At 38.0% G+C, this 117,985-nt stretch overlaps 4 protein-coding genes across 8 annotated transcripts; 1 reads left to right on the top strand and 3 right to left on the bottom strand.

Moving 5' to 3' along the window:
* Positions 1 to 10,917: 10,917 nt before the first annotated feature.
* On the bottom strand, positions 10,918 to 54,246 carry LOC119147484 (sodium channel protein type 5 subunit alpha-like). Its single transcript, XM_037386559.1, has 23 exons — positions 54,144 to 54,246; positions 49,754 to 49,842; positions 47,453 to 47,659; positions 46,766 to 46,829; positions 45,999 to 46,143; positions 44,510 to 44,704; positions 42,792 to 42,983; positions 37,255 to 37,357; positions 35,312 to 35,550; positions 35,039 to 35,191; positions 33,542 to 33,895; positions 32,310 to 32,759; positions 29,467 to 29,586; positions 28,014 to 28,125; positions 26,791 to 26,945; positions 23,266 to 23,439; positions 21,721 to 21,858; positions 20,521 to 20,775; positions 19,562 to 19,615; positions 18,503 to 18,640; positions 16,953 to 17,057; positions 15,307 to 15,571; positions 10,918 to 14,013 (listed from the first exon to the last, which is right to left on the bottom strand). The coding sequence occupies exons 2-23, from the start codon at positions 49,830 to 49,832 to the stop codon at positions 12,863 to 12,865; spliced, it is 4,848 nt and encodes a 1,615-aa protein (XP_037242456.1). The 5' UTR covers positions 49,833 to 49,842; positions 54,144 to 54,246; the 3' UTR covers positions 10,918 to 12,862.
* Positions 54,247 to 55,853: 1,607 nt separating this feature from the next.
* LOC119145930 (sodium channel protein type 11 subunit alpha-like) lies at positions 55,854 to 64,849 on the bottom strand. Its single transcript, XM_037382755.1, has 4 exons — positions 64,682 to 64,849; positions 58,360 to 58,667; positions 56,812 to 56,940; positions 55,854 to 55,859 (listed from the first exon to the last, which is right to left on the bottom strand). Exons 2-4 carry the CDS (start codon positions 58,627 to 58,629, stop codon positions 55,854 to 55,856), a joined length of 405 nt encoding a protein of 134 aa, XP_037238652.1. The 5' UTR covers positions 58,630 to 58,667; positions 64,682 to 64,849.
* Positions 64,850 to 72,935: 8,086 nt separating this feature from the next.
* On the top strand, positions 72,936 to 101,631 carry WDR48 (WD repeat domain 48). 2 transcript variants are annotated; one of them, XM_037383124.1, is made up of 19 exons: positions 72,936 to 73,025; positions 80,957 to 81,097; positions 81,427 to 81,505; positions 81,785 to 81,867; positions 81,983 to 82,112; positions 85,459 to 85,547; positions 86,427 to 86,528; positions 86,881 to 87,105; positions 88,514 to 88,588; positions 88,917 to 89,019; positions 89,341 to 89,438; positions 91,278 to 91,385; positions 91,773 to 91,869; positions 92,392 to 92,487; positions 95,414 to 95,519; positions 97,094 to 97,181; positions 97,718 to 97,794; positions 98,829 to 99,021; positions 99,641 to 101,631. In XM_037383124.1, the coding sequence occupies exons 1-19, from the start codon at positions 72,978 to 72,980 to the stop codon at positions 99,734 to 99,736; spliced, it is 2,034 nt and encodes a 677-aa protein (XP_037239021.1). In that variant the 5' UTR covers positions 72,936 to 72,977; the 3' UTR covers positions 99,737 to 101,631. The 2 variants fall into 2 exon arrangements, with proteins under 2 accessions (XP_037239021.1, XP_037239022.1); XM_037383125.1 differs by lacking the exons at positions 72,936 to 73,025; positions 80,957 to 81,097; positions 81,427 to 81,505; positions 81,983 to 82,112.
* Positions 101,632 to 105,560: 3,929 nt separating this feature from the next.
* Positions 105,561 to 116,292, bottom strand: GORASP1 (golgi reassembly stacking protein 1). 4 transcript variants are annotated; one of them, XM_037383126.1, is made up of 9 exons: positions 116,150 to 116,292; positions 113,481 to 113,561; positions 112,191 to 112,394; positions 111,434 to 111,520; positions 110,940 to 111,070; positions 110,237 to 110,378; positions 109,576 to 109,720; positions 109,063 to 109,218; positions 105,561 to 107,392 (listed from the first exon to the last, which is right to left on the bottom strand). In XM_037383126.1, the coding sequence occupies exons 1-9, from the start codon at positions 116,210 to 116,212 to the stop codon at positions 107,109 to 107,111; spliced, it is 1,293 nt and encodes a 430-aa protein (XP_037239023.1). In that variant the 5' UTR covers positions 116,213 to 116,292; the 3' UTR covers positions 105,561 to 107,108. The 4 variants fall into 4 exon arrangements, with proteins under 4 accessions (XP_037239023.1, XP_037239027.1, XP_037239025.1 ...); XM_037383130.1 differs by lacking the exon at positions 116,150 to 116,292 and adding an exon at positions 115,506 to 115,855; XM_037383128.1 differs by lacking the exon at positions 116,150 to 116,292 and adding an exon at positions 115,092 to 115,177.
* Positions 116,293 to 117,985: the final 1,693 nt, after the last annotated feature.

The raw sequence follows: 117,985 nt of genomic DNA, 5'->3' as shown, positions 1-117,985 counted from the left end.
ATACAGTTTTAAACAGATAAATTAAGGACCATTTTACCCTCTTTATGCTTTCTCTTTTGATAAAGAAATGACCATGATGAGATTTATATCAGAAAATTTCCATTTAGGGATGTGTCATTGATTGTTTGGTTTTTTGTAACACTTTTATAATACAACGGAGACTGAGATCTTCTGGTCAAGAGGGGAAACCCTTGTAAATTGCTGTTTATGGGATGAGTATTATTATACGTAGGGTTCATAGCCCAGTCTGAAACCAAGGAAATGATGCTGCAGAGAGCTTTTAGTGATTTATGAAGGCCTTTTACTGCACAGAGATTAGAATAGCTTTTATAATATATTACATTGCTGCTTTATTTTAAAAGAATAGCTGAAGCCATTTTCTGATTCACATAATAGTGAAGTCTAAATGGTATAAAGTAGTTAATTGGCGTTTTTGTCAAAATAAAGACCTAGTATAAAGGAATCTCATTTCCCTTTATCAGAGAATGAAATTATATTTTTTTTAAAAATCATTGTGATGTAAAATTCAGACTCTTTTCAATGGATAATTGGTATTACAGAGTAACAGGAAATTGCTTTCTTTGTAAGTATGTATTAAAATCATTCTGTTACATACAGTACTCTTTAGCTTTCTAAATGGTCTGATGCACATTTCAATCAGGAAAATTTGCTTATCATCTACTCAAATGGAAAAATATGGATTGCTCTTTTCTCTCTCCTCAGTGGTCTATCAAAATAATACTAAGAGAATTAAGGTAGTGAAGTAAATCAAGTTAGAAAATTAATATTCCTAATACTATTTCATCAAGCAGCATTAAGCATATCTAGAGATTTGCCTAGCTGTATCAGACACAGGATATTTACTCTTTAAGAAATTTATTTTATCCATTATATCTCTATTTTTTTATGAAGAAGCAAAGCACAAAAACCTGATTATCTGGTGTAAATCAGAGGCAATTTCAGTTAGTTAAAGATATTACACCCTGGAATGCAGGTCCAGGTTGCTGTGGATACACTTTAGCCTTCAGGAGCAGCCAGTTGTAAGGACCTATATGCAGAGCACAAGTGGATAAGCTATTTAATACATACTAAGACAACTGACTAAAGCATCTGTTTGGCAGAGTATGGTGATGTAGAGACTGTATTATTCATCAGATTGGAATAGCTGAAAAAGAGTGTCAAATAAGCTTGGGAAATGAGGTCCTCTTCTATGTGCGAAACAGTTGTAAGAGAAGATCTAACCCAACAACCCCCAGTCGTTGCACCAGCTTCTGCACTCTGAACTACATTCTCGATTCTTTCCACCTGATCTGGAATAGAGGAGCCCATCACAGCCTGCTATCTTCAACGGGTTTCTGCAGGAATTTTCACTGTTTCCTTTGAAATCTTGATAAAATAATTCTGCACCTACTACATAGCTCTGTGAGGTCTTTCTTCAGCATCTCCACCTCATATTTTTGGATTCCTGGCAATGGCTTTGCTGGCTCTGGCAGTCTGTGGTAAAAGAGAACTGAGCATGCAGTATTTTTTTCCCCAATTTTTGTACATTTTCAGTTGATCTTTAAAATTCATGTGTAACAGAAGGAGTGTGAGAAGAGGCAGTCTTCATGGTCATGGCATCCATTCACTACCACAAGGCTTTCCAACCCAGTAGCCAGCTGAAGTAACTAGTAGCCAGTTGAAGAGCCCTAATCCTGCTGATTTGAATTAAGCGTGTTCATTCCCGGTGGGCTGCCCCAGCCCTCTGACTGAGGGCTCAGATACCTGCTCTTTTGCATGATCTCCCGTTAAATCTGTCCTGGGAACAGCAGCAGCAATGACTTGGGGAAGGAAGAGAAGTTTTGTGTACAAGGAGCCACATTAATCATAGGATAAATATATGGGTATTTGCAAATTGAGAAAATCTTGTGTTCTTTGAGCCAAAAAGTAATGTAATTTGATGATAATAAAAAAATATTTAATTACCTTTTTAAATATATATTTATATATAAAGAGGATGCTTTCTGTCATATTATATATATTTTTATTATTGTTATTATTTTTTTAAGTTATGCCTGTGTGGAAATTAAGACCTTTCAAGCATCAGGTATCAAGAACTTTCTTTAAAGAACAACGGGAAATGACTAATACAAATACACAGTGAAGCCATTTGGTCATTTACACAAAGGAATCTTCCTCCAGCTCTTTAATGGACTAATGCATGTTGAATTGTAATGGGGCTAATTCGCTCAACACCTACTTAAGGAGAAGACTCTGGGGTGCCTGATTTTTCCCCTCTCTTGGGTCTGAAAAAGCAGTATATTGCCTACCTGAAAGCATCTGTGACACTTTGATAGATACAGTGAGCTGCAGCCAATGCATAATTGGACGACGTTAAGAGAAGTGTCTGAAATTGCCTCTCAGAAGACATGCTTTAAAAGTATCAAATTCAACAAACAGAATGGACAAAATCTAGGATTTGTTTCATTACTCAATTTGCCCTCAACTTTTCAAGCTAAAACTAGAGCTTTGGATTTGTGGAAACAGGAACACACACGATGGGAAGGTCAAAGGGATCTTCTGCTATTGCAATGTGTTGTTCTAAGCATCTGCACTTTGTCAGCCACAAGCATTTTTGTGTCAGAATAATATAAAGGCCAGAGGAAGCACTAATCTAAAATAACACCAGTGCCTCGCCTGGATTAGTCATCTTCATATTTCTTGCAACACTTGAGCTTCATTAGCCTCCAAAAGAGAAAATTCAAGCAATTTGTATGCTGTAGTTGGGTCCTGTTGTAACATAACATGAACACACAAGCATATTTACACATATAAAAGCTTAAATATGGTGGGTTTTTCCTGAATAAATGAAATGCCCTGTAGGTGGGGCCACACTTTTATGTTATTTTATAAGCACTTTTATTCTTAATGAATATACTTTCATTTCATATATATAAATGAAATAAGTTAATTTCATTAATTTAAAAGAATAAAAACATTTTCTAGGTACCGGACATGAAACACCTACAGCACAAGATGTTTAGAGGCTGGTTTAATTCTCATAGCTCAACCAGAACGTTTTTATCATGCAGTTTCTTGCAACACATAAAATATAAAGAAATTAACATTGAAAAGGAAAAAAGGTGAGAAAAGTGAGAGGGAAAAGAAAGGAAGTGCTTGTATTTATCTACAAGTTTCATACAGCATTTTAGTTACTGAAACGGGGTTAATTTTCTTTTTCCAGTGAGGGAGGTTGACTTTTGACATAAAGTATCTTTTCCTCTGCAAACTGTACCATCAGTTCATAATACCAGACCTGGTGCACAGGGTAGGGATACTCTTTAAGGTAGCAAAATCCAACATTTTTCACACAAAATTAAAAGGCTTTATAGCAACCATTACTTTGGTATGTTAAAATATTTTATTTGGGGGATGTTGGGCCTGTAAACACTCTTTGGCTTGAAATTCAAACAAAAGCTGAAGGGATGGTATTAATAGCTCGGTTTGATTACACCCAGAATCTTAAAACTGTTGGGATTTATGGGAATACACAAGTATGCTTCCACTCTTCACTTACAATGTTGGGGAACCATAGGACTGTCTTTTTGTATTGATCGAGGCACACATACCCCTTATCATCCCATTGCCAAGAGTCTGGCAAGGGCAGATCTTATCTTACAGCATTTCTGAGGATTTACCTCTCTTCCTGGAGTCTGAGGCCAGCCACAGACTTTTCCCTCTGCTGTGGTAAAGGACTTGGGCGTTCAACTTTGCATTGAGTAGGACTGGCCCTAGCAAGAGGCCAGCAGCATTATAAACCCAGCAAACACCTTTATGCTCTGCAACACCATAAAGAGATGGAATAAGATGAAAGCTTTACAAGAGGGATGGAAGGACATTTGGTTATGTGGAGTAGGAGGTTTATAAAATTGCCTTCAGAAAGCCAGAAAGTGTCTTGTGAGGAAGTGGCTTATTATTCCACAGGCATTTACAGTGATCCTCTTTTTTTAAATCTATGAAACACGGGCACTGTTTAAGCAGTGGCCAGGAAGCCAGGTTTCAGCCATTGCATTTTCCCTGTGAGAAATGGCTTGTTGGACAGCATGTGTGGGGCTATGATGTGGCACTTGGAAATGATAAGCCTCTGCCAAAGAGGCCCACGGTTTTCTCCTTTACTACAGCTGGAGGTAGGATTCAAATCCACTAATTAGCACCATCAAATCAGGAACTCTGGAGATAGATTTCACTTTACTTGTATATTATTCATGGCATGCTATGAAACATTATGAAGTTAATTTAATTGCCCTGCAATTAAAATACCTGTTTCTGTATACATAGATAAACATACAAAATTCATAACCTTAAGGTGGCTGTTGTCACTGTCTCTATAAACATCAAGATGAGCAAACAGGTTCTAAAATTGTAATTTTTTTTTTCTCCAATTGCCCCATCTTTAACAACTAGAAAAGCCCTTCTCTAAATATTTGCTCATTTATATTCCTGACTGGATAATTGCAGAAACAACAGCCATGCCTGGGTGGCAGAGTCCAATACTCTCTGACCAGATTCTTTTAGATCTTCCACTCATGGAAGGTGTGAACTTTAATATAAAAATCTACTGATCTGAAGGTATTTGACATTATATGGGATTTTCAATTTAGCAGATTGATACCTAATATGCTGAAATTGCAATACAAATGTAAGGTTACACTTAGCAAAATTCAGCAATTGCAACAAACAGTTCAATCACAATACCAGTAGGATCTCTGTTACCCTCTCTAGGACATTTGCCACCATGATGCTGGGTGTCCTCAGTCACTGTGAAGAAGTTTGCTGGCAGAAGCACCTCAGTTTCATTTCTCTCTTTGAAATTCTTTTGTACCTGTTCTGGTTTTATACTCTCTGTTGAGCTGAGCCAGATACACACCACCCCCCTGCTCCTCTTACTGGCTCAAGAGGACCTTCCCTTTTAATGTACTCAGGGAGAAACACTTCCATCACCAGCTGATCCACTCAACTGTTGATGGCTGTTTATCTAAAACAAAGGCTACCCTCCAGCCCCTTTTATGTTGAAGCTGGCTTTCTCTGCAACAGCTTATGGTCAGTCTCACCCTACCTCATTCCCTGCACCTCCTGGGCACATCACCCTTGCCCATCTCCTCTGAGCCCTTCTCATCGTAGGGTTTTACTTACTTATACAGGGAGCAAACACCTTTGCCCTGGACTGAAAATGGGGTAAATGTAGAAAACTGAGTTGGGCAATTATCAGTTTTAACAAAAGATTCTTTTTTGGCAGCCAGGTATATCTATGCATGTCACCACATACATAATGAAACAATACAACATAATGAAACAAAGTAACACTGAGATACATTTTGATTGTAAAAAACAACTTCTCTTTTATTTAATATGGTATTCAGCTGAAGCAGAAAACCAGCTTAAGCAGTTTAAACATTTACGAGTTTAAGGCTGACACTGCAGGCTGTAAACTGATCAGAACATACAGCATAAACATTTAGAGATTCTCAAATAGATGCCAACTAGTCACATGAGCAGCAGAATGAACAAACCCCTTTTCCTATGACTTTGTATTCTGTTGGTGGGTTCCCAGGTGTATCAGAAAGTGAGGCTTGCACTGACTTTATCCATGCTCATACATTAATACTCTCTCTTTCCTATCTGGATGTTTTGGGATTTGTCATTTGGATTATTGGCTGTTCTTTAAAGGGATGAGCCCCCTACTCATGGGAAAGCAGGAGACCTTAACTGTAACCCATTATATTTTACGTTCTTGCAGATATCAGACATTCTACCTTTTGCACAGCTGGCAGACAAAACAATTTATAGGAGGAAGCTGAAGGTAAGGAGGGTGGACACAATGGACATAAGCGGAAGGATTCTATTGAATGGGATGTCAGAGAGCCTGAGAAATGAGTGGTGGGCGCTACATACATGTAGGGAGAAAGTGAGTGCCATTGTCTGAAGGTGCTGTGGTGGGATCTTATTGCTGCTATTTAGGCTAAAAGTTACTGTGATTTTATTGAAAAGGAGGAGAGATTTTCTATAGATGCTGTTCAGAAGGAGGGGTGGGAGTGGAGAAGGCAGTATTGATGTATTTTGGTGAATTTTTGTGTCCAGATATTGCAGTATCTGTCTTCTAACACAAACATGCATTTCTGGCTGCAGCAGGTACAAGCTTCACGAGTAGAAGCAGCAAAAAGCATACCAGGTGAAGAACAAAAGGACGACTTGCTCTTTGCCTCATTATATCTGTGTTGTTACTCCAGCCATAGCCACACAAAGGTATAGATAATCGAAGTAGTGGTATGAACTCTTTGCTGATAAATTCTGCAGAGAATGCTAAGACTGGTAGCATAGTACAATCATTATTAAAATACTATCTCCAGTTCTACTCTCTTCAAGAAAAGTATTACTATATAAAAGAAAATTTACATGATACTTGATCTTTCCAGTGACTAATTTGTCTTCAGGGACAAATTCTACTCAATGTTTGGTTAGCAAAGAAGGGTGGCTGTTGCCCTAAGTCTAACCTAGGAACCTCTAACCTTTGAATGTTCCTGCATAAGTCCATCTTCCCTGGAACTTGGAGAGAAGAGGAAACTGCATTGCCCTCAATCTGTCCAGAACTCTAGCAGCTCTGCATTACGCTAATGACTAGTATTAAGATCCGCTTGGCCTGTCTCGCGTTAGCTCCATGGAACCACAAAGCAGATAACTGCAACAGATTTGCCCAAACAGCTATATTTTCCTGAGGGGTTGCCAAAACATCTCTATTGCTCTTTCAAATCTTTCTATAGATCAATAAAACCACTTACTAAGTTGATGCCTTCACATATTTTCTCTGGACTTGGCAGAGAAAAAAGCCTAAACTTGTGCCACCACATTCAGCTCTGAAACCACTCAGTATCTTTATCCCAATATTATTAATGGACGGGGGTACCAAAGAAACTCTCAGAAAGACATCTGACATGAAGTTGGAGAAGTTACAGAGGAGTCATCATTTGATTCCAGAGGTGGATTGGTAAGAAATCTCTTGTTAATTTGCACTCATTTGTCACCTTATCGTACAGACAGTCTAGAACTGCATGCCCAGTATAATACTGATCAGTATAGACTCAGACTCCCAGATAATACATATGGCTGTTGAGGAATGTGATGTGGGTAAGTCCTGTTCAGCCATAATATTTAAGTTTGAAAATTGTGTGGCTGCTGTCATGGCATCATAGAGTAATTTAGATTGGAAGGGATCTCTGAAGTTCAACTAGCCCAACTCAAGGCAGATAGACCTCAAGTCTGGAGGTAGATGAGGCTGGTCAGTGTCTTTCTAGTCAAGTTCTGAATTTCTCCAAGGACAGAGATGCCAAAACATCTCTTCTCAAAATGTTCCAAAGTTTATCCACCCTCACTGTGGATTTTTTCCCTAATATTTAATCAGAATTTCCCCTGTCGGAACTTGTGCCTATTGACTACTATCTGTATCACTGTGTACAGCTGAGTTTGGCTCTCACTTCTCGACAACTACCCATTAGGTAGTTGAAGCCAAAAGTAAGATCCACACTTTCACCTTTTTTTCTTCAGATTGAACAAACCAATCTTTCAGCTTTTGCTCATATATCTTGTGATCCAGCATCGTGCTGCCCCTCCACTGCACTTGCTCCAATAGGTCTCTTGTTCTGAGGAACCCCAAACCAGACAATACTCCAGTTGCATTAATTTGCAACAGACGTGGAATTCGATTCTTCATCATTTATGACTACCACTTGGTAGCAGAGCACTGGAAAGCTGTGGTTGAATTAGTAAAACCTGAGATAAACTGGGACAGAATGTGCCCATTCAAAGCAAAACTCAGACTACTTTGTTGCCAGACTGAGGATGAAGTAGGAATTTTCCTTCTGTTCAAAGTATCAGAAATACTGGACATTTTTTTCTTCCAGTGTAGATTGATCAAACAATTTGCTGGGACATGCTTATGTATTTCTTAGCAATATAGACCTCTAAGATACCAGTGAAATCTTTTTTTTTTTTTCTTTCATTATATAGCTTTCACTTCTGGACCTAAAATCTTCTGTTTGTTAATGTGGGCCAGGAAAGCATAACAGATGTTCTTTTCAGCCTTCCTAGATTGCCAGTGACCCCTGAAGTGTGTATTCAATATACCAGATAGCTCTTTCTCATCCAAAGTTCATCTCTTCTCCCCATAAATTTCCATTCTCTTTTTCTGAACTACTATTTCATGTTCAAGGTTTCTTTTGCACCATCTTTTTCCAAACAGTCAACCTAACCTTTTAGTTGAACCATTTCTTGTTCTTCTAATCTCTCATTTCAGGCTATCCTACTCTTGCTAGAAGTGGATGACACTTAGAGATACCAAAGGGGAAGGATCATTACACCAGTATTTGGTTAGTTGTCACATTCTGTCATTTTTCTTACCTTTATCTTGCACCTGTGATGAGATACTGTGGTAAGTGAATTGGCTAATGGGATTACTGATGCTGCATTCTTATTTTCCTTATGTTTCTGTATCACTCTTGGTGCTGATAAAACACAAGGTGGGAAATGATTTGTTTATAATGTTACTAAAAAATATTAATAACTAAGAATTTGTGAATTCAGCTACTAAAACTGAAGACAGTTATCCAAACGTAGGAATAAATGAAGAAGCCATCTGATTTGCTCAGGTATGAGAAAAAAGAGAAGGGAGAGATGGTCGAATGTCAAATAGTTCTTCCTTCCACACCATTATCTACATGTAAGAGCGAGTTAGTTAACACACACGTAAGTTTTGGCTTGCACAGGCAGCCATTGCATGGGCTTCCACTGCACAGCCCTAGCAGACAGTAAGTTACACTGATGTTAAATGAGAAAAGGGAAGAAGGCTGAGAAACCACAGAGAAGGCTCACTGGCGTGAGACCTGCCCAAAACACAGTGATCCCACCTGCCAAGACAGCAATGTGCTTGCTGGATTAGGTCTCAGTGACTACAATATATCTGTTCAGTTCTCCAAGGTATCTCCAAGGCAGCTCCAAAGCAGAAGGGGATCAGTATCTGGAATGGTGCTACTGGTCAGCAGATACTCTGGGATAGGGTCTGTTCAGATGGAAGGCAGTCCATGATCTGGAGAGCAGAAGAGATGGGCAGCTCTGCACATGCCAGGCCCTTTTTATTGTTCAGCTCTGTGAAGCAACTGGCAGAACCTTTCCTTGGCTGGTGAGACAGAGAAATGCCAGAAAGTAAACTGATAAAGTCTGATGAAGCAAGTCTAAGTCAGACTTGCTATTAGCTGGTGGTAGTTAACAATAGTCTTTAAACACAATTCCTCCATCTTTGTAACTTTTTTCATAAATATTGAAAAAATTGGTCTAGGTTCAGTTTCACTATTTGATAGACCTCCATCACTTCTGGTCATAATCCTGACCCCTGCCGAAGATGCTGCAGTTGGGTGTGCTGTTCTTATGGGAACATTCACTCTAAATATGAGCTAGAAAAAAGTTATTTTGGTGTGTCTTCTTGCATAACATAAGTTGGAGGGATTTCTCAAGCTGAGACAGAATGTTTACCTCCCTGATGGCTTCGGGAAGTGACATTGCAGAGGACAGACTTGCCAAGCACAATAACCTTTGGTAGGTTTCAGGGAAAGATGTCATGATGATATTCTCTCTAGTACAATTCTTTTGGAATAAATTAAATACAGGGCATCTTGGAGTCCTGAAGAACACTATAGATAGCACAAACATTACAAGGTTAGCAGTAACTGAAGAGCTCCAGAAAGTAAAAGGACAGTTGCCACAAAACCTTTATGGAGCGTGTTGTCAGGGATATAGGGCTATCACAAAAGCAGGAGAAAACTCTTAATTATCAGCGGTCAGTTGCTAACTGTTTCTAACCAGGAAAGTGATAAATGGAAATATAATAATGGAGCTCTGCATCCCCACCAAGGAGGCAACCTTGCTATGTATCACACTGCTGGTCTGCAGGAATTCACTAGTAGCTTTACCTGCACAGTGTTTCCTAACTGGAGGGATCCAAAACGCCTTTGTTTTTGCTATTCTCTGATTTAAGTATCAAACTTCATAAACAGAAAGGAACATTCCTCCACTGTGTTCCAAGTATGCCTGACTGCTTTTCATGAAGTTCACACAAGCAGTTTTGCCTGGAGAAATTCACAGTTCCAGATATAAGAATGTCAAAACCTCCCACCTGTTCACTGCAATTAACTCATCACCACATACAGTCTTCTTCAAGAAACTCTGTGTTGCTTCAGCAGCTGAATTGGCTTTGGGGCAATCCTAGCACAAACAAGCTGGGTATAACCATTCTCCTTTCAACCCTGCGACAGCGTGCTAAGTCTCGTTTATTAATGCTGAAGCAATATTAAAAATCCATCCAGGCTTTTAAATTTGTACTGTGGTGAATTCAGGCTTTTGTATGTTTCTGAGGTAAAATAATCACTAAGGATGTGTTCATGCCAGGTATGATTTTGTCCAAAACTGCTGCCCCTACATGGGAATAAAGTAATAGAATCATAGAACCATCTAAGTTGGAAAAAACCCTTAAGATCATAGAGTCCAACCATCAACCTAACACCTTTCTGTTCACCTTTGAAGTAATTCTAATTATGGACCAGGGCGCAGCACCTTCTGTTGCACTCAAACAACATAATTTTAAATCTTAAACATCAGATTAATTAAAAAAAAAAATGGCATTTTGTTAGCTATTATTAGTGTTTAAAATTCATTCTTTCATCATTAAGATTCTCTCATTTCCCAAATATGGCTTTTGCAGTCTTTCCTCATTTTCCAACATGCAAGAACAAAGCACTTTTACCTCTTTCCTTGCAAACATTTCCTGCTACAGTGCTATAGAGAAATGCTTGAAACTACCCCTCTGGAAGATCCAAGCACACAGGAGAACATAGGTGGGTTTTCCACATTTATTAATTCCATCAATCTGTCACATGTAAAAATCAGAACAGCCAGCGAACACACGCCTGCTGAGGACTGCGGCCAGCTGGAGAGGCCAGGACAGAAAAAGAAGCGAGTTATGATGTTATTTTCTACGTTATTTACAATTAATGTAATACCTCCATGCTGAAGTGTACAAGTTTGACGTGTTTCACTTGACTGGCCATATTCTAAAATGCAGTAAATGCTGCCATCTAATGGTGTCTGATTATTGAACAAAAGCCCTCGGCTCATTCCAGCTTACACCGAACAAAAGAAATAGTTTCACCTCAAAAGCATCACTCTGCAGGGCAGGGCACAAGCAAGCCAGGCGGGACAGAAGCAGATCTCAAGCTGATCCACCAAGTACCTCTGCATCCCGCTTCCCAGTGCTGCTGGCACCAGGGGCAGGTTTCTGAGTTATCCTCGTCAACTTTTTTCTGAACAGAAGCTGGTTCTGGAAGCAATGAAGCTAGTTCAAACCATACTGTATCCAAACTCATTAACTCGTGGCTTCCATGTGCCTTGATTTCTGCTAAAAGTAGCTTAGATTTGACTGTATCTGTCATATTTTAATAGTATTTAACACAGGGAATGACAGTAAAAATGAATTACCTTATTGTCCCTACTACTCCTGGCCTGAAAATGATTCCCTGTAAGAAGTAAAATATTTTTGGTTTTCTTGTGCTAATAGGTAGCTATTTTTGGAAAATTACATTACTGTGGTTCTACCCCTGAAGATACCTCTTACAAAACAGACAAAAATGTGTTAAGCAGATGAACTCTACTGAAGAATCTGAGACTGAAGATACCTCTTACAAAACAGACAAAAATGTGTTAAGCAGATGAACGCTTTATTGAAGAATCTGAGACTGAAGATACCTCTTACAAAACAGACAAAAATGTGTTAAGCAGATGAACTCTTTATTGAAAAGTCTAAAATAGTCCTAGTTCATTAGTAGTTCTGAGGCTACAACATCTGACCAATCTAAGCTGCAAAAAAACCCAGCAAAAGCAATATTAATACACATTGTTCATACAAGGGTTTTTTTTCACAACCTATGAAATAAATACTTACTCTAACTTTAATAAAGATAGCCTTGTAAGATATACCATGAACTCCTTTTCATATTACTAAGTAATAATTTCTCTGACATTTAGATGAAGTATAGTGATGAAATTCTATGTACAATAATTCTTAACATTTTCTGGAAAGAATACCTCTTGTGTAACATCCCTTCATATCAGTAACTATTAGTATCACAATTTTCATACACTGAATGATACAAAGAGCAATTTATACACAACTTTCCAGCACAGACACCTGATGATATGTTAAAACCATGTAGGTGCAAGTGTAAAGACATCTCAAAAATCCATAAGCATAAACAAACCCATCCAAAGGCACTAAGAGGAAGGTGGTCCCAAACAACATAGAAATTAGTGGCTGATTATACTCACAAATTTTGAGTGAGCTCTTTTACAGAAAATGCAGTAATTATTTAATTTTGCTACAATAACCAATTTTTCAAACTAGCCTTTATCTCTAAAGAGATATACATTGTTCTACAGCTTTGTGTGCTTGTAAATCATATTACAGTTACAACAACCTTGTACAGATTTCTTCTGTAAACACAGAAATACTAAGTGATACAAAAAATGACAGATGTAAAAATTAACTCCCCTACTCCAGTAGCTGAGGAAAATAAAATCCACGGTTTGATTTTCCTTTAAGATTTATGACATAGTTGTTCAAATCTTAATTGTTCTAAGGAGTATTTGCAAAACTGAACGACCAGAATACTGAAAGGCTCCCATCATTATTCTAATTTAGAGCATTATGCTCTGGGATCAAAATATTTTGTCCATCTGAAAACAACCGATATTGATTTAATCAAAAATGCTGCAGATTGGGGCAACATTATGTATCCGCTTTATTGCTACCTGTTTCAGCAATGCCATCATAAAATAAAGGGAGAGATATGGAAGAGGTAGTTCGTGATTTATCCAGCTTCCTACCATTATTATCATTAAGCATTGATGCAATAAGACTTTCCTTCTCACGTGTTTCTTCTTCAAAGACAGCACTGTTATAATGTTTATGACGGTGTAAGAAAGATTTATTTTTAAAAGAACGCTGCATTAAATACCTCCTGAAAGCCCTTTGAATAACAAGAGCCGATACCTCCTCCTGTTTTCTTTTAAGGGTAGTAGTAATTGGCTTGTAAGAAATGTTAGATGAATTGGCAGCTATAAATTTTTCTTCCATGTGTAATTCAAGACCATCCAAATTTCCAGATTCTCCCAAGACCCTTTTAGTGAAAGCAAGCAAGATATCCAAGCAGTGGATCTTATCTCCAGTAACTATAGGGATGTCCAGAGATATAAGCTGAATTTTATTAGGCTTTGGAATGCGTAAGGGTTCTGCCAGAGCATCTGCAAAGTCTGAAAGAGCAGAATATTCAATAAACTGTGTTGCCTCAGGATCAAATTTTCCCCAGGTCTCATAAAACATATCAAAGTCATCCTCACAAAGAGGATCTGTGCTTTCTTCAGTGGCAACACTGAAGTTCTCTAAAATGACAGCTATGTACATATTTACAACAATGAGAAATGATATAATGACATAGCTTACAAAAAATATAATACCAACCCCCTTATTTGTGCAATTTTCTTTCTGTTCAGCTGTTAAATTTAAGTTGGGAGCACATGAATTAGATCCTTTTAACATAGGGAGCAGGAGACCATCCCAGCCAGCTGACGTTGTAATTTGGAAGAGACAGAGAATGCTACTATCGAAGGTTTGAAAGTTGAAAAGGTTATCAATCCCACCTTCCCAGCCAACACAGGCAAAGTTTGTCATGCCCACGATGGCATAAATGAACATAACCAGAAAAAGCAAAAGACCAATGTTGAACAGTGCAGGAAGAGACATCAGTAATGCAAAAAGAAGAGTTCGAATTCCTCTAGCTTTTCGAATTAATCTCAGGATTCGGCCAATTCGCACCAAACGAAAAATTCTCAAAAGTGTAGGAGAGAACATGGCTTGAAAGCCTTCAGAAAGTCCAATACCTTTGAAATGAAAAAGAAAACAAAATGTTGTCAAGTGAAATTCCCTATTTGTGTCCCTTTTGTTACATTCTATGCTTTAGGTGTTGAAAGTAACATTGATCATATTACATCATTTTCAACAAAAACATTACCATTAATTACTTACAAAAGAGCTTACGCAAAGAAAGATAAATTGTAATAACTTTATAAAGAGGTATCACAAATATGTGTGGTTTGGAAATTGCATTCTCCCAGATTTCTCAAATTCAGGGGGTGAAATTACGCATTGCTAAGTAGTTAAAAAATCCTTTTAAATCCATTCAGCTCCTGTGCTGGAAGCTATGGGGCTTGCCTCCTAGCTGCTGTCTGAACACTGGTTCTCCTGCAGGCCTAAGCCACCTGCTAAGTGTGAGATTTTCATTAATGCTTGGTACTTGAATGAGATCAGAGAAGAGCAAGAAGAAAATAAAGGAAAACTGTCTTTCAGTACTCATCCTCCATTGCACCTCCTTCTATGATCTTACTATCAGAGTAATGTAAATTATTACAAACAGAAGGCTTAAGAAGTCAGCATTTTCCTGGGTTGCATGGGATAGCAAAGGGGATGAAGCAGAGAACTCAGATCAGTTTTTCTTTATTCTATGATATAAACTGAGCCTGAGTAGGAAGCACAGACTTAATAAGCTGTACAAGAAATTCAAGCTATATGTGACCCTTTGCAGAGGAAACGATAAGCAACTAGTCTCATTTGAAAAGCAAAACAAAACCAAGCCAGTTTTAATAAGACTTTTCACTGTCACAAATGGTGACCCAGAATTAGAATGGTGCTGAGCAATCAAATTTTTCCTTAGCTTTCTAAATCAGCCCTCGGGATCTGCCTTCTTAAAAGAAATTCCTGGAAAATGAAATAAATCTTTCTCATTTTTCATATAAATGTTTTTTTAAACTGAATTGACTTTTACTGTGAAAACAACACTTAATGTGATTACATGTAAATTGAAAGCATAAAAACATTAAGAAAAGAGTTTAAGTACAATAACTTAGAAAAGATGTTACTGCATTAAATTCCTATTCTGTTAATTACTCAATAAAAACTCATACTTTAAAAAACAATTGAAAACTATCCATTTTAGTACTCTGCAAAGACATAAGGGAAAACAAAAATACATCTAAGGAATCACTTAGCATATGGTTTGAATAAGTGCAATGGATCTGGAATTTATTTATCAGCTATATGTAAGTGGTTACTTCATACTGCAATTTGGTTTTGTATTGGTAAAACACATTACCTATCTAATAACAACTGATACTTACTAACTAGTGAAAGGACCACAACAGCTAAATCAAATATGTTCCAGGCGCTGGTGAAGAAGTAATGTCTTAAGGCTAGTATTTTTATGACACATTCCCCAGTAAACACCACCACAAAAAAGAAGTTGATTTTTTTAAGAACATCCTTGATGTTATTCTCATTATTTTCTGCCATCATAACGACCATATTTAGACAGATGAGAGTCACAATGGTAATGTCAAATGCTTTGTGCGATATTATATCAAACAGTAATCCTTGGAACATGTTCTGTGGAGAGAAAGAGAAGAACTGCTTAATGTGAAAAGGAATAAGGCCTAAAAACCTTAAGATCCACCTGAGAAGAGTCTCAGGTCTGTAAAAGCCCCGTTCTGCCTTGCAAAATTGCTCAGCTTGGGAGGAAACACAGCGTGTAGTGCTGAATCGCCTGTTCTTGCTCACTGTACGCAGGCCTAAGCCATTGTTGGAAACTGCTGTACCAGGTACTAGAAATCATAAATCAGGTAAAGTTAGACACACCAATAGAAGAAAATGGTAACAAGCCAAGATTTATATAAAAGATCCTGGCAGGGTCACTTATAAAAGAAAGTTGAAAGGTTCAACTCTGAGGAAGGCTACCTGAGCGGGGCCGAAGGCCGGAATGACCCCCTCAAAACTGATGCCAAGAGAGGATTCTGCTTAGACTCCGCCTATCATTAATATGCAATGTGATGTTGTAATTACATGCATAATGTATGAAGAGATGTTGCAATCACATATGTCAAATGTATAAATTAGCCTGTTTCGCACCTGTGCTTCAGAGCGAGTTTCTGTGGTGCAAACCACCTCCTCCCCTGCGCAGATAATAAATAGCTTGCTGCTAAAAGTACTCAAAGTCTCTTAGCAGTTTTCCTCATTCCAAGGTTTTTTGGCATCAAATGCTACTGTGAAGATCCAGGCTACATTCAAATATTAATCAGTAATTTGTGCTTAGAAAGAGAATTTAAGGGAATATAACTTTAACAATAAGCTTCTAGAAGCACTTTTAGGTGTTTTGTTTAGACCTTCAAAGAAAACAGTATTTTGCTAAGTATTTTCAGGTATCATGCAACCACATTTCCTTAGAGAAAATACAGCAGGAAAACGTTCAGAATACATTGTGATTTCTCTTTTAATAGAAATACTTATTCTAATTAAAATGTCATAAGCAAGGAAAATTCTGAATAGTTACTATGTGAAGCCAGGCCTGGAATTAAATTTAAGAAACTATAAGAAATAAAGCATAAGATTATTTAAAAGTAACAGCTATGGGGCATACACTACTCACTATTCCTTCTCACCTGCAAAAATCCAATCTAGTTGCAGGAGCAGTAGCATGCAACTAAAGCAACCAAGGTCATGGTATGAATATCAAATACTTAATATGAACCTTTATAAATAGATTGTACATTTGAATAGGTGATAAATAGGCTGTAAATTTCCTTAATTAATACCTACAAAGAAAGACTGCATCAGATTAAATTAAGAAATGGAGAGGAAAATGTAAATACTATATTGAATGAGGAAGATGATGGGCTCTAAAGTGAAGTTTATTCCAGATGCCTGGCTACTAAGTTTAAATACAGTCACCACCTTTATATCTTCTATCATATTCTACTTCAGATGGTCCTACCAATGGTCTTGGGATGGGTTTCTGAGGTTTCTTGGATCCAAGTTTTTTTAGGGCATTATAATACTTTTTCTGTTCCTCAGTCAAAAACAGATCTCTTCCACCTAAGTAAACGGAAAGAATACTGTTGATCAGCTGAAGTTTATGCACTCAACTATATAAACAGCAGCAAATTTATGCAAAAAAACAGTAACAACTGTCACAAGAGGCATCTCAGAGAGCACAGAGACCAAATGTCTTCACCATTTCTCCTTTTCCCCTTGTTCTTTGACAAGAAGTACTGCAAAAAGTTGATTAGGATTTGATCATGAAAGTCTAGTCTCGACAGTGCTCCCAAGTCACTTTCCTCAGATGGGAGGGCCTTCCTGAAATTTTATAAATTTCTTTCATATTTTTAAAATGGCATAAGACTCATCAACAAGTAAAATACTTCCCATTTATATTTTTGGGAAAGGTAGAAACAGAAGTATATTGCTGGGCTAGCAAGTAAAGAGAGGGTTATGAACAAGCATTTTGGGACCAAATTCTGTGGGGGGTTCCTGATACTGAATTTCTGGTGCTCATCTGATTACCATCTACACCACCTGTACTACTTAGCAATCACTTTGAATCTGAGAATTCAGGAGAGCCACTCATCATAAAAGCATTGAATGATTAGCATTTTGTACAAGAAACATGTAAAACAATACTCAGTACAGCATCTGCACTTTGAATCACTCTGGTAAAAAAAAAACTTTGAAAAATCAGTTTAATTTTACTATATGGAATCTCCGTGAAAATCCCCAAAAAGCAGCAAAGAAATGAAAATGAAAAAAAATGCCCACTGACAGCATGGACTAAGAAAAAAGTGTTACGTCCACATAAACTTCTAGCAAATGTTCAGGCTCATAAGCTACTTAGCCAGTGTTTCTTCTGTCTGTTGGGATTATTATAACTGGGACTTTGTTATAAAAGGAAATTATTATAGTGAAGTTGGACCATTGTTCCTCAGCTCTTACATATCCTTTCTCTGTTCATATGTAGAGGGCAGAAGAATTTCTCGTGGGCCTTATTGCCATCTATCACCACCAAGGGCAGTAATTCTTTGACACTTGGTGTATAAATCAGCTTACAGAAATAATAAATGGCTCCTGTAGAGATTCTGTCTTCCAAATATGAACCCTGAAGTTGTAATCCTCCTGTAGTTTACTCTGAGCAAAAAGGGTTATTCTATTCTCCAGAGAAAATCTTCAAAGGAGAAGCAAAGAATTTCACTCTCCTGTAGAAAAGTCAATGTAACTTTTTTTGGCTTCTCTTTTCTAAAACTACCCACTCTTTCCTCCTTGTCCTCCTACTTAGAAAAAATCAGAATTTGGTACGAAAATAGAATGTACAGATAAATTACTAAAAGCTTTGAGAAGGGGACTCCTGTTTTCAAAACTTGGTATCTATTATTTTAAATTTCTCCAGTCAAATAGTTCCCTGAAAATATTAGACATGCAGACGTCAAACTAACATTCACTTAATCAAATCTGGATTATGAGAGACTCTGAATTAGCTCATGTAATACTTATCTTTTTCCTTTGTTGATTAAAATTGCTGATAACCACTCCAATGAAAAGGTTCAGCATGAAGAAAGATCCAAAAATAATGAAAATAACAAAATACATATACATGGCTAAGAATGCTTCAAACTTTGGCTGTTCGTCTATCTGTTAAAAAAAATCAAAACAGAAAAATCAGATAATCACAGCTTTATCATTTCCAGTTTACAGGAACAAATCCTTTTATTGCCAGGAGGGATAAATTATTCCTACCTATTTAAACCTTTATTTAGATGTACAAGTAGAACAATTGTCTTGTTCTGTTTTGTTATTGTTTGTAAAGATAATTACAACGATATTTAGCTAAATCCAGCTCTAGTAAATTCTTCAGTCATAGATAAACAGATCAATCAGAAGTGATGCTGTGAACGCCTAGATTAGAAAAACAGCTGAGACTAAACATAATGGTGAACTGCCATCCCTTCAAATTCCAGCCAAGAAGCAGTTTTAAAAATCCAGCTCACTACAATCAGCCCTACAAGGAACAATTTTAATTAGCAGTTATTTCACTACATTCAAAAGCACAGCACTTGAATGAATAAGGAAAACACAAATTAAATTAAACATAGAAAAGTTAAAACACACTCTACTACTGAGAGAATACGAAACAGCACATGGAAATGGGGAAGAAATAGTAAGGATGTCAAATTCAGGGAAGAAAACCTCCAGAAATAACTGATAGAGATGCATGCCATTTTAATGCTACTATACACACTTCAGAGGCATAGTCCCTCCAAGACCTTCTGAACTCTGTCGCCAAAACAGACTTGTCCAAAACTTGCAACTCCTTGCCCTCTGCATTCTTGAAATAGGTTTTTGTCTGGTGTCACTCTATTTTGACCAGTTTTCTTTTGTCTAAGTACCAGATATTTGGCACTCCAAGGATTATTGTTTTACTGCGTAGTATGATGCACTCATCCAGTTATATTTCTGACTTGATATTGCAGACAAAGCTGAAAAATGCATTGTGTGGATAGAAAAGGAAAGAAGCAAAGGGAAAAGAACTAAAATCTCACTTTAGCAACACACCTTACGTGAATCCACTGCTGCATACATAATGTCCATCCAACCTTTAAAAGTTGCCTGAAAGAAATGCATTATTAAGGTTATTCTCACTAAAATAAAATTTTTACAAATTAGGTAGAGTAATATAAATGAGATAAGAGTTGTGGAAAAGTGAGCAGTGTGCTATGAAAAAATGTGCATCACTTCTAAATATCTGCTTGGAAGTATGATTCACTGGAGTTTAGTAAAGGGAAAAAAAAGTATTTCCTGAAAAGAAAAACTTGCCATGAATCCTGTGAAATGTCTTTTAATGTTAATTCTTGTTAACTTTAAATTTGTGTAAATTCTCTGCTTTTTGAAAAAGCAGTAAATGTTTCAGCTTAAATAGTATATATATCCTAAAAGGATAAAAACAATTTCTAAGAAAACAGCAGATGATTCCTTCCTGCAACATTTAGCAACTCTGCAGAATCATAGGACACTTTGGTGGATACGGGCAAAGAACTTTATCTACAAAAGATACAAGGATAACAGCCACTTTAAAAAATGCCTTTAGGCATCTCTTTAGGGAGATCAATAAATTAGCATCCCAATATTTTATGACTTAAACAATAGAAGAAAATATAGCAATATAAATAAACTGCATTATACTTTTTCTTTCTCATCCACTCTTCACTTTTACTAAAGAAAATGAGAATAACTTTAAATGTGGTAACATGCTGACTGTTTCAGGCTCCATATGTTAATCAAAATTGAAACAAAATTGAAGAGCCATGAAACACAGTGCCTAATTTTAATACAAGGTTGCATATGGTAGAATGTCCTTTAGGAAGAACTGAGCACCTTATAGATAAGAAAAATATTTATGGAAGCTAAAAAATCCCTAATTTCAGTGAAATACACAGAAGCATAGTAGTATCCCATGATTGGGCTGCTCAACACATTTCTTTGAAGAAAACTGAGTACGTTTTTAAAGAACTTACCACTTGGAGAAGAGCCAAGTATCCCATCCCAACATTATCAAAGTTTATATCACTATTTGTCCATGTTCCATTATAGAAAGTACAATTATCTCTGTTTTCAATTAGACTGATATTTCCTTTCTTGAGTATGCATTTTGAAAATTTTTTTCCAAGAAATTTTACTCCTGCAATGTTAAATAGGAGCCAGAAGACAACACAGACGAGTAAAACGTTCAAGATTGAGGGGATAGCTCCCAAGAGTGCATTCACAACAACCTTAAATAAAATGAAGGAAAAGAAAGAATTATTCACGTTCAATAGGACACCTTCCCAGAAAACCACTTATTTTTTTCTTCTTCTGTAGGTATTGCAGATTCTCATCCATATAAAAACTAGCAGATGACAAATGTAAAGCCAGCCTTCAGCTCAACATCAAACTTGTCTTAACATGTAATTCTGTGGGATCTATCTTGCCTTTTTGAGGAAGGAAGTAAAAGAGATTGTAACCAGAATTATCCTTGGGTAAAAGAAATACATAAGATTATTAGTCTGTAGTAGCTATGAGATCTAAAAATCAGGTATAGGGGAATGGGTTATATCATCTGCATTTACTACAATATCATAAATAACTCTCTTTTTATCTTGGAGGTGTTTTGTAAGAGAACAAGAGTTTGCTCTCCACAACAAAATGAACATCACCCAATAACCACTGGCAACTGACTGCACACAGCACACATAACTATATATATATATCTTCTTTTCTATTGACAAGTAATTAAAAATTGTTCCTTTTTTCCCAAGAAAATTAATTTTTGTTCAGAAGAATTTGCCAAATATTGCTGGATGAAATTTTTCCATGTCTAAGATAAACGAAAGAATGGGTTTCAGAAAAATATAAGTCTAAAAAAATTCTTGCTTAGTTTATTCTGCAAATTGCACTGAAAATGGAAACATGGAGAAATATTCTGGCGTTCACATTAATATATGTAATAATTAATTGTGGTAGCACATTATAATTCCATTTCCTTATTTCACTTGTATTTATAAATTTCTGTGAAAGTGTTAGGTATTCTTTCAAAATAACAACCATAATATGTAAGTTGGCAATCGGAACCATCTTAATGCCATCATGTCCCAAAATAGAGATTCAAGTTGAAATTGTTGCAAGAGCTTCAAACGCAGTTATTACAAAACACACACACACACACCCAAGATCCTTACCTTTATCCCTTCAAATCTTGACAAAGCTCGTAGTGGCCTTAATGCTCTAAGAGTCCTGAGAGATTTCAGGGCACTCCCAGAGGAACAAGGTGATGTGTCTTGGGAAACACTAGTTAGTCCCCAGGAAACAAATGACAGCTGTGTTCATTGAATTGAAACCAAGATCATTACAGGGTATACAAAAATGTATTTTATTTGTGTCAGTAGATAATCATAGGCTGAATGTTACAGCATCATTGACCATTAAGTCAAATGAGGAAAATATGCATTCAAAGTTATTGTAATATAATTTTACTTCATTGCCTTCTAATATTTTAAAAACAATGGAATTATTTCATTCTAATTTGAAACTTTTTTTTATTTTTTCTAAAAAACAGTTCACATATTTTTTTTTAATGCTAGTATAACAACCAAATTGGTAAGTATAGTAATTTTGTGCACTACAGGCCAGAAAGGGTTATTCAAATAAAATATTCCCATTTTCTGCACAGTTATTCTCAGAAGTGTATACAGTAATTCCATTAATTTCATATCATACCTTAAGATGGTGATGTGGAAACAAAATATATTTTTAAAAGATATCCAGTCTTCACTTTAAATTTTCATGAGAGAAAATGAATTGAAAACATCACAAAATTGTTTCAATAATTAGGGTGCTTTCTAACAATTCATGATTTCCATTTTTCTTCCTATTGCCTCTTCCTTCCTATTTGAGTTTGTTGCCTCATTGTCTAGCTGTTGGATATTTTCATGGTTTTCCTCAGTTTTGGATGGCATCACTATTAATATTACACAACTGTAAATGCTGAAGTCATGCTATACATTCATTGTAAATAGTGATGATATTAGATTTTTCTGTTGACATTTCCTAGTACTCCTCCACCTTCAGTGTTAAACTATTCAGAGGCTATCAAATAGCTACTTTGACATTACTGGAAGTCAGCTGTTTAGATGTCCTTATTTCAAAATAATTTCAAAAAAAAAAAGGACAAAATAATTTCAGTATCTTACCAGTGTATTGATTACAATCAAAAATATTCCATTTTTATATGGCAAGATTATATTATTTAACTTAGTCTGAACTGAACACTGCACTTCCTCCATCTCACTATGGATGATTTCATCATTTCTCTTTATAGATATGTAAAGCATTGCTAGGATTTCTTGGTTGTAAGGCCAAACATATTTTCCTACGTCTTTAACTCTATAGTAAACCATTTTTTCAACAATACCTTTCAATTACTTTACCGTCTAAATTTCTTCTCCTTTAAGGAAGCAACTCTACTTTTTTCTGTTTCTAAATGTCAGAGCTGCCAGCAGCTTCACAGTTTTCTACCGGCTTAATTAATTTATTTTATTTTTATTTCTGATCACTAATTGCACTCTCTTTCTGCACTTGAAAAGGTTTTTATAACCAACATTCTCCTCAGTGACAGTGCTACCTTGTTGAAACTTGTGTTTATTCACCATCAGATTTTACATGTAGCTCTCTATACAGAGCATATCAAAATTCAAAATGTAAGACAAGCTGAATACAATACTTACACATACAATGATGAAGTCAAGCCAACACCAGGCATTTGTGAAATAACTGTGCCAACCATAAGCTATCCATTTCAGAAGCATCTCCATAAAAAAAACATAGGTAAATATTTTATCAGCATACTCTAGGAGCTTTTTCACTGTTTTTCTCTCCTGCAGGTGAATATCTTCAAATGCCTGGAATTTCAAAATTTGGTTTTAAAACAGTTCAGTAGTTTTTACAGATTTTTTTTTTAATTGCACAATAGTACACAGTTTGGCTTATTATAGCCATTTCATATTAAATCATGGGCAACCACCACTTAATTTTATACTTGGGCGTAAAAAATTAAACTGTAAAATAAGTACAATCTCATTTTCAGGTTGGTTGAAAAATCACATACTTCCAGTTCTTTATGCTCAACACTTCTTCAAAAAAATATCTGATGAGGGTCAATTCTGGCTATTAAACATCCTGTCTTCCCAAGTTAGTGGATAATTTTGAAGTTGTTCGTCTAAAATCCTTCATAATAAAGCTTGAATTAAACACATTAACCACTGTCTTTCAGACTTAGACCTTCCAAATGATTCATCTTTAGTCAGCCTGCAGGCTTTTGTAATACAGATATGAAAAAAATATGACTAATACCTTATCTGGAACTGTTAATTCCTGGAATTTCACATTTTTTTCACCTAAATCTCGACACTACTTTGATGTCAGTAAGGGTTTAGGAACACGTTTTATTGATTGCTGTATTTCATGCCATTGTTCACTACTGTTTAATATAGCTGCCGCTTCGCTAACCTATTTTAAGTTTTTGATATTGCCTACCTGTTCCCAATTCCTTTTAACATCTTACATCATTTCCTCATCAAGCCTCTGGCAATGTCTTGATTCTTGCTTTCATCCATTCCTCCTCTACCTTATAGCTCCATCTCAACTTCTTTTCTCTTTTGTGCCAACATTTCTAATGATCTATCCATCCATTTTCACTACCACTGTTTCCCCCAACAAATCCGGGCTTATTACTTAAAATCTTTTATTTATGTAGTTATATCAGAACTCATCCTGTACCATAGCTTCGCCCAGACCTTATGATTCCTACATGTAAATTACTCAGTCTCCTCTTGTCTCCTTCTCTTTCACGCTGTCCCAAGAGCTCAGTGTGCCTCTAGCGCACGTCAGGGCATTTAACAACTTCTCTTTCTCTTACCCTCATTCAAATTCATGTCCCCTTCTCTGACATTGCCTCTGCAGCTGCTAACTTTCTGTCTATCTTGCCATGAGTAAAAAAGTTGAAATGAGAAGTTGAAGGGTCTGCCCTCTCAAAAGGAATACACTATCTCACATCCTTGATATGATGGAACACAAATATCTTTGTTTTATAGAGAAAATGAAGGGTAGAGAGATCAATTCATTTTCCCAAAGGAACATGGCTGTAGTCTGTGACAAAGGTCAGGAACCAAACAGAGTCTGTCAAAACTTTAATCCATATCCAGTTCCAATCTCCATCAGCTCTTCACTTAACAGCTCCTTACCTGACTGTGGAATCTCTTATCCTTCTATTTTTGTTTAATAAATTCATTAACAGTCAACACTCCCTAAAGAAATAGCAGGCTGTGTTACAGGGGAGACTGACACAGGTGGTCCACAGACCTCTGGTTCAAGGGAGCATGGTAGCAAAGACTGCTCAATGGTTTTGCAAGGATTAGTTCAAATACAGTGGGCCTTAATAGTTGTAAGTTATCACCAGTCACATTAAATCATTATGTATCTCTTGCAGAAACACCTGGGTGACTCTGCTATGTATCTCCAGTGCTCTGGGAGACACTGGTTATTTCGTCATTACAGCAGACCTGATTTGCTCCCCTGTATTTACGACATGCTGATAATAATAAACCAGCCTAAAAGGCCATAGATAAAGGGGGAGCTGGAGCACAACCAAGTGCTTAGCTCAAATGAGACCTGAAACAATAAACTCCTGTAAAATCATTGCTGTGTTTCTGCTTTATATTCTCACTGAAAAAAACACAAGGCAGAGATGCATCTATGTATAGTTACCAACATCTGGTAAGAGTTACGCATTCCTGCTCTGCAGCATAAGAAAGCAGTAATACTATTCCTGGAGCTAAGTGGTCTTTGAAGCGGCAGTCATTCAGTTGTGCTACAATTAGGAGAAATGTCTACAGTGCAGGGCTGTCACTGTCCACAGGACAAGTAATTTGACTATGGGTAACTGAGAACTCCGGTCATTCATGTACATAAACCTATTTACCATTTCCTACCTTTTTTCTGAGCAAGTTTAATAATTAGCATCGTCTTTTTCACAGTTTAACCTTGGCTTCCTTGATTTCCATCTACTATTCAAATCACCCATTCATTAGCAGTGATGCTCTTCCAAATTTCTAACCATTAATTCTTCCTTTTCTCTGAGCACTGAGCACTTACCACATATTTTTCCGTGTATTATATGATAACCATCTCATTTAATATACTTCAAAGCCATGGACATGCCTGATGGTATTGTAACCCTTCATTCCAGCTGATTCAGAAAATTCTGTATCAGCAAATAACTTTATAAACAAACAGAAAATGGGCAAGCCCCTTTTTGCAAGAGGACAATAGTATCTTTGAAATCTGAAAGTTTTCAATGAAAGTTCTGACCACTGCAATACATCTTCGATGAAAAGAAATCATTATTGTTCTGTTATCTTGCATCTGGATACCAACCAGTTTTGTGTTCAACTCAGCCAGATCCTACAGTACATTAAATAATAACTCAGTTTCCTTCCTTGCTTCAGTTTGGTTCCATCTGAGTACAGAGAAATCCTCGGGATTCCCAGGGAATTCCCTTGGAGATTTTGCCACAGACATTTTTAAGCAGACAGTTCAGACCTATGGTTCAGTGGACAACCTAAATTAATGCACAGAGATTTTATCTGGAAAATTCTGACATCCACCATATAGGTCACTTTCACACTAGTTGGTTATGCTCCTTCTGCGCTAAATAATGTTTTATTTAACAAATTACTTTCAGTAGACATAGTGAATATGGTTTCAAATCAAATAAAACTTCCTTTGTGCTTCAGTAGAAAGGGACATAATCAGAGTAGTGATGAAACATTAAATCACCTACCAGTTTACAGACATCTTCAGTTTTAGATTCTGATCATTTTAATGTTTGGATGATTTTAAATCTAGGTTTTTACTGAGAAGTTAGTCTGCTTTACAAATTTAGGAGAAGCTTTATTTTTTTAAGATTTCCTAAGTAATTTCAGACCGTGGTTTAGCCTCCTAATTAAGTACACAAGTGTGTGAAGAACTATGTTCCATGAAGAATGGGACTACGCAGATGAATATGGTTCCAGATAGTTAAATATCTTATCCAAGTGGACAAAAGCCTTGTAACTCCTAAGGGATACATTTATTATGCTCTTGTCTCTCCCTGGGAAAAGGAATGTGAGAGTAGAAGAAATAAATAATAATATGATTCTTTTCCTTTACTAACAACCATCAATTCAAAATTTGACAAATTGAATTAAATTTACCAGTGCTGCGCTGCTCAATATTATCATAAAAATTATAAAATTTTCAAACCAGCTATGTTTAACAATTCTGTAGCAGGTTTTTCTAAAATTCCACCAAGTTCTGCCTGGAAACTTAGTTATATCCACTATACAACACGGAAAACATTCAATACAACCTGAAAAGAGAAAGAACAGCATATTAAATTCCATTGAACATGTGGAGACATAGAATCTAAAAACTGTAAGACATCTTAAAATGACCTTCTATATACTATATAAAGAAAGTGCTGATTTACTTATGGGGTGATGCCGTGGCTGAAATGATCTAAAGCTAAAGAGAAGATATGATTTGTAGTCCAAAATGACCTCTTTTAATGGAGCAACTTATACATGGAAAAAGCACAAAAAAGCCATTACTTCCATCAAAAAAACCTTGATTATTTTATTTTCTGCATTTATTCTTTTTGTTTTGAAAAGAGATATTATCTTACTAGTGGTTTAGTAAATTATTATTTTCACTGATTATTGCACTTGATTGTACTGCGGAGATGTTACAACTAGATTCTCTGTTCACTGTTTCGCACCAGAAACACATTTCACCAGTAAGATGTAAAGGTGGTAGGACTCAACTATGAGTCAATGGGATCTAAGGAGCTATTCAGGCAATCAAAGGTAGGCGTCCACGTTGGGATGAGCTACACCGTCCCTCTGAATCCCATTAGCTGCACTGACTGAATATTCATCCACTGTACTGCGAGCTCAGACAAATTCGGTTGACGTGCCGTATTAAGACACCATCTACCAATGTACTTATTGTAATTGATCTCCAGCTGCCCCTTCAGGAGTGCTTTGAGTACCTTTGCTCATATACAGATACTTACAGCCTGATGCCTCAATATAAGATCAACTCACACTCCAGAGGTGGCATTTTGCTACCTAAACACAGGAGTTTAGAACCATTTTAGGCCACTTCAGATATTCTGCAGCTTCTGTGACAGTTCTGCCAGCTCCAATGCCGTTGTCTTGCAAACTTTCAGGCATCTCATATGGTACTAAATACCTGTGTTCAGGCTTCTCAACACTACTCCAGATCTGTGCTGGCTTCAGGTATATTTCTTTGAGGATTTATGTTTATTAACAAGTGTCTCAGGCAAAGAGTTTTTGCCAATTTGGAAATGTTCCAAACAGATATCTTTGAATTCTGCTTCATTTGGGGTCACCGCAAAAAAAGAAAAGATTCTTACTTTCTGCAAAGCATTCCTTAGGTAGACGTGACTTTTTAGGCTGGCAAAACATCTCCAGAAGAGTAACTGGATCCACAGTGCTGGCTTCAGAATAGCTACCAGCATCACATTTCTGCACAGGAGAAGGGCAAAGAGGAAAATTTACTTGCTTTTAATTAATACGGTTACCAGATTTAAAAGAAATGAAACTTAACACAAACAGACACACACAAAAAATAATATCTGCAGCATATAAATTACCTTAATATTGTTGAACTACCAAACCAAAATTACAAATAATAGGGCAGAAAAGACTAATCCCTACTGTTTGTTTCCATGGTTTTAATTTCCTAAGTTTATTGGTTTATTTAGCTGTTTACACTGGACTTGCAGGAAGGAAAACATTTAGAAGAGATTATTCTACAACTTTAATTTAGAGAAAACTCTGACTTCTTCATGCCAATCCAATACCCTTTTCATTTTCAGAGATACAAAGCATGTCTCAAAAGGCTTGATAGTGGAAAGGCCTAGCAGGAAAGAAATGTATGTATAGTCTACACATCTCAAAGGATTGTAGTTATTAGTAGGTAACCTACACACCTAGAAAACTAAGGACAATAAGGAAAACAAGTATAAAGAAAAAGGAATAAAACAATCTACCAGCCATAAGGTGTAAGTGCCCTGTATGACATGGAAAGGGAAGACATGAGGATAGGGATAAGAATAAGAAGCCAGAAGGAGGGAATTAGCTCTGTTGACAGCCATGCTGCTTTACATTAACTTCAGGTCCTAGTGAATCTTCAGCATAGACAAAAATGAAATTATTTAAATCCAAGGGCATTTTGATATTTTTATTTTTATGTAAGTATAATTAAATAATGCCTAACAAACAAAACTACTGTCAACTTTATCTAAAATCTGAAAATGTTAAAGTGGTTTGACTTTTGGAGGTAGTAATCCAAAAAGCTGATGAACTTCCATTTAATTTCCTGGGTCACTGGAGGCAAACCATGATTCTTCACCTATTTTGATGTGGACTGTACCACATCAGAATATGCTTCTAGAGCTTATTAGATCTATTATGCATTAGAATAAGTTTCTAGACCAGAAAAAGTATGGTTGTTTTGGGAACTGTTTCTAGAGAACAAATCTTTGCATCCAAGGATAACAGCAGAGTTATCTATAAAAATGAACGGTATCAGATATGTTTAAAGTGAGTGTGTTTCTCCATTAATTTCTCTTATTTTGTACAAAATAATATATTAAATTACACTGTTAGCCATGGCTGCTTATGCGAGACAAACCTCCATGCTTTAAACTATTGTTACCTCTAGAAAGATGTACCGTCTTCACAGGGATTATACTTTCTGCTCTTCAGAAAACCCCACCTTGTCCTGTCATTGCTGAATGAGAGAACCGCTGTGACAATTTTAATCTCTAGCATATGACACAAGATGATAAAAGTTATAATTACCTCTTTTTCCTCTATCTTTTGGTGTGTTTCGGAGAAATAACTTATAGTTTCAGAAGTCCCAGAAATCTGACTGAAACCACTTGAACTCCGGCACTGCTCTCTATGTCTTAATCTGTCTCCCTGCATGAAATAATGCAAGCTGGTTTATTTTCCACATTTTTCTTCCTGACAGTCATTCTTAAAAGTCAAAATTCTTTAACAGAATCTAAAGCATCCACAAAGTTTACCATGTTTATCTTTTTACAGATAACTAAATGATATCCCTAAAAGGCATGTAAAAGATTGGTTTCTTCTTTGCTTTCAAATACCATGGTCCTGTGGTTATACTGTGGAAAGGTATCATTCCTCAAGATCTACATTTAGCCCACTGATGGATTCAGCAGCCGCCTTTGCAGCTGGACCCCAACAGTCTAATGTTTCTAGTTACAGGCAGAAGAGCTAAATGATCCAAACCAGTCCTCAGTCCTTTTGCCACAACAAATTCCAAGCAATACCAGATTCCACTACAGCAGGGAAAGAATTTCTTTCATCAGATGCTTATGGACAACATATTTCAAATTGCCACAGATAATTCTACGTTTATTAGCAATTTCTGCTTCTTTGAGAATTTGTCCAAAGCTATTCCACTGACAATGCCTCCTCTTATAACCAAAAACATAGAAAATGGATCCTACCTAGACACTGACCATATCATAATCCATCCGAAAACAGCACCTGCTTTTGAGATTTCTGCCATAGCGTAATACTAGGTAACTGTACTTTGAGCCCAAATACCTGTTCTGATAGATATAAAATATGGTGATATCACAATCATAACATAACTAACACTCATAAAATACAATCCTTAACAAGCTAGTCTAGGTACAGTATAGTTGGCAAAGCCTGGTGTTCCATCTGAGCTTGCTCCTCACACATTTGGATGTGTTTTTTCAGATGAGCTAAACCCTATATTGCCACATGCTTACACCATCACTTTAACCTATGAAGAGGGAAAGCACAGTTGCAATGTCTGTGGCAGCTGGAGAAATAAGCACAAATTAATAAAAAGACATAAATTAAAATCATAAGCTACTTTCTGTAAGAGGCTTTCTATCTTGCTTTATGTGAAGAAACTGCAAAACAGCTCATTCTGCTGTGTAAGCCAGCTTCTATCGGAACTTCTTTTAGTATGGGTCTGAGAAGAGTTAGTATTTTTTTTGTTCACCTTCCGACAAAAGATTGCAGGGAAGGTATATTGAAGTCTGCTGCTTCTTATTACAACTGTCTGTGAACAAAGCAGGCTTCTAAAAGAAATTAACTTGAGGCCCTTGTGCGCTGAGCTGAGCTCAAACTACTAATGGATGTTTCATACACAGCTGAAGTACTGTCGATAGGCTAAAGGGTATCACCCTTACCTTCTATAGGCAAAAATATTTATACGGAATAAGAATCTCAGAGGATGATCCAATAGTTCTGAACTAAGATGCATTCATGCAGATATATCATCATACTCAAACCAGCATTCATATCCTTTCTAAGTAACCACATCATATCCCATATATTAGAAGTAACTGCTGTCACAAACAGAATTTCGCTAAGACACATCACCCTCCTCAAAGGAAAGTAATCAGGTAAAATTCCATTTTATTAGAAGTATAGCACAACACTAGAGGGAAGAAAGCAAAAAATAAGGAAAACCAAAAAAACCAAAAACAACCAGGAAAGCAAAATGGGAGAAAACATGAAGTGCAAAAGTGGGCACATACAAGCAATATAGACGTGAAGCAAGGGACACGGTTGCATGCTGTGAGGGCACAAAGGGTTTAATTCAGTTGCTTGCCCTAGACTGTTTAGTGTCTTTTAAGATGCCTAGGGGTACCTAAGACACACACCCCACATGTGTATGTCTTAGGTACATACATGTGTATGTTTAAGATACCTAGGGGTACCTAAGACATACACACGGCATGGTTAAAACTGGCACAGGATCTACAGGAACTGACAGATGCATTTTAGGAAGTGCATATAGAAGCTGTACAAGGTAAGCCAGAACCTCAAATGGTACTTGACATCTCTGTGGTAAGTAGTGTGTGTAATCTTGAGATTCAGATATCTAAATGGAGTAATCTAGTAAGCATAGTATCATCTGAGGTGTTTCTACGTATGCCTGGTCTCCAGATGCCAAAGAGCTCCTATAGCTTCTGTGCCTTGTTTGTCAGTCCCTCGTGGATGTGACGGGCACCTGAAGTATCTCAAATACCCCTAAATGCCTATGTGCAGGCATATTAATTGCACCATTATTGACTATCATGGCAAGTGTAAGTGCCTCACTCACATGCAGCAAGACTTGAGTTTAATCTTGCCCAACACAACACAATCAAGAGGGGAGTCCAAAGTATCACAGAGGTGAATAGGGGATTAAAAAATCACTAAGAAATAATATTTTTAAGGTGAAGGTTTTAACTAAATTCCCTCTAGATTCCATGCAACTGAGAAGCAACATACAAGCAACACAAGAGGCCTGACTTCCAAAAATTCCAGGTGCCATCTGTAAGGCAAAGGAAACAAAAAGAATGTCTGTTCTGATCAAACATCATTTAGCAATTGACAGCACTAAATGGAAACAAAACAGACAAAAGCAGAATTATGGCTGCCAATTAGGAGAATGATGAAAAAGTGGATATTCAACATCTCTTATCGAATAATTAAGATTATTTGGTAGCTCTTGCATTTTGAAGCTACTAGAAGAACAAATAAAGTACAATTGCAGAAATGACAGAAGGGATAGCATTTACTGTTCAGTCTTTGAGATTATATTTACAGACGCAAGTTACAATATTTTTTCAAATATTAATATTCCTTACCTGTTTTCTGTATTCTATTTCTGTGCATGCACTGTAATCATCATCACATTCATCGGTGTAAGTCTCTGCTACTGCAATGGGAACACAGGTACTATGACTGGTTAAAAATTCTTCATATTTCCTTGTTATTGAGGAAGTCTCTTCAGTATTGTAATACCCCATGTCAAAGCAATTGTTGCCTATATCCCTTCTGACATCTGTCATGGCATAATTATTTTCCTCTATGTCTTTGGCAGAAATTTTCACTAAAGTCTTCTTTTTGGCTGTTTTAAGGTTTTGTTTCTTTGTTTTGCCACAACGATCCAAAATTCTGTCTTTAACAGACCACAGGCCCTTGTGGATCTTCGCAATAGCAATCTGACATTTAGTCATTTGTCCAGGTTCCTCTTGTTCCACTGAGGAGTCAGTATTGAATGAACTCAGCAGCAAGGCAATAAATAGGTTGAGCACCTTAAAATTAAGTTAAAGTAAATTGGAGACACTACTGCTAACAGAAAAGACATTTCAGAAAACCTTCCCTAGATGAGAAAATCTCAATATTGCTTTCATCAACCACTGTAATGAAATTATTTAGTATTCTACTGAAATACTAATATAGTATGATATGGCTCCTTCTGGAAGGAATGGCAGGAGAAAAAGGAATGAAACAAGGGTTTGGGTATGTCAAATATATTTTCACATGCTCTGATGTCCATAAGGTATGTGGAGGTAGACATTTTGAAAAACAGCAGGCAAAGATAAATTTTACCACCACCACAAACATCAAAAAGGATCTGGTATAGACCAACAAATGAAGCAGATGAAAAAGATTTCATCTTCCAGTATATATACATTAGGTCTAGTATATGTCACGCAAACTGGAAAATCTGTGTACTGCAAACTTTTGAAAATAAAAAGTTGGTAAGCATTAAAAGCACTGAACACTTTGGTTATCTGAACCTAGCACACAAAAGATGAAGAAATCAGGCACCAAATTATCAAAATGGCACTGCTATACTCTGGGTAGAAGGAATAATTTTATTTTGCTTAGCAGCTGCCTCTTGTGTGAGAAAGAGGAAGACGGGGAAAAAAAAAAAAAAACAAACAGAAGGAAAACATATATTAAGTAGTACCCAAATAAGCAAATAGTGTGAATACTCTTTGGATGATTAGGTTTCCTTTGGAAAAAAAAAAAAAGATGCCAATGTAACTGGATGTATTTAGTAGGGACTGAAAAATAGCTTGATACTCACCACCAGGTTTCCTATCACGAGGACTAACAAGAAAATGGGAAGACATAGCTCTTTTCCAGCTACTTCCATACATTCCCACATGGTTTCAATCCATTCTCCACATAGTATTCGGAATATGATCAGGAATGAATGACAGAAATCCTTCATATGCCAGCGTAAATCCTCACTGGTGTTTATTTTGTAGAATTTTTCCTTATAATGAATGCCTAAAACCTGCCTTCCTACTACAGCAAAAATAAATACAGTGATAATCAAAACCAGAGTGAGGTTACCCAGAGCACCAACGGAGTTTACAATTATTTTCATAAGAGTATTTAAGGCTGGCCAGGACTTTGCCAATTTGAAGATCCTGAGCTGTAAGTAAAACACAAGAGAACAATGTGAGTGGTGAACACTGCACGGATAGCACAGCACACACAAAAACCAGACCCTGCAGTTATCATGCTGTCTTTACTTCAGTAACACCATCATAATTTTCCCCCCTAAAGAAAGGTTTTTAATTGTTCTGATCCAAAAGCACTGTGCTTAAGCTCAAATGGTTACTGTTACTGAGAACAGAGAACTGCCAAAGGAAGCTCTCAAATTGTTTCTGCTAAGTTAGATATGAGCATGTGTAAGTCTATTAGTATTAACAGCAATAACAATAATAGTAATAATAATAATAAAGTGCCTCATAGGTATTTGGACGAGGCTAATGAAATGACTGCATTCTGGTCTAAATCAAATGTAATCAGACAAAAATTGAAAAAAGATTTTTTTTCTACCTCTCCCCACACTTAAAACAGGATCTGAAAAGCCGGATGGATCTATTCTACGCACCCTCATGAGTAAGAAGGACACTTTTCGTCAAATTAGCATTCGGGACTGCTAAAATCCCTCAGTCATACACAAGACAAAACAGAATCCAACTATATTTCTAGGTGTGATGACTCAAAAGCTACAAAGAATGTTAGTACTTAGTAAATTTAGCATTCTAAATACACATGAAGGACATAAACAGCAAAGTAACATTTTACATGGACATCTCAGAATTATTCCTCCTTTTCCCTAAGGCTGAAGAAAGTCTTGAGGAGAGCCCCTAAACCTTGAGGAAAGCTATGTTATTTTACAGATCTCAGCTCAAAAGGAAAAGCTGTGAAGGAATACTTGCTATCTTTAAGCTCATGGAAACACTCAGATAACATTTTTTCCTAATGGAAGGTCTGAGATGTAATTGAGCAGCACCACTGTACAGACGTAACAGAGAACCAGTGAACTCCCTGCCAGGTCAGACCTCCCAGAGGGTGCACTGTGTCAGAGTATTTGTCATATCCAATATAAAGCGTATAATGAACATTGAATGAATTCTTTAATATTAATGTTGGATTACTATTTACCCAAAAAGAGAACTGATTTAACAGATTCATCAGTAAAATAATTTGAGGGTATTTCACTGGAATCTTTAACAAATCTATATAAAACATGTGTACTTTTAGAAAAGAATAAAGAAATAATTACCAGTCTGAAAGATGACAGATTTTCTTTAAAGCTTATTAGGCCAATCATAACAACTATACTATCAAAAATATTCCATTTTTGCTGAAAATAGTTGTAAGGATCTAGAGCAATGATTTTCAAGATCATTTCTGCTGTAAAAATCAGGGTGAAGACCTGGGAGGAGGAAAAAGAAATTCAGCAAAAAGTCACTGAAAAAGCATGTCCTTATAGGACTGTCCCAGTATAAATATGGCGTTATAACTCCATATTCACTCTAACACAGATCTAACTTACCTTGTCACTTATGAAAATCATTTCTTGGTAATTATATGGCATGTCAGGGTGCTCCAGAGCCATGAAGAAGGTATTCACAATAATGCAAACCATGATTAAGAGATCAACAAATGGGTCCAAAATTACCAATTTCACGTTTTCTTTGACTACTCTCCAGAATGGACAACAATCCCAAATTAGATACTTGCGAGCAAAACGTTTCCATAATGGAGGGCATTTCAGTTTTGACTCCTGCAGTTCTAAATGACAAAGAGGGAAAGTGAAATTATGTGGAATATCATAGTATGAAGAAAAAGACCGTCACAGAAAAGACTGAAAAGAAAAATCAATCTCATGTGAGCAGAACAACATAATAGAAAAAAAATGTTTCACTCATTCTACACAAACTAATCATAGGCTATTCAAAGGTCACTATCAGTAAATCTCCTAATTACAGAAACTGGTGATATTACCCACCTCTTCATATGTTTATTACACTATTGAAGGATGATAAAGGCTCTGCATTAAGGAGAAGTAACTTAACTGTCTCTGGGAAACTGACAACTTGTTTTCTGTAAGTTGCGTCTGCACAGTCACAGATGCAGCATGAGTTGAAAAAAAACCCAAAAACCAGCAGGATAAAATGAAGAAGTGCATCCCCCGTATCTTGGTGTCCATAGCTGAGGATAGGGTTATAAGAGAAGTCAAGTTGGAAGTGACCTCAGGAGATCCCTAGTGCAACCTTGTTCTCAAATCAGGGTCAGCTATTAGGTCAGAGACTGCATAACCTGTTCCTCTGACTGTCCTCACAGTGAAAGCTTCTCCTTATACACAACCTGAAACTTTCTTCTTTCTGTTGTTGTCTGTTGTCTCATCTTTCCACTGTGCACCACTGTGAAGAGTGCATTCTTGATAACGTCTTCCTACACACTGCAAGGCTGACATTAACTGTCCCTCAAAACCTTCTCTCCAGGCTGAACCAGCCCAGCACTGGGCAAACGCCCAGTCCCCTGACGTGGTGGCCCTCTACTGAACTCAATATATTTCTTGGAGCTGGGGGGCAAACCAAGCATAGTATGTGGTCTAGCAACTGCTTAATAAAGGCTGATAATCACTTTTCTCCTGGCTACGCTCCTTTTAATATAGTTGAGAATACTGTTGGCCATTGCTGCTGCAAGGGCGTGTTGCTGGCCACTGCTCAGCTCACTGCCCACATGGACCCACCGGGCCCTTCCTGCAGAGCTGCTTCCCAGCCAGCCAGCTCCAGCCTGGATCGTTGCAAGAGGTTCTTGCAGATAGGCATAAATTTACATTTGTACTGGCCGAATTTTCACAAGGTTCCTGTTGGCCCATTCCTCCAGCCTAAGTCCCTCTAGATGGCAGCTCCTACCTCCAATGTATCAAGTACCTCCCCCCCCAGTTCCGTCCCATCCTAAAATCAAGAGCAAGCCCTCTGCTACCTCCTCCAGGTCACTTAGGACAAGACGTGTCCCAGGATACACCCCTGTGGTACTCCACTTGTTACCTGCCTCCAGGTGGAATATAACCTCTCCACCAGACACTTGAAACCCAAACACACAACCGTTTTTTTGTCCAGCTGGTTGGCCACCCGTGCAGACCCTAACATCCTAGCACCTTAACCTGGGATGAAAAAATACTGTGGGAGACAGGGTTGAAAGCCTTGCTAAAGTCAGTGTAAGTGAAAACATTGCTCTCCCCTCACCCACAAACCCCAGCCATTTTATTGTACAGGGCAATCCAGTTAGTCAGGCATGATTTACCCTCGGTAATGGTAAGTTACAGTTACGTGAGATATGAGAATATTTATTTTACTGAAATTTACGTTTGATTGTAGCATAATTTCTCCTAGTGACTTTAAAAATAATGCTAACTGTTCATGACATTTTGATCTCTGAGGTCAAGTTACACAACCACCGTAGCAAAACCACTGAAGAATTACTTACGCAAATTATCTGTAATAACAGTGGCTGCACTCATTAACCTCTGTCTTCGAAAAGGATCATTAATAGAGTCCACCGACAATTCATAGGACAGCAGTATCTGCCTCTTTGGTTAGAGAGACAACAGAAGATAATATAACAAGGAATATGAAGAAATGGCAATATAAAAATTACATCCAGCATAACAAAAATATGCCTTTTTAAATACAAATGTTAATGAAGCCTCACCTTGCTGAAGGTATATAAAAGAAAACAATGCAACAATATCATATATTTTCCTTTGAAGGTAAAGGGCATTTCACCAAAACCAGTAATGTGTTTCAAGAGTTGTTTCCTTCTGAAAATATTTAACAATAATAATTCCATTATATAAAAAGTATAAAATCATTAACTGGGGAGCAAAGGAAAAAAAATAATTCCATCTTTCCCGTGACTGATAAAAAGAGCATACAAAAAGAACACTGACAATCACTTTGAATAAATTACTGACTATTAAATATGAATTATTGATGATTAATAAATAATAATTATTTACTAGTGATAGTTCTTTAGTGAATAAAAATTATTGGTTTGCCCAGCCCTATTAAGCCTATCAAGATCTATGCTAATACTGAACTGCCTAAAACTAGGGATGGGACTACTCTGGGTTTCATTAGAGGTTGCAGAACGCTAAACTCAGTGTTGCTGATGTGCACTGAATAACAGACAAACCAACACCTGTATCTTCTGGGACACACTAAATTCTTACCAAAGATTCAGTTCATGACATATTAATACCCTCCCACACATTGTTTAAAGACTAAGTAAAACACCGGCTGCAAAGAATAAGTGAGACATTGAGGCAGAAAAAAAAGACGGAAGGTTCCAGTGTCGGGGGGGACAGAATTAGCACGACCCGTGACAGGGAGCTACTGACTGACCACATCCTGATAGCATCTTGGTATTCCCTTTCAGCACAGCTTGATTTGTTTAATTTCCTTTTTGTGGGGAGGGTATATAAGTAAAGATATGTCAGATCATTACTTCAAACTTTTATGATAATATGAGTTTTATGAACACGTTCTATAAAACTGTTATTCAGGGAATTAAACGGATATCCTTGGCCTTAGGGGTTTAACAATAACTGTTGCTTTTTTGTGTCTCTGGTATTTTAATGACTTGAAAAGCTAAGTAAAATTTAGCTGATAGAACTGTCACAGAATAGACATATAAAATGAATTCATAATACAGTGCTAAAATGTTCGTAGAACCATATAACGGTTTGGGTTGGAAAGGACCTTACAGACCATCTAGTTCCCACCCCCCTGCCACGGGCAGGGACACCTGCCACCAGCCCAGGCTGCTCCCAGCCCCGTCCAGCCTGGCCTTGGGCACTGCCAGGGATGGGGCACCCACAGCTGCTCGGGGCAGCCTGGGCCAGCGCCTCACCACCCTCAGAGTGAAGAATTTCTTTCTTATACCTAAATATCTATTCATTTTCTACCTCTATTTTTTCAGAATCTAAAAGACTCAGTTAGACTATTCTAATCACATCCTAGTTATCGGTGTGACTTGTCCTTTCATTCCTTTCCATGTTTGGTATCTCAGAGGAGAGAAACCTGGAAGAATTTGTGTATGAGCCTGACTAAAGTCCTCAGTCTTGTTGAAATTCATGTCTGTTCAGAAGCATTCAGAGTTAGTATTTTTAGAAAGACTAAGAGCATTCACCAACACTGAAGCAGTTACTGCTGCTCATCTATCTTTAGGTGAAGTAAATAACTGGTGATGAGAATCCGCTGACAAATTGGGATTTAAAATAGGGATATGTGCTAGAGAAATCATGCATTCCAGTTTTTATAAAACTAATTATGTCCTACCGAAATGCTTCTACCCAATATGCCTTTTTCTCTTTGACTTAGCATATTTAGCCTCCTTTTGTGATTAGAGTGTACATTGCTTGAAGAGTCCTCAGTTGCAGCAGAGCTAGTACTACTAGCAGTTACCATAACGTTAAACATACTGCCATTTTTGTTGCAGACTACACTTATTTGACTAATGGCAGAACTCCACACTGGAGCAGCTCACACTGCTTGCACCATGCTCTAGGCCTTCCTTTTTTTCTTTTGGTTTTTTTTTGTGTTTTTTTTTTTTTTTAATATGAAATATCAACATTTGTAGGACAAAGTGAGACCTGTGATGTAGGGGAGCAAGAGGAAGTGAGCGTACAGGTGCACTATGCACCTTGAAGAACCTTTATTTGATAAATAGCTGCTTCTGCTGTCAAATGATCATCTGTAAGCATGTGTAAGACAGAGTAATGTTACAACCAGAATCTCACACAGCCACAGTTACCTGGAGCCAGGTCTTGGAGTTTTTAATGCAGATAGTGTAGAGGCATCTGTTAGCAAGCACAGCAATACAAACTCTGCAGAACACACTCCTGAAAAGCAGGTTCCACTAAACATTTCTCGTACCAGCTTCTAATGCAAACTATTAGCCATTTCCAAAAGTTCCTATACTAGAGATATTCATAACTTTGCCATTCTCTGCACATACAGAGGAGAAGGGACCTTGGGAAGGGTCTGAAAATGTTATTCCTGAAATGTATCAATACAGATTGCATTTGGCACCCCATCTGTGCAGATTTTGCACCCTTGGAGAAGTAAGGCCTACCAAATTTATCTCCTGGCTCAGTCATCTCTTGCAACACAGTCACAGACTTAGAAGAAAAAAATTAAATAATCAGCCATAAGAGGTGATTTTTATACTTACAGATGATATAACACCTGCTATGGAAAGACTTTTTTTCCCCCTCAATAGATGTAATAATACACTACCATGGACTGTGACAGAGTGCTCCCTTTAAGCACAGAAGAACCAAATTAGGTCAAAAAATGGTATAATATTCTTAACACAGCAGGGGAAACATTAATGACACTTTATAAGAAGCAAATACTACACTAAAGATGATGACAGATGGCAGTTGCTGCCAAGTGGATGATTTTGGCTCCTTCAGCTCAGACACATAATTTAATATAGCTAGGATCATGGAATTTAGAAGAAATTCTGACCACACTGACTGCCAGAAGGAAAACCTAATCCATTTTAGCTAGGATGACATGTCTGATAAAAACACCCCTACAAGGACACTTTTCAAAAGGAAGTAAGTTGGACCATTACTCCTTTAGCTCTGTTACTGGAAGGTCTCCATTTCCTCTGAGGTGGGTGGGAACAATTCTGATGTTTTCCCAAAAGCAAGAGAGAATCTGTCATGAGATGGAATAGATTATCATGATGGGGGTCACAGAAAATATGTTGGGAGACAGAGGGGTGAGGGTTAATATCAAAATGAACAGTGTATGTTTTGGTGATGAGTTCCAGCTCTCCACATCTAGAGAGCCTGCTCAGTCACAGTAAATGATCACCAAAGAAATGGAAGGAGAAAACAAATCTGAGAGGGTGAAGGAAGACTGGTTTGAAATTCCAGACTGCATTATCAAAGGTGTGGCTGGGAACCAGGGTTTCAGTCAAAGTGTTATTTGGACACAAACAACTATTTTTGCACCATCTGTTCTTCCAGTGGACCTTGTTTGGTCTAAGTCACAAGCCTTTACTGGAGAATGGCTGTTCTGAACCACGGCATCAAAAGCTTTCTTTTTAGATATTGTCAAAAATAACTCAGTAATATGGGTAATTGCCTGAGAATTATTTTGGAAGATTCAGCTCAAAATGAAAATACCTAAAAATAGGCATTTAAATGTGGATGTCTACACAGAGCCAGAGAAAGACTGAAGTTGGGAAGGTCCTCTGCAAGTCCTCCCACTTCATTGCTCAAAGCAGGACAAACTTCAGCTGTAGGGCCTTTTCCAGCTACATTCTGAATCTCTCCAAAAATGAAGACCCAAAAATTTGTCTGGATGACCTGTTCTAATGTTTACCCTCTGTCACAGTGACTTCCTCCCCTTCCTTAACAAATAATCCAAATTTATCTTTTGCAGCTTGTTCCCTTTGATTTTCCGTTGTGCACCTGTAAGAAGATCTTGGCTCCTTCCTCTTTATACACTCCATCAGATACTAGTAGACAGCAATAATCAATTTCTTCCCTTTCCCTTTTCTCCTTCAGGCTGAACAAAACCAGCCTCTCCACTCCTCCTCACAAATCACGTGCTACAGCCCCGTAATCATCTTGGCAGCCTCCACTGGCTTTACATGATATTTCAAAATAATGTTTTACTGGAAAGCTCAAAACATAACACAATACCCCATGTGCAGTCACACACACACTGGTCAGGTCAAGTGAAGATACACACATGGACTAAGCATTGAAAAGATAAAAAATCTGTACTCTACATGGATGATGTACCATTGGTAACATGATAGTAAGGACTGTCCATGAGATACACAGTATTTTGCCAGTGTCAAAGGTACAATGAAAAAAACCACAAGATTAAGGAAAGTAAGAATTAAAAATCTTAATAGCAGTTTCTTAATGGATTTAGAAAAGTGATGAGCAGAAAAGCCAGAAGTCACTGTTGTAATCAAGGTGTGAAATAGCACATGTGGGATTCAGCCTAATATTCAGACAGCCATATTTAATTTGTCTATGTGCACGTTATATATACAATTGTATAATACCATTAAAATTGATGCATATTTTTTTGATAAGTTTGATTCACTTAAACATAAGTGTCGGAAGCCATTTGAGATGCTCTGTTGAGACATTTGGTATCTGAGACATCCACAGTCTCTGACTAAAAAGACATGACACGTCTGTACCCCTCTGTAGAGAGGTGGGGACCAAGTAAGACACTCCAGAAAAACTCTAATGTTTCTAGGTATGAATTTGTGACCCAAAACATTAAATCTCCATTCTATTCAGGGAATTTAGAACCTAAATCACATGTGGACACCTGCAAACATAAACCTGGAGCACAATTCACGTGCCTAAATCTAGGAAATTAGTAACATTTGAGATACCATAATGTATTTGAGATATCCACACTATGCTGGAAGATGTGCCACAGACGTCAAAGATAACCAGGATATTCAACCTGTTGAAAAACATCTAAAATGGCACTAGATGATATGTTAGACAAGTGAATCACACCCTTAGCATCAGAAGTCTTCATACTGAAATAAATCCAACCCTAAATATTTAGGCCAGAGAATTAACTGTGTGTACAAAAAAAAAAGAGAAAGGTTAGGTCATTAGGGAAATTCTAAAGCTTACAGGATTTTGTATGTTTGTTTATGCAGCACAATAGAGACAGCAGCAGATCTTACCGCAGCTGTAAATGCAGAGGTCTACAATGTGTCATAAGTATGCTACTGACAGCCACTTCGAACCTCCCTTTTAAATCCATACACCGCTGTCTCCCTCTGGTTCCAAAATCTAACTTTCAGATTGCTTTACAAAACAAGTTAATCTAATGCATGCAAGAAGGAGAAAAAAGGGGAAGGAAAAAAAATAATAAAAAATTGCAAATAAAGAAAGCTTTTCTGCTCATCAAATTGTCATATCACATACAAGTCTAATGAATGTATCTATTTTCAATACTTACAAGTTTCTTGTGGCAATGACCAGGCTGTGAATGAAATATATGCTCCTCTTTGTCATGATCACCTAAAATTAAGCTTTGGCTTGAAACTGGTTTTTCTTTCTTCAGCCCTTTTTCTTCTGAATTTTTCAAGTCATCAATTGACATTTCAGATCTGACATGTAAGGCCTTATTACTTTGTCCTGCAGCCAACATCTGTAAAACAAACAGCAAAAGGTCTGTCTGTTAATACAAGGCAAATGCAAGTGCATGGACTAGGATCACATGCATTTTAATTATTATGTTATCTGAATCCTTTGTACTAACAATTCCTATCTTTCAAACATTAAACTACTATATAAAGACAGGAGTACAAAATGCTATTCACAATACTGAAAGATAAAGCAGGGTTACTTATCAGCTACTGCAATTAAAGTCTGTCCTTGCCACTTTAGATACTTTATTTTGTATCTGAATTACAGAATATTATGGTGTATCCTTTTACACTCATTTTCTTGCTTTGGAAAGGACTTTGAGCTCAAAGACAACAGAAGACTAAAGGCTCAAAATAAATCCTACAATGTTAAACCTTTCTTAACTACTAATCCTGTTTAAAGAAAAATAGAAGGAAGAAAAGCCTAGGAAGGCTTGGCAAGCTGAAATTTCAGACAGAGAAACGTTACAGGCCTGTTGACAGCTGTAGAGGAGGAAACTGATAAACTGGTGATGTCTTTCACCTTAATGATAAAACTGGATAGTTGCTGGAGAATATTTTTATGTTCTCTTACAAGTCTGACTTTTCTGATTGTTAGCAGTAAATCAGAGGTATTTTTTATAAAAAGTTAGAAGATAACATGTTTTGCCAATAGTTTTCAATTTATCTTGCTGCTTCAGCTCAGAGCTCCACTTCTCAGAAATAAAATAAACACCAGGTGATCCCTGGTCCCATACGAGCCAAGGAATGAATCTGGGCAGTAATATGCAAAGAGGAAACGCTGTAGAAATCTGATGTGTGTCTATTAGCTCTCCAAACCAACAGCAAAGAAACTAACAGAGTCTCTGGATGCCTTTCCACATTAGTATGGAAGTGATGGAATTAGCCTGGCCAAAGACTATTTCTGCTCTTGGCAACTGGTGGAACTTCTGCAGGCAGTCACTCAAAAAGAGGCATGACAGCCCTTCAACAGCTGAGCACCGTGGCTCTCAGAAAGCTTGCATTTTTAATCAATCCTGAAATCTATCAGCATCACAACTTCCAGTCTCAGGGAACTGTAGTAAGGATAACTTTTCTTATGGATGCAGATCGATCCACTCATACTTCTTTCATCAGATTACACAGTAATAGCAAGAAGGAATATCCAGAAAAAGGAGATTTTGTACACAGCAATGGTGGTATTGCAAGAATGGGACAAACCACAGAGCACAGGCACCCACGTAATACCATAAAAAATGTATACTTGCCAGCAAGCTATTCCTATACAATTTCAGGTCTGCCAATCCTAAAACGTAATGATGTAACTTGGACTCCTGCTGTTTGTATCACTGAAATGTTTGTATGTTTAAATATATATACATACATACACATGTGCATTTATAAAGAGACAAGAGAGAAAGGGAAATTAAGTGTGGGGAAGTATTGTATGAAGCACATGTTTAATTAAAAACCTCATTTCCCTATATTCACAAACAGAAGAAAACAAAAGGAGCCACATATTACATACTATATAGAAAAATTTACAAACCTGTTCTTTCTCTAGAATTTGTTTGGCATCCTGAAGCAATTTTGCCTTTGCCTCTGTTTCAGCAAGAGTAGCTCTGTTTTGCTCTTCATATGCCATAGTTACTACAGCCAAGATCAGGTTGAAGAGATAAAAAGAGCATAAAAAGATGACCCCCAGAAAAAATAACATGTAGTTCTTTCCAGATGTACGGATAGTCTGTGAGGAAAAGGTTGTAATAAATTCTTAACAAACTAACATTTACAATAGAATCTCAAACTAACTTTAAACAATTTAGTTTCCTATACAATACAAAAGGTCAACATACTGCACTGTTTTCATTAAAGAACAGTAGGATCTACCTCTGGTCTAAGTTACACAGAAGGTCTAGAAATACAACTAGGCAGGTGTTCCCCCAGACTTCCAGTAAAGAAATTTCAGCTCTTAAAAACTTCTCTGTGATCATACAATGTTTTATTTTTATGTAACAGACCATTAAATATTCATAATGATATCATGTACTGCAGAGAACAATTAACAAAATCCATTCTTAAAATTATCTTTCAGCAAATCAGGCAAATGCTCATCAGAGTTTAAGTTGGGAGAAGAAACTTCAGCTGTAAAGAAATATACTGGTGACTACAGAAGAAATTAATAAAACTCAAGTAATAAGGATGAAAGCTAGGTTCTCCTAAACCATCACAAAAGATGCTCTAATTAGAGAATCAGAGGCAATACTGAGACTGATTGCCTTTTTTTTTTTTTTTTTTTTTAATGGCAGCAGAGGAGATGGCTCAAAATTAAGCTGTCAGACATTAAAAACTAAAACCCACTTGACCTCCAAATGGCAAAAGATATATCCATTTAAAAAAAAAAAAACCAAAACTCAGTTAATAAAGGCTGCTGGAAAAAAAAATTAAAGTGGACCATATGAAAGTTATAGAACAAGGCAGAGAATAATTCTCTTCTAGCAAAGGCACTGCATAGATGTAAGGGATTCAGAGAATTCTCTACATGCAATTTTTCTATCATTTTTGTCAAAAAGGGGAATTTAGAAATTACATTCAGCTCTCTGAATCAAAACATAAAGGGTCCAAATATTTTAGTACCAGTTGTTCAAAAATTATCTGAAATAAAAGTGTGTATGTTGAGCCAAAAAGTTTGGTGAGGATTCAGGACATAAAAGGAAGAGAAACAGAGTATGTAACAAGTCCTGCAGCAGGGAGCTCACTAGCCCGATCTACTATACACCCCGATCCTTTGGTAGTTATGTATTAACATTTAACTATTAGTCACTGACCCAAGTGTGTTCTCCAACAAGACTATGAGCATTCACAGCAGGATTGCTCCCATCCAATGTCACTTGCTGAAGTTCTTACAACTTAGTCACTTGAAGCCACTTCCTTAATACTTATGTTGCTTTTAAAATAAAATTGGTGTCAGTGATGTTAAAACAGATGCAAGTTTTTCTAGTGGACATAAAGTCATTCTAGCAGGTAATAAAAGCACCTACTTGTCTGTAGAGACGCTCCCAGTAATCCTGTGTCATCAGACGGAATACAGAAAGGAAGGCCCAGCCAAAATGATCAAAACTTGTATAACCAAAGTCAGGATTCTTCCCAACATTCTGGCAGCTATAGTTTTCTGGGCACTCATTTCTAACCACAAAAGAAATGTTAAACAGTATTTACTTGCAGTATTAGATTGTACCTTAAAGCATCTGGTACACAACATCAAATACACAAATTTGTTCAGTTTATCTGAGAGTCCATTTTATTATTCCCCAATATAATTCTGCCAGAAGGGCTGACTTAGAACAGACATTTATCTAGCCAAATAAACTAGACAGAAACTCTAGTCCTGTCCAGTTTCTGAACAGACAGAAACTCTCCACTGATGTATGATAGGTGCAAAAAAATTACAGAGAGAGGGGAAAACCAAAAAATATATTTCCTTTTAAATAATTCATCAAGGTGAGGAGAGTTTATTAATATCTCAGAACTCTTTACTGTTCTTATTTGAAATTTTATTTGTTCCCCTCCTCCTTTATATCATTCTACATTACCATTATATTACCAGCAGTTAGTAACAAAGCACATGTATAATTGCTTGCATCCTAGTACTTTGTTCTTTGTCTAATGTGAAATATCTGGGTTTATATTTAATAACCTCCGTTCCACTCTCCTGAAAAATCATCACCATTCCTTTAGGCCAAAAATAAAGACACAGTACATCTGGAGGTAAAAATAAGGAAGTACCAAAGCTGTTTTGTTCACTTACTTAGGATGTGAACTGAACCCACAGAGCAGTATTTCAGAAGATTTATTCATTCTGTAGCAGATATCTAATAAAAAAAATAATTAAGGAATCATAAAATCAGAAGCTGTCAGTTCCTACAGTACTCTGACAGTAAACCATACATTACTGCACTTTAAAAAACACTCTGAATGGACCAAATCTCTGTGAAAGACTCCTTTCACAACAAAGAGCATATAGGGCTGTTTCTCAGCAGATCTGTCCCTATGGCAATTAAAAAAAAATAAATAATCATTAACTGCACAACTCACAATGTAAGATTGTATTTGATCTCCGGTAAAAATAAGAATCTCTGTGAGAAGCAGGCAAAGTCCCTGAATGATACAGATTTAGTGATGAAAAAAAAAATAATTCTCTGTTTAGTACCCCTAAAATTAGGATCCCCGTGCAATGTACATAGGTAAAGAAGAAAATGCTTATAAAAAACTCCATCTTTTCTATCCCACAGACTGCTAATCTTCCTCCAAATCTAAGATTTACTAATCTCACATTCAGTTGTCCCAGAGATTTCATATTACTACTTGTGTGAATGGAAGGATATACTGTCTTATGAGAAATACATAAAACTATATTTTAACATTTCTGTGAAAAAACAAGACACACATTGGAAGATACACAGATTATATAAAGGGAGAAAAGAATAAAATTTACCTTCATCATTTGGTACATATATCTTGGCATCCTTACATAATGTGTCATTGTATGTAGCATTAGTGAGGACACATTTGAATTGTAAGTTGCCCATAAAGAGCTGGAGGCCTATTAGAGCAAATACACTCAAGCAAAAAACAGTCAAGATCAACACATCAGTAAGTTTCTTAACAGATTCAATAAGTGAATTTACGATGACTTTCAGACCTAGAAAAATAAGATTCAATAATACACAAAATAAGAAGAGGAATACAGTAGCGTTCCCATATAGCAATATACAACAGTTTCAAGTATGTTAAAAACAATCAGTGTAAAGGGGTTTGTAACGTTTTGTAACTTTTTGTAACTTTAAAGTAATAAATGAGGTAAAAAAAAGCATAGGAATGAGTAAAGTATTTTTACTTAAATTTCCTAATCATAACTTATTTGGCTGTTACTTCCTCCTAACACTAATTTTTCTGACTTTTAAATTCTAAATTAAGACGGCATCTAAGCAACTTACAAACTTTAATGAATATGGACTGATTTCTGTGCTTGATTAACATTAAACAAGTACTTCACATTGTGCCAAATACACATTACAGTAAAGGATAGCTTCTACTGACCTCAGGGAATTTGTTCTTAGAAGATAATGCCTTAATATGTCACCAGTTTAAAAGCAAAAGAACGTCTGACACTGGGAAGGGAACAAATACATGTTGGGGACTGCCCAGCTGGAAGGCAGCCCGGCAGAAAAGGACCTAGGGGTCCTGATGGGCACCAAGTTGAACATGAGCCAGCAGTGTGCCCTTGCCACAAAGAATGGTGGCCTGGGGTGCATCAAGCAAAGCATCGAGGGACGTGACCATTCCCCTCTACTCAGTACTGGAGAAATCAGCACTGGAGTACTGGGTCTAGTTCTGGGCTCCCCAGTACAAGACATGCACATACTGGAGAAAGTCCAGCAAAGGGCCATAAGGATGAGGAAGGGACTGGAGCACCTCTCCCATGAGGAAAGGCTGAGAGAACTGGAACTGTTCAGCCTGGAGAAGAGAAGGCCCAGGGGTATCTCATCAGTGATACAAGTCTCTGAAGGGAGGGTGCAAAGCAGATGGAGTCAGGCTGATCTCAGTGATGCCCAATGACAGGACCAGAGGCCATGGACACAAACTGAAACCCCGGTCGTTCCCTCTGAACATCAGGAAACACTTTTCTACTGCGAGGGTAATTAACTGAGCACTGGTGCAGGTTGTCCAGGAGGTTGTGGAATCTCAGTTCTTGAAGATATTCCAAAGGTGTCTGGACATGGTCCTGGGCAACCAGCTCTCAGTGGCCCTGCCTGAGCTCAGGGGCTGGACCAGATGATCTCCAAAGGTCCCTTCTAATCTCAGCCATTCTATGAGTCCATGAAAACGGGTTATAAATAAACTGAAGACCAGTATTTTGGCAGAACAATTGAATTTGAAATATGACACAGGCAGAGAGTGATATCCAGGATTTTTCTAGAAGTCTTACATAAGAAAAATGTAAAATTACATTTAATCTCTGTTCTCCATGATGAATATGAAAACTCTTGATGGGTGGCTTTGACATTTAAAAAATAAACACTTCCTATGTTTAATTCTCATTATAATTCCATAGCAAAATCAAAAATATGTTTGTAATTACACAGAAATTATAAAGTTAATATGTATATTATGACAATGGGATGTATAGTCATTTATACTTTTGAAAATGGGTTTTTGCTGTTAGGCTCTAAAATCCATACTTTGGTATCCTAATTAGTGGCACAACTTACAAAAATATCAGACAGCATATGCAAAACACTATTGAAAGTATTATGCTCTATCTAGATAGTGGCTGTGATCAGTTCAAAACCAAAGGAAATTGAAATATTGTGAAGTTAGCATACTGGGAAATAAACCATGGAAGTTTAAGCTAATGAATTAGAACATGAACCAGAAATGTGGTATAGCCACATTATGTTAAGACAACATATTGAATAGGGCACCGCTCAGGAAATACAAAAGTAAAAAGATAAAGGCACTGAGCTAAGTAAAACTGAACATTAGTGATGTGAGAGAAAAAGCAGAAAATAAAAAAAAAAATGGCCTGTGTCAAAATCATTTTGGGCAAAGATTATAAAAATAATTTCTTAGGATGCTGCTGAGAGTTGCTACAGGCTGCAAAACAGTCACATCTTGGGGTCCAGTTAACAGTCACAAAAAGTGACCAGAAAACTGAAGACAAGCACAGGAGAGGAACTAGAAATAGCACACAGCTGGAGCAGAGAGGAAGTTAGTAAGACATGTTGTTCCTTACCTGGTATTACTGAAATAGCTTTCAAAGTCCTGAGTACTCTGAAAGATCGAAGACTTGAAACTTTACTTGGAGTAAACATAGTAGCATACCTATAAAAAAACCCACAAAACTATACCTATAAAAAAATAAAATGATTGACAAAGATCTAGCTTTTCAGAGCATATGCACATTAAGCACACAGTAATGAATAAGTTACAGAAAATAAATATGTCCCAAGGTAGATGTCTAAAGTTAGGAACCTAAGCCCATTTCTAGGTATTGATATAAAATATCGAGACTTTTGAACAGTGCCTCTGAAAAGAAACATAGCAAATTTTTACTTAGCATGGATTTGGATGCTTAACTTTTGAAGTGTTTATCCATCAAAATGTCAAATAAATATAAACTCTTCAGTGTCATACTCACACCCTCCTATAATGAGGCTAATCTGACTTAAACACCACACGGAAGTATATGTTGCAGCTATCTCAAAACTACGCAATATATACTTTGGAAGGGAGTTGAGCAAAACTAAGTTTGCAATACATTAATTCTGTACCACATGGCTGCCTTTCTAACTTTAACAGTCAGCTAAGAACTTGAGTATTGAAACTAGTTTCAATTTAATCATTTCAATAATCTAAAATTTTCAGAAAATTACTATTTTACAAGTTGCATTTACAAGTTCTACGCAGCACTTTAAAACGTTACTCCATACTTTGTGAGATTTCTTTCAAGTCAGAAAGGACATCAATTGTGACTCATCTTATGACAAGTTCATAACTGGTAACACAATTCCCCGAAATAAAAAATCAGAGCCTGAGAAACATTGGTTTGAAAGGACCTCTGGAGGTGATCTAGGCAACCTCCCACTCAAAGCATTACTTTCATGGACAATAAATCAGAACACTGTGACTTTGCCTAGACTGTAAGATTAAATAATTCTCAAGTACCTTAAATAATAATTGCACTTGAGTTACATATTGAGTTAAATCCCAAATACTTTTATTTGTTGCAAGATAGGACCCAAAAAACTAGGAAATACTCTATTGCAAAGTGCTTCTATCTGCTTGAACACAAATTAATTAGGAGTATGGGTAGGAAAGTCGGGCCATAAAATGAAATTGTTCATAGAGCTGCTGGACTACTTGATAGCTTCTGATGATCAGCAATGCATAAGCTCCTCAGTGGTTTATAGATTACCAATACGAATACTCTGTTCATATGTGTATATACATGTGTGATGACGTGCGAGTACATAGCCTACTATTCACAAATAAGGACAAACCAGCCGGGGGTATGGCAGTTGCTGGCAGCCTTTGCTGCAGAGCTCCTGAGATGGTGGAGTTTAAGACCTTGAGAGAAGTAAGCAAGATGAAGAGTAGAATAAAAATCCTGGACTTTAGGACAGCAGATTTCACTGTGTTCAGGGATCTCAAACTTCCCCAAAGGGAAAAGTGGCCCCCAGAACAGACGGCTGATCTTCAAGGGGATTTTCTCCAAAGCACGGGAACATTGCACCCCGCTCTGTAGAAAGTCAAGCAGATGCGGCAGAAAACCAGTTTGTCTGTACAGGGAGCTCCTGACTAACCTCATATTCAAAAAGGAAGAGTGCAGAAGGTTGAAGCAGGGAGAGCTCTGGGAAGGGACGCTAAGACATTGCCAGGCATGCCGGGATGAAGCAAGGAAAGACAAAGTGCAGCTGAAGCTGAGCCTGGCAAGGGATGTGAAGGGCAACAAGAAGGGCTACTTTAAGTCCATCAGCAGTGAAAAGATGGCTGAGGAACCTGTAGGCCTGTTGTTCAAGGAGGCAGGGAACCTAGTGACAAAGGACATGCAAAACCTGAAATTACTCAACACTGCCTTGATTTGGTCTTTACCAGTGGGGTTTGCTCTCAGGCCTCCCAGGTCCCTGAGTCTTGTGTCTAAACCTGTGGAAGTGAGATACTGTCCATGCGTCTGTGTGCTGCGATCGAAGGGATACAGTCCAGCTGGCACCTGGTTACTAGTGTCATCTCTCATGGGTCAGTCCCGGGGCCAATATTGTTTAACAATTTCGTTAACATCCTGAAGAATGGACTAGAGTTTGCCTTCGGCAAGTTCCCAACTACAGAACTCCAGGGAGGCAGAGGGGGGAGCAGTCAGTGCAGGGTGGGAAAGATGCTCTGCAGGGTGAGCTTGACGGACTGGAGTTAGCGGCTGTATAAACCTCATGAAGGAGGTTTATAAACTGTATAAACAGTTAGCGGCTGTATAAACCTCATACAGCAAAATCAAAGGCAAATTCTTGCCCCTGAATCAGCATTACCACAAGCAGGAGCTGAGGGCAGACTGGAAGGAGGAGCTTTGCAGAAAAGGACCTGGGGTCAGGGCAGACAAATTGAAGATGAAGGAGCTGAGCACCCTTGTGACACAGCACACCTATCACACATTGAGCTAGGTTAGCACGAGTCTAGCTCCTGTGTTGAGGAGTCTAGCTCATACACTGAAGGAAGTGATCTCTGACACTGAATCTGGAGTATTGTGTCCAGCTTTGGGGTCTCTAAGGCAATAAAGACATTTTACATACTGCAGCAGGTCCAAGCCAGGGCTCTAAGGTGTGCAGTAAGACAATTAGATGGTTAAATTGTTAGGCTGGATTGGATTTGTTGAGTCTGAAGAAGAGCAGGCATCTTACTGCTTGCTGTCTTTAGCTGCCCAGTGTGGGGGCTTAGAGAAGGTGGAGCCAGGCTGTTCTTGGAAGCTCACCATGAAAGGATGAGAGGTAGTAGACATAAGCTGCTACACGAGACATTTCAATTAGAAATTTGGGAGGAAAAAACCCCACAACGTGGTTGGAATGGGTTGCTCAGAGAAACTGTTGAATCTCCATGCTTAGAAAAGCTCAGAATTTACCTGGATGAGGTCCTGAGCAACCTCATCTAAATTAGTCCTGCTTTTAGCATGGATGTGGACCACATGATCTCCAGAGGTCTCTTCCAATTTACATCACTCTACACTTCTAATAAATTAAAACATGACAACTGAACACTATTCAGAAATGCTAAATGACAGATTTGTTTTGAAAGAGACTGAGACTTATGGGCATAAGTGAATCTGTTCACTGCTTCAAGCAAGACTATTTTGCTTTCAAGATGAACATTCTGTATTTGAGATGCGCAGTCTAACTTGGTTTCTTCCTCATTTCTTGTCCGCCTAGCTACTTGGCTTTGATATGAATTTAGAATTGACCACAGCAGTGATCCATCTAATACTAATTAGATGGACTAACACAGTCTAATACTGTGTCTTCAAGAACGACCTAGAACAGAGGCTTACAGGAGAGTTTAGAATCAAGGCAGTGATGTTTTGCTGGATTAATTCTTCCAGGAAATTTATAGCTCAGGGACTTCTTGAACAAGAGTATCTTTGTTTTAAAAATAACCCTAAATGTGTTTTCATCCAGGTTTTTGTCCGGAAGCCTTCTGAATGCGACTAAGTTGTTTGCATCCACAGTCTCCTACAGGAATGTGCCTACATATAGTGTGAAAAACTACTCCCTTCTTTTTTATTGCCATCTGAAAACTTCATTTGGTGCCTTCAGCTCTTGTTGTAGGATAAAAAAATAAATTATTTATTATCTTTTTGGCTCTGTGCCACTGAATTCAACCATGTTCCTGCTCTGTATTTTTTTCATGAGAGTTCTCCATTTATTTTCTTATTATGTGGAACACAAGTTATACATCTTTTCTGCACCTTTTTTAATTGTCATCTTTTGAGATGTCAGGAGTAAAACTGTGTGTAGTCCTGAAGAAAAATACAGGCCACACAGTGAAATAACGATGTGTTCTACTTTTTTATTTCTTACCCGTAATGTCCTCATTATCTATTTCCTTCTCTGACCATGATTGCACACTGGAGTGGTGTTTTCACAAGACTGTTTATTTTAACTCCAGCATCATCTTCCCAACAAAAGAAATCTATTTCAGAGCCCATAACTGTGTATGTAAAGTCAGGTCTGTTTTTCCTCAAGCATTACTTTACATTCTTGGGATTTCATCTGTTATTTATCACCATCTCATTCAACACTTTGTGACCCACTTTGGATCCTTCTCAAATGAGTTTCATCTGATCCAGAGTACAACTGAGACAATATAAAAAGGCATATTTAGTTTTGGCTGTACACACAATTGTCTCTTAACAAAATTTAAATTGAGAACAATCACATAGTTCTAAGATGACCTTTGCATTTAGGTCTTGCTTTAAGGTCTATGACTATTTTTCTCTTTGCACATATGCAAAGGTGACTCAACTACGGTAACTCTTAAGCAGGTAGGATGCCAACCACTCTAAAGAACTTCAGCAATATCAAATAGCATTTTATCTGCATGTTTGTCTCCTGAATGTAAAACAACAAATGAGTTTTACTTACGTGACGATAATAGCAACAAGATCCAAGCAGTTCCATGGATCTCGAAGAAAGGTAAACTCATTCCAAACAAATCCTCTTGCTAATATTTTTATCAGTATTTCACCAGTATATATGGCAGTAAAAAGATGTCTGAGAAAGAAAGTGTGTATTAAAGTTATAGATATAAAAATATTAATTAGATTGAGACACGTTCAGGCATGCTTTTACCTTTTCTACGATTTAATCACTGGATGGAGATTAAAGTAGAAAATGTGAAGTAAAATAGGACAGGTTACATTACTTTCAAAACATCATGAGTATAAGTTGCTTTCCTGAATTTTAGTAAGATTTCCATGTAATACTATAATCACAAATGTTCACATAAGCATACCATACTATTTCTGGATGAAGGATAGCTCACATTTTGCTATGAAAAAATTTTAGGACTGCGTTTATGCTTTAAAGCAGGCTGGAAAATTTCAAAACCTCAGTGTTTTGGCAGAACAATAACAACAAAGCCTTATTTTAGCCTGTAAATTTTGCACATCTTACACAATTATTCTGACAAATACCCTATAACTGAAAGAAATCCTACATAAAATTCAGCTATCATTATCACCATCTTAGCCCAAAATAAGAGTAATTAAAATCATAAAACCTTTGAGGCTCCAGGCACATTTTCCAGATTTAATTCTAGAACATGAACTGAAGTTACACTGGATACAGTGCACAATTATGACAGGTAACAAGACTTCATAAATAGATGGCTTCCTAATGCGAACAACTGAAATAGGGCTATCCCCAGAAAACAGTAACAAAGAACGGAAGGAGTATTTATCCCTTTAGACCTTTTGCATGAGCTGGCCATACTAGACATTCAGGTTATTGCCTTAGAATGAGAAATAAATATTTAAATTAGAGTCCTGCTGCACAGTCTCTCCAAAAGGCTTAATCCTTAAAAGGAAAAATGGGGCAGCCTTCTATGTTACACCAGTTGGCAAAATTAGCCAACGTAGAGAAAAGGGCAGATGGTGTTAGCTGCTAAGAAAAAGCACTGAAGCTCCACAGAAGAATGTGTAATATAGTAATTCTGAATCTTCACCAGAGGTCTGGCTAGGAATTTTCAAGCCCCAGAATTAGATCACACATTATTTAGATTTTTCAGCCCAGCGTGTTAGTAGCCTTAGACAAAGAGTGAACAATAGCAACTGAGATACTTACTCAGCCCAGCTGAGTTTTTCTGGAAGCTTATTTACAGCTATGGAAACACAATTAAGTATCACAGTACATGTAATAAAGCAAAAAAACCATGTGAATAATAAGTTAAGGAAAAAGTGCTGCATTATAAAACAAAGAACTTCAGAAATTTGCTGATTTACACACAAAACCCCCTAAAGATATTCAAATAATTACTTTGGGTTTGAATATGCTCAGAACTTCTCATGTGTTTTCCAAAGAAAGTGATGTCAGATCAAACTTCTGCTCAGTTAAGTGAACTTCATGATTTAAAAATAACAATGAATTATCTGCATTTGGAGATCATTTTCAAAGTCAGGACGTTAGTGGGACATAATATATTTGACAGAAGAGATGAGGAACATAAAGGTAACTGAAAAAAATCTGAGTACTCTGCTGTCTACTATTATTTGAAACTTCAGAAACCTCAATTTCTTCCTAGCAAGAGCACAGAATAAAAAGAAATGGGCCACAACCCCATAATACCTAGAGTTTTTAAGCCTAGGAAAACCAGATGAAAAAGTTTAATTATCAATTACCAGCGTTCTTTGACACTGGGAGTCCATATATGTTCACAAGAGATACCTATGCTGTGCCATAACTTCAGAAAGCTTTCTCATTTTATGTGGCAGGTGATGAAAACATACATAAGAAAAAACATCCTTTCATGAAAGTTCACTTATCACCTAAAAAAAGTGGTGGCTTTTTCTTAAAACAAACACTGGCCTTAAATATAGGGTTTATATGAAACTGAGCCACAGCAAATCTAGCAATTTCTAATAGCATGAATATGCATTCAAGTCAGCCGTAAGTTCCCATAAAAGGACCTATTTCTAAAAATTAATAATTCCAGATGAAAACAGATGTTTGCCAGAAGGAGCAGAAGCTACTCAGCATATGGTTTTACACCTGCGATCCTCCACATTCTTACATTCTCCAAACCATGTTTGTATTTTTGAAAAAATATAAAAAATGAGTGCTTCTTAGAAGCTTCTATACTTGACTGTGAAATATATTTCTTAGGATAACACCAGACTCTTTCAGCAAAGCATTGCTGTAAATCACATCCTTCATATTTTAATAACTAGGGATTCACTGTTTTGATTGGGGTTTTTTGTTGGGTTGGTTTTGGTGTTTGTTTTTTTTTTTAATTTAAGCTTGTCATCACAGTAGAGATTTAGAAAAACTTCTGGAAAAGGGCTAAAATAACATACGGTAGCTACAAATGCTATTTCATAACAGTATCTGCAATTCTGACTTTAAATATAAGCTTTTTTTGACATTTTTACTTGTACCAACACCATGTAAATAACTGTTGTAAACCAAGATTCCATATAACTTTTTAAAAATCTGTCACAGCCACGTGAGCTTACATTTACGTTAATATGAACAGAAGAACAGAACAATAGAAAATCGTACAGTGTATTTTAAAACTGAAATAAGGGAAACCAACAAAAGGATATGAATGGGTCATAATTTTAATTGCTGCTTTTCTGAGTGGATTAAAAGGACCAACTATACACAAGGCAGGTGTCGCAGTGAACCGGAAAATAGTCCTCCTTTTATTTATCACCATAAAAGTCTATAAAAGAAAGATTCATGGTATATGAAATATTTCAATAGAACAAAATTTTCCCCCAAAATGTAATGTTTAGGTTTTCAAATCTGCATCTAGAACTATATCTAACTGCAATTATGAGTAAAGCTTTCCTGTATTCATACCTGGAGCTATGACTTGATAATCCTACATTTTCAAAGAAAGACAGCAGCTATACAAAAGTTCATTATTGTCTATGAGGAAGAAGTAGTAATGAGAATTAATTTGAAGAGCAGGTGATCATATTCACTTGGACAAAGTAATTAAAGGATATTATTCTAAGACTGCAACAATGGTGTTAATCATACTCAGAAGAACCTTACTCTTGGATAGTTTTATAGGCTACAAAAGATTATTTACAAAATACGTATTGTGTATGACTTCCAGAATCCAGTCCTGTCAAAACCAAAATTTTAATTTTGAAATATCTCTAAGTTACCAAGTAAAACTATAAATTCCCTCTAAGGCACCTTAAGGTCCATGCAGCTCAGTACTTTTACCACAAGAAGTGAAAATGAAATCTCTTATGCCAAAACCACAGCTCACCAACTTTTATGTAAATTTATTCAACTGATTCAACCTTAAGTTTCTCTTCATAAAGAATATCACTTTGATTACTTTGAGAAAAAAAAATAATTCTGGAAGAACAAAGCTTTCTGCATGTTCCCTGATTAAATTATTATATACCAGTGACTTGCTTGTATACATAAAAGACAGCAACATAGGACTGGGTGGAACCTTCTGCTCCTCAGGTCAAGTCCACCTCAATAGTAGAGCAATCATACAATAGATATTTAATTTACAAGGGATTCCTAGAGCATCTACTTTACACACTCCTATAGGCAACAACACAAAACAGTTTGCAATAGCATTGATATGTGCAATATAAATATGGTACAATAAACAAAGCCGATGACACACAAAATAACAGAAAATTAATTTACTATAATGAAAATATATGTTTTTGCTACACAGAGTACTGGAAATATCTCACATATGTCTCTCCTAAATTGTATAATATTTGTAATTTGGCAAAAGCATCTGTAGTGAGTCAGCAATTCCAGCCTGATGTACAGTTTGACAGGCCCTGTCCATACAACAGTGAGTTCTGCCCCACTGACATCAGAGAAACATAGCATCAGTTATCCCAGAATATATTTCCTATCAAAGTGTATCTATGAGGTGTACCATGTTTTCATAATTAATTCTGATTGGTAACTGGAATTTGAAATACCTTTTCATTACATAATATGGAGCATATCTTAGCACTCCTGCCCCCAAAAATACTAGTAATGTTCAAAGATCTACAGAACAATCAACCAGCATCTCCTGAATAGAGGTTTTACTATCTCTTAAGAGGTCAGCAGACAAAATTAAAATAAAAATGCTTTTGAAAGTTTTAACCTTGTGATCACTGTAGTATGGATCAAAATCTTCCAGGGGTTCCCCAATGAGCTCCACAGGAAGATCCCCATACAGAGATGGCAGTTTTTTGTAGGTTTTCAGATCAAGCTGAGGAGTAAGTTTATCTTCAGCTCCTTGGTCCTTATTCTCCTGGTTATCTTTTGCTTGCTCCTTTTTCTTCTTAGCAATTCTTTCCTCGATTGCTGCCAATGACTCAGGGGTGAAGCGTCGAAAGCTGTTAGTTTCTGATGGCCAAACCATGGGATCCATTTTTCCTTCTGTATGTTTGTTTCCAGTGCTAGAAGTAACTTAAAAGAGAATGCTAATGACAATTAGAAAATAACAGAAATAATACACAACTTAAACCTAATATCCATTAGACAGATTTTCTCCTTCTGTGAAACCCTGTATGAAAATAGAACAGAAGAGAACAGAACAGGACTATTTCAGTTGAAAGGGACCAACAATGATAATCTAGTCCAACTGAGGACTCATGAAGCTTTTTTCTAATTTTGTTGAGTAGCAAACTGAGAATGTGGCCACAACTAAGGCTTTACTATATGTGGTTTGATGAAAGAATATTTGCATTAACATTAAATAACAAACTGTATTATGAACTTTTATAAACCTAAGCCAAAACCAAGATGCAGTGTCTGGGAAGCATCTGAATTTCAAATGTAACTCCAGATTTCCTAAAGTTTTTATAAGACAACTGTTGAAATTAACTTAGACACAACTTATCACAAGGCTACATATATATGACGCATCACACTACAAAGCGTAGCATGTTGCTTGATACTATTTCACAAACTTTGCTGGCAATGAGTCCTGCATGCTTTCACACCTTGTTATTTAAGAACCATTTATTACACAGTTCTCAAAAAATTACAGTAACATCAGTGACGGAACTGGGATAGCTCTGCTATTAATTCTGCTTGCGAGCCACCCTCCTGTTCTATGTGCTTAGAAAAGCATTTCCTCAGAACAAATTTATTAGGAGACGATTTGACCACCCATCAACCCTCACAAAGCTCCATACCCACTGACTGTTATGCAGAATTTAAACAATCTAAAGATGCCATAAAGGACTAATCCAAACCAAATAATCAAGTAAACCTGGGATTGCCCTCCTCACACCTGCATGCCAATAGGAAGATGAGTCTCACCTAGAATTTTGCAGGTGCCTTAACACTTTGTGGCTCTGCACCAGTGTTTGTGATTTCTGGAGACCTTGTTGTTTACTAACTACTCTTTTCCACACATCACAGGAAGTATTTAATTACTATTAACTACTCGGATTTTGATCCAAGTCATTGACTTGTTTATTCATGCTGACAGGTATGGATCAATTCTGCCTCCCATACCATCCTGGAAAAAGGTAAATGTGATGAAGCAAAATCACCTTCTCACATATTCACAAATACTGCAGTTCTGGGTAGTAGCAGATTACCTTCAAGAATTTATTTTCAACTATTCTCCTCGAGCTGAAATCACTGACAAAGAAGAAGGGCGGCAAGAAGCACTGAAGACTTAAGGCAAATCCCCATGAGTATTCAGTTACTGATGACTTCTGGCCCGAATTCACTACATTACTTGTAGTTAACAGTAGTTTATATGACTGCAGTTCTCATCCACAAAAGATGAAGAAAATTTTGACCCATTACAGGATGATTTGTCCTTTGTGACTCATGTCAAAACCAGTTGCTCCCATCTAATAAACACTTCTGGTCACCAACGAATCTTTAAAATACTCTGCATTTTTGATTGCCTGAGGTCCAGCTGTGCTACCTCAGCTTTGTGAGCTCACATGTGGACCATGCTAGAGAATCAATATTCTCATCTAATTACAGCTCTCTTCTTTACATGCATAGATATATTTATTTAAAAATAACATGCAACTGCCTGGAGCCAGAATGAGGGGGCAATGATATTGTTTCAGTTTAGGGGATTTAGGTTTTTTTTTTCTTCTTCTGGGACTTTACAAGCCAGTTCAGATCTGATCAGGGAGCACAGCTCAGAGATCAAAATTTACCATGATAACAAATTGGAAGTATATAATCAAAAAACTGTTACTTTGTAAAAGCACACAGACTCATTTCCAATTGAAAGCTCAAAAGATAAAATGAAAATCAACATGCTCTTTTCCCCCCCCACATTTTAATAATTCTAAGAAGATTCATTTTATCTTCAAAACACTTTTAAGGACAACAAAGAGACTGAGCTTTTAGGTAACTACACTGACTAATAAATGAAGCAAAGAACATGGTTTTAGTAAATACAAACGTTTTAGTGTCAAGGATTTGGAAGCTGAATTTTGAAGGCTGATCTGTCAAAAGTAGTGATGAAGAGCAAAAAAACCCTACAAATTCCCTTCAGCAGCAGTGACTAAAAGTCATAATTGGACAAACATTCATGGACAACATGAGAGGATTTCTTCAGAAGACCGGTACCACAATGTACTTGTGCTCACATGGAACAACAGACTTTTTGGCCTTTCATCAACCGCCATGTATTTACAAATGGTGACTGAAGTTAGAAAAAGGAAGCTAAGAAGATGTGAAAAAATCAGACTGAAATCCTTGTGATACAGATGACTATAAAATTTTGAAAACAGAGTGACTACTCCAAATTCCTGAAACTCAGCTAAACTCAGCCTCCTCATCATATGCTGCTGAAGTAGCTGGATTTTTCAGTCAAGACATTGAGGTAAAGTATTACCCTTAGAAATAATTTCAGTCTTTGGATTGGATAGAAAGGTCTCCCTAGAAAATGATTCTGGGAGGGCAGCTACAGAACAAATCTCAGAGGTAAGCTAAAGTACTACTGAATGGGCTTTTTTCTAGAACCTGGGAGAACAAACTTGGGTGTGTATACAAGTTAGTGTGGGAAAATTGGAACAATATACTACCTAAATCACACTGCTGAAGGTAAATACAAAGGCAGAGTCCAGATCTGTTAATTTCCAGCACAGGATATGTAAGAAATTTCCATTTAAATTAAATTAAGCATTGCAAACCCTATGACAAGTTTTGGTATCTCTGGTCCTATAGTAGAGAACAGTCCATCAGTAACATACAAAAGTACTGGTGGGACCTTCAGTTACTAAAGGACCACTCTCTATAGGATCAGGGATAAAAAATATGTCCTCAAATTCATCTTTTTTTAAAAATGAAAGTTGAAATTTCTTATTTTTCTCATCTTGCGATGAACTGCATTCAGTATATATAGCTAGCCATGGGTTTAGGTTAGTCTAACTGGCTTAAGGCTGACTTGGCGTACTGTGAAAATGACACAGAATTTTTTTCTGTCAAAACCCAAGGAATTCCAGATATACTGATGAAACGCACTGAACAAATGATCTGCAAAGTATTAGAATAGGATGACAAGTCATTACATGAAATGGACACATGGGCACTACTAATAGTACAATTATCTAAAAAAATTTCTTAAGATGGAAGCTGTCCTTTAGGACAATTTTCCTAGAACAGCAAAGTACTGCCAAAAAATGAGTCTATTAACACAATGTTTCACTGACACAAGTTACAAAATGCTCACTGTGGTAACGACTAATCACTAGAGATAATAACTAACAGATTTAGAGTTTTAGAATGAAAACCAAATACAAATTCAAGGCCTATATGCAACTCTTTAATTTGGTTCCATTTATCTGAATTTCAGAACTCCTTTCAGCTCCCTAAAAGCATGTAGAGTTCTTTTTATTTGCAGCAAAGTAACAGCAATCAAACTATTGACCGTAAAATATTCAATGGTGCTTAAGAGAGGAATTTAAATTAATACGCTCAGGAAAAGACTATCAAAGTCAGCAAGAGGCATTTTTTGAAGGAAAAGTTTCCCAACTATAAGATAGGAAAACTAGTAGGAACGTATGTAGAAAAATGTCCTTATCTGTGCATCAATCTAGTTCTAGAATGTATTATAACCAGTTCTGAGTCTCAAATTATTTCTATCTGTTCCCTTGTCAATACCTACCCACTGAATATTTCCTGTGAGCACCTGGATCTGAAAAATTAAAGGATAAACTATCTGTTTAGTTTGGCTTTAGTATGTGTTTAGTAGATTCTTTCACATGGGAATAAAGAATAAAAACAAGTCCCTGTGGTAGGATTTTGTCTGAAAGCTGAAAATCAAATAACTATCTGCTTAACATAGGTCAAGAAGTATCTTAAAATTAATACATAAATAAATAAAAAGAATAAGACACGTAGCAATACATACCATGAGATTCACCACCACAGGACTGGAATTGTTAAAATCTATGCTCTAGTCAGAGTCCTGTTGCTTTTTCAGTACCGATCCACAGTATTTCCAAATAGCTTGTTTTGACCAATCTATGTATTTGCCAAAACTCATTTTAAGTGGGCATTTGCAAAATCAAATTTTAACAAATCTTATACAAAGTTCAGACAATGATAATAACAAAACAGCCAGAACCAGATATTTCCAAGTAGTTCGTAATGGAATACTTAACTACACTTAGCACATTCACTTGTGGTTCATGGAACAAGATGGCCTTTTCAGCTTTATCAACAAAATCAGTAGCCTTATTAGTACCTTAAAAATATACAAATATATATTAGCACATAGGCCAGACATACAGAAACACAAACATATTATGGATGGACACAGCCTGTAGATAAAGACATCTTCATTGAGGTCCTGCATGTGAACAAGACATCATAACTCCCATTACAGTCAACAGATATCTAGTGGTATGTATAGTCAATCAAGGCCGTAGAGATATTCAAATGACCAAAAGCAGACAGCTGTTTTAAAATCATCTAAAACTCCAGTAACAACATTAACTAAACCTCCACTGACTGTAATGGGAGTTTAAACACCTAGATCACAGACAAAGCACTGAATTTAGACACCTAAATATAGCTATCAGTCTTGCACTGAATCATTCCATCGCTGCCTTTACCATTTCCTTGCTGTTAAACAGAGACCTCTAATACTCTGGAGTCACCTTCCTATATGACCCACAAGAGCAGAACTGGATGTCAGGAAAACCAATAGTCTGCATGAGCTATTTCAGATTTCAAACTTTACATTCAGTCAGTTCACCATATACAACAGGAAACAGTGATCTGAAAATTTCAAATATTATAAGCATCTACAAGCTCATCATCACCATGGATGCACTAGACATGTATACTGTAATGAATGCCCATTATTAAAAATAATAACTTACATCCCACAAAAAAAAGTAATTAAAAAAGAAATCAAAACACTATTTACATGTAGCTCAGGTATTTTTCTACAAGATGAACTACTGTTCATCTGGAATAAGAAAAACTGAGAAAGCAGCTCACAGCAATTACCTTATGAAACAGGCTAGGAATTCTCTTTTTCCTATGTTGTACAATACCTTGCAAAAGGCTACTGCTATCGCCTGCTCAGTTTCAATAAAGAGAAAATACTTCCACTGTCTGATAACCATTTTCTTCTCTTTAACTACCAATAATTAGTAACAGATTTAACAGATTTTAGTACTTAGGTAAAATCAAGCATGGATATTGTATTGGACTACTGCTCTTTCTAAAGTACATGGACATTTCTTCAATCTAGCACTTTGTCCCCCACTCTCTGCTTCCCACTCACGCCCCTGCCCCAACAAAACCTTTTTTTGACAAGTACCTACCAGTGTGTGTGATGGCAGTGTTTTATTTTGTTTTGGTTTATTTAACAGATGTAATATACAAAGTTATTCACAATAACAATATAATATAATGAAATTTATTCACTGATTACCTACAAAATCAGAAATGTATGTAACAGGCTAGACAGTGCCTTACTTAAACACCCTGAAAAAACCCACTCACCAGCATTTTTGTGTGAAAAGCATTTAGATTTGTGCAGGTAAAGAAGTTCCACTTATGTCAAGACATAGTATAACTCCGATTAGATAGTACTAAAGCCAATTTGAGGACTACTGTGCATAAGCCAGTATAACAAAACAAGACAGAAAGTAGTCAGTAATTTATATGAGAACTGTATTAACGTTTATTAAAATGTTATACTGCCACATGTAAACTATAGGAAGAACTACATGTTTACAGCAATATAGTAGTTCTACGTTAAATACACATTTTCTTATGTACATGCTGCCTGTACCTAAAATAGTACCATATCTAAGACTTAAAAACGTGTGCACGTTTTTTTATATCTATATATACATGCATGCACTTGTATACATATATCCCTAAATATTCTGAACAAACATAGATAGATTTAAATTAAGAAAATTAGCAATTGAGATTTCTCATTGTATACAAATATTTAGGAAAACCAAAATACTTACAACATCCCCTTCAAAATAAAAAACCTTCACAGTGATTTCTTAAGTTTGTATTTTCAGAGACAGAAAGTCTTCATTTTGTCACTTTCACCATTCTGCTCAAAAGAACATCCCAGCTACCTCCCATGCAGAAAGTTTTCTTTTGTATTGGGATGTCTGGGGGAGGGCTGGAGGGAGGAGCATTGTTGCTCTTCTGCCAGCAAGAAATTAAATTTTCTGATCTCATTTGGAACACTGTAAAAAAGGAAAAAGTACATGGGTGATACTTTTGAAGAATAATCACCTAAATATTAATCAATTATTTTATTTCTGCTGCAATTATAATTACATTTATTAAAAGCAAAGAGGGTTTCTTTTCTTCAATCAGAAACATATATGTAAAAACATATGAAAGCAAAAGCTTTCACAAAAAAACTGTTTCACATTTCATTTTTGAGATTTTAAACAGATGAACTTTCTGTCATATATTAAATATTGGCACAACATCTTCCCTTCATTAAAAGCTTTTGGTTAGAAATTAGAGTTATATATTACTGGTTTTCATTCCTTAATTTCTATTTTTTATTATTCCCAGGCTATGATGTATGTTCATTACACCTTATAAAGAGAAAATCTCAAAATCAAATATAATCTTATATAAAAGATCAGAGTCCAAAATACATTCAATATCACATTATGCTATAACTTCCATTAAAACACACAAACCTTGTTTGAGAAAAATAAAACCACAACATTTATCCTCACATCTGAAATCGGTTGTATTTATTTAAATAAAAATTATGTATAAAGCTTGCTAGCAACAGGTATTGGATAGTAACACATACACATTAATGGTAAACCCTATCGCTATGTACAGTTATTTCTCTTACAGTTACCAGAACCTATTACTGTCTAAAAATTTTTTTACTCTTTATAGGGTAGATTCTAAATCCTTTCTACCATCTTTCCTGACGATAAGAGAGTTACTATGGGTTTTGCTGGAAGAATTCTACTGAAAGAACTATGCTGTCCTTAAAAGCCAGGCAGCCCTAATGCATGCAAACAGAAAAACAATTGTGATCAAACACTTTGCTTGATAGGTATCATCAACAAAGGAAACAACTAAAGATGGTTTTAAAAAAATAAATTGCTAAGTGTTCTGTAATGCAAGCAGCAATAAGCCATTTTAAGTTCCAGTGTAAGTTAATTTTCCAGAAAGCAATAGTATGTTCTCAAGACAAGTTCAATTAAGAGACCAGAATTTTAAAGACCAGTAAAGCATCATTCTGTAATGGCATTATATCTGCTGTGGTCAAAAGTAGCCACATTTATAATGCTGTACCAGGTAGTATCACTAAATACAAAAAAGATCCTTACCTGGACTTATTTTTTCTGCTGTATCTTCTTCATCAATCTGTCCCTGTGAAAAATGGAGGAGAAAGAAGTGAAGAGTTCACTCAAAGAAGTGAAGAGTTGCACTCCTCCTGCCCTTTTTGCACACTGTAGTATCTACAATCAGAAAAGAGGAAGGCATGGAAAACATTTTTATCCATAGCTGTTAAAAGAAAACCTTAGGACTTGCAATTAAGAGCAAAACATTTACATAAGTCACTTTTCTTGTGTTACTACGTAAAATTTACTTTCTTCTATTAGGAAGGCTGTTTCTTAAAGCAAGGGGTAGGGGGACAGAAAACTATCTTCATACTAAGAACACTTTTTTCTTCCCAGTTCCATTTGTTATTCCTCAGTATAATGAAGAAAAAGAAAAAAAAAGGCAAAAAAAAAAAAAGCGCTGAAATTTAACAACAAAAAGATAATGTTCATTATAGAAACGACCAACTCTGTTAATTTAGTCACCATTTTCTTGACCTGGATCTGTCTCTTCCATTAACTGCAAACTACAGCACTCTTCTTTTTCCTTTTTATTGCCAGAGCACAGGAAAAATATTTTTCTTGGTAGCATAAGTACATCACCATTAGTCTAATGACTAAGAGTGTGCAGATGTCAGGAGCTGAAAAACCAGATTTTTGCATAATTGAACATATCTTGTGACTGTTTCGTAACTCTAAACACTAGATGCTGCTTTAAATTACTGATCAGATAAATATGGTCATTAGAGACACCAAGGTATTTGACAGTTCATGCACATTGCATGATCCTCAAATTCTATCCAGCTGCCTCATCTGCTAGCTTCTATCTACTGAGAAACATTCTGTGGTATAATCTTAGAAATCTCTGTCTCCTATATCCAGTGGGGTAACAGACACAATTTGTGCTCCCATCTTAGAGGGAGAAGGGTTCATAAAAGGTTTCTCTTCCTATTTCTCCCATTTATAGGAATGAGACTATCTAAGTTTCTAACAAAATCAGCATGATTTCGCTACGTGATTGGGACCTTCCCTCAATAGCTCACTGACCAGGGAATCCCTACTATATGTGAGAAGTCTGAAATTCAGATCACTGGAAACCTAATCCTTCTCACTACATCCCCCTTTAAAATAATCTGTATCTTTAAGATACTATGCTTATAATTGGCTAAAATTACAAGATGGACATAAGATACTACATGGATACAAGAGGGAATGGAACTTAAATTTCAAATAAATAAGTCACTATCAGCAACTACGTATCTGTAAATCTAATTCTGAAATTTGTCTAGCCTCTCTATGTATTATTCACACACTCTATGTATTATGCACAGAAAGTTTGAGTTTAAAGGTGTTTTAGAGAGAAAACACACCTTTATCAAAAACTCAATGGAAATATCAACATCACGTTACTTTCAGACTAAAAACATCGAGTAACTTCAACCATCATAATTGGAAATTACTCAAGCCTGAGAACAATATTTCATCTTTTCAAGAAACAGATCCTGCAAAACAAAATCATACAATACATAACTAGATCATGTCATCCACTGATGAAGAATTCTATTGAATTTGATATAAAGTACCTTTTGACTGTTTGAACTTAGGTTAAAACTCTCACACAGACAAATTACGACACTTAATTACGGAGCTTACTGCATCTTCTGGTTGTGGTTCACTGCCCAATAGCTGACACTGACTAGAAGGGATTCTGAAACAAATAGTGATGCCGATGATCCTCCATTAGAACCAGGAAACGTAAACCACCAATTCACACAGAAAACCCCACAAAACACAGAAAATTCAACTGTGCACGTAACAGCAGATAGGTATGAACAGAGACATCAAAATAGTCACCTGAAGGCAAAATCTCCATCTCTGGAAAGCAGGAAATGGAAAACATGTCAGATGGAGCACAGGTATGATATATTTTTAGTTTCCTTAAAGATAGCAACACCATAGGAATAGAGGATATCTCTTTTCAGCATAATAAAAATAAACACAAATCATAAGCACGGCACAAAGCTGGTATTAACAGAAATCAGCTGTTATTTTTGCCTCCCTAGCACATAACGTGAAAGAAGTTTTCCAAGTAACTTCTGAGTTAAAAATAAACAGTTTCTCCTCATTAATGCAACTTTCTGAAATTTGGTAAGCCTGCATAAGTGATAGCATGACAGACCAAATTTCTCAATACAAAATCCCAGTTCTTCTACATTAAGAATCTGATTTTCTCTTAAGCCCTCAGATGTGCACATCGCCCTGGAGCAACAGTGCTACATACAAATGATCAGAGCACAAACCACATGGTACCTTTGCCTCTGCTTGAAACAGATTCATCACTGATCAGTGCCTGGGAAAACTGTTCTGCTTTTGGTGCAAAGGCCCTTCAGCCAGCCTTCTGTGGGACAGCCACGGGACAGCAGCACGGAACCCTCAGATATAAGTGCACAAGTACAGTCCCTCGATGAGCCCTGGCATTTGTTGAGGCACTGGTGCCAAATACAACAAAACCCAAAGTATACTTTCTGTTCTGTGTATAAATCTTGAGTCTTTTGGGGAAATAAGTTTGTGAGTTCAAAAGGAAGCCAAGCTAATCAAAACCGTCTTGCTTATGTCTTTCAGGTAAATATCTTTGAAAAATGTGGTACCGGATAAAACAGCAAATTCAGCAATGGTTTCCATCGCAGTCAGTCATTCAGATAAGGAGACCTGACTTGATCACATCATAAGGACTTACAGATGAATGAGAGCTTTATTAGTGGATGGCCCTTCAACAAACAAAAGCTGAAGCTGAAACAAATCAAATGTGGAATAAAAAGTGGCACACAAATTTAACAGGATGGACAATTAATTACTGAAACAATTTGTTAACACTTGTGGCCTTCTCAAATACTCAAAATCATGTGTTTGGTTACATCAGACCTTTCTTTTCTAATTCCCACCAAGCTCTATATACATACATACACGGTTTGAGAACTGGTAGCAGATTTTCATAGAACAATATTTCTTGGTAACATGCAATTGGAGAAGTAAACCAATTATTAACCCTGATGCTTACAGCTCATAAATGATATTTCTTACAAGTTTATGTAATGGAGGCAGTTCATTGCTCAGCAATAAAATTTCATACTCCTTGGTAATTCAAGCATTTGCATCAGATACACTTGCAAGGAAAATTATTTGCAGAGATTTCTGTTTACTACAGCTTCAACTTCAGAGAATTTGTGATTCTGCCTCCTACTTGTAACCTAAAGTGGCATACAAGGAGTGGCATGCCCACAATTTGGGAAACACTATAACCTCTGACATATCACATCAAGAGCTACCTCTAAATAATGCATACACGTTTATTATGATGCAAACCCAAATGCATCCTTCATGGGTTGAATTAATTTAGCTGCTAGCCAGAAGCTTCAGGATTCTCCTTAATTTCAAGACCTAGATGAGATTCCAGGAATATCTTCTAAAATATCATACCCCCAGAACATCGGTAACATGGGACAGCCAGCAAAAAGAAAAATAGTGGGGAAATACATCTTGTGTGTTACACTCGGAATGCAGAATAACTAAATATTACATATACAATAAAACCAAAACCAACACAGAGAGAAACTATTTTATTATACAAAACATCTAAAGGCATAAGACTGTCACAGAAAAAATGAGGAGCTCTGGCTAATAAGTATCTCCAAGATTAACTAAAGGTGTACCCCAATCTCCCTTAAAAAAGAATCTAACAGTGTCAAGTACATGATGTATTTATCAAGATAATAATTCATATGATTGCCATTTGCCTTTTTTATGCTGCACAATAAGAAATTACACGGACATGAAATTTGGTCTTGGGTAAATAGCTAATTGGCTTTACAGAATAACAGGAAATAGCTTTTATGGTAAGTACACATTAAACGCATTGTTACACAAAGTAGCTTTCGGCCTAATGACCTAATGTACACTGAGTAAGTCTGAAAATTAGCTCAGTGCCTGAAGTTCAAGTTATTCCATCTGTTTCTTCTTAGTATTCTGAAAAACAGTATTAGTACTTTTGAAGCACTTTATATTTCTCAAAGGTAAGATGCTAAGAGCATGCAAAATATTGCTACTACATTCAATCCAAAACCTTCATATGCAGTGAATCCTAGTGCTTCACTATTCTCACTGCTAAAAAAAGGTTTTTCTTCTGTTTCATCTGAATTTCTTGAACTGCAATCTCAGCCTGTTACTTCTTGTTTCACTCATCACAGGCATGAAAGTGAATTTGTTCCACATTTCTTCTTAGTTATTTGAAAACTGCTATCATGCTTTCTTTCATCTACTGTAGACAAAATCCATCTGAAATTTACATTGGAATTCACACTTCTCAGACTCTAAATCATTCTTAGAGTGTATTTCTAAATCCTTTTAACATTTTCTTTGAATGGTGTGACTATCAAACCTCACAAACATGGAATGGAGGAGCAGACAGGAAGCTGGGAAATTCTATAGTGTTCTTGAACCTACTATTATACAGGAAATATCTTTATGCTCTTATTACAATAATTATTCACCCAACGCTTACATTCTGGGCATTTCCATCCTTACTTCTCTCCTCTCAACATCCTGGCTTCACTCCTGAGACCTGATCGGTTCTCCACCACTTCCTTTTTGGCTCAACAGCTGTTCACTCATGCTAGTATTCTCAGAAATTCACAATTTAGCCAAAGATGATCAGATTTTCATGGCAATTGAAAAATAGCCTCTAGGCTCATACAGACATCATGTTCCTTCTCTTCCAAAACCAAAATCAAACAGCTAACATTATAAACTGGATCATCTTACCATTTCCCTAAAATGACACCTGATGAAAGGCTGAAAGGTTTATGCGTGACAAAGAAGATCTTACCTACAATATTTTTTGAATAATATTGGCTGTAGCTTAGGCTTGATATACATACACACAGAAACCAGAAAATCATCGCTATTATAATACCCATACTTTTAGCAACCTTCAGTAAATACCGTCTTTGTTGGACTAGGCGATCTCCAGAGATCCCTTCCAACCACAATGATTCTGTGATACAAAAGGATCACTGTGCTTTTTTGCTCCTTAAAGTAATGAATTGTTGATATGAAAGGTTGAAGAGACCCAGTATTATATGAATAAAAGCAACTATCCACAAAAAGGGCTTTGATGCACAGAAAAAAAAAGAGGAAAAGCAATTTTAAAATTGCATAATAATGTACAAATCAAAGGTTTTCTGTCCATAAACAAATTAAATTTTATATCAAATGTAATGTACAAAAGATGATGACTTCCCTGGAAGACACAATATTAATTTTACTAAATGATTAATCCATTGGTGATTATGGATAATGAAATGATGATTAGGGTTTACGAATGAAATTATGTCATTTTATCAAAGAATAACATTGAAGTAATATAGTAATTACAATATATTTAAGAGAAAACAAGAAAAGACTTTAAAGTATGCATGAAAATTATTGTGTTATGAAAATAAGTTGTCAACTTTTTATTGGACTAATGCACACTGAAATGCAGTGAGGCACTTTGCTCAGTATTTACGTATGGAGAAAACTTCATGCTGCCTCATTCTTCTCCAGTCCAGGAACCAATAAACGTTATGCATGACAGTATCTGAAGGACTTTGACAATTACCATTAGCCTGAAGGCAGTACACAACTAAACCATGAACAAAAAGGCCTTAATTTTCTTTTTAAAAATAAATGACATTTATTTAAGAAGAAACACATTTCACATTTGTCTTAGGAGATGCCTTAAATCATAGCTTCCCACTGCTGTAGCAAGATAAAATAGTAGAAATAGAGCAGTTAAGGAAGGGCTTTGGTGAAGGTGTATCTCATTTCAGAATCATACCCTTGACTTGCAATTCTGATGAGGACATTGTGCATTCAGCAGTGCTAGAAAACATGATCTGGATCAAAATCAGCAAAGTTTAAATTAGCCCAACTTGCCGTTATGTCTCATGGTTGCAGCCAGCATTGGAACAACAATGTGAATACATAAATGTCTTTTTTTCTTATCCATTTACACTTCTTTTTTTCTCTCTCAGTATTTTTCCCCCACTAATTAACCATTAGCACCTTCTACCCTAATGAAGTAACCAGTGTAGGTGTGCCAAGATGACAGCACTGTTCACCGCTTCACACAGGTCCTCGGCCACAACACGGTCACTGTTGCAGCCAAACACTTTTTGCGTTCGCTGTTAAAAGTGCCAAAGAGATATTTCGGAGTTGCAGAGGGAAGCATCTCTGGGAAACAGTATTACATTTTAGGCCATCGTACGATCATTTTCAGGAATCCTTTTTCATTAGACAGAATAATACAACGTTCCCTGGGGAAGGCAGCAGAGCCGTTGCCACCTGCTCAGTGGGTCCTCAGACCGGGTCAAGGCAGGGTTGCTTTCCAGCACGTCCCCCACCACAGGCTCATAAAATAACGGTGGTGAACTTGGACACCCTAAAGGGCGTATGTAAAGCCCCCAGCCCCTCAGAAGCACTGCCTCCAGCACCTCACAGCCTTCGAGCTGGGGCGTCTCAGCGCTGGCGCGCAGCACCAGCCTTACGGGAACGCCTCAGCCCTTCGCGGAGCCCTCCAGAGCGGCCTCACCCCGCGGGTCTGGGGCCTCCCGCGGGACAACACAGCCCTCGAGGTACTGCAAGGACACCCGTGAGCTGTAATGCAGACAAGGAGACAGCCACAGCCCTTCAGTGGGAAGCCTACTGGCAACCCGCCCTGCCGACAACATGGCGGAGAGCAAGCACAAGGCGGAAGCGCTCGCCCCGCCCCCTCCGGCCGTTGTCCTGGCAACGCCCCGGACCGTGACGGTCCCCGCCCCGCCTCGCTGCGCGGGCTCGCAGCGGGAAGGGGGAGGGACTTCCGGGCCGGCTTGCCCTCCTCGGAAATGACATCAGAGTGTCAACATGCAAGATGGCGGCCCATCATCGGCAGAACACGGCGGGGCGGCGGAAAGTGCAGGTGAGGGCGAAATAGTGGCCCGGGGGGGGCTGCGGGGGGTGCGCGGCGGTGCTCCGGCAGGGCTGGACCGTGGCGCGGCCCGGCAGGAGGAGGACGGGTGGCGGCGGCGAGGCGGAGCGCGGCCCGGGAGAGGGGCGGTGGCGGGGGTGGGGTCAGCGGGTGGGGGTGGCGGGGTGCGGCGGGAGGGCGCCGGGCCAGGGTGGGCTCTTCTCAGGGACGCTGCCTCCCGGCTCCGGGGCGCTGTGGCAACGGCTGCTCTCGGCTGGGGTGGGGGCAGGTGTTGGGGGTTTCTATGGCAACACGGTCGCCGCCTTCCCTTTCCCAACAGCACTGAGGTGACGGGGAGACACCCCGCGCACCCCGGGTGGCGCTGCCCACCGCCGCTAACACCTGTGGCGGAGCGAGTGGCTGCCCTTGGCTCCGCCGCCCGGGGGGAAGAGGGGCTGCTCTCTGCCGAGCGGGGCCGGGCTCCCCAGACCGGAGGAGGCAGCGCTGAGCCACCCCGCCCGCCTGCCCCGTCCAGCTCCGGTCAGGGTTCCTCACGGGAAGGCCGTGGCCTGGACCGTCTGGTGGGTGTAAACCTTCGCAGCTCACCTGAGAGACCATCACGCTTCGTGGTGTGGGCTCATATGTAGCTATAAGTACGCGCTTGTGGCCTTGGCGGAGATTGGAATTATTGAAATGCATGTACGAAGTCAAGAGTCTTTACCAGTAAAAGTCATGCAGTGGTTTTATTATGGTCCTCAAATTTTTGTTCTTCTTTGTGATAGTACCAGCACATTTTTACAGGTTTCACTGTGGGAAAAGATTTAATGCTTTATCAACGTGCATGGCTTGCCTACCTCTAGTGGCAAGCGCAAGTTTTGGCTGTATCTATCCACTGTGAGCAAAAGAAATACTGATTAACCCTGTAATAGGACTAGTATCCTTCCAAACAGAGGTTGGTTCAGGTTTTGAACCTGTTTTTTGCATTTTATCACGCAGAGGAAATGTGCATTTCTTTGTAGCCTTTAGTGGGTTTCATGGTTAAGGTAAGCTCTCAAGCAGTACTGTATTAAGAATTCCTTTGCCCTACCAAAAAAGACCTCTGACACTCTTTAAAATACAAAGAATCCAAAATTTAATATCCCTTTATTGACTTCATTGCCTGTGCCATAAACAAGTTTTTGCAGGTTGCTCTCCTAAGGAGGGGGATTTTATCATAACTACATTTTTCTTTGATGTAGTCCTTTTTATTCATGAAGTATCATTTCCCTGACAGCAACATGCATCAAAGAGTACATTGTTTCCTTTTTTACTGCTACATTCCTTTTCCAAACATTACTTAGCTCAAAAGTTTGTTTTTACAGGTGGTTTTGTGCTGGTTAATGATGTTGTCTTTTCCACTTCCATTGTGTTACATGATCTTTGTTTTTGTTTTGGGTTTGTTTTTTTTTACTTCACTTACTGCTGCAATGGTCTGTGTCTCAGCCTGTACATTCTAAGTCTGTAGAGAACAGCTTTGGTTATAGTATAAGCATATCTAAACCTTGAGTAGAAGCTAGGTATTTTCTTGCACTCATACTATTTCACCTGTTTGGCTAGGGCCTGGATTTTGTTCATGTATTGGAATTCTAAATGGCTGTTTTATCTGTCAGCCGCTAATGGAAAGTTAAAACCACTAGTGATTTATTTTGCTTCCCAATGGCTGAGCATTTAGGGTGCTGCTACATGAAGCTTTTGGGGGGTTGGGGTGGGTGGAGAAATTTCTCTCAAAGCTATGAGGCTAGGAGAAGAAGCTTTTTAAAAAAATACCTCTCGGGCATGGAGGACCTTGATTCCTTACATGGCAGGAGAGCTGACTGAAGTTTATGGAAAACAGAGCTGTTATTATCTTGGATGCACCTGTTTTACTGGTATGGAGAACTATCCAAAATAGTCAGGTTAAGGTGCTTCTGCATATAATTGTATGTTTGTAAGGGTTTAATCAGATAGATGGTTTAGGCCTCAAAATAAATTCCATGCATAAAAAAAGGGAAGAAGTTTAATTATTTAAATGTAAGTCAGGCATTTGAAATGTCTAGTGGCAAGCTGTTGGTGTTTCTTAAGCTTACCTATGCCCGTCTGAAGGCTGCAGTAGTGAGGTTGTCTGTTTTGGGAAGGGAATGGGGATGCAAAGGTGTGTCAGATACTGCTGTGTGGTGAGGAACATTTGGCCATATGCTGTAGCTTTCTGATATGTTACTGTGAATTAAGGTAAGATGAAGCCAATTTTCAGCAGGTGGCTTAAAGTAGCTGCTCTTGAGGGGCTGCGCTGTATCTGCTCTCCCAGACTTGCTGCCTGGCCAGAATATATTCGCCCCCTCACTCAGAACGTGGGAATTTTGCCAAAAATGATTTGGATCACCATCTTTCTTACAAAATTACTGACGGATTTTAAACTTTAAGTCTTGTACAGAATAAGATCGTTTTCCACTGGCTTTGTCATGTTTGTGCACTAACACTGCATTATGACAGCAAGTTTAAAGTGGTGGAACAAAAAACCTTTACATTTAGAAAATATTTCAGCTACTGATTTTGTTAATAGTACCATTTATTAAAAGCACACTAGATTTTGTTTGCAGTCACTTACTAGATTTTTATATCTGTCTAATTTTTGTATTTTATAACAAATATCTAATTTTTGTTTATAAATTGTATATATTTCATACATAATACATAAGCAAATGAATAGCTAGTAAGTTGATTCAACTGTAAAAGGATAAAACAAACTTTTTAATGCTTTCCATTGCTTTTATTGTAGGGCCTGGAGCACCTGATAAAAAATTCAAATATCAATATGTTCTTAATTTAAACTTATTTTAGGGGATATATCTGCACTATCAAGATACTAAGGCAGAAGTTTTTTTCTTGGTGGTTGACTGCTGCTTCTCTCACTTTTTTGATGCAATTCATGTCACATCTCATAGAATCCTTGGAGTGATTTTGAGAAGTACCATTTTTTTAAATTGCTCACAGTAGTATTTGTGTCTTTGAAATTTTACAAACAAGGAACAAGCGCTGTCAGAACTTGGCTGTTCATTGTTTCTTCCACAATGGTGGTGAGGTGGTATTTTTAAAAGCAGATTCTACCCATCTATTAAGACAACATCTGTTACAAATGTCTAGTGTACAAGGGTAACAGGATTTCACATCAGCAGATATACTTATTCATGAGGGAAATACATTTCAGCACACAAAGCCAAGTGAATTTCTTACAGCATCTACAATGTATCTGTTGACAATAGCTTTATCTCTGGGGCTCTTAGTCATTAAAATTTTTAGTCCTGGTCCACTTAGGCTACTGAATCCCATAAATTCTTTATAAGGAGTGTTCACCAACTTGTAATGTTTGTGCACTGCTGCAGTGAAAGGTTCTTATTCATTATGGGAGTTTATAAAAGCTACAGCAGTATAAATGTAAAAGGCCTTGGTCATTATTAAAATATTTAATATCCCACAAATCTTGCCCTTCCCAGACCATCATGGCAATAAAGTGACTATGATCTATATCATAGTCATTATTATCTTTGTGGTTTGCATCTGACGTTGTGAATCAACACAACCAACAAAACAGTAACATGCTCAGTCTTCCCTCTTTGAAGTGAATGCCAGTTGGTGCTTAGAGTCGTAACTTCCTTGTGACCTTCACAGTCTTTTCCAGGCAGAATACAATACCTTATCTAGAGTGATAAATACGTGTATGCTGTGGGTCAGAGTTTAATTTGATCACGGAAATTTATTCTCAGCCAAAAGCCTGTTGCTTTTGCGTTGTTTAGGTGTATGTGTGTACACACATACTTGAACATATACTTCATATTTTTATATTTGTTTGTATAGTTACTATATTTACTAATAGTTCTTACACTACTATGATCAGTGACACTCAAATGTAAAAAAACCAAGCAAACAAAAAACATTTTCTTCCCCAAAATAAGATTATAATGGAGAGCCACATGTGGATTATCAGCAATCTTCTTCTGTTCATTTTGGTGAAATACTTGGTTTAGTGAACTTGCCTGCTGTCCATCACTCGTACACAAGTGTCAGATCTTTTAAATTAAGTTGCTGTTGATTTTATTGGTCCATTTGAAGTTCCCTGTGTTGAGAGGCATTTCAATGCCCTTTCAACAGTTTTGTGGAACCCTTGATTTGTCCCTCTGTGTTAATATATAAGTAATGCATTTGAATACAAGCCTGGATGCTTCTGGTGTTATACCTCTCTAAAAGATGTGGTGTACAGCAAATGTCTTGTGAGGTTATTTTTAGTTCAGCCACATATTCTGTGTGTCTTGTTCTAGTTTTTTTAATATATATGTATTTCAGTCTGAGTGGCTGGTTTGCAAGAGTGGACCACTTAAAGTGTTTTTTGTTTGGGTGAGAAAATAAATGTATTAAATATATACAATGTAAGAAACTGACAGTTACTGGAATGTCATTAGGCCTCCAATAAGAGTTGGAGAGTCTGTTTTTGTGCCATAGTCGTCTTTTTCAGTTCATATTCTCTTCATGAAAAGTGGTTTGTCTTTTACTTACCTAGCTGCTTAAATAGCAGTATTCATTTGAAATGTTGGTGTGGTATCCAGTAAACTTGCTAATCACAAAGTAATTTTCTTTCATCTTAATTTTCTCCACTTGTGGTTTTAGTATTGGAAATAAAATAATAATAATAAAAAAAAGGATTATGGAGCACATGGTTAATTGATGTTTAATTGGATTAGAATCACCTTTGTTGTTGAAAAATGGCTGTCACAGTTTCTTCCCATGATGTGCAGAAAATTATCATTACCAATTCGTTATACAGTAGAGATTTCTTTTCTTCTTACTCTTGTATCTTAAATGTTAAGGCATTTTATCAGGAAAGGCATACTATTCCTTCTGTGGATGAAAAATAAAACTTTGTAGAATTATAAGTCTGAGGAAAGACAAAAGTAACTGGTTGAATTCTATGAACAGTAGCATTCACTGCTAGATAATTTTGTAAGTGTCAAGCTTTGTTGTTTTGTCATCTTTTTTTCCATCAAAGCAGTCATGTATTTACATGCACAAGAAAATGGAATAGTAAGAACGCTCTTAGATCTACCAGAGACTCATTAACCCTGAAACAATATAATTCCTCTCTTTTTCTCAGTTCTCTTAAAATGTAAACAGTACTTGCCAAGAGATGTTTGACTAAATTCATGTATGGAAGTTATTAAAAGGAATAAAGGGCAAATTAAATTTGGCCTTCATTTGAATATTTCATTACTGGTGGTAGTGGGAAAATGTTGTCAGTTTTTCCCCAGTCATGTCTTTGAATGATGGAGGAACAGCGCCCAGTTGAGCCGAAAGCCACAGTTTCAAGGTCTTCTAGATGGAAATGTAAGTTATGCAAATTCCATTCTAGAAAGAAGCGAAAATTAATTTACTACATATAATCTCTGTGAGCTTTTTTTGCTGCTAGTTTCTGTTGAAGAACAATATTTAGCAAGAAAATATTTTATCCATTACATTTTAAGATATTATGAAGCGACTAATTCTGTGAGGATTAGAGTAGAAATATGATGCTGATTCTGTAGTCCTATGAAAATATAAATCATACGTGAAAAGTACCTTATTTACTAGAGTAAGACAGCATTTGCTTTTTTGCATTTTTAAAATTATTATTTATGGCTCTTCATTTGAACTCCTCTAAATTAAAAAAGTAACATGATTATGAGCAAAAGCTCCTTAAAATGCTCTGGTGACTAATATAGCTTGACAGTCTTATTTATAAGTGGAGTAAAAAGCTCTATATTATATATAATATAATATATGGGAAATATAATAAATATGGGAGGTGACTGACAGAAGAAGAACAAACCCCAAAATTGAAGATTTCTTTAAAAATATCCTGCAGTTTGGAGAAGCAAGAGCTGAAGGGCCTCTGCTGACCTTGTCTGACACTATTTCAGGAAGAGATTGTTCTCCCTAGTAACTAAAATCAAATTTCATCCACTGACCTATAGATTTAGAATTCCTTTTTGTCTTACCTGCTCACATTTAGTATTTTCACCTGAGTATTTTCATTGGTTCTATTCAAGGAGTTTGAAAGCAGTGTGACTTTGATGGCCATCCCTTTACCTTGTGTTTTGTATCGCACTGAACCTTGACTTTGTAACATTCCTTTACTCAAGTAGTGTGTGCGGGTCTTCTAGCAATGTAGACATGATATGATCAAGCCAAGGTGAGGAGCTGCACATACATCTTGCTCTCTGCACCACAAAAAAAATCCCACCCAACCCAAAACCTCAGGTATTGGAAGTGTTTTAACATAACAGTTATGTGTGTTTGATGGTGTCTTCTCTCAGTAACATCTTTGAAGCTGTGTGTAGGTGGAGACTTGAGCATGGATAGCAAGAATATTATGGATGAGTTTGGAATGGGTGAGAGAAGTCAAGAGTGCTGGAAAGTAAGACACAATCTGAAACTGGGAGGAAGAACTGCAAGGACTGTGAGTGGCTAACAAAGATAATGAGCAAGAAGTGCTTTAAGAGCATTGGGGCATAACATAATAAACGTAGTAAAGAACTTGTGGATTGGTAATGGAGAGTATTAAGCAGAAGGCTCTTATTTTATTAGGAGGGTTTTAATTTTGATCCTCCAGTGTTGGTCTGTAGAGCTGTGGCAGCTGTTTCTAAAACAGAAAACAGGACTGGATGTGTGCTTTCTAGAAGCATCAGTTCTCTTACTGTGCTCCACTAGGACGGCATAATTCAGTTGAAGTGTTGCTCACATTCACCAAATGGACCTGTCGGTTCTTGTGATATAGAATCTGAGATGCTGTAAAATGTTTCTTCAACGATAAGGACTGCTAAACATTTTGTTTAATTTGTTGTTTTTATTTTGTGTAACTGAGATCTGATCTGGAAAACATTTTCTTTATACTGCTATAATGTAGTTATTGGAGTGAAAAATTGCTTTCAGATCTCTAGCCCAAGACTACTCCTTGAAAGCATTTTCAAAACACTGGTACTTACGTATCCAAGCGATTCGTGCTGTGGGCAGATTGGATTATACCAAGCCTAAAATTTTACCTTGTTCTTATCATGTTTTACAGAATCTGGGAAGAGGCATAGCTGGCAGCTTCCTTTGCTCTTCTCTGTGTGGGCTTTCCTCATACTAATGCAAAAACCCTGTGTAAACCCTGTGATCAGGAGAGATGCAGCACAGTGTAACTGTGTTTACTGAACAGTAATAATGGAGAGTGCTGCAGCCTTTGCAGTATGTCTCCTTAAATCTCCATTTAGTGTTTCTGAACAAAAGAATGAAATAATCTGTACGTGCAGTACTGTCAAACATAGAAGGAAAAGAAACTAAAGGAATAATTTTTCTGAAAGAGCAGTAAATATTTTTGCTTCTTATTATATTAGAAAGTAGGTAGTTCTTAAAAAATTGGTCTCAAAATAATAGTGACATCTGAAATAGCTGGAATTTCTATTTGCAGTCTTTCAATGCTTTGTAGTCCTCAGTCACCATATCCTCTCCCTTGTGAGTCTGGGAAGTACTGTCATCCCAGCTATAGAAACTACGAAACCTACTTAGGAAGTGAGACTCAAACTCGGTGTGTTTGAGATCACCCAGAATATCTGTGCAGAGCCGGGAACTGAACTAAGGACACCCTGGGTCGAAGCTGGAGTTGTAGTGATTAAATTATTTTTGGGCTCCAGTTCTAGCACTGCTGATACCTTCTCTATGATTCTTCCCCATTTTCATGGGGGAGGAGTAATTGAGGTGGTACAGGTAACTCTCAAACTGACAGACTTCTTTAATGCTTATAAAGCTCTTAATATTTTCTACCTTTTCTACCTTACAGAGATGACATTAGTTGTTAGGATTTTATGGCCAAGTCAATATCTTCATACCGTAATTGGATTTGTGTAAATGTATTTTAGGTTTCTTATGTGATTAGAGATGAAGTGGAGAAGTATAACCGAAATGGGGTAAATGCACTTCAGCTGGATCCAGCATTAAATAGACTCTTCACAGCAGGTCGAGACTCTATTATAAGGATATGGAGTGTCAATCAGCACAAGGTAGGTAATGAGAGGATTCCTATGTCTAAACCTACTTTTTTCCAAGTTACCATGCTAGTAAGCTGCCTACGGGTGGGCATCTAATACTGTTTTTTAACAGCTGCCAATTATTACGATAAGATCATTTTGATATTGCTCATACTGTGATATCTTGCATAGCTATAGAGTTCTTTCACAAAAAGATTCTGGGATAGTGACTTCAAGCAACTCTGCTTTAGGCAATTTGTGATCCATTTGAAGGTTAAAAAAAATACCACAACAGGATCTGATAGTCACAATCTTTTCTATTTGTGATGAGATCTTACAAACTTTTTTTTTTTAATTTGCAGCAAGACCCTTATATAGCATCTATGGAACATCACACAGATTGGGTAAATGATATTGTGCTCTGCTGCAATGGGAAAACGTGTAAGTACTTAAATGTTTGAAAACTACAGTATTCAGAAATTGGGTATAAAAGTATATTGTCCGCTGCTTTAATTATTTACATCTTTTCTTAGCATGTAAAATTAATTTGTGATGTGTATTGTAAATTTGATGAATAGTGTGAGCAGATATTTTAATGAAAATTTAAATGTGTATATAAAGGATTCCTTTAATCTTTTGAAAAGCAAATTAGAGTAGTACCAATATGCTCTAAAGTAATATACAAGCCATTAATGTTTACTCTTTATTTTTCCAATTTAGTGATATCTGCTTCTTCGGATACTACTGTTAAAGTGTGGAATGCACATAAGGGATTTTGCATGTCAACACTAAGGACGCATAAGGTGAAAAACATTATCTATAAATACTGTGTGTTATCACTGACAGTCTTTTAAATATTAAGAACTAGACTTCAAATAGATAATACTGTTGATTAGTGTTATATTTACTTTATTGTAGGATTATGTGAAAGCCTTAGCATATGCAAAAGATAAAGAGCTGGTAGCATCTGCCGGGCTGGACAGACAGATATTCCTCTGGGATGTAAATACTCTAACAGCACTGACTGCCTCAAACAACACCGTAACAAGTAGGTACCAAGGGAGAGGAGGCAAATTCAATGCATTTTATTGAGTAGCATAATCTGTGAAATCAATTTAAAACTATAGGTACAGTTTCTGAATGTACATAAAAAATGTGCAAGTTTTTAAGGTGGTATTAGTGTGTAATCAGTCCATTTGTTGCATTATATAATAGCTGAAAATCTAGAGCAGCCAACAGTCATGGCATTTAGAATAAAGGACAGGTCTCTTTGAACATTTTCTCCTGAAATATAGTGTGCAGGTATTCTCTGAAACTTGACAGAGCTTTAGCTCAAGGAGCTTTTTGCTCCTCAACTTACCTGTTACAGAAATTTTTCCTTAGGTTAGTTGTCAGTGCAGTTTCTGTGTATTATAATTGGGCTTCTTTTTTTGTCTATACAGATGCTGAAAAAAAAAATGCAGTGTGACTCCTAAAGCAGGTCTTCATACACTTATCAAATCTATCTGTCAGAAGAATAAAGTTACTAGATATATTAGATTAAAAACCATGCAAAATAATACTAAGCACTAATTTACATGTAAGGGTAGCATACTAGTGGGATCTAACTCACTCAATATTAGAAGGCAAGTGGAAACTACTTATCAGGGTTAATCCTTAATGTTATCATCTTTTAGGAAGTCATCTGTTGTGCTTCTCTGTCCCAGTAAAGGCATTATGGTATATTATGAGTTCTTTTCCCATAGAGCAATTCCAACACTGCTTTCTTAGAACAGACAGGATAGAGCTGGTTAAGTTTCTCTTCTGGAAAGCATGACACCAATCTTCAGTTAGATTTGATTGCTCAAGTGAATAATATAAATCTGGGTCATCAGCATCCTGGTTTGTATTGGCTATTTTACAGTATATTTTTTCAAAAAGAGGTCTAGTTTGACCACAGTGTGTGTTGCTGATTGTAGGTAGGTTGCAAAAACAGTGTTCAAAGTGACTGATCTTTTTTGGTTTATATTAGTGTTTGATATATGTTTAAACAGTAGCAGAGTCTCAGGTGTACGCATTGGGAAAGAACATACTGTCTTGCTACACGGCCATACTTGAATTTTCTAAATAAGACTACGTGCTTCCTCATTCATAGGTTAGGAGTGACTCAAGAAAAATCTGCAAGACTGAAATTTGGAGCTGGCATGACATACTTTTAAGAAATTTCAGGAACATGTGATTCTGTAAATAAGAGGCAGGCATGTAGTTGTTTTGGTGTGGCTTTCTGTTTTGGCTAATTCTGAAGGGGGTGTTAATTTTATGGATTTGGTATCTTCTAGAACCAAGGATGCATCTGGTGGGCAGAACTGTCAGTTTTGTATTTGTTCTGTCTACTGGACTTTTTAATTCAAGTATGGCCTTATCTCTGTAGCCTTCAGAACAGAGATGGCTTCCAGTGAGCTGTGTTGCACTGTTGTGTCCCTGCCCACAGCAGGGTGTTAGGAATTAGATGATTTTTCGAGTTCCCTTCTGACCCAAACCATTCTGTGATTCTATGATAATAGTATTGAGATGGCACATGGCTGCATATAGCTAGATTTACCTTATATTTCCCAGAAGTTTTCTTTCACTGAAAGTAGAATTATTTCATCACCAAACTTTGCTGATAACTCTAAATTACGCTGTCTGGTTGAACAGGGATTGTTTTTTAAGGAAGAATTTATTTGCTGGCTTGAAGGAAGACTCTGTTGTGGGGGAAAATTTTTTTTTAATACCACAATAGTGATACAGAACCTAAATGATTCAAGTGAATCATAAATGGGAGACGGGGACTACTGAGGAGCTGATGCTTGTTTTGAGCCCCATATCAAATGGAAGTGGAGACATTACCTCTGAGATGACAGAAATAAGTTTGCATTTCTAGAGTTAGAACAGTAATGCTTCATAAGAGGGAGGAAGGGGAAGTTTTCCTTTCTGGTGCTCCCAACTAATAATATTTCTATTGGGAAGAACACAGTATGTGTCCTTAAAGCTGCTTTTCCTCAGTCCTTTCAAACAATATTGATTTTTTCAGAGTGCAAATGAAGATTGTTCTTGTACAATAGTTTCCTGTCCGATTACATGGAAGCGACGTACACAAGCCAGCAGTAAAAGGAAGCCTATTTTTAGAGTCTTTCAGTCAGCATAGACATAAATTTAAATTAAGTGGAGAGATTTTGCTTTTGAGAGGTAGCCCCTTCCAGAAGAGGGTGGAGTTAAGCTTTGCTTTTGTTCTGGCATAAATTTTGCCTCTGTACACTGAAGGCTCTCTCTTCCATTCCTGATCTCCAGCTTGTGATAACTGCAAATTATCCCTTCATAGATTATGGTTGTTGAACAGTGTGCTAACCTTCAAGACTTTCAGTTCTGCTTTTTGCCTTCAACTATCCTCTGAAGACAGTGGAAGACTGTCCCTTTATTTTGGCTATAAATAATAGATTTCATTTGAAAGTTTACATTTGGATAGCCATAGCTAGTGGTTAAGAGGACTCTGAAGTAAAGCTGCATAATTCTTCCACTGTGACAAAATGTTTGTGTGTTAGAAACTTATTTCCATAATATACATAAATCGTTATATAAAGTTTCACATTTTTGCTAGCGGTACAGCTTGTTGCTCTCCTCAGCCTTCTTGGCATGCTGATTGTATGGTTTGGGGGCTTGACGAAATGCCTAATGGTGCTCTCTAAATAGATGATTTTCATTTGCTGTGTCTGTTTCATTTGCTTTTCCTTGTTGAGGGATTGGTACTTTAATCTCTCCAAAAGTAGATTAGGCTAGAAGGCACAGAATTCCTCAACTCTGATGGTAGTTGTGATGCTAAGGAATTGCCATATGGTTTTCACAAACTCAGAGGTAGCATCCGTGCCCAAGTAACACATTTCAGCACTGCAGTGTAACTTCAGTGATGCATCTCTGCTGAACTAAGAGAAGAGCCTTTAATATATAACATAGAATTTTACTGCTACTTGTCTTGAAAAAAAAATCTCTGCACTTAAATCCAAATGCTCTGTGTTATAAGATATAGAATTGTTTAGGTTGGATCATTCTCTAATAGAATAGTTGAGAAGAGCAAGAGTACCTTGATGGTCCTGGCAATGAATGCCTAAAGGTCACTGAGATTGAAATGACCCGAAGTCTGAGGGGTTACTTTGTTTTTATGCAGCGGTAGGTTAACAACTGGGATGGGTTTTTTCTACCAGTATGCTGTCTATAGTCTTTCTTTTTTTTTTAAAGCAACTCTATATATGGGGTAGAGTGGCACTATTTTCATGGGTCAAAGGGTATTAAAATACCCTAAAATACAGGTTTTGAGTGAATATAGGTGTTTTTCAAATGACAGCATTAAAATTGAAAATGAAAATTTTATTTTGCAATAGCTTCTTCCCTGAGTGGGAACAAAGACTCTATCTACAGCCTTGCAATGAATCAAATGGGAACAGTTATTGTATCAGGGTCCACTGAAAAGGTAAGTAAAAGTCTGGTAAGGCTCATTCCACTTCAGTTTAAGGATTCATATGAAGAGACTGTTTTATTCATGTTCAGTGTTGTGGGTTTTGTGTTTTTAATAGTGAGGGTAGACAATTTTAAGTGGGAGTGTAAGTGTAGGATACAAATACCTACCTCAGTCTGAAGATGTGTATATATCCGTATAGCTTTAATACACAGAAGACACAATTGGAACATCTTGTGTAACCCTCTCTCTATCAGACATCATTACGTTTCACCACAAGAGCTCTGACTTTGAGGGTGTGTTACTCAGATGATTATGAAAACTGAAGCAGTTGCCACAGGTAAGAAAGAAGTGGTGCCAGCGATTTGTAAGTCCCCTACAGGAGGTGGGAAATGAACTCATGAAGTTCAAGTGTTACCAAGAGATAGCCCATGCTGTTTGTTGTAAAGGAAGATGAAACACCCTAAAGTCCCCTGCAAGTTGGGGTATTTTTACCTAATCTTACCTTGAGAGAATTTTATTTTCAAGTCAATATAAAAATGAAAATAGGATACATGAGCAAAATGCCTGAGAAGAGTCTCAGAATCATTTTTTTTTTTACTCACATCACACTATCCTGTTCCCAGTCACTTCCATTCCTTGATTTCTTAAGAAGACAGAAAAAGTCAGAACAAATGACATTAAAACCAAGCAAAGAAAATCATATCTGATTACTAGAGCTGCATAAGACGTAGTTCTGTCTGTCTTGTTCTGATGAGGTATGTTTTTGGTGGTGGATGTCTGTGTGCTTGGAATAAGGGTCAGTTTATTCAGAAAGGCTTAATTTTCTGTAAAGAAAATGCATTCTTGGGAAGAACAATGTTAATGCCAGTTATCCAATGTCTATTTATGTAGGTTCTAAGGGTGTGGGATCCACGAACTTGTGCAAAATTAATGAAACTCAAAGGGCACACGGACAATGTAAAAGCTTTGTTGTTGAACAGAGATGGCACCCAGGTATGTGCTTTAACTCGAGACTAAGACATTTTACAGAATGCAGAAATGTCCTTAGTCTTTTTCAATATATTTCTTTTATACATAGATTACCGAGGGTAGCTTAACAAGTATTTTACAGGTATTTAGTGATTAAAAGAGGGAGGCTGGTGTGTGAAAGCTCTATGTTATTACAGGTCCATCTAGGTATGGAGGGGATGGTTTACATAAAATGTCTGGAAATTGTGGCTAGAGTTGTTAACTGATAGTCTTCATTTAGCACTGTCGTATTGGAATTGTGAAAGTTCTCTATGGAAAAAAATATTTTTAAAGACTTAAATCAAGCGGGTATTTAATTATGATGGTTGTTGCTCAGTGTCTTTCAGGCAGCTCTGATGGAACTATCCGCCTGTGGTCCCTTGGGCAGCAGAGATGTATAGCCACATATCGAGTCCATGATGAAGGGGTTTGGGCTCTGCAAGTCAATGAAGCCTTCACTCATGTTTATTCAGGAGGAAGAGACAGGAAGATTTATTGTACAGATTTACGAAATCCTGACATCCGTGTGCTTATCTGTGAAGAAAAGGCACCAGTGCTTAAGGTAATTGAGTTTAATTCAAAGAATCACAGAATGGTTGAGGTTGGAAGTGACCTCTGGAGGTCATCTGGCCCACCCACTCCCCGCTCAAGCAGGGCTACCTAGAGCCGATTGTCCAGGACCTGGTCCAGGTGGCTTTTGAATATCTCCAAGAACAGAGACTTTGCCACTTTTCTGGGCAACCTGTTCCAGTTCTCAGTCACCCTCGCAGTATAAAAGTGTAATTGTATTGCATGTTGTCTGATGAAATAGTGGCTTGAGGTATAAGTTGATAGAAGAACGTGTCTTGGGTAACAAGTGTTTATTACACCACATCTTCAGTATATTGGCTTTGTCTCCTAAATTATGTCTGAAACTTTATTGTCTGAAGAAGATAAATTCCTGGCAGCTACTTAAATATGCAAATTCAAATATTACTGAAATTGAATATGCTTCAGACATGAAAAGTTGTTTTTACCAGTCTCTAGTACAGTTTTAAGAAACTAAGCTGGCATTGTCAAGACAAAAGGACAAAAAAATGGATGTTTCTTAGCAGCAATAGATACACAGAGGGTTATCTTAGAATATGTTGCATACTCACAGGAACCAGGAGTGAAATTTGTGGGGTTTTTGAACACCTAAGCATGACGTTTTCTTAATGGGAGAAAATTGCGTGCACATGTCTGAGTCTTTTGAAGAACTGCTTTTTTGATAATTTTTTTTTTTACTGTCCAACTGTAGATGATGTGACCTAGAAACACGTAGGTGTAAAGGCAGTGAGCAATTGAAACAGATACCAGTATCTAAGCAATCTGGCTTTCCTTGTGAGTGAACTTTGGTTTAGTGTGTTCAGATAAAATCCTGGATATATTAACTGTATTTTTGAGAAAGTCAGAATCAGACTTTTCAGTTCAAAATGGAAAATGACAGCTACGATCAGCTGTACAAAGATCAGAAGGGGTCTCTAAGATCTTTGCTACAGTGATTCGTTATTGCCCAAGAAATGTAACAGCAAAGCCAAATGCATAACAGTCTGCTTTTTCATTAGTACAGAACTTTTTACGTTCTCTTTGTAATGATGTGAAGTATCTGAATACAGGGTAATTCAGAAAATACTGTATTTATCAAACTGTCAGACAAGATTGTGTCATGCTAGAAGCAACCTTATATACTGCTTGTTTAGATACGTTGCATCTACTGTTGCCCATGTCCAGAATCTATTTGTTGAATATTTGAAATAATTTCTCTGGAGTTTCAAAAATCACAGCTTAGTTAGTTTTCATTTAAACTTCGTATTCTTTAGTAAACTGAAAGTAGTGCTGTTTCTGAGATACATTCAAGTATGGGAGCAGGTCTACACAAGCAAATATTAATTGAATAAAGGAAAATTAAGTTAAACATGCCTGAAAGTATTTGTGGTTTCTTTGTTTAGATGGAACTTGACAGATCAGCTGATCCTCCTCCAGCACTTTGGGTTGCAACAACTAAATCCTCTGTGAATAAATGGGTAAGTGATGTATTTTACACTCTGTGAATTCAATTAAGCAGTCGTGGTGTTTGCACTCTTGGTTTGGGAGCTGTTGGACTGTTGTTTGCAACTTGACTGTGACTTGCTATGATCTATAAGCTTTCTTTAAAAAAATAATATGCTAATATTGAAACTGATCAAAAGACATTAAGCTTTGAATTGCTGTCTATTTATGCTGCTTTTAGAAATAAATTATCTTCCTCTGAACTGGACGGTTAACAAATAGCAGCATGAACTAAGCGTTGTTACAGATAGAAGCAGTTTATAGATTATTATGAATGTGTCATTATTTTATTTCTTTCTTTAGACTTTGAAGGGAATTCATAATTTTAGAGCATCTGGAGATTATGATAATGATTGTAGCAACCCTATACCACCCCTGTGTACACAGCCTGACCAAGTTATAAAAGGTAAACAGCTGTTTTTCAGACTGCCTTATAAAATCTGTTATCATTACCAGAAATGGTAGATGTTTACAACTAGCTCAAGTTTTTGGGTGCCTGATACTATGATTTCAACCAAACCAAAACAAAGACAATGTGGTTATCACCTATCTAGTGTTAGCTACATTTAAAATATTGTTCAAACCTTGGTGATATCCAAGTCTTATATAAAATAGTGAAACCAAAGAACAATCACATGTGTCATGTTATACAGTTTAATTTAATGTAATATTAGGAAAAAAACCAACAACCAACACTGTAGTGACCTTAACTCTTTTTGTTTGCTAGGCGGTGCTAGTATTATTCAGTGCCACATTCTTAACGACAAGAGACACATATTAACCAAAGACACAAATAATAATGTGGCATACTGGGATGTCTTGAAGGTAAGTATATAATTTTGGATTAAGCGTCTGCTGTTGGATGTGTAATTATTTTGTACCTTTTTAATATAATATTTTTAGTGTGTAAGAGACCTACGGTAGAAAGTAAATTATCTTTCTGTCCCATGACTTAATGCAAAGATTGCTTTTTGAAAAGGGAGGGGGTATTTTTGAGCTTTTCTGTATCTTTGCCTGATGCGAGGCTGATGTATTCGTTCACCTGAAAGTCGGACCCTTGAATTCTGTCCTGAAAATAGTAATGTTTGTTTTGATTGGGTTTTGTTTCAAAGAGGGCTTGTAGAGGCCTCTGGTCATGTCTGCCCAATGCAGAACAGAGTAGCATAAGAAAGCTTAGCCCGCGAAAGGGAAACCTGTGCTTCAAGTCCTACTGCAAACCTACAGATCCCAAGCGAGCGTGCCAACTAGCAGTCTGTGGACTATTCTGGAATTTATCCTTGTTAGTTGGAAATATAGCAGGCAGCGAGGCAGGACTGGAAGGACAGTTAGCAGAAAGAAGCATAGCTCCTGCCTAGTGTTACTTACTCCTCTGAGGAGAGACTTGACGTGGCATTTCTTTTTTTTGCTTTACCCAGTGATTTGTCAGAGGAGAAGGAAAAGGGTGTGGAGAGAAAGGACTGGAATCCCAGATCAGTGAGGTGGCCAGCAGTTTCTTCCTTTGCAAAATCCTGTTTGAAATTCTAAATCTTGTTTTCATCTTGAACAATGTGGTGCTCCATCCAAGATTAAGTAACGAAGTGCAGCACGCCCAGCTAACCTACTGAGTTGCTGACTGAAGGGAGGAAGAAGGGAATTAAGTTGGAGAATTTAGATTTGTACTAGAAATTATCTAGATTACTTTTGTGGAAAAGTGAATAGCTTTTCTTTCTTTCAGTTTATGGTTGGTATATACTTAAATCAGTATTAGATCTCAGGACCAAAGTCAAATGCTAATGATAATTTGTACCTTCATTCAATTATTTTTTTCTCTTTTAAGGCTTTCAGAAGCATCTGTTAGATATGTTTAAATATGTATTTGCTTTAGAGATGAGGTTACTTGCCAGGTGGAAGTGTCATTGTATGTGTAGGATCACTGCACTCTAAAGCTGAGATTCTTTTTTGAATGCGCTGGAAGAAAATAGGGAAGTTTTCTTACCTGTAGCTACACCCTCCAGTCTTTGCTTCCTGTAACTTCCTAGATTTTGAGGAAATAAGTCTTGCAAGGTTATAATCCTTAGACTTTGCTTAAAGCATGTGTTTCAGGATGACTTTGTGAGTGGAATACAAGGATTTCGATGTTAACAGACTTGCTTAAGGAACTTTAAAAGTATAAATTAAAACAGATAAACTAAAACAGGAAAAAAAGAATCTGCACACAAATGCACTCACTGCTGTTCCCATTGCAGTAGTTGAGCTGAATTTGTTGCTAGATTGGCAACAAGTATTGGTGTTTGGTGTTTGATAGAGAGTTGTACTGAAATATTGATACTGATGGGGAGAAGAATGACAGAGGGTGATAGAAGACAGCTATCTACTCAGTGATAAGGAAAATGTTTTTTATTAATGGGAAGTAATACTTCCATACCATTCCAATGTCTTGATGCCACTACATCAGGTATAAATAATAAATAGCAAATAAAAATTATTTACCACATAAACTATTGTTTAATTTTTTTGAGAAAATGTTGAACCTTTAACTTGTGTGTCTCTGGACTACAGCACTCTTGGAGAAATCATAATTTGTAATCATTCCAAGTGTATATGAAAGTCAAGCAAATGATTGGAGGTGTTGATGTGACTCAATACTCAGAATTTAAAACCATGTGTATTTCATTTGGTGCACAGGCATGTAAAGTTGAAGACCTTGGGAAAGTAGATTTTGAAGAAGAAATTAAGAAGAGATTTAAGATGGTGTATGTGCCAAACTGGTTCTCAGTAGACTTGAAAACTGGGGTGAGATACAATTCCTAAGTCTGTTGTTCTTTCATACTTAATATATTTTCACATACTGTTTGTTCACAAAGGTTTTATTGTGTTACAAGTTTTGAATAAAAATCATCATTTATCTGATGGGCTAGATTTATTTTGAAGCAAACAAGCAAATTTTATCTCAGTTCTTAATAATTTGAAAAACTTTTTTTTTTCTCATGGTGTGGTCAGTTTAAATCCACCAACACTAATTATGGATTAATACAGTTTGGTAAACAAAAATATGCTATCATGCATTTAGAAATTCTTTGTTTTGTATTCCCAGTTAAGTATGAACAAAATAAATTTATAGACTTGCTTAATAAAAGACAACTATTGCATTCCTTTTCCTGGTGGTCTTTTTTCCAACAGATGTTGACAATTACTTTGGATGAAAGTGACTGCTTTGCAGCCTGGGTTTCAGCAAAGGATGCTGGATTTAGCAGTCCAGATGGTTCTGATCCAAAATGTAAGTTTTAACTAATACTAGTGTTTTATTGAGATGAAAAAGCAGAATAAATTCTAGTATTTATGTTTCAAAGTATTCCAATGTCACATATGTCAGTAGCTGGTTGGATTTTAGGGCTTATTTTCTTGAAACTAAATTTTGCAGAGAATCCTCCATTGAGAATGCTTGCTTTTTTCTGAAATGTTTGTCATGTTCAGGTTTTCTATTTAACTTGCTTTTAAACCTTCAAGAAGCAAAAGGGAAAAAGTAATATTCCTCAACTTGGATCTGTTTCCTAATCTAGGGATGTTGTAGCATGTGAGTGGTCCAACAGCAGCAATTCTAAAAGTAGCTTATTTTGAAAGATTGTAATTTGTAGCTCTGAGATTGTAATAAGAAGATTTCTGTGCCCATAAATAATTTGTTTTGGAAACAGAACTGCTTAATCTTCTGGGAAAGTTTTCAGCTGTGGATCAAATGTGGAATATAATGATGCCAATGGATTTTGCATAACTGAAGTCCTACCCTGCTATGTCTTGACAGTGAACCTTGGAGGGCTTCTGCTACAAGCACTTCTGGAGTATTGGCCTAGAACACATATCAATCCAATGGATGAAGAAGAAAATGAAATAAATCATGGTTAGTGTTTTAATATTTTCCTTTTTTAGGATTTGTTCATACATTCTGTTTATCTTTAAAAGTTTATACCTTGACTTGCTGTCATATATCTATCTCTGTATGCTTTATAGACTAATGTTTTTTAATGCTTTGAAATTGGCTTTACACCAAAACTTGCTAAGTAGCATTCTTCTGAAAGTATCAGCAAAAATCTTAAGAACTCAAAAATAAATAATGTAGGTGAATAGGTGATTCTGAAGTTACAGAAATATGATGCCTTGATGAAAAACATTACTGGCAAAACTAAGGCTTGACGTGGAAAAGAAACAGCCTAGATAATGACAGCAAAGAGCAATAGTTCAGTTATTCACATTATCCAACATTCTCTTGACATGATTCCAATTTGATGCTAGATATTATGAACCATATAAAATAAAAGAAAGATATATTGTGAAAAATCTATCAAATGGATATTAGAATAATACATGGAGTAGGTCTATACAAAACCAGCTCAGAGTGGTGTTTTAAGGTAAATGCTAAGTCTAATCAGTCATAAGATAAAAAGCACAGCTATGTAAAGTTTAAGGTAGTGGCTGAATTTGGCAGAATTGACAGAAGAGACTGTATAACTTCTAAGTTTGAAATTAATTTGACCCAGATCAGAGTTGACTGAAAAGTCTTTGGTGATTAAGAGATTAGTTTCTACAGATAATGCCATTAAGAAAGCTGTAAGTTCAGCAGTATCTTGCCATTTTGTGACAAAGATTGTGCCAAGAGTTGGCTAGTTTCTTCTTTCAGAAATGATCTCCATGGAGGGTTACAGCACTTGGAAGGCTTTTCTGGATAAAGTTGCTGATTTTCATACTTCTGTGTATTGGCAGCCTGCAGCTTGAGAGCCAGACGTGTATAAGAAGTATAACTCACAGATTTTTGTATTGTTGGAACACTGATGCTGCACTACTGATCTCTGTGAATAGCTGTGGATTGGTGGAATGTTCAGGATGCTCACTACTACAGAGTCAGTCTTCATTTTCCTTTTCAAAAGTAACAATTAAGAAACTGACACTGAACTTAAGAAGATAAAGTGTAACTGTTGGACACTGAAGTTGGTGTAAATTTGATACACCTGGAGGCTGTGCTGCCATTCAGTGACACCTGGACAGGCTAGAGAGGAAACTACTGAAGTTCAACAAATGCAAGTGTAGGGTCCTGCACGTGGGGAGGAACAGCCCCACGCAGCAGCACAGGCTGCGGTTGACCTGCTGGGGGGCAGCTCTGTGGAGAAAAGGACCCGGGAGTTCTGGTGGACAGCAAATTGTCTGTGGGCCAACAGTGTGCCCTCATGGCCAAGAGGGCAATGGTGCCCTGGGGTACATTAGGAGGAGCGTGGCCGGCAGGTCAAGTGAGGTAATCCTCCCCCTGTGCCCTGGTGAAACCACATCTGGAGTGCTGTGTCCAGTGCTTCCCAGTTCAAGAGAGACAGGGAGCTACTGGAGAGGGTCTGGTGGAGGCTGCAAAGATGATGAAGGGACTGAAGCATCTCCCTGATGAGGAAAGGCTGAGAGAGCTGGGCCTGTTCAGTTTGGAGAAGAGAAGACTAAGAGGGGATCTTATCAATGTCTACAAGTATCTTAAGGGTGAGTGTCAGGAGGCTGGGGCCAGGCTCTTTTGAGTGGTGCTCAGCGACAGGAGAAGGGGCAACAGGCACAAACTAAAACACAGGAAGTTCTGTCTGAATATGAGGAAAAACTTCTTTGCTTTGAGGGTGATGGAGCCCTGGCACAGGCTGCCCAGAGAGGCTGTGGGGTCTCCTTCCCTGGAGACATTCAAAACCCACCTGGATGCGATCCTGTGCAACCTGCTCTAGGTGAACCTGCTTTAGCAGGGGGCTGGACTAGGTGATCTCCAGAGGTGCCTTCCAACCCCAACCATCCTGTGACTCTGTAAATAGACAAGAACATAAATATATATATATATATATGTGTATGTGCAGTATTGTTCCTCTCAATTGTTAACAGAAGTGTTGTGAAGAATTTTTTCAAACTAGGATTTCTCACTTGCTCTAGCTTAAATATCCTGTTCATCCCTCCTAATAGGGAATATTTTCTTTTTTTGTTTCTTTGCTTGATACAATTTTTGACCTTCCTTTCCCTACATCCATTGCTGGTCAGAAAGCTAAATAATTATGCATCTTGTGAGACTATGCCATTTAAATTTCTTAGGATGCTTGAACTGAACATCGTGTTCAAATAGGTTAATTAGATGCTGCAGTGTAATCAAGATGATCTAGTGAAAGGAAGGCATCTATTGTGTTTCAAGATACCTGACTGATGAGAAGCTGTGCTGTTCAAGAGGTGCATAAATAATGCTGATTTTTCTTTAATCTTATCCTGTCCATCTGATGTGGAATCAGATTCTTGAGTGTTTGAAGACCATACTGCTATAACCGACTAAAAATAAATTGAATTTAGAATGCTACAACTTCAAGGAAATATGAGTCCAAGTTTTGCTAGTACACTGTTTTGACATCTGGCGAATCCAGGTAGAAAAGCAAAGCTAACATCCTTCAGAGTTCTCTGCTGTCAGCGTAGAGGGGAGAAACAGTCTTGTCTCAGCAGAATCTCTTTGTTTGATTTCTAATATTAGTATTGTTCAGTCTGACAAATTCTCAAGAGTTCTCTTAAGGAACGGGAGAAAACTAGTAACAGAGTTTTGGCTCACGAGCTCTGTTTCCTTTTCCTAAAAGGCTTTTGAAATAGGCCTTCCACAAACCTGTGTTGGTCTAGTTATTCTCTAGTGTTCCTTTTTTTTATATACTTCCTGTGTGTTGGAAATGGGCATTTTCTTGTTTTTTATTAAGCTTATTTTTATATTAGCTGGGGGGTCTATGTATACCCAATTTTAAGGCCTAGTCCAGTCTCGCCGTTGTGTGTATTTTTTCCAACAGTGAATGGTGAGCAGGAGAACAGAGTCCAGAAAGGAAATGGATACTTTCAAGTGCCACCACATACACCAGTTATTTTTGGTGAGGCTGGAGGACGCACTTTGTTCAGGTATGAAAATTCAAGAGTGTAAAAATTCAGCGGCTAAATAATCACTTCCTTTGTTGCAAGCAGAAATGCTATCAGAACATAATACTTGCCTCCATTCTGTACTGTACATTGAAGACATGCCCGTGACAGGAAGATGGGCAGCCGTTAATAATTTTGCATTGTACAACTGAGTATGTGAGTCTGAAAATCAGCAAGGTGTGGGGTTTTACAGCGGTAAGAGTTGTATATTGTTCCTGGTTGGATGTCACAGTTTTGAGACCTTTATGGGTGCCCTCCTCCTGCAAACTGATTAACTGAACTTTATTTTAGAATGGAATTGTGCTGCTTTAGATGCTTGTAGAACTTCTTTTACTGGCCTGTTGTGCTGGTCTTTGACCATTAATGACTCAGACAGGAGATCCTACTCACTAGAGAATTAATTTCCGCTTCCAAAATTGTAGTTGATGACCCATTACAAGATGCTAAGCCCTGGCAGGTAGGAGCACAAATTTTGTATTATAATATATATACATACTGATTATCCTTCTGGTTTTTTTCATCCTATGTTGAAAAGCCTAACTGTGATATATGATATGTCAGAGACAGTTTAATAGTGCTGTGAAACAAACGCCAAGCTTTCAAATACCATGAAGCATTTAATAGTAACTGACACAGTGGATTTTAAATTTGAGGAGTGGGAGATGTTTGATTTGTTGGTTTTGTGTCATTTTAACATTGTGTGTTTCAATTATTATTTAACAATTTATTTTAACACTTAACAGTTTCTATTATAATTTAACAATGTTTACTATTTTAACAATAAACAAAAATTTTTGTTGTTTAGTGTTAAAATAAATTTCAGTCCATGAATTGGTCAGTAAAACAGGGTAGCCTTTTGCAGCTTTGAGAACTGATTATTTTTTCTGCATTATCAATGTATTGTAGCTGGGGCTTAATATTTGCATCCATTCTGTACTTGTGGATCTTACATCTTATACAACTTGTTCTCAAGAGAACACTGAAAAGACAACATTGGCGGGAACAAGCTATGCTTATTGAACCTAAATGGTGGCTGTATGTCTCTGACAAAATACTTAATTGGAATTTATAAATTTTTATGTTGCTTCATTTCACCATTTTATGTGCATGTTTCTTAAAATTGGTTTTATTCTTTCCATTTAGTGAGGGCTTAGCAGACACTTTACATGCAAAGCTAATTTTTTTCTAAGCAGAAAAGAATTGCTTTATGCCAGGTGTCTTTCCCCTTCTCCTGACAGTTTTGTACTTCAAGACACAAAAATATGCAATCCCTGAGCAAAGTAGTTTTTTAAATTTCTCTGTGCTGTAGCCTGTGGTCTGTTGAGTTACTTCTCCCTGTTTCTGCTCCAGGGACCTGTTGTCTTCCTGCAGTTACTTTTGTTGGTCTTAACAGAAGGTAACGTGATCACTTCCCCAATGAGTGTGATGACGTGAAGGGCCAGCTAACCAAATTCAAGCTCCCTGCCCATTAAAAGCGCAGGTCCTTCCCTGAAAGCTTTTTAATGCACATTACAGTAATTGTTTTCATTCACAAACACTGTTTCTCTCTGTCTTAGGTTATTATGTCGGGATTCAGGTGGTGAAACTGAATCTATGCTTCTTAATGAAACTGTGCCACAATGGGTAATTGACATCACTGTGGATGTAAGTATTACCTGTATAGATTTTGGGGTTTGGTGGTTATTCTTTTTAAAATTTTTTTAACTGTACCAGATCTGAAATGACATTTTAAATTTTTGCTGAGTTTTTATTTTAAATAAGTTATCTCGATTCATTATTTTTTTATATGTCCAGTTAAGGGTTTTTTTGCTTACTTTCTTTTGACAGAAATTCTTAGAAAAATTATTCAAAGCACTGTGCATAATTGGTATCCTTTTCAAGTGTGGACTTCAGAACAGAGAATGCTCTTCATATTGCCGCAGTCTTTTGATTCTGTCTAGTTTCCTTTGAAATAAATGATAATTTATATGCAAAAGCTAGATGATACATGCATTATCCAAATTGAAGCATCTCAGGAGTATGAGTAATTTAGAAGTTGGCTGTGGTGGTTATGTTGATTAAGAATCTCTCTTGGTTTTTGATAATTAGGAGCTGAATATACTTCACATACCAGCTGGTGGAAATAGGAACTGATAACAGTTCATCCTAAATTAACAGTTTTCAAATTTGTTTCCTTCTAGAAAAATATGCCCAAATTCAATAAGATCCCCTTCTACCTCCAACCTCATTCATCATCAGGGGCAAAAACTCTAAAAAAGTAAGTAATGCATATTTAACTCTCAGAACTGCAGAAAGAGAATTGCAAACTAAAAAAATAAAAAAATGCCAGAAAATCATGTTGTGCTTGATGAATTTATAGAAGTTTCTAGTCAATTAAGCAGCATCACTCTGAAGCATTAAATTGTATCAGAATATTTGAAAGAACTGTAGGTTTCTCTTGGGTTGAATGGGCAGTTGCTTAAGATTATGGAAAGAAATGTCCAAGAACTAACTACTGAAATCAGACTTTGTCTTTTGTAGTATTTAGTCAGAAAATTGAGGAACTTAGAGATTGTTACGCTGTTCGGTTCTATATTGTGTTTCCTCTTGCCAACAATGATGAGTAATAGCTCTTTAAAAGGGAAAGGTACAAAACCTGACAGCAGGGAAAGCAGGATAGGCAGGCTATCACATTAGCTGTAACTGGGAGCTGTATAGGTTAGAAGTCAATGCAGGTCCTCAGGTTTGAAGTCAAATATCGTAGATGGCATGCCCACCATTTATGTGCAACAGTTTGTGGTATTTTCCACAAATGCCAAGTTTCTTAAATCTCACTGAAGTCTTCACATCGGAGACAATTTGTGAAAGAGGAACTTCACAGGCTGTTTGTGGCCTTTGTGGAAAAGCTGCTGCTGCTTATTACTTTAGAAATTCCCCTCTGTTAATGTGGTAGGTTGAGCAGCATATTCTGGCTGACCTCTATTACTATTCCATATCTTCTGTCCTTCTCTTACTAATCCCTTTTCTATTGAAAGATGGCTCCTGTATACAAAATTCACCTGAAGTTTGGTTTTAATTCTGTCTCTTGCATATCTTACCATTTTGTGAGTCCCTTTTGCCATGTGAGTCTTTGGATAAATAGCTGTTATGATCATGGTATTCTGGATGATCCTGATAATTTACTATTAGGCTTATAATATAAAGAGTTTATCTGTGTACTTGCATATTTTGCTACAGATAAGTATTGTGAAGATGAGAAATAGAGTTTCTCAAGTTTTTTTCCTGCCAAACTTATACCTTACCTTTATATAGAGACCGACTGTCAGCAAGTGATATGCTTCAGGTGAGAAAAGTGATGGAACATGTGTATGAGAAAATCATAAACTTGGATAATGAGTCTCAGACAACTAGCTCTTCCAATAACGAAAAAACAGGAGAACAAGAAAAAGAGGAAGACATCGCTGTGCTAGCAGAGGAGAAGATTGAACTTCTGTGCCAGGACCAGGTAAGTTCCTTGAGCATTCTAGCCTGTGAGCAAAACCAGTGTTTAGCAATGAATCAGTTGTGAATTTCTGAATACTGAGCTTGCAATACACTCTAGGTTGTCTGTTACCTTTAAAACTAAGGAAATGTTTTGACATCATGATAGCTTACTGCTGACATAAGTTCAGACAGCTGCAGATAGATCAAAGAATTTATATAGTATGCCTGTTCCGTTTAGGCTGAATAGTGGCCTTTATAGGATTACTCACTCATACTCAACAAATGGACTTAATACAGTTCCATAGAGTTCCATTTCTAGCATTTTTGGAACGTTTTGAATTCTACATTTCTACTGAAGTTTAAAATTGGCCCAGAATTATGAATTGTCTAGTAATGGTAATAAGCGCGCAAAGATTAAATATTGAGGATGTGGTTTTAATATGAAGTTATTTGTTACATTGCTAAAATCTTTCAGTAATGCATTAGGTTTACTTGCTAGTTGAAAAATCTGAGGCTTTGCATGGTTTCTCTTTGACGCCAGATCACCCGTAGGATTGTTTTGCCCAACCAGAGTGTTTCATCCTTGAATTTTTGAGAGTCTGGCAGATTTGTGGAATAAAAGATAAATTTCTACTGTTTAGGTTTTGGATCCCAATATGGACCTTCGAACTGTAAAGCACTTCATTTGGAAGAGTGGTGGTGATCTGACACTTCATTATCGCCAGAAATCAACGTGAAGGCAGTGGTGTGGACCCAGATGGTTCCTTATTTACATGACCATACTGTACTGGTTCCAAGAGTAGTACTATAGAAGCCCACTGAACCCCTAAGGTAGATGAGACTTCTAATGACTCGGTATGGATGGGAAGTATACATTTAATTGAAGTGACTAATAGATCTGTAATATAGAGGAAAAAAAATCTATATGACTTAAACTAAAGTCTGTCCTAGTCTCAGCCATTGAGATGGGAAGTCGCTGAGTGGTTCGTGTTGTGTGAGGTGTACAGAGAAAGGATGATAGTCCAGTGCAGACTTTTGCTTCCTCCTTTTTGCTTTTGTTTTTCCAGAACATAATATCCTCGTCTGCTCATGCTTGATATGAAACCATTTTGGCCATATTAGTTGCTGTGTTCAGAACTGCTCACAAGGTATTTTTAGTACATTCCATTCATAAAGTTCCTACAGTGATTTCTCACCGGTTACTCAAACATGTCTACCACTTAAAGAAATTTGGAAAAGAAAAACAACAGAAAATACGTATTGTATACTTGAAAGAATTGGCCCATTTAATTGTAAATGTTTAGAGTTGTTTCAATACTGCAACTCCATGGTTGCTTTAAAGGACTGTTGACATGCAGAATAAGAACACTAGGTAAATATTGTAGCAAGGTCAGTCCAGTGATGCTGTGCATCATAGTAGGGTGAACATGCTTTGCAGCAATTTATTTTTTTTTTTAAATATATATAACTACTTCCTGCACTGTGTTCTGGGTGTTCTGAAGACACGCTAGTCTAATTTTTGGTAACTGTGCTCCAAAACTATGTGACATTTTGTTAAAACTTCAGACCATTCTGAAAATAACTTCATATGTTTAATGTTAAACTTCAGCAACTTCTCAGCAGATTTCATATTCATGATATAAAAATACTTATTCTTCTTTTCCAAAATTTTATATGCAGTTGTTCTTTCGTTATAGATTTATGCAGATCTTCTTTTCACTGTTATTTCTAAAAATCTGTGACTGTCATAGACTCATAGTAGTCTTTTATAGAGTTTAACTTATTGGGGGGAGGGGGTAAAGGCATTTCAGCTTTTTGGTGAGAGAATGTGGGGCTGTCCCAGAAAACCATTTGTAGCCAGAACAAATTACAAATCCTCATAAAGAAATTGTGTAAAAATTACTCTTGTCTGAAGCAGAAGCACAAGTGCCTTCAAAGGGCAGTATATTATTTGAGTTTCTTCAGGAGACATATGCTCTTGCCCTTCCTGTATCTTGCTGTCAAGATTTAGGTTGAGGCCTAAAGAAAGTCCCAATAAATTCTATTACTGGGATTGTACTGGTCAAACAAAAAGTTAAATATTTTTCATCGTACTTTATTTGAAAAAATAGTCAAATCATTACCTTCTGCAATCTTAACCTAGGTAAACAAACTCATTGCTTAAACAAAAAATATGGTTCAGACCTAAGCTAGCATGTCTTTTTCCCTGTCTTTTGAGAGTCAGTTTCAGTTTTTAATCCCCATTTCTGTGTATGCTCAGTTTGACACCATTGTGCTATGACTGCACATTTTTAGTGATATTTGTGAATTAAATGGTTAAACAGAATTGTAACTTTTTTCTGATAAATTTTCCTGACTTGTATTTATTAATAGCAAGGATCTACGCTTGTCCCAATAGGCACTGTTTGGGTTTGGGTTTTTTTTATGGTTGTCTTCCTGTCCTGTTGTATACACTGAAATTGCTCCCAGTAATTTTGTTTGAAATCAGCCAAGATTGTAATTTTTCTTCTTTTTTTCTTTGTAACCATTGCGAAACACAGTTTCAGGAAAGATTGACAGAACAGTCTGCAATGCCAGAAGGGTAAATGATGTTTCATAGTTGTATAGAATAAAAGGCTTTAGTTAAAATATTTTCAAGTTGTTTTGTTATTGGATTGATTATGCGATTGTAGAACTCGGACCGTTGCTATTTAATGTTTTATTATTAGGGACTTCAAAATCCTTTGAAGCCTCAGGTAATGGAATGGCTAAAGAAATGGCAGTGCCTTACCCTTCAAGATGATCTTGTAATATGGTTGGGTATAAGAATTTAGCAGACATGCAAGCTTTGAGGTCCTGTTGAGGTGGAGAACCTGCTCGAGCAATGCTGTTTGCATGGGCAGTGCATGCTTTTGTGCTAGGAAAGTTATTTTGTGCTAATACCTATGTAGTGCATAAGGAAAGACAGCCATGCTACAAGTAATTCGTGGCAGTTGTCACTGAGTTTTCTGGATGTGGGAAGGTTTTAGCCCTGTGAGAGGCAGGTGGGAAACCAAGACTGGGTTTCCTGATGCTGAAAATGCCAGTACAGAATGCTCAAAGCATTTGCTGCGGGGACTGTCAGCTGGGCTGCTTTTGGAGGGGACACTAATTCAGTGGCCAAATGTGTTCCCAGAGGCTCCCAGCATCCATCCTAGATGGAGTGTCAAGTTAGAGTGTTTTTTGCTACTCCCTTTTAATTTCTGTCACCGTTTCTGGAATTGTGCTGTCTTCAAGAGTCCTGAAGGCAAGAGCAGGAGAGGCCCCTGCGTGGCGTTAAGGAGTTAATATGAGAATCACGAGAATCACAGCTCACTGGAACAACAGAGGGAGTTCTAGTTTGCCAGAATCACAGGAAAGGCTGCTGATTTGTAGAAGTGAGGGTTTTTTAATTTCCAAGTTGGTAATGGACAGTTGTAACTCTAGTTTTTCTGGGAGACAGGTTACACTGCTAAATACATTTGTCTATGACAGGCAACACTTTCTTCACTTCAGGTGGGGTAGTGTTGAGGACAGGAGAGCTGGGCTCAGCTGTTGCAGCTGAAGTGCAAGTATCATTTCAGGAGGAGAACAACTACCTGAAGGATTTAGCATTAACTTTTAGAAAGACTAAAAAAATACTCAAAATAAGCCCTAGGCAGGAGATAATGTAGTTCCACCTGATTGCCAAGTGGTGGGAAAATAAGAGACTTGGGATTTATTAGTTCGATTGTCTGTATTCCATGGGAGAGGGGCAGCCGGGGACTGGTGGTGTGCTGCTCCGGGCGGTCTTGGTCAGAGCAGCTCTCCCGTGGTTTAGATCATGCAAGCTGAAGTGTTGATCTGAGAGTTGCTGACTCGGGAGAGAGGAAAGTTTGCCGAGGTGAGTTACGGTGGAGGTGCCTGGGAAGGGGAGAGAATGTGTTTGTCAAAGGTGAAGGCACAGAGTGACTGTTAACGCATGAATCCAGTTACAGCATTCCAAATTTAGACCTGTACATCACAGCAAGGTACTACTTCCTCATTCACAGAGGTCCCACTTGATTCAAATTTTATCCCCAGAAAATTTCTGAACTTGATGTTTAGCATCAATCGTTAAGCACATGCTCTTACGCTTGTAGGCGTGCTGATGGCTCCCCAGCAGAGCCAGGTGGAGTTACCGCCCACCTAGATAACAGAACTGTTAAAAGCACACGCACATGTAAAGATCAAGAAAGCGATTGACTAAAATAAGTTTCCTGTGCTATGTGGTGGCGGTTTTTTCCATAAGCAGCCGAACAAATATCATGCAGACCAGAGGTACCGATTAGAGACTGGGTGGGACAGGCCCAATCTCTCTCTGAGGATATGGGGACGTTGTTTCAGCCATCTTTTTCATGGGACTGAGAATGCTCAATTACTTTTTGCAGCTTAGAAATGTAACTTAAACCAAACAATCGCCTTGAAATTGCTGCTACAGGAGAACCAATGCGAATTAGTGTTTGCTTAAGGCAAAAGCAAAGAGGGAGGCTGTGTGGACATTTGTGGCAATGCCCAGGAAATTGAAGAGATTAACACAGTCAAAGGAAATGCAGTGAGTAACTTGTAGCTGCCTTCACTCAACAGCCAGAGGCAGCCGCGCCTAGTTCTTTCATAATGCTTGGAAGTGAAACTATGCCCAGGTACAGGGGAAGAGGGAGAATAGTAAGGGTGCTGTGAGGAATGCTGAATTCGAAGCTTCTCCCTGGGAGGCTGCCTCTGCTGCTGCCCATTTCTGTCAATTTCACGGTGCAGCAGCAAGCAGACAGAAATGGGTAACTCAAGCCTGTCGGTGCACGAGTGCTGTGATCTCTGCTCAGTGCTGCAGCCTGTCTTCCTCCATTTCTCAGGTACAGCCAAGTTCAATCAGGTGTGGCAACTTGGATGAGCAGCTTCTGAACATAGCCTAGAGTAGCACAGCAGAAGTCAGTCAGTTGTCAAGCCTGCTGTGAATGTTTAAGAGGGAAAATAAAGTCATCACTGCCTGAATTTGGTATTTCAACAGTTCTTTCCAGTAGTTGTTCATCTTAAAAGACACTAAGTGCATTCAGTCACACATTCAAGTTCAGCTAGAATTAGTTCAGCATCCATATTGCTGTTAATAATAAGATTTGCATGTTTATCTCTAGGATGCTTAGTTCCTTATGATGCTGGGGAGTTATGATCATTGCTAGTACTGGGTTATGCTGCCCAAAGTTGCCATGAATGAAGTAATTTACTTCAGAATGGAAGAATGCTTGGTCCAGCCTGCTGAAGTTAGCCTTGATGAAGTTGCTCCGGCCTTTTTTGAGCAGAGCTGTGGGTGTCTGTGGTTGGAGGTCCCAGTGCTGCTGAGCACCCATCCCCTGTCCAGCCACCAGCTGCCCTGACTCATTCAGGTGAGCAGAGGCACTTGGCTCAGCGGGGATGAGCTCTGCATAATCCTTGCTGTAACACTTGAGCTCCTGGTAGCCTCTTTGGATTTAACGTCTGCTAGACTCATGTCCTCAGGCTTAACTATTAATACTAGAGAGCACCTCGGGTCTGGAAGCTTATCCTGTTGTGTCTGGCCGTATCAAACCATCCTACACAACCATGGCATCAAGCTCTGAAGTTAGTACCAAGCCTGCTAAAGCCCCATCTTCCTTTGTTTTGACATCCTTGTGATACTGCTGAGACAGTGTTATGTGTCTGCAAAGGAATTAGCGCTGTGGGGTTTACGGATGCCCTCCCAGCGCAGGGTGGCAGCCAGCCCTCCTGCTTACCTGGAAACAGCAGCTTTCTGGGACAGCACCTGACTGATGGTGGTTTGTTTGGAGTTCTTTTGTTTCCCATCCCAAAAGCAGGCCGTTCAAGCCCTTTCACTCAAAGATAGCTCTGTCTTCCACAGCCATTCTACTTGTTTCAGACCAACATAAAATACTACCTGTACTATTTCAGATCTGGCCTTAGGAGGGGCATTGCTTTCAGTAGTACCTGGGCAATCCTTTCCTGAATTTGTCTCAAATTAAGGTGGCAGCAGCAGCAGCGAGATCATCACAAATGCTCCAGCTTGGCCTACAGCGCACAGGCTGTCGGAGGGGAGACGCTTCTGCTCTTAACACTTGCAGCAACAGCAGGAGGGCAAGGCAGGTGGCCTGTGCCCCCAGGAGAACTGGATCCCCTCTGAATCCAGCCATGCAGAAGCTTCTGCCACTTTTTTAGAATTTCTTGGTTTCCAAATAAAACCTAATTTCCAAATAAAACCTTCTGCACTCACAAGAATACTGCCTACTTCTCTTTGTTTCAGTGGGGAGGGCCTTGGGCATCTTAAAAAGTAGTTCCAAGTTGTCAAAAGGAGTCTGATGAGGAAGTTAAACTCTTCATTTAGCATTGAAATTATAAAGTTAATAGGTGAGTACAGTGTACTACTGCTAGAGGTTTAACTCAGTTTGGTCTGCTAAATGGGTGCTAGACCAGCATGCACTTGAATGTTACAAAAAAAGAATCAAGTCCTTATAAATACATGGAAGGCTACCCAGCTTCCCCTCCAAGAGCCAATTAACAAACAATTAAACAGACTGCCAGCAGTGTTAAGCCATTTATTACTGTGCCATTTGAAATTCAGTATGAGTTTTGACATTCCCTGCTTTTAAATTTCTAAGGGGTGCTTAGGGTACAGCATCACTTAAAATGAGCTACCACCAGCTTTAAAACAGCTTTGACAAAGGTGTAAGATTAGAAACAGTCCTAAATAAACAGCAACAGAAAACCAAATAGAGCCCAGAGGTGTCTTCAGTCATCACGCTCTGAGTGTCACCCTGGCTTCCCACCCTGCACTGCTACCAGATTGTGGCATGACAGTCACCTCACTCCTCAGGGGACAGGACAGAGAAAAGGGAATTGCACAGTATTTCTAAGTAAGTATACTCCAGTTTATAGCTTAAACACACACCTAACCTTGTACCCCATTCTCTTAATTTCTGAAGGATTTTCACCCTGCTAACTGTACCAGCTGCAGTGAAATTTATGCCCAATCAACAGCTTTAAAATTCCATAATAAATCACTGCCCTGAGGGGTATAAAACCTCCTAATTTCTTTCACTGTTCATTTCATGTTTGCTATTACATTCAGAAGCTATTTGAAGGTAAGTGCAAACAAAACAAAATCTACAAAAAACAATAGATGTTGCTGCACTAACATATTATATCTCCATACCCTAAACTTTGAATGATTTGTATAAAATAGAAATGAGTAAATAGAAAAGCACAACTAAAGAAAAACTGTTTCTCCATCACTACAGAAACCCAAGACATACTCAGCTCTGCTTAAAGTGTTAATCACCCTGAAAACACAGGGCCTGACTTAAATCATCTTTGGCTTCACTTTGTTTCAAATATCCAGCATAATTTCCTACTGTCGCCACACCCCCCCCCCCTTTTTTTAACTGCAAGACCACCATGTGATCCATGGAGGAGCAGAAGCAAACAGGCAAGACCCACCAACATGATTTTGTACTACCTACGTGCTGCAGCTCCAAACCATATGGTACTTCCCTTCCCGCAGAAGTAGTTGTAGGCAAGGTATATGAATAACAGTTACAGAGACAGGGCTCTAAAACAAGAAAAATAACAGTTTGCAGAGTAGTAAGTAGGAATAAAGATATCTTGGGGTAGGAAATGCTTTGAAAGTCAGGATAACTGTTTAATTGAGATGTACCATTGGTTAACCTTTCTAGAAAGAATATTTTTTTTAATGCCATTTTCAGTATCTTTTTTTTTTAATGCCATCAGTCATACTGAGAAAGTAATCATCATTGCTGTTCCAGCAGAGTGCCTTCATAAAAACATTCAGGAACATTTGTAGGCAAACATGACATTTTGCCAGTCTCCAGCTTGTTTCTGCATTAATTTCTCCATTAATTTGATTTTGCACAGCATTCAAAGGTTGAACACAGATCAATCCATTAAACAGTCACTGGAAAAGACAGTATGATATGTATTTCATATGATTTCTTTTATAATATTGTCTACACTAACAAAATAGAATTACTGTAATTCTTTCAAGATCAGAAAAATAGTCCAAGCTGTAGTATCACAGCATACGGCAGTCTGTAAACTAAAGCAGCATTCGTTTCACTCACAAGCTTCTGCAGCTGCTGCTTCTTTCTGTTCACACGCTGCTTCATCATCTGGTTTCACCAGCGTAGTGGTTAATGAGCTCTCAGTACTGTTTAAGAGCAACTTTGTTTCTTTGTTATCAGGATCAGTTCCTAGTGTTGTTTTTGAAGAAATTTCATTAGGAAGAGCAAAAGAAGGTAAAGATGGAACTGAAGGCAGTGGGTCGTCTATCTCGGGCTGCTTGACTGAGCCTTCAGAATACATGGTTACATCTTCAGGGTCCAAAGCTGTGGCATTTTCTGGGAAATGGAAATAGTTTGTTAAAATTCAAAACCTGTCAGGCTAACAGACAGTGATGTGGTTACCACACGTCTAGAAAAACCGGCCTGAATGAGATACATCACACAGCCACGTAACCACATTCACAACTGTCAAATACACAGGCTGTGTTTACTCAGTTCTCCCCAAATCCAGAAAATCTGATGGTGCAAACAGGTTTTTAAGAAACCACGAACCATTTGGTCTGCTGTATTCTTATGCTACAGATACTTGGTGTTACAACTCAGTCACCCAACCTTTTAAAAAGGGAAGGCATCCATAATGTGAAGATTTTTTTTTTTTTTTAAATAGAGAAGGGTATTGGGTTTGCATGGCAAGGTTTTGGTAGCGGGGAGGCTTCTGTGAGAAGCTGCTAGAAGCTTCCCCAATGTCTGATAAGAGCTGATGCCAGCTGGCTCCAAGATGGACCCACTGCTGGCCAAGGCTGAGCCTGTCAGTGATGGTGGCAGCGCCTCTGGGATAATGCATCTAGGAGTGGGGCAAAAGGCGGGGGAGCAACTGCAGCAGAGAGAGAAGTGAGCATGTGTGAGAGCAGCAGCCCTGCAGCCCCCGGGTCAGTGCAGGAGGAGGCAGGGGGGGCTGCAGGTGATGGAGCAGAGGTTCCCCGACAGCCTGTGGTGAAGCCCATGGTGAGGCAGGCTGTTCCCTCAGCCCATGGAGGTCCACGGTGGAGCAGATCCCACCTGCAGACCCACCCACGCCAGGGCAGGGGGTGCCCGAGGGAGGCCGTGACCCGCAGGCAGTGGTGCTGGGGCAGCTGCGGGCAGGGCCTGTGGCCCCGCGGGGAGAGGGGCCCCCTGGGGCAGGCTGGCCCTGAGGGACGGCACCCGTGGGGGGGACCCCCCCTGGGGCAGGGCAGGGGGGGAGCCCTGTCCCTGCGGAGGAAGGGGCGGCAGAGACAAGGTGTGATGGACTGACCGCAGCCTCCACGCCCTGGCCCCCTGCACTGCTGAGGCAGGGAGGAGGTAGAAGAATTGGGAGTGAAGTTGAGCCTGGAGGAAGGCAGGGTGGGGGGAAGGTGTTTTTAAGATTTGGGTTTATTTCTCATTATCCTACTCCAATTAGATTAGTAACAAATTAAACTAATTTCCCCAAGTTGAGTCTGTTTTGCCTGTAACGGTAATTGGTGAGTGATCTCCCTGTCTGTATCTCAACCTACAAGCCTTTCATTACATTTTCTCTCCCCTGTCCAGCTGAGAAGGGGAGTAATGGAGTGGCTTTGGTGGGCTCCTGCCATCCAGCCAGGGTCAACCCACCATAAAAAGTCACTACTAAGATGACTACAATTTTATTTTTACTTTACAACTATGAAGACAAGCCTATGATATAAAAATTCATTCATACTGATTTTAGAAATACCTACATTTAAGGTCAGTTTCATTTGGACCATCAACATTTCCATGTACAGAAAAAGGCACATATTATGTAATGTTATAAAAAAGCCTATTAGGAGAAGTGGCAGAAATCAAGAGTAGAAGTGCACAAAAACTATTTTAGCAAATCCCCTTTCTGATTTTTTTTTTTATATAATTGGCTTATTTCCAAAAAGCATGATACTGTTGACAGGCATGAGTTGGTGTCATTCCAGAAATGAGGTCAGAGGCCTAAAGGAAATCTTGAATACACTTACCAAAATAAGCAGAAGCATCATTTTTCAACACTAACTTTTCAGTGCCTACTACAGCATCTGCTGCCAGCATGTTGAAGGAGGCAGATGAAGACATGTTGGACACTTTTTCCAAGTTAGTGAGTTCAGGAAATGAAGTACCAGACATATCTAGAAATCCTGAAAGAGAAAGCAAATACTACAGTATTTTGTAGGTGTAACACACAATTCTACATTCAAAAAGACATACTATATCCAGACTGAAGTCAGTGAAGTCCCCTCCCCATTAAATGCAAATAAATTTAACCTAAATGTTAGCTGACATCAGTGGAAAGACTTCTGCAGAATGTTAACCTCAGTCAAGCTCACAGTACCCAGATTCTACAGCTCTGAAATCCAGTGAAGTCAAAAACTTCAAGGAAAACAACCACCAGTGATCACAGTTCTGCATTTAAGTCTCAAACTTGTTTAAGACCTTGTTAGTTTACTTGGGTGTCCTCCAAAGAATTGCTGAAAAAAGCACCTAAGAAAACATACCTGGATCCATAACGCGCTGGAGAGGGGGAGGAGGAGAAAGCGAGCTTTCTTGTGAATAACCACTCATTTCCTGATCTGTGGAATGATCCAAGTTCATAACTATTTCAGAGCTGTCACTCTGAGAAGCAGGTGCCAATAATGGGGTCTGGAACAACACAGTAAGAAGGGAAAGCATCTTTTTATACTGAAAGCTTCACCTGGAGACAACCTTCCTATGAAAGCATTCTGCCTCAGCCTCCAAGTTCTTCTATTCAGAGAGAACCTGTGATGCTGAAACTGAAAGTCAGGTCACCAATCAGGACACATTCCCATGCAGCCTTTTAAAGTCCATATGTTCTTAGAAGAACAGTCCATACTTAATTCTTGTAGGTATATTTCATTTCCTAGTGAGCAGGGTATTCTTCTAATGTGATTCTCATTGAGTAATACAGCTGTAGTAAGCAAGTCTTCAAACCAGGAAGAAAATATCAGGCAAAAATTCACATCAGCTAATACTGGTGATCTGTCATGTGCTCAGCATCATCAGCCCTCACTTTCCCTTCACCTAACTCCATGTCATTCAAGCAAAATTGTATAGTGTACCCAGATACACCGTATTACGAATATTCCAACAAGCAGAAAATTTTGAAATGCTAGAGATACGAACTTATTTCTTGCATACCTCTGTGTAACCATTAGTAGATGGTCCAGGAGTTCCAGCTTCTGGTAAGGGTGAAGGTGATTTGCTTTCTGGCTTTTTCTTTGACATTACAGACTGTGTCGGAATTCTGTGCAAATACCCATATCCAATACCACATCCTAAACTGTACAAGAAAAGTAAAACAAGACATGAAAAAAAAAGTGTTCTTAAATTGGTTTTGTTTTAGAGTCAAAATTTAAAACACTTACTAGCTTTGTTGAGTCCTCAACGTATAGCAAGAAATACCTACCTGCAAGAATCATCTCACTTACTCATAGCACTCAAGGAGCACACTGCACTTGGCATTTAGATACAAGTTTACATATTTTGGAAAGATATAATTGACGGAAAGTTATCTGACCTGATGTGGATTTTGTTCTTGCTGTAATAACTGAATGTTTGACTACAAGAACGTAGCTAGTTAAACTGCTACCAGAGAAGTCAACAGAGGTTTTGCCACCGGTTTCAACTCAAACAGAATTAGACACAGAACATGCTGAATTCCTAGTTCTAAGCTAGGGTTTTTTTATGGAAAGATGAGCAGTTTTGTGTAACGAGTGTAAGGAAACAAGGCTTAACTTGAAAACAACAAGCTGTAATTAATAGTAATAATAATCTTAACAGGAGCTCATTTACAGTGAGTATGTAACCTGTGACCAGCCAGTGACTGTCCGGGAATCAGTACCTTCCTTCTCCACCCCAAGCTCCATTGGGAGTCACAACTACCTCTCGAATGGAATCTGCTTCAGTGTTATAAACCATCAGCTTCAGCGGCTTCCCCTCATGGGATTCAATCAGTGAAAAGAAATCCTCTGACTAAGAAAAAAAGAAAGTAATTAAACTCCAGTATGCAAGACAAGGAACTGGAAGCAAGTTAGCATTTTATGTAGTTATTTACTTCAACGTGAGATATTAAAAACCCAGAGACAGACTAAAACTCACTACTGTAGTTTGATCTTTAGGTGCAACTTTTTTTTTTTATTATCACACACACACACAAAAAAAATGTTTATCTGAACCATAAGGCATCTGTCAAACATCAGCCTCCCAAAATCCCCAAATACTATCCCCATTAATTTGATGTACATGCAACTGGATTCATAAAAAAATCCACCCCAAACCCTACAACATATATTTGGCAGGCACAAAGACAATTACCTGAAGGAACATGTGCCCTACCTCTTGAAGAATCTGATCAGACCCAACAATGTAGTCGGCGTACGGCTGGAGACCAGCTAGAGCTGCAGGAGATGCAGGTTCAACATCCTGGAAAGAATGATATGTGTCACCTGCATTTGCAGCAGGATAAAATACTCCAAGGTGAAAAAGGAAAGCTAACTCCAAAAATAGGGAAAAAAAGAACATTTATGGGACAAAATGTAAGTCCTTGAACAGTCTACATCTACGTTTGACATCTTGTAAAACATGCTGAATAAGACAGCCCAAGATACTACCAATTTAACATGAGATACTCTGAAGATGTTGAGAAGTTGCATTTAAACGCCAGAAACATGACAGTCTTTACTATTCAGTTCTACTCTTTCAGCTGTCCTTTGCTATTTAAAATATTTTTTTTGTACTTTTTCTATCATTAATATTAATTTAATGAAGTTTAGCCAACACAGGACACCACTCAGGCCAGAATCTTTTTGCTTTTTACCATTGATTCTTCAACATCAGACAAAAAAAACTTCTCCCCATCACACGCTGTTTGGTTCAGGTGGGATGGAGTTACTTTTCTTCACAGTGAGAGGCAACGCTGTAACAGTCACCCACTGCTTGTCCCTATTCAAATAGCTCAGACAAATCTTCAAGACTGTTCCCTTCTTCTGTGCAATTTCAGCATTGTACTTCTACATACAAGCTACTCCTAAACATTACACTTTTAAATAAGGTTGTATGAACACAAACAAGGCACCAGAGAATTCCATCTTACCAAAACATGCCACACGTGTTCATTAGCTCCCTGGAAACTGCAGAACCTCACACTGGCTCCAAGAAGACCTTGTCCTCCCCACATGTTGCTGGGGATCACCTCTACCTCTCTTATTTTCATTGTTTTGATGTTATACACCTCCAGCTTCACTGCTTTTTCAACATTGGCCTTCAGCAGATCTTTCAACATATTGTTTTCTTTATTCTGTAGAGCACAGAAAGAAATACATGATTAACGTGATTTCTAGTCGCACATGTAAGGTAGATGTCAACACCTGTGGCAGAATTTGAATACAAAGAACCAAAACAGTCAAAGTTTAGGCTCTGTGTTCCACCAACTGTCCCAGCAGTCCAATTTTGTTTTATTAGAAAGAAGTCAGTACCATCAGCTCATGTTCCCTTACCTAAATACTTACTTTTAATCTGTTTCATCACTTACATTCCTGTTCTTCACAACCACTATTAAATAATATCAGCAATATTAGATCTCAGCTACACAGTCTAACAATAAGCAGCAATATTTTACTTCCTGTCTCTGATCCCAGTCCTTATTCAGTAACTATTCATTCAAAGTCATTGCAGATTGACTACGAAAGGACAGACTATTTGGAAGCAGCTTAGAACTATCCTTGTTTCTGTCACGTTAAAAGATTAAGTGATTTCCCACCAAAATCGACCATTATAACCATAACTTCCAGAAAGACACCTCCACTAAGAAAAGCACGGCAAACAATGAGTTCAGCTTGTATGTAGCTAGAGTGAAGCATAAAGCCAAGCCTGTGAGCCTTTTAAACAAAACAAACAAAAAACAACAACAAAAGAAACCCAGAACCCAAACCAAACCAAAATTCAACCCTTCTCTCATAAGTCAACCTACAGGAACTCTGTTCCCAGCAGTACATCAGACAGGCTATTATTCTGTTCATCGTTTTATCAAATGTTGAAACAAGTTTGTTTAAACAAATGTTAAGCTCTTACCATCGACTCATCAGTTCAATATTCACCTTGTGGCAGATAACATTCATGAATGAGTAATATTATAAACATTGTGTTAATGTGTTAAGAAAGTTAAGGTGACTAAAGGCATAAATAAGACACTTTCCTCAAATATCAATCCAGCCAGAGAGGAGACTTTGAATACCACCAAATTTTACTTTACCTTTTAAAGCCATATACAGTGATCAATGTGAAAAGCTTTCCTTCCTGTGACAGCTTTGGCTTTTATCATTACAATACCCATATTTCATGCAGGAGAAAACAAAGCAAAACAATAAAATAATTTGAAGCTTACAAGCCTAGTGTGTCCTATGGCAATGATGAAATCAAAAAAAGGTTCCAGTCCTCCTCGTTGAGCTGGGGAGTTTTCTTGAACCTGCAAAACATACACTTTATTTTTTAAAAACATCGATCTCTAGTTACATTAAGTGACAGCATTAATCTTTACACTTGAGTCAATATTTACTTTTGAGTTAGCTGAACCAGAGATGAGATACCAAATGACAGACCTCAGGAAGCAGTCCACAGTTGTGAACTTCTTTTTCTAAAACTGAAAAACAGGTGTCCAAATTAAGCTGTAAAAAACAGGTTTTGAACCTATATAAGACAAGTACTGTGATTTAGAATGCACAGCATGTAATTATTAAATACTGAAAACTTTGGAGAAGGGCTTAGTTTTGAAAGTGCTGCTTCAGGTTTTTCTTCCGTGCTACTAACAGCCTGAACACACTGAGAGTCCCGAGTTACATAACAGCCTTTTTTTTTGTTGCTGGTTTTTTTGGTTTTTTTTTTAACATAAACACAATTTACAGTTAGGATGCCACAATTCACAGCACAGTAGAATAGGAACACTTAAAAGAGTACTTTACAAATGCATTGCTAACAAGTACTGGTCAAGAAGATTGCCATCACTCTTACAAAAGATTCGTAAGAAAAAAAAAAAAGAGTTCCAACATCCAACATTTCATTGTAATCAAGTTATTGTAAAACACATGTAATAAAGAAATACAGAGAATACCTATGAAAATACATTCACACTAGGATAAAACCCATCAAGAGTCACACAGAACTTGATATATACAGAGTATATCCACTTCAAAGTATACTAACAAAGGAACATGATATTAAGGCAATCACAGCAAAAATGCTAACAGTTGGCACTGTTTTTAACTTCACTTCTCATAACTCAGCAGCACAGACCTTAACCTGCAATATATTTCACTCCTGAAAGCCACCCTACAATTTAAGTGCTAAGTTACAACCCACGCACCATCTAAACTAAAAAGTTCATTGCTATCAAAGTTAAAACTGCTATATCTTACATTTGATCTTCTGTTACCAAACTGGGTTTTTTATTTTTTAAAGAGATGAAGTCATATCAGTATAGGCTTTTTTTTTTTTTTTTGGCAATAACTGTCCATGCAAGTTATAAAATATACTTAAATAATAGCATAGTTACTTCATCAAAAACTTTAAAGAAAAAAAAAGTAATCATGCTTCATTATTTAGCAGTCAAGACTGACACTGCAACCACAATTAGAGCAAGTATTAACTTTCACCACAACCCTAAACAGCATCAAACACGAACAGCCAGCTTATACCGAACCAAGGGTTAAAAAGGTTAAAAAAAGCCTACTCTACATCCGAGTTCTAAATAATGTGCAAGAAGCCTTATGATGAAACTATCACATAACACAATACCAAGGATGAAAATGTATACAAAAAGCAGTACATGGAACTTATGACAAAGCTCATGCCACTGTTGTTCAGCTGTGTAAAAGCCATACAGATTCCCACAGAAAGCTGCAAGCAAAAATTCCTGCAGTATTTGGTTTTCAAATGACATGTTAAAAGCCGCATGAATTCCTGGGGGGTGGGGGTGGTACCAAAATCCAAAAAAACCCACCCAAAACTTTGTCTCCTGCATACTGTAGGTCATGAAAATCATCCTCCACCCTGGCAGTGCCCAAGGCCAGGCTGCATGGACTTGAGGCAACCTGGCCTAGTGGCAGGGGGCTGGAGCTAGATGACCTTTAAGGTCCCTTCCAACCCCAACCCTGCTATGATTCTATGAAAACCGAGCAGTATTCTGCACTTAACATAAGAGGAGGAGGCACTCTGTGACCAGCAGTCATTTCTGATGGAGTCAGAGCTCAGTTAGGGAGACTCACAAAAGCCGATCATGTAACACTACCCCCTAAACACATCTTGTAATCCTGAGAAATAAACTGTGGATGAGGGGGAAAGCAGCATGTGGCAACAACGCTTCCACTCTTACTTCAGGGTAGAAGACCACCAACTAAATGAACCGGTAACTTACGCAACAGGAGTTACCAGCGCTCTTTCAGCTCCAACACAGAAGTTTAAACGCCAAGATAGGCGTTTAAAGCAACATGCGTGCAATTTGCCAGAGAGAGGGGTTATACAAGTTTGCACCTACATACAGTCCCTGTGAGACGCAGCCGCCTAGGAAACCACCCGGGCCGGGCCCGGAATTATCCCCCAGCCAAGATGCCGTAAAGATCCGAGGAAAAATCAGCCAAGTCGTCAGCCAAGGGAATGCGGATGGGGCAGGGAGGCAGAGCTACGCTACTCTTCAACTATGCCGGACTCCTCCGAAGCAGCACGGAGGGCTCCCCCCGGCAGCCAGGCCACGGCAGGCCGAGGCCCGGGCCCGGGGAAGCCGCCGGGGCGGTGTGAGGTGGCACCGGGCGGGCACCCACCGCCCCCGGGCGCCGCGCGGCCGCTCCTCCCCTGCCGCCGTGGCAGTTCCCCGGAGGGAGCCAACAGGTGGGGGCGGGCAGCCCGCGGCCGCCAGGCCTGCCGCCCTCCCCGGTGCCGGACTCGGAGCTCGGCCCGCCTGAGCCCCCACGGGCAGGACGGGGGAAGCGGGACCCCACCACAGCCCCGCCGCCCCTCAGGGCCCTCCCTCCTGCCCGCTCCCCCCCGCGGGCCCGGCCTCACCCCGTGTACGTGGAAGCCCGCGGCGCCGCCGTCGGGGACCTCGGAGCTGGAGCCCAGCCCCATGGCCCCGCTGCGGGACCGCGCCGGCCGCTCAGGCGGCGGCACCGAGCGTCGCCCCCACGCCGCTCCCGCACGGAGGGCGCCGCTAGGCCCGAGCAAGCGAGCACCGAGCGCAGCGCCCGCGCACGGCGGGGGGAGGCGGGAGCTCGGCTCCGCTCTGCTGCCTGCCGGGGCGCGCCACGCGGCGACGCCCTTAGCGACGGGGGAGGGGGCGGGGCAAGCGAGGCGTTGCTGCGGGGGGGCCGGCGCTCGGGGGCCGCGCTGAGGAGGGCCCGGGCCCGGCTGGAGGCGGGAGCCAGCGAGTCACAGCCCCGAGCCGAGCTGCGGCTCCCCCCGCCCGGGCTCCTCGCAGGGAGGCAGAGGCACCGCTGCCGGGGCGGGCGGGCCCTCGCTGTACCCCCGGCCTGCCCCCCGGCTGGAGCCGAGAGCCGGGGCAGCTCTCCACTGTTCGGGTCTCGGACCTTTTGGGTTTTTTTTTCTTCTACAGAAACAGATTCACTTACAAATTATTTTTTTTTTGGCCACATATATTTTTTACAAATCTCAAAAAAAAAAAAGCAGTTGACTATTGTTCTCCTTCTAACAGCCTTTTAGACATTACGCTTCTGTTAATACAATTCAGAAGGCGATGATTAATTATTTCCCAGGATTTACTTCGCACATTTCCAAGGAGCAAGCGCTGTGGCTCGGTGCCTCCTGCAGGCATCTCTCACGTCTTGTGCTCGCGAAAAGCATTTCCAGCAGCGGACCCACTGCAGCGGTGGGGCTGGAGGAGCACATCGATGGGCTGGTGTTGCTATTGTGCAAGATGTGAGGAGCCTTGTCTTTAGGGAATTGTTAAGAAGCGGCGACACTTCCATTCCCCTGAAATTTCTGCTCCACGCTTTTACTTTGGATGAGTTACTCTGATTCTGCCTTTTAACGTGTTAATGGAAAAGTTCTGAGAGTTTTCAAAGTAGTAGTAATAATCTGAAGCATCATTATGTTAATATGGTTAAAGTGCCAGTTGTATTTCGTGCGTGAGTACTTTCATTCCAGTATAAAAGCATCCATTTCAGTAAAAGTCCTTGGTAGTTACTGCTCTCATCTCTGAGATGTCATTTTTCCAAACGATCCATCCACATAAATCCTGATTTCTGTGAAGCGTGATGCATAAAGACTGAAAAAAAAAAAGCTGCTTTCTCCATCCTCTGCCTTTGCTTCCAAATGAAACTCTTCACTTTACTGTCACCACAACAGCTATTTGTGCTTGAAAGCTTCATACACTGGCTCACTTTTCTGTGAAGCCAGCCCAGGATATTCTCAGGAGCCTTTTTAAGGAACAGTATTATCTCAAAGCTGTGATTGCAGATCTGCGCATCACAATCATCGAGCAACCTCCTTCTCTGAAGACATTCAAAACCCACTGGGATATGACAGTGTGACCTGCTCGAGCAGGGGGTTGGACTAGATGATCTCCAGAGGGGCCTTCCAACCCCAAATATTCTGTGATATGATAAAAGTACATGAAAGTATTCAGAAAAAATGAAGTCGTGCCAAATATTAGTGTTGTTTCCTGCTACATATATTTGGGAACCATATCACATTTAAAAAAATACTAAAATATATAATAAAATAGTTATTTTTTCTATAATTCCTTTTATTAATAATATCTTTTGTAATAGTAGTGCCAATGAAGAACTGCATTTGTACTTCTACAAATAACAGAAATAAGAAATCTTTCTTCAGACGTACCAAAAGTAGATGCCAGAGAAAAGAGTCTGATCCCAGTATAAA

Source organism: Falco rusticolus, chromosome 4, assembly GCF_015220075.1.
Source record: "Falco rusticolus isolate bFalRus1 chromosome 4, bFalRus1.pri, whole genome shotgun sequence".
Classification (NCBI taxonomy): Eukaryota; Metazoa; Chordata; class Aves; order Falconiformes; family Falconidae; genus Falco; species Falco rusticolus.
This window is presented reverse-complemented; position numbering and strand designations above follow the sequence as displayed.

Bases quoted from the DNA above. Each gene is read 5' to 3' on its own strand.
- LOC119147484 (XM_037386559.1), bottom strand. From the start codon at position 49,832: ATGTTTACTCCAAGTAAAGTTTCAAGTCTTCGATCTTTCAGAGTACTC. The intron at 35,192-35,311 runs GTAAGTTAGATC...TCCTCCTCCCAG, and splicing joins TGATTTTCATAAGTGACAAG to GTCTTCACCCTGATTTTTAC. The intron at 21,859-23,265 runs GTAAGTATTGTA...CAATGAACACAG, and splicing joins TTGACTTCATCATTGTATGT to CTGTCATTTGTTTCCTGGGG.
- LOC119145930 (XM_037382755.1), bottom strand. From the start codon at position 58,629: ATGGATCCCATGGTTTGGCCATCAGAAACTAACAGCTTTCGACGCTTC. The intron at 56,941-58,359 runs GTTAAAACTTTC...TTTCTTTTATAG, and splicing joins CATACTACAGTGATCACAAG to ACTTTTATGGTGATAAATAA.
- GORASP1 (XM_037383126.1), bottom strand. From the start codon at position 116,212: ATGGGGCTGGGCTCCAGCTCCGAGGTCCCCGACGGCGGCGCCGCGGGC. The intron at 112,395-113,480 runs GTAAGCTTCAAA...TGTGCTCTACAG, and splicing joins CCATAGGACACACTAGGCTT to AATAAAGAAAACAATATGTT. The intron at 109,219-109,575 runs GTATGTTTTCTT...TTTCTCTTTCAG, and splicing joins CCAGCGCGTTATGGATCCAG to GATTTCTAGATATGTCTGGT.
- WDR48 (XM_037383124.1), top strand. From the start codon at position 72,978: ATGGCGGCCCATCATCGGCAGAACACGGCGGGGCGGCGGAAAGTGCAG. The intron at 86,529-86,880 runs GTATGTGCTTTA...GTTGTTGCTCAG, and splicing joins TGAACAGAGATGGCACCCAG to TGTCTTTCAGGCAGCTCTGA. The intron at 97,182-97,717 runs GTAAGTATTACC...GTTTCCTTCTAG, and splicing joins TAATTGACATCACTGTGGAT to AAAAATATGCCCAAATTCAA.